This window comes from Tursiops truncatus, chromosome 1 (genome assembly GCF_011762595.2).
Source record: "Tursiops truncatus isolate mTurTru1 chromosome 1, mTurTru1.mat.Y, whole genome shotgun sequence".
Classification (NCBI taxonomy): Eukaryota; Metazoa; Chordata; class Mammalia; order Artiodactyla; family Delphinidae; genus Tursiops; species Tursiops truncatus.
In genome coordinates, this window is record NC_047034.1 from 138336667 (window position 1) to 138461670 (window position 125004).

At 52.2% G+C, this 125004-nt stretch overlaps 2 protein-coding genes, 2 long non-coding RNA genes and 1 other non-coding gene across 6 annotated transcripts; 4 read left to right on the forward strand and 1 right to left on the reverse strand.

The window, feature by feature from the left end:
• The first annotated feature begins 217 nt into the window (after positions 1–217).
• FAM151A (family with sequence similarity 151 member A) lies at positions 218–12934 on the forward strand. The gene is made up of 8 exons (XM_033867373.2): positions 218–332; positions 1806–1952; positions 7159–7311; positions 8300–8459; positions 9901–10125; positions 10873–11012; positions 11757–11900; positions 12261–12934. Exons 1-8 carry the CDS (start codon positions 218–220, stop codon positions 12932–12934), a joined length of 1758 nt encoding a protein of 585 aa, XP_033723264.1.
• ACOT11 (acyl-CoA thioesterase 11) lies at positions 9054–65037 on the reverse strand. 2 transcript variants are annotated; one of them, XM_033866209.2, is made up of 16 exons: positions 64609–65037; positions 33878–34079; positions 32830–32899; positions 26873–26933; positions 26008–26106; positions 25405–25540; positions 23783–23939; positions 22470–22589; positions 20891–21035; positions 19392–19451; positions 18523–18585; positions 18094–18177; positions 16927–17060; positions 14848–14979; positions 14122–14248; positions 9054–13246 (listed from the first exon to the last, which is right to left on the reverse strand). In XM_033866209.2, exons 1-16 carry the CDS (start codon positions 65020–65022, stop codon positions 13091–13093), a joined length of 2160 nt encoding a protein of 719 aa, XP_033722100.1. In that variant the 5' UTR covers positions 65023–65037; the 3' UTR covers positions 9054–13090. The 2 variants fall into 2 exon arrangements, 1 of the variants encoding a protein (XP_033722100.1); XR_004528855.2 differs by lacking the exon at positions 9054–13246 and adding an exon at positions 14384–14585 and having other exon boundaries at positions 14130–14248.
• LOC117309671 (U6 spliceosomal RNA) lies at positions 48209–48315 on the forward strand. The gene has a single exon (XR_004523981.1). It is a non-coding gene; the product is annotated as a U6 spliceosomal RNA (small nuclear RNA).
• LOC141275986 (uncharacterized) lies at positions 64444–69585 on the forward strand. The gene is made up of 2 exons (XR_012324709.1): positions 64444–64686; positions 65407–69585. It is a non-coding gene; the product is annotated as an uncharacterized lncRNA (long non-coding RNA).
• A 39724-nt stretch (positions 69586–109309) lies between these two features.
• On the forward strand, positions 109310–113325 carry LOC141275935 (uncharacterized). Its single transcript, XR_012324638.1, has 3 exons — positions 109310–109340; positions 109644–109678; positions 113247–113325. It is a non-coding gene; the product is annotated as an uncharacterized lncRNA (long non-coding RNA).
• The last annotated feature ends 11679 nt before the right edge of the window (positions 113326–125004 follow it).

A 125004-nucleotide genomic window follows, 5' to 3' on the forward strand; every position in this document is an offset into this window, starting at 1 on the left:
TGCTTGACCCGTTAAGATCCTAGGAGAGAGAGAGGAGGAGGAGGAGGGCGGGAAGGTAGGAGGGACTTCGGGAACTGTCTTCTGGGACATTTTCCTGGCCCGCTGGGGGACAACTAGGTGCTGCTAAGGCTCCTGCCTCCCATCTGATCCTAGCTCTGAGAGCCTCAGGAGACTCTGCACCGCAAGGAGTGTGGGGCATTTCCCAGAGAGGGTCATCATGGCCTACAAGAAGGGGTGCTCGAAGTGGGCCCTTGTCAGCAGTGCCAGTGTGGCTCTTGTGTTCACCATCGGGATGATCCTGTTCTTCTCTCTGCAGCAGGGCATCCTGCCAGGTAGGAGCTTCCCAGTCATGCCATCTGATCGGCTTCCCCCATCCCTCACTCCTTGCCCCCAGAAGGTTCTGTCCTCATCTACAGCCCTGATGGCCTCCTCTCCCCTCCCTACCAAGACTCTCCTCCATCCACAGCTCTACCTGCCCCTCCCATCACCAACCCCACCAAGACTTGATTCCCAGCAGACAGTCCCATTAACTTTCCCTTCCTTCTTTACCAGGCTTCAGTTACCTGAGGACCAATGAACCTTGGTCTTCAGCCCAGACCTCCTTCTGTGCCCCCAGATGAACATTCCTTCTTAGAGGGTCATGCAGGCATCTCATATTCAGCTGACTGAGCTGAACTTTCCCTCTCCCCTCTGCACCCTCTCCCGGTGAAGGGTCCTCCATCCACACGGGGACCTGGGAGCAGCCTCCTCTCTTCCTCCTGCCTCATGCCTGTATCTTCAGTCCTGTGCCTCGAGGCTCTTCCTTCCCATCCTCTACCCTCCATCCCTGCCCACCATGACTTCTCAAGCCTCTGTCTCCTGCTGGACCCCTGCAGCAGCCCTCCCCCTCCCACACAGTCTCTGCTGCCAGCCTGCTCACACCAGCCCATGCTCGGTCTGCCACCAAGGAGATCTTTCCTTTTTTTTTTTTTTTTAAATTTTTATTTATTTATTTATTTTTGGCTGTGTTGGGTCTGCATTGCTACATGTGGGCTGTCTCTAGTTGTGGCGAACAGGGGTTACTCTTCGTTGCAGTGTATGGGCTTCTCATTGCAGTGGCTTCTCTTGCTGTGGAGCACAGGCTCTAGGCACACAGGCTTCAGTAGTTGCAGCACGTGGGCTCAGCAGTTGCAGCACGTGGCTCAGCAGTTGTGGCACGCAGGCTTTGTTGCTCTGTGGCATGTGGGATCTTCCTGGACCAGGGCTCGAACTCGTGTCCCCTGCATTGGCAGGCAGACTCTTAACCACTGTGTAAGGAGATCTTTCTAAACATAAACCTAGTTTGCTGTCTCCAGCACACACCCAACTCCTTTGCTGGCGCCCAAAGCCATTTACAACGGGATCACAGCCCTCTTCCCATCTTGCCCTGTTCCATTTCTCTGCATTCTGTACCAGGCCAATGGCCATTCCTTTAGGCAACCATATATTTCCTATGGTCAAACCTTTGCTTATACTGTTCTCTGTGTCTGAAATAACCTAGGCCCCTATTTTGGTCAAAGTTACACACCCATCCTTCTAGGTCTCCCTTAAACGTTCCCTTATCAGTGAACTTCCCAACATCTGCAGGCTGGTTCAGAGCATCTTTGTGCCCAGGACCCCACGTATTTCTCTCTCTCCCAGCTCTGATGAATCTGGGGTCCACCGTCTCTGCTAGATGGTGTGCTAGTTACTCCCCGGGGCCCAAGGAGGGTTAGTAGGATGTACGGATGAGAGTCTTGGTCTGGGGCAAGAACTGATGTTGACAGTTCCCTTCGCCTTGATTGCAGGCTGTGAGCAGGATGCGGTCTGCCGCTCCGACGCGGACATGCTGGACTACCTGCTGAGCCTGGGTCAGATCAGCCAACACGACGGCCTTCTGGTCACCTGGTACCATGCTGCCAACAGCCAGAAGGAGATGAGGGCTGCCCTCAGCAGTAAGTCCAGTTGCCAGAACTGGGGCAGGCCGGGGCAGAGGTGGAGGCAATGGAGGGAGAGCAGAGGTGGGGCTAAGACAGCACTACCTATGCGGTGGCATTAGGATGGGTATCGCCGTGTTCTTGCCATCCTCCACTTGAGAAAGTGGGGGCTCAGGGGTTAAGTGACTGGCTCAGGTTGTGCAGAGATGTCTGGTTCCAAGGTCACATCCTGCCCTTCCTCCCAGGCCTTGTCAGGAGACAGCTTCCCTGCTAAGGAGGCCTTTGTCCTCAAAGTCTAAAGAGCCAGAAGATGTTTGAGTGCCAGCACTACCAAAAACGAGCTGTGGAAGCCTGAGCAAGTTGTGTAACTCCTGAGCCTCTGATTCAGAATGATTACGGCAGCCAGTGGGCAACCACTCCCTGTGGGGACACACACTCACATTCCACGTGGGTCTCCTGGGACTACCAGCAGCCTGTTTTGTGGGTGCCATTCGACAGGAGAAAAATGGAGGCTCAGAAAAGTTAGGTGACTTACCTAACTTCACTAAGGTCACACTGTTTGAAAGTGGCTAAGCCAGCATTGGAGCACCCAGTGGTCAGCTCCTACGCTCTAAACCACTGCATTATGCCTGGCCCAGTTCAAAAGGGAAGATCACTCTTCCAGGACTATGGGGAAGCTCATTAGATCATGTTCATGTATGTGCTTGTACACTCTACAGCAGTGACTATTCGAGGCGAAAGGAAGGGTCCCCAGATTTGAGCGTGCTTCAGAAAACACATTGCTAGCCCCACCCCTGGAGTTTCAGATTCAGTGGTTCCGGGGTGGGGCCTGAGAATTTGTATTTCTAATAAGTTCCCAGGTGACATTGATGTTGCTGGCCCCAGGATCACACTTTGAGAACCACTGCTCAACCAAAATCCCTCAAGTTTAGGAAAGTGAGATCCAGAGGGTCTTGTCCAAGGTCACACAGTAGGTCTGAAGCAGAGCAAGACCTAGGCGCCAGGCCTCTGGCTCTTACTCCAGCAGAGTCACCAGCAGAGAGCCTGGGAATGAGCATCTGGGAAAGGTTGGCTGAATGAATGAATGAGTCCTTAGGGAGACTTCCTGGAGGAGGCAGGCTTGGCGGTCAGCAGAGGAGAGGCCACCACAGGCTGGGTGGAGCCAGTTTGCTGCTGCTTCAGGATCGGGAGGCTAATGGCCAGACTTGGGTGATAAGAGGCCAGAGAACTCCCTGGCAAGAGGGAGGGCTCTTATCTGGCAGATAAGGCCTGAGGGAAAGCAAAGAGGATCTGCCAGCCCCAGGCTCATCCCAGGTCAGCCCTGGGGCAGCAGGTAAGGGATCAGGCCCCACCAAGTTGGGACCTTGGCCAAGAAGAAAGCTAAGGGCCCCAACCAGGCAGTGCCCAACAGCGTGGAACATGCAGAGACACCCCTTAGCATAGCTGCAGGGGTGCGGAGGGCCCCAGGCCCAGTCTTCTCCCTGAGGGTCCTGCTAGGTCCCTGAGGTAGGTCTCTGGGAGGAGGGTGGCTCCACAACTGAGGTGGAGACCCTCCGGGGGAGCCAATGGTAGGCCAGGGTTAGGCCGGTGAAGTCACCTTGAACGTGACTGGACACCCATGTGGAGGGGAGGGGCCACAGCAAAGGCCTAGGAGGCAGACAGACTGGGTTCAAATTCTACCTTTTATCATTTACCAGAGGAGTGATTTGGGACAGGTGACTTCACCCATCTGCAGCTCGGTTTTTCCCTCTGCAAAATGTGGGCTGGTAGGGTGACCATATCATTTATCATCCAAACCAGGGCACTTTTGATAGTGAAAGAGGTCATTATTAATAATTATGCTGAAACAACAGGAATACACCAGACTCTCCCAGGCAAATGGGGACATGTGCTCACCCTAGTTAAGTGAGCTACTCCACGTAAATGATAATTAATACTTAGTGAATGCCTAACAAAAGATATTTTATTATTTACTTCTAGTAAACGAGGGGACAGGGAGCACAGAGAGGTCCAGTAACCTGCCCAAGATCACACAGCTTGCAGGTGTTAGAGCTGGGACTGGAAGCTAGCAGCCTTGGGTTCAGGATCTGCACACTCAGCCACAGCGCTCTCCTGCCAGACGTAATGCATAGAGCTCCTGGCATGTGGGGGAGGGGAAGGGGGGTCTGGTAACTTCCTGTGGGCTCCCTCTGGAGAGCATCACTCCTTCCCACCTGACTGCACCCCTGAGGACCAGGACTCTTACTGTGGCTGCAGAAACCTGATCCTTTCCTCATCTCCTGTTCCTTCACACCCCCAACCAAGTGAGTTGGCCCCCCAGATTCAGCATCTGGAAGGCACACAACAGGTGTAAATGACAAGGGAGATGACTTCGGGAGGAAGCTGGATCCAGGTGGCTATTGCAAGGAGGCAGGTTAGGTCCATCAGTCTTTAGTCCACTTCACTGAGCGTTTGCTGGGCCCCTACTCTGCACCCAGCTCAGGAGGAGGTTTAGAAATGAGTGAGAGGTGGCCCTGTGTTCAAGGGGCTCACAGTGTCTCAAGGAAGGCAGCTGGTGAAAGTCAAGCAAGGCAGCAGCATCGGAGGTTCACCAGGCCGCAGAGACCTGGGTTCCAGCCCTGGCTCCTGCCCAGCGTGCCCCCACCCTCCCCAGACCGGAACTGGCTCCCGTTAGATGGGGAAGAAGACCCCTCAGTATCCACTCTCTTTTTTTTAAGCAGTTTTTTTTTTCTTTTTTTTTTTTTTGCGGTACGCGGGCCTCTCACAGTTGTGGCCTCTCCCGTTGTGGAGCACAGGCTCCGGACGCGCAGGCTCAGCGGCCATGGCTCACGGGCCCAGCCGCTCTGCAGCATGTGGGATCTTCCCAGACCGGGGCACGAACCCGTGTCCCCTGCATCGGCAGGCGGACTCTCAACCACTGCGCCACCAGGGAAGGCCAGTATTCTTTCTTTTGAACTACCCTCTTATCTGCCCATCTGCCCCCTCGGGCCTGGCTTCTCTGGGCCTTGATGGGCCCCAAACTCTTTGGACCCCTCTCTTTGCATTCTCAGGTAACCGAAAGTTAAGAAAAGAAAGTGCTTTGTGTTCAAGCCATAAACATAAAGGCTACCTTCATATAGCCCTTCACAGTTTACAACGTGCCTTTATGTCCATGTCCTGTAGTCACGGTCCAGGGAGGCTCATCCCCATCTGGCCAGTGAGGACTCCAGGAAGTCCAGAGCTCTGGGCAGGAGGTTTAATATGAGGATGAAGTGGGACAATGCAAAGTGCCTGGCTCAGCGCTGGGGACAGCCTGGCACTCAGCCTCCTCCCCCTCCTGGAAATCCAGACACCTAGATTTTAAAGAAATCTGCAAAAATTCTCTGCGACTTTGGGCAAGTGCTATCACCTTTCTGAACCTGCGCTGGTTGACCTTAACTTTTCTATCACCCATTCATTCAGTCTTTTATCATCCAGCAAACATTTCTGAAGCTCCTTTTTTAGGCCTATTATTGTCTTGGCACTGGAAATCCAAGTGATGGGCAACATAGACCCGGATCCTGCTCCCTGACACTAACACTCAGGAAAGCTGGTGCTAAATGAGTGATTACATGGGGGCTGAGCACTCAGAGGAGAAGCTGGCAACCTAACTTAGACTGGATGTGTGGTTTAGGGATGGCCTCCTTGATCTTTTAAGCCAACACCCACGGATGAGCTGGAGGTGGCCTAGTAAAGCTGCGGAGGGAAGTGTTGCCAAGACAACAGCCATGTGTAAGAGCCCAGAGAAGGGAAGACAAGATATTTGAGCATCGATACTCAAAGTGTGGGCCACGGCCCCGCAGCATGGGCATCACGGGGGAGATTGTCAGACACCTTGGGCCCCACCCCAGACCTACTGAGCAGAACTTGCATTTTAACAGTTCCTGGGTGATTTGTGTGCACATTAATGTTGGAGAAACAAAAGTGGCTGGAAGCTAGAGACTGAGGGAGAGAGGGACTCGAGATGAGATGGGAAAGTTTGCCAGGCCTGGTCATGCAGGACCTCACAGACTATGGTAAGGCATTTAGCTTGGACTCTTAGGACAACGGGCAGGGACGTTTTGATTTTTTAACAGAAGTGACACGATCAGGTACGTGTTTGGAATACTCACCCTAGTGGCCGTGTGCAGAATGGACTTGGAGGGGAGCAGAGCTCAAGTCACGAGGCTGTGAGTGTCAAACACAAGAGGCCCTCTGATGCCAACTGTCTGTGATGGGGCAGGAGCTGAGAGCGACCCCGCCTGCCCTCCACTCCATTCCTTAGACAGAGACCCTGGCCGGCTATTCTGGCCTGCTTCTCACGGAAAGGCCTCAGCTCCCTCCTGGACTGAACTCTCGGAACAGGCGTCACACAGCCACCTGATGGAGTTAACTGTGTGCATTTAAAAGATAAAAATAACGATGCTCAGTGCTGTAAGTGTGCCGGAGATGGGCCAGCGTACGTACGTATTTCTGGCAGGAACATGAGTCAGAAGAATTTTTCTAGACAGTAATTTGTTAGTATGGGCCTTAAAAACACCCTGCGTGGCCCTGACTCAAATTCCTTGTCAGGATAAAAAATAATCAGAAAATCAGAATAAAACATGCATCATTATTTGTTAGTAGCAAAAATTTAGAAACTACTAGGATGTCTCAGGAATGGGAGAGTGGCTAACTAAAGCAGGGTGAGTGCCCTCAATCGGGTTTTTGCAGCTTTTTTTTTTTTTAATGAAACATAGAAAAGATTGTAAAAAATGTGTCACTATTGAAAGAAAAAGATTAAAATTATAAATGCAGAGTATTCCCAACTGTGTAAAAACTATAAATAGATAAAAGTGGAAGAAAATATATTAAAAAATGAACTATGATGGAAATGCTTTCCTCAAGTCAGGATAAAAAATAATCAGAAAATCAGAATAAAATATGCATCATTATTTGTTCGTAGCAAAAATTTAGAAATGTGGGCGAATATTTCTCTTTCTGCTTTTCTGTATTTTCCAAATGTTCTATAATAAATGTGTAATACTTTGATGATGAAAAAAATTGCTTTAAAAAAGGAAATGATCTGGGAATTCCCTGGCGGTCCAGTGGTTAGGACACGGCCCTCTCACTGCCGGGGCCCAGGTTCAATCCCTGGTCGGGGAACTAGGATCCCACAAGTTGTGCAGCAAAAAAAAAAAAAAAAAAAAAAGGAACCAATCAAGATGGAATTTGTCCTCTTGCACAGGTGACGCTGTGGCCCTGGAGGCAGACGTCACGGTAGAAGGGCTCGGCACAGTCAATGAGACAGGGGTCCCCATCATGGCGCACCCCCCAGCCATCTACAGTGACAACACCCTACAGCAGTGGCTGGAGGCCGTGCTGGCTTCTTCCCAGAAGGGTAAGGACCTCTCTCAGCCCCTCCCCAGCTGCCCAGCCCTCTGGTCCTCAGGCCGCATGTGCAGGGGTCCTTCCACTAGGAAGCTAGTCCAGTGCTCGTCAGGAGTTGCTCGTTGCCTTGGCTTTCCAGCCCACCGCTCTAGAGGCCTGGGCTCGGGGAAGATCAGTGAGACGAGGGATATAAAAGTGCAGGGTAAGCTGCAAAGGGCCAAACATGTTTGGGCCCTGAATCCATGGAACTGGTTACAACATGCTCAAAAGCCAAATTCCACCTTCCCCTCCCATGTCTCTTTGCCAGTTATAGTCAGAATCCAGGCATCACCCTAATGTCTCTCCCTCATCCCCCACATCCGCTCAGCTGCTGCACCTGCCAATTCTAACCCTGAAGCCTACCCCCGATCCAGTCCCAGTCACATCATCTTTCTCCCGGACCTCCTTCCTCACTGGCTTCCTGCTTCCAAACTCAGCCCCTACCTGAGTGAGCTTTCCAAAATGCCAGTTGTCGCGTCACTCCCCTGCTTTAACCCTCCATGGCTCCCCATTGTCCTCAGGACAAAGTGTGATCTCCTTGGCCTGTCTTGCAACATCCTGCTCTAACTTCTCAGCCTCATCTCCTGCTGTTCAGGCTCAGGTGGCTTAGGACCCTCTGAGCCTGCCTGTCCAAGAATCACAGTCCCTTTTCATCCGATGCTTGACAACCCCTGAACCTGCCCCAAGTCCCAAGCCCTTACCCGTCATCTGCTTCCTCCCCTTGATGATGGGGGACGGGAGCTCATTCCTACAGAGGCAAGTCCTTTCTCTCCAGGTTAGCTCTGCCTGTTTGAAAACCCTTCTTCACACCCAGCGAGAATCTGGTCCCTGTCTTCCCTCCCTGCCCCCAACACACATACCATACCTGCTCTCTCTGTCCCAGGAAGTCATGTGTTCTGTTTCCTTCTTCCTTGAGCACGAGGGACCAGTTCCCCAAGCCCTTGGCCCTCTCCCCACAGGCATCAAACTAGACTTCAAGAGCATCAAGGCCGTGGGCCCCTCCCTGGACCTCCTGCGGCGGCTGACCGAGGAGGGGAGAGTTCGGAGGCCTGTGTGGATCAATGCCGACATCCTGAGGGGCCCCAACATGGTCATCCCGATAGAAGTCAACGCTACACAGTGAGTGTTCGCCTCTCTGCCCCAGCTGTGTCCAATCCTCTTCTGTCAACATCTGGCACAGTAGGTGCTCAGGGGACCTTTGCTGAGTTTGCTTCCAGTCACACCATGTAGTCTGACCTCTGAGCCTTCACACGTGCTATTCCCTCTGCCTCGAATGCCTTTCCCCCATTTCCTGATGAACCTTTGCCCAGTCATTACCTGTCCCAGAAACTTCCCTGACATCCAAGGCCGCTGAGGGCCTTCACTCACACTTTCTCCTAACAGTCCTGATTTCGTTGGACTATCACCGTTGGATTACAGGTTTGGCACCCTTACTACAGTGATTATTCCTGGAGGGCAAACAGGGCCTGGTCCAGTGACAAGGGCAACAGTTGGCCTGCTAGAAAAGTCTAAAGCACTGACTCCTTCCTTAGCCCCGCATGAAATCCCAGCACTGCCACCAACCGCCCTCGTGTAACACCAGCTTCATGGTGTGCTCCAGTTTACAAAGGGCCACTTAAAAGGAGAGCATACATCTGAGTTGATCTTCACATAGCAATGCCAGGTTAGGAGCATTTTTTCTCACCATTTTGCAGATGAGAAAGCTGACAATAATTGAGGCACAATCTGTTGAATGTTTATTATGTGTCACGGGCACTGTTTCAAGTACTCTAGTTGTAGAATACCACTTAACTCTTACTTGAGAATGAGGTAGGTAATATTATTTTCATTTTATTAGTACAGGAAATATCTCACTGAAGTTAAATGACTTGCCTAAATCTAGTAATTGGCAGAGGAAAGATTCAAAACCAGGCCCATCTGACTCTAACCTCCACGCTCTTTACCGTCCATCCATCCATCCATCCATCTTTGCAGCCAGTCAGCCAACAATCCGTCTGTCCAATATTTATCACGATTCTCAAACTGAGGTGCATTTGGAAAGCAGCAGTTTGAAAATGTAGTCAGTGCCCCAAGATAAACAATGGTTCACCTTCTTGGAGTGAAGAAAATTACTCAATAATTTGGGGAGAGGGAGAGGGTAACATTATTTGCCTATTAAAATTTGCATTAAGGCAAAATCTGAATGAAATTTTTAAATAAAATATGAAAGTTCAGAGACTCTCACAGCTGGGAGAACCCACATCCCACACCTGGGGCTTTAGATTCCCCCGTCCATGTGGGTATGTTTACGAAGGCCTGTCCTGCCTGAAAGGATGCCATCTTTGAGAATCAAAGGGGCTGGGTGAGCTGCCCAAGGTCACAGAATCAGGACCCAAACCCAGACCTCCCCAACACCAAAGTCCATGCCCTACTGTGGGACTTTGAGCAAGCCATTTCTGTTCTTTAGGACTGTGCCCTTATATCATAGATGCAAGAGATCCTGCCTCTTCTTAGCACTGTGATGGGAACCTGGGAGATGAGGAAGGGGCTCTAAAAGACCAGCATCTCTGATTCTCTGCAGGTTCCTGGCCTTGGTCCAGGAGAAGTACTCTAAGGCAACCCTGTCTCCAGGCTGGACCACCCTCTACCTGCCCCTGTTCCCAAACGGGACATATACCCGAGCCATGGTAGAGAAGATGCAGGGGCTGGTGGGAGGACTGCCACAGAAGGTCACCTTCCCTGTGCGGGCTGTCATGGTACGGGCTGCCTGGCCCCACTTCAGCTGGCTGCTGGGCCAATCTGAGAGGTGAGGACTCCCAGGCCCCTGCCACAGCTCCCACTCCCTCCAAACCCGCTCCCAGGCACTGATGCCCCCAGAAGATCCCAGAGGCTCATGGCTAGAAGGGTCTTATTGATCATCTGGTCCAACCTCTGCTGGTGCTCACATGCTCTACAATGTCCCTGCTTTCTGCTTGTATGCCTCCGGTAATGGGGAGCTCACTATCATCTGAGGCAGCCCGTCCATTGACAGACAACTCTCTGCCCGTTGGAAAGTGTCTACACTGAGACACAATTTGCCTCCCACAGCTTCCTCCCATGGAAGCCAGCTGTTCCCTGGGGCTGCCCAGATTGCACCTATAGCCTCTGCCCCAAGATAGCTCTGTAGGGATTGAGGAAGCCCCATCCCCACCCCTGCACTCTGTCCCCAGCTGCCCCACCTTCCTCAGCCTCTCCCCACTGGAGGCCGCCCCCCTCCCCTCTTCATACCTGACCTCTAGCCCCACCCCCTGCGCCCATCTCTTCTGTCCTTGTCTCCTTCCTAAGACAGGACCCAGAAATAGACACTCCAAATGAGGAGGCAGGGCAGTCTATCTCCCCTCCTTCTCAGCCTCTACTCTCAGTCATCATTCCCGAGGCCTCTGTGGCTTCTTTTGCCCCCAGGAAGCAGGGTAGTGTTCCCCCGCTGCCCAGCTCGGGTCCGGCTCTGAGCACAGGAGTGGGGCTGAGGGCTGCTGGGCCCAGGCAGGCACTGAGCTGGCTCTCTGGACCCCAGGTACAGCCTGACGCTGTGGCAGGCCACCTCAGACCCCGTGTCAGTGGACGATCTCCTCTACGTCCGGGACAACACCGCCACCCACCAAGTCTACTATGACCTCTTCGAGCCTCTCCTGTCCCAGTTCAAGCAGCTCGCCAGTAGGGAGGGGTCTGGGCAGCGTGGGAAAGGGCGGTGGGGCTGGATTCTGCACAGGGCAGCACTTGGTAGACACGGCAGCAGAGTTAGGTGGGATGGGGCACTGGAAGGGGAAAATCCTAGGAGGGATGGGAGGAAGGAATCGTTTTAAGCGCCAGTTGTATGCCAGACCCCAGTACAGTATGCTAAGCTTTATAGATCTGTGAAGCAGGGATTCCATTTTACAGATAGGGAAACTGAGATTCAGAACAGTTAGGTAATTTATACAAAGTCATTCAGCTTGAACGTGGCACAGCTCCTACTGGAACCAGCAAATTCCAAACCCCATACGCTTCCCCTTGTAATACAGTTCCTCTAAGGTTTACTCTAGCATTTCAGAGAATGGCCCCTCCACTGTACCTGCTAATCAGTGATGCAGACACTACCTTGTCCAAACACCTCACTCCCCTGACTCCAAACCTAGGACAGCCTGCAGTTAGCCCATCTCAAAGGGGACCCATCAGACCCAACATTCCTGCCTTGGGAGCCATCTTGGTGAGGGGGAGGAATACCAGCTTTGGGGCCAGACGGACCTGGCTCCATCAGGTTCCAATCCCAGCAACCCTGCCTACTGGCTGTAGGACCTTGGGCAAATCACCTGTAATCTAGAAAACAGGGAATTACAGCTCCCAGGAAGCTTGCTGTGAGGCTTAGAGAGGATGTGCGGTGCACAGAAGGGCTCTTCATCCTGGCAATTTGCCCCACAGTGAACGCCTCACGGAAGCAAAGCTACTACACGGGAGGCAGCCTGATCCCCTTTCTCCAACTCCCTGGGGATGAGGGTCTGAGCGTGGAGTGGCTGGTTCCTGACATCCAGGGCAACAGGAGCACAGCGACAGTGCGACTCCCAGGTAAGGTCCACCTGCAGCCCCTGTGCTCCTAGCTCAACCACAAGTTTCCTACACTTGGGGAAGCTGCCTCAGATCTCCGTTACCATAGCAACACGGCTGCAAGGTAGGGAGTACAGCGCTGTCACAAGTGCGGGGCTCCGGGCCTTCAGCACCCGTGAGCCCTCAGTCACAACACGCTGCAAGAGAGGTGGACATGGGCCCCAGGGCTGAGCCACAGGCAAGGGCCCAGAGCCGAGCTAGCGACTCATTGTATCATTCTGACGAGCCCCGGGCACATTCATAAGGCAGCCCTTCCACCTGGAACCCAGATCTGATCGACAGATCCCATTGCCCCGCTGCTGCATCCATTGCCTCTTCCAGACAGAGAAGGCATGATCCTGCTGGAAGCTGGCCTCCTGGAGCCTGCAGCTGGGGACCCCGTGCCCATCGTACGTGCCCCAGATGGCCGTGTCCTGACACTGGAGTTCTGCCTGCTGCAGCTGGCCACGCGCGCCGGACGCTGGGGCATCCATGTGCACATAGCAGAGCCCACGGCCCTCCGGCCATCCCTGGCCACACTGGCCACCCTCTCCACCCTTGGCCACCTGCCTAGGCCTGTGTGGGTCGGGGCCACAATCTCCCACGGGAGTTTTGTGGTCCCTGGCTACGTGACTGGCAGGGAGCTGCTTACAGCTGTGGCCGAGGTTTTCCCCCATGTGACGGTGGCACCAGGCTGGCCCGAGGAAGTGCTGAGCAGTGGCTACAGGGAACAGCTGCTCACAGATATGCTGGAGCTGTGCCAGGGCCTCTGGCAACCCGTGTCCTTCCAGCTTCGGGCTGGGCCGCTGGGCCAGAGCACTGCTGGAGTCGTGGCCAGGCTGTTGGCAGCCTCCCCCCGGGCCACTGTCACAGTGGAACACAGCCCCGGCTGGGGCAGCTATGCATCTGTGCGGGCAGTGCTGCTGGCAGCCAGGGCCGTGGAGAGGACCCGAGTCTACTACAGGCTACCCCAGAGTTCCTACCAAGACTTGCTGGTGGATGTTGGCAGAACATGACCACCCAGGGGAGCTGGGCTGGTGGAGCCCTGGGTCCAGGTTTCCCACAGGGGTGGCAGGAAGGAATAAATGCCTCTGCCTCCCTCGGTGCCCTGCGTGTGTGTCCTCAGGGCAGCATGGGGTGGGAGGTGGGCGTGAGGTGGCCGCTGAAGATGCCTAGAGGGTCTGGAGGCTGGGGGCCAGATCGTTGCGGTTGTCCAGGAGGAACTGCTCACAAGCCTTGAAGGTGGTGTAGAACGCAGACGAGAGGCCAGTCACATTGGTGGTCACGTACTTGAGAAAGCCTGGGGTGGCCTGGTTATAGTAGGACACCTGCAGGGTGGGAAGCCACACTCAGGGAGGCGGGGCAGTGGGAGGGGTGGGAGCTGAGTGGACGTGAGGCGGGCGGGAGGCAGCCTTGTCGCCTGCTAGGAAGGCAGCAAACACCAGTCGGCACTTGAGGCCTTAGAAGACTGCGTGACTGGCGGGTGTGACCTCCTCCACCCCTCATCCCCACCCCGGGTGCTGACAGCCCTGGCTTCCCTCTGTCACCACACACTACTGTCATCACGTGTCTCCCCTGTCAGCCGGGAGGCCCTGGAGGACCGGGGCTGGGTCTCCAGAGCCCAGCACAAAATCCCTTTTTTAAATGAAGGTGCTCTAGGGCCATCTGCAAGTTAGAATAAGCCCAAGGATTGCCCTGAGGAGCTCGTCAGTTTCGATGTGTTCCGTTAGCTAGCACTGTCCAAGTCCCTGCCTGGGGGGAGTCTCAGAGCCACTGTGAGCTGGGGAAGGGGCAGTGGGCATCCCCAGCCCAGCCACTCTCAGCCTTCTCCCCTACGCGTTAGTCAACACTGACTGTCCTGCTGAGTTTTATGGGCGCTGAGAGCCATTTAAAGCCTTCCTAGACAATACGTAAACGAGGAGATAGAATTTTAGATCAGAACCCAGGGCCTCTGCCCTCTGTGTCCAGTGCCTTTTCCAAGACCCTGCAGTGGCCTCGGGCTTAGCACAGATCAGGTCTTAATGAAGGCTCATGTTCAGCCCCTGACACTCCTAGGCTCCCCTGAGCTGGAAGAGAGAGACTGCTGGCAGGCAGGGGAGCCTGAGTCGGGAACTGTCTGAGCTGGACGGTGCTGAGTTCTGGACACAAGCGTGGCTTTGGGGTGAATCTGGGTGGGAGGGGGAAAGGAGACACCCAGCCTCACCTTGGTCAACTGATCCCCCTCATGCCAGAAGCAGAAGCCTGAGCAGATGGTCTCCCCACGCCTGTACTCCGAGGTCTCGAGGTGCGTGGGCAGCGTGACTGACCTCATCGCAATGACATAGGGGTCCCTGGAATGGAGGAAGGGGGTGGAGGGGACACAGGAGAGGGTGAGGGCCTGGTTCCAGAGTCTGAGGCACACAGAGCCTGGCTCTGGGCCAAGCTGGAAAGAGGAGATGCCTGTGGGTTAGCAGCTCTGAACTCACCAGGAGCCAGCGTGACTGCACTGTGGACTTTCTGGAAAAGCCCCTCCACTGCAGACACTCAGGAAGCAGTGTTGCTCTTTGGGATTTTTGTGCTTCATCTTTTTGCCTGTCTCTAGCAGAAGTGATGCCGTCTCTCTGGCATCCCCACCATGGCACAGCTGACAGCCTCACCACCCTTCAGCCAACACAGGGCCTTCAGAGGCTGGAGGCCAAGGAGTCAGCCATGTGAGAACTGGCCTGTCTGTGGCCTGGGACAAGGCGCCCTCACTATCCCAGGGACAGAGACCACCCCGCTTTAGAGCATGAGTGACTAGAGGGGCCAGGCATCCCCATGTCCTCCATTCTACCCACAGTAAGACCACTGCGGCCAGTAGGAAGCAGAGGGCTGACTCTAGGCTGATGTCCCCTCCCTGGGGAGGAAGATGAGCCCTGCCCACCTCCCACCCCAGAAGGCAGGCACGCACCTGTTGTCACAAGGCTTCCGCCGAGAGGCCAGGATCACAAAATCCTGGGGCTTGGGGTCACCACCGAGGGCGGGGCTGATGATGTGGTAGATGGCATCATCCTCGTCCACCTGCTGCACTAGCTCCACGCTCCTGTGCAAAACCCAGGGGCGTCACACCAGCTCCTCGTGGGAGAGCAGGTCTGACCCAGGCCCTCCCGTGCTTCAGCTGCCCTGAGCAGATGCTTGGGCTATATTTCACCCCAACACTGCTCAGCAGGGACCACAGGAGGGCAGAAAAGGCTGTCAAGGTAAACACACACACGGGCACACAGACACATACACAAGCAAATGAACACACACACCCGTGGGCACACATGCGCACAGACGCATAGATAGACACCCCCCGATGCACACACAAAACTATGGGTGTCTGTCGATGCAGATGCACATGCCCTACACAGATGTGTGATGACTTAGGAGTTGTACTGAATATTCAGTGAGCACCCACTGTGTGCCAGACCTGTTCTAAGAGCGTTACGGGTACTATCTCACCTAACCCCACGTCAGCCCATGCAGTTGGTACTCTTAGTATCCCCATTTTATAGATGAGGGGGCTGAGACTCAGAGAAATAACTCACCTCCGGCCACAGAGCTAATAAGGAAGCAGGTGTGGGACGTGCTTGGGCTGTTGGGCGCCAGAGCTGTGCCCCTCAGGCCCGGGCACACTGCACGCGTGTGCCCAGGTAGACACACGTAGGCTTACACCAACACGCGCACACACACAAGGACATCCACGCAGAGACACACACAACCACGTCCAGACCCGCCACCTTTTCCCTGCTCTCCCGCCCACCCTGGAAGCTGCCTCAGGAACGGGGCAGCTGTGGGCAGGGTGGAGGAAAGCTGCTAGGGCCTCCCTTCCCCTCAGGACACACCCCCCAATCCCATCAAGCATCAAGATATGATTGGGCCTTGAAGGCCCACACCAGCCCACCTCCTCCAAGAAGCCTTCCTACCACATGCCCAACCCCTTCTCCCCAACATCCACCACCAAATCACCTCTCAGGCTTCCAGGATGGCATGGCCAGCAGGCCTGAGGCAAACCTAGACCAGGGCTTTTTAAAGCAACTCAGCCCTTCTTGCAAAGAAACCTTATGCAGAAAGCCTGTGTGTGAACAGCTACAAGCGGGCCTGCTTTGGTGAAGAGAGATGGGGAAAGGTAGGGGAAGGCCAATTTGTCAAATATCAACTCACCAAATGACCTGCTTACTGAATTTCCAAATGCACAGGTCCCCCTTATGGATACACTGAGGAATATAGGCTCCTCTTAATAAGCCATTGGAGAAATGATCAAAGAACCCCCAAAGGAGGGCGTTGGCATAACAGAAAATGACTTGAAAGGGATTTGAAAAAATACCAGTTTCAACTTCAACATTCCCATATTAAACACTGAAATTCTGGCTATTTTCCTAAGCAAAATCTTACATGGAGAGTCAATAAATTTGGGGAACAAGTGCATTTATAGGAATAACATTTATATTCAGGAACTTACTACATTAAAAAATAACATTCCTGTACATTCCTGTACATATCCACACGAAGAACTGGCAAACTTGGTAAATTCAGCAAATTGGCCGTTCTCTGAGTTACCATGAGTCTGGGAGGGGTTCCCACCCACCCCCTCCACTTCCAACTACCTCCCCAAGCAGTCCCTGAGCCCCTTCTGGGAAGGCAGAACTCCACAGAACATGCTTTGAAAATCACTGATCTATCCCTGGGTGCAAATCTACAACCCACACCTCAAGTACCCATTTTAAGAGGAGGGAAACTGAGGCCCAGAAAAGACATGACTTGCCATGGTCACAGTTCGTTAGGCCAGGAAAAAGACTTAAACCCAGGCCCCCGACTCCAATTCCAGGCTCACTCTCCTCCCTGAGGGCTCAGACTACCCTTGACTCTGATGCTCACCTAACACATAACCAAGTGCCCCACCCCCATCCTCCCTGCTAAAGGCCGGCAGGCGCTGAGCACAGTGGGGGGACGGCTCAGGAGGAGACACCTGAGGGCCCACCTCTGCATCCCACCCCGCTGCCCTCACCGGTAGTGCTTGTCCCATTCGGGCCTCCGACGGAGGTCTGAGAGGAGCAGGAAGGCCTGGGCGGCGTCCACGTTCACCAGCATCTCCATGTGGAAGGAGAGGAACTTGTCCTCCTCTAGAGTGTACAGGCGGACCTGCGTGGGCCAGAGGGCAGCCTCGTTCCTGCGCCTCCTCCTCAGCCTATGCTGGGGACCGGGGCTGGAAGCTCAGGGCTGCCACTGATTGCTGTGTGACTGTGAACAAGCGACTCAACCTCTCTGAGCCTCGGTCGCATTCCCATGTAAATGGGGAGATTCAGCACAAGTGGATGGGAAGGTGTCTGAAGGAGCAGTGACTGTATGCATAAGCACAGGATGGAACGGTACTCACTACGAAATGGAACAAACTCAAACAGGCACTCAACACAAGTGAATGACTTGTGCCAAGAGAAAGAAGTCAGATTGAAAGGTTATATACCGTATGACTCCCCGTATTGGGCATTCTCAAAATAGACAAAACTAAAGGGACAGAAAACTGATCCGTGGTTTCCTGGGGCTGGGGGTGGGAAGAGGCTTGACCACCATGGGGAATGAGAGAAACTGGGGGGATTATGGAAATGTTCTGTATCTTGATTATGGTAGCGATTCTGTAACTTTATGTGTTTTCCCAACTAGTAGCATTATACAGTAAAAAGGGGACATTTTACTACATGTAAATTATACCTCGATTTTCTTAATGTGGAAAAATTTTGTTAAAAGGAGATAAAGAAGCAGGGGCCGACACAACAACAGAACGAATCCTCAGAGCCAGGTGCCGTCCAGCCCCCTAAAGTCACAGGCCAAAGTGGCAGAGCTCAAGTCCTCCCTCAGCCTGCGCTTGCCCCAGGCCCCCATCCCAGCAGCGCGTCACTGTAGAAGGAGCAGAGAGAGGGAGGACGCAGCGGGGGAAGATGAAATGGGTGGCAAGAAGGTGGGTAGGCAGGAGAGGATCCGGAGGGGGGAACCCCCACTCCAGGCCCTGGCGGGGCAGGTTTGCTTCTCTAACTGGGCTGGTTTCGTGACCTCATCCAGCTCCCTTTAAGGAAACTCCCTTTGACTGGAGTGCTTTGAGAGGGTTTTTGTGTCTCACAGTCAGCCACCTCTGGTGGCTCCGAGGAGGAAGGAAAGCTGGGAGGGTGGGGTCAGCTACCTGGCTGGTCTCTGAGGACAGCACCCAGTTGTCCCTGGCCACGAGCATCTTCAGGGAGGAGACGTTGTTGTAGCTCAGGTACACCTGGACAGAGCACACAGAGAAGCCTCAACTTCCGCCTTCCTCGGGGGCTCCGTGCCGGGCTGCGCTGGGGCGGGGAGAGGAAACTGGACGTGAAGGAAGGGGCCCTTGGCTTTGGGAAAGGAGGCCGGGGCTTGGCAGACTTCTCCTCCTCTTGGGGCCCCAGCTCCCTCCTGCCAAGCAAAGGGACACAGGAAAGCCCTGGGCTACCTGTGCCAGTCTTGAGGCAGCAGTATCCTGTCCCCTCCAGCGGGTTTGGAGGGCCTACCTCCAAACCCGCTCACAAGAGGGGAGGATCGGGGATCCCAACGGGCCTGAGAACGGGCCGCTCAGAGCAGAAGGCCTTACCTGGTTGCTAGGGTCCCAGGGGACAGAGAGGGGCATCTCCGCCTGCTTACAGGACACAATGTACTTCCTGGGAGAGAGGGAAAACAACAACCTTGTTCCCTTGGGAGCCCATCTCTTTCCACAGACTTCACTGCTGGCTTACTGTGTGCCAGGCCCTGTGCTCAGCCCAGCGGCGTGGGAGAGACTCCTGTCTGGCCAGGAAGACTGGATGGGACACAGAAAACAGCAGCTGAGGACATACACACTCAGAGGCGGGGGCGGGCTGGGGGAAAGGTGCAGACCCCCAACACCCTTGCTAAGCGACTTCACCCTATGCCTCAGTGTCCTCAGCTGTAAAATGGGATCAGTGGTCACACCTGCCTCCTCATGGGGTCGTCACAGGGAGAACAGTGCCTGGCACATGGTAAACCCTCCACATATGCGCACTTTTCTTATTAACATCGGAGGGTGAATCCTGGTGCGTTGACAGCCCTTTCAAGTTTGTGAAGTGCTTTCACAGCAGAGTCATTCACACCTGGATTTGCTTCTTAAGCAATTGCATCTCCTCTCAGAGCCTTTCTTTCTTCATCTGCCAAACGGGCATCAGATTCAATGGGAGGAACACAAGAAGTAAATTTGGTCACACCTGGCCAGGTTCAAATTCTCATTCTGCCCATCATTCCTATCTGAGTGCCCGTGGCCACCTAATCCCTCTGTCCTCACCTGTACAAGGGGCCAGTAAGACCACTGTGTCATGAGGCCAAGACCAGAGGCTGCCTGGATGTAAAGGCCCAGCCCAGGGGAAGCACCGAAGAAACACAAGTTCCCAGGGCCAGGGAGCAGACAGGGAAGCCCTAGAGCCGTGTCCACTCTCACCACCCGGCCCCCACTTTCCTGTCCAGGCGAATCTTCTTCCTGGCACTGGCCTCTCGGTACCGCCGCTCGCCATCCTGGGGAGAGGAGACAGACTGTGGTGCAGGAGGGACAAACAGCTTGCCCCCGCCCCCATTACTGCCTGCCCCCTTCCCCAAAGGGCCCAAGGAGACCCTCCCTGCAGCCCTAAAGTGAAGTTCAGATCTCACTGGAGCAGCCTGCACAGGACAGTGCCCCGTCGCTGAGCTCCAGCCCCAGCTTCCCCTGAGGCTCCCTGAGTGACTCTGGGAACACCACCTGCCCTCACTGTACCTGCTTCCTCCTCCGTAAAAGGGGATCCCCAAAGGGCACTTACAATGCTAAGAACCCACATTTATTGAGAACTTGCTATGGGCAGACATGCTTCTGAAGTGTTTTCCATGCAAAACTGCATCTAAGCATTATTGGCACTAGTACTATCCCCAATTATTTTATTTCAATTCATTTCATTTCATTTTATTATTTTAATTGCCTGCGCTGTGTGGCTTGCGGGATCTCAGTTCCCCCACCAGGGACTGAACCCGGGCCACGGCAGTGAAAGCCCAGAATCCTAGCCACTAGGCCACCAGGGAACTCCCAGTACTATCCCCATTTTACAGAGGAGGAAACTGAGTCACGGAAAGTCTAAGTGGCTCAGCCAAGGTCACAGGGCTAAGGAGTGGGGACGGGAACAGAGCCCAGACGGCCTGAACCCAGAGCCCACCCTCTGAACCACTACTTCTAACGTCTCCCGACTCGTGAACGTTAAGTGGCAAAAGCCTGAAAGGGCCTCGTGGACTGTCTACAGTCCCACCGCCTGCCAGGCTCCCTGCTCCTCCGGCCACCACCCATCCTGACTGCCCAGCTCTGGAGCGGGGGTCTTCACAGCCCATGCTCAGTCTTGTAAGGTGGGTGGGCTGGGTGGGTGACCTTCCTGGAGAGAAGGGGCAACCTCTCCAAGGTCACTCCCTGGCCCCCTAGAAGCAAGCCCGAGCCGGGCCCAAAGGAGGCACAAGGGAACATTGTTTAGAGCCAGCCTTGAACCCAGGTCCCTGACTCTCATTTCTATGCTTTTTGCTCCCCTGTCACCATGGTCAGAGCAGTCGCCACATACTCAGCCCGGAGCAAGGTCAGTATCTCCCCAACAGCCCTGCGAGGCAGGAACTGCAGATACACCCTCCTTACAGATGGGGAGTGAAAGCTCACAGAGGGCACCTGCTAGAACGTGGCCAAGGTGGGGTTCCAACCCACCTCTGACCCCAAAGCCAGTGCTCTTACAGCTCTGCAGGCTCATGAATGCCTGTTAACACCCAGCACGTGGTCTGAGTTCTTCCAGGAAGCACAGGGTGCCTTCCTTGCACAAGGAGCATCCCCGGGGGCGGGTTATACCGGGGCACTCGGGGCTGGCTGGGCCCCGGCAGAAGGACAGAGCTGGGTCCACTCCCCAGTCCTATCACCCTGGGCAGAGAGGGAGGGGGGCTGGTAGTGGGGCACTCACCCCAGGCTGGGGCCGAATCCAGGGCAGCATCTGAGGCTGGTTATCTGCATCGAGGACCACAAAGGTCATGAAGGCACTGTTGATGTGCCGCCGCTGGGTCTCGGCCTCCTGGCGGTAGGCCTCCACACACACGCCCACCTCCATGCTGAGGGGAAAGGAGGGCTGGTCTCAGCTGGAAAGACCTTCCCGAGGCCACCCCCTCCCCAACACGCACGCACACATGCACAGAGGCACACACGTACTCCTGCAGTTCCTCCCACAGCCCAGATCAGAGTCCGATGGGCAGGAAACCCAGAACTGTTCCCTTTCAACAATGTTTACAGAGTGCCCACTGCACCCCTGGCCCCATGCTTGTCACTGGGGTCACAGAAATGAATAAACCAGTCCAGTCCAGGTCCTCACGGGCTAACAGATAGGGGATGGGGCAACAAACGTCTATATAAAATACGTCACGTAAGCTGCAAAGGGTGATGGAAAGACATAAGAAAGGAGGTGGAGGGGCAGAGGCTAATTTGAGAAAATGTTCATCATACGCCTATTCACCAGCCCTCTAATAGCCGTAGCCATGCCCCTGACAGCTCGGTCGCTGCTGTTTCTGTTTCTCTGACTGTCGTTATGAATAATAAAAGAGCAGCCACCTCCATTGCCCCTCACTTAGGAAGGTCTGTGATCCCAGAATGTAGACGTTATGCAGATGGGGAAATCAAGACCTAGAACAGGGCGCTAACTTGCCCAAGGTCACACAACAGTCAGGAAGGAAGAGAACCTGCACTAGGAACCAGGCCTCACAGCTCCTACCTAGTTCAGGGCTTTCCCCCTGCATGACAGTAGAATGTGTGATAGTCAGACTGTGAATAGTAAAATAATAATAATAATTTTAATAAGAAGCAGCAGGAATGGCTGACCTTCACTGAACGTTTTCTCTGGCATTCTACCAGTAACCCCTCATTGAATCCTCACAGCTACGAGGTAGTTGTGGTGAGCCCCATTTTACAAGTGAAAGAAATGAGACTCAGAGGGGTTAAGTAACTTGCCCAAAGTCACACAGCTGATAAGCCATGAACCAAATTTGAACCCAGGCAGCCTGGCTCCAGATCCCTCACTTTTAACAACTACGCTATCATTGAAAATGACCAAATCTTTGAAATCACCAAAAAGCTTTCATGGGGGTATCAGAATTCATTCCAAAGGTAAGGGCTCTGGGAACTAACTGCTGTTTTAGGAAAAGGGTAGGAAAGGGTTTGATAAACAAGGGAACACTGGCAAGAGGTGGCCCTGTGACCTGAGCATCCACAGTGTGGCAGGACCAGAGACAGGAGCCGGGGAGAGAGACAGAGACACACCAAGCACATGGTGTGACCTGTGACAGCGGCAGCACAGGGCTCGGGAGGCCAGAGAAGGAACATCAGAGCTGAATCTTGGTGATGGTAAAGGGACCCAGCAGCCAGGCAGAGTTCAGATCTCATAGACCTCGTCTACAGGGGAAACAGTTCCTGCAGTTTGGCAGGAAGGTCCCTTCTTATGTCAGGAAGAGCCCTCAACCCCAAGAGGCCCCATCTCGCCCATCCCAGCCCCATACCTGTTCTTGAAAGCGTTGTTCACGATGGCCTTCAGCACCAGACGGTCCCCAACCTGGGACGGGCCCCGGAAGTGGAACATCTCAATGGCCTTCAGCGTAGGGTGGGCATGGCACAGACGGCTGGAAGAGGCGGGAGTCAGGGGGACAGACAAAGGCCTCGAGTGCTTCAGCCACTGGCTTGGGCCAGCCTTCTCCTGCTGCCCCCATCCCCAGACCCAGCCCAGAACCACACGTACCACCCTCTGGCCCACCCACTCCCACCCAACCCAGTGACAGCTCTGCCCAGAGGAAGAGAACTAAAGTCCAATATCACAGCTTAGAATACTGAGGTCTACGTGCGTAGCTGGAAAAAAGCTGAATTTGAGGTGACATAGGAAAGGGCAGGGCTTGCGGTAAACCTTTTCCTTCTAACTTTTACACCCTAGCACCTGCTTTTCCTACTATCTGGAAGCCCTCCCTTACCCAAAGCTACTCGTCATTCAAGGCCCAGATGAAGTACTCCTCCTCCAGAAAGCCTTCCCTGACTATCCACACTCTGACCGTCCTCTGAGATCTTATCACTCTCATAGCCTGGTCTGCCCAAAATAGCATTGCTTATGTACTGCGTCCACAGGTTAAACACAGAGGAGGGGCCATTGGAGCTGGTCTCTAAAGGGTGAGGAAGAATGTGCCTGGCTGAGGAGAACGTGGGTTGGGGAGGGCACTCATGGCAGAGCGAACAGGAAGTACAAAGTCATGGAGGTATGAGAGTGCCAGTTAGTGAATGTCAGTTATCATAACTATAAAAACAAGCCCCGATACTTGGAGCAGAACAAGACCTGGACTGGCACAGAGGTTATAGGAAAAGGAAGTAATTATTTCCACCTCTAGGGAGAAGGAAACAGTGAAAGAGGCTTCATGGAGGAGATGGGCAGGATTTTAGCAGACAAAGAATACTGGAGTTGGCATGGTGGGAAGCCAGCCAGGAGTGAAGGCGGGGGATGGGAGCATGGAGGATTGGAAGGGGAAAGGCAAATGGCTTGATTTGCAAGAAGTGTTAAGATCCAGGAAGCAAAAGCGAGTAGGGCCAGGGCAAGGGGAGGCCCTGGTGCCAGCCAGGGGGCTTGGCATTTCCCATGCCATGATGGGAACCACGGAAGGAATGGTGAGCTCACAGAAAATCATTCCTCTCTGGTTCTCTGGGTCTGAAAGAAGAGCCAAGCTTCTGAAGCCTTGAATGCCAGTACCAAGCTGGGGTTTCTCCCGCGGAGAGAGCTGGCCGAGGGAAGGAGGAAGAGAAAGGAGGGGAGGCACAGGCAGGCCACTTCCCTCACCTGGCTGCAATGGTGGCCACATTCTCCATCCAGGCCATGATCTGGCCCCCGAAAGTATTGCCCTGGTGATTGGCGTGTGGGGGCAGGACCAGCTCCACACTCTCCACTCGGGTCTTCTCGGCTGGCACCATGCGACTACAGTCTCTGCTCTCCAGATCTGACCAGAGAGGCGCAGAGGGAGGGAGGCGGGGAGGTGAGAAAATTCCCAAGGGCAAACCCTCCCCATGCGCAGCCCAGGACCCCCATGCCCACCAGTCCACCTCACACAGATTCTTTTATTTATTCAGCACCAAGGAGGTGCCGTGCATCTCCCATCTCCTGGGGCGGCGGGGGGGGGGGGGGGGGGGGGGAGAGCTCATCAGGGAAGGCCTGTGAAAGAGGTAGCCTTTCACCTGGCTTGCAGGCTGTGCAGAGATGCCACAGGCAGGGAGGAGGGGAGGTTGAAGGCCTGAGCCAAGTTCTGGAGACCAGACAGGCAGGACAGTCACAGGGAGCAACGAGGCTTTGGCTTAGCTGGAGCTGAGGGCAAGTAAAGGGACAGCACCCGATGAGGCTGAGTGGCCAGCCAAGGGCCTGGATGCCAGGCTCAGGCATTTGGACTGACGCTTGGGTAGAAGGGCTGTCAAGACAGGAGGGATCTACAGGGGCTGCAGTGGGATGGATGGTTCCCGTGGGCCTTGACAACTGTAGAAAGAGCTGGGCCTGCCCAGCCACGGCCTCCGGGCCCAGCATAAATAACAGCACACGGAATTCAGAGCACAGCTCACTGCCTTCACTGGTGTTTGCTACTTCCGCCTGCTCTCTCTCCACTCTGGGCAGCTGAACCACCCTTGGTTGGTCCTAAAATTGCCTCCTTTAGGTTTCAAGGATGACTCTGCATTCTAGTGTTCCGGACATCAGTGAACAAATCCAAGGTCTCCCCTCTAGGCCTTTGCCCAGCCTGTGCCCTCTGTCAGAAAACCCTGCCTCACCTCTCCACCTGTCAAAATCCTCCCAGTCCCAAGTGGACCTTTGTGTGCTGGTACAGGACACTCTCCAAGATATGCTTTAAGGGGAGAGAAGCAAGATACAGAACAGTATGTACTGTATGTTTACTTTTGGGTAAAAAGAGAGGGCAAGCTGGTAGGTAGTGTGCTTAAATATGCAGAGAATACTCTGGAAAGATGCCCCCGAATGACGAACAGTAGCTGCCTCTGGAGGGAGCCTTGGTTCTGGGGTAGAAGAGAGTCTTGCTTTTTACTCTATCTCTATGCCTACACCTATCTCTATCTGCCTACCTACCTAGCTACCTATCTGTTTTTTTAAAAGTCCTAGGGTTTCAAGGCCAAGCTCAACACGACCTTCCCAAATACCTTGACTCCTAGAGACCCAAATGCATTTAGCGGATTAAAAGGGTTTTCTGTATGTCCCAGGTCCATCTTCATGGCTCCTGGGAGCTGGGCGAGATGTCCAAACGCTCCCTTTTCCCCAAAGGAACCTTGAGGCAAGAGGGCCATCCAGGCCTGAGGCCACCCATGGGTGGACACCCCAAGGAGACTCCCTTCCTCCCTCTGCTCAGTAAGGGCCCAGGACAGAGGGGGCCATGCAGGACATGGGCTGCCCTCCCCACGCACGGCGCTCACCATCCTGAATGACGCAGTTGGCCAGGAGGTCCTTGATGGTGTCTGTGTAGACCAGCCGCATGCGCCGGCGCTCGGCTGCCACGCTGTGCTCTGTCTTCTCCTCCTCGGTCCGCGGCGTGATCTGCTTCAGCTTCACCTGTGGCAGGGGGTGAGGTGGGGGGTGCTCAGGACAAGTTTCCTGGAATAGCGTGAGAGCCTGTCCCCCAAACGGCCAGCTCAGGCCTGGGGCTGCTGGATGGTTACAAGTCTTGCCCCCTCTTTGTCCCCATCTTCCATCTCCCTGTTGACTGATACATCACTTTCATCCTCCAGTGTCCCTGTCCCCATCCTTGGGCAAAGGCACTGTGGATGGGGGGTGTTGACGCAGGACATGGGAGGCAATGGAGAGAACTGGAGGATCCTGGGGTGCGAGGTGCACAGGGAGAGGTGGGGAAAAGCAGAGCGGGGAGGCGCCTGGGGTTCAACCACAGCACAGGGTGGGCCTTCTTCTGGGGATTCCCTGCTGTGCCTCCACCTCTACCCCTCCACCAACCCCCAGAATCACCACGTAGACAGGCGCCCAGGTGGTCCAGCAGCATCGGGTGGTCAGGTGTAGCCACCTACCTTGGAGACCTCCCGGTGGGCCACAAAGGTGGCCAAGGCCTTGCACACACTCCACTGCTTGTCAGAGCACAGGTCCTCGGAGGCCACCTGGATGCCCACCTGGAGAGGAAGAGCAAGGTGGACGACTGAGGAGGGAGGAAACAGAGCTCACCAACCCAAGGGCCCGCAGGTGGAGACAGCAAGTCCCACCCCAGGCCTGGCCTCTGGTGCTTCTGTGTCACCTACCAAGTCCAGGGGGCTAGAGACCTGGGGTAGGTTCTGATTCTGCCCCTGGCTCCCTGGGACACCTTGAGCAAGTCACTTCCTTTCTCTGGGCCTCAGTTTCCTCATCTGTAAAATGGGAATGATGAGGCCCTCTTCCAGAGCTCACAGAGCCCCGTGCATCCCCAAAGAGTCCTCCCATTAAACCTTTAACAACCCTGCTGCATAGGAATCATGTTCCCATTCTACAATGTGCAGACAGAGGCTGTGGGAGGTAAGCTAATGGACGGAAGTCCAGCACCCTCCTCCAGACCACTGCCTTCAGGGTCAGGCACAGTGGCTATCTTCCCTGTATTCCTGAGACCACCTGGCTGCTGAAGAGAGGGTCTGAGACTAGGTGTGAAGACCCAGAAGGCTGGAAGTCAAGGCTCACATCAGAATCTACATGGCTTGGTGACCTGGGGCAAATCCCTTCCCCTCCCTAGCCTCAGTTTTCCCTTCTGTATTATGGATATTGGACATTGCCCTAGGATCCCCCCAACCCTGTCAGCTGTTTCAGAACTCTGCTGCCTCAATCGGGGCACTGTGAGTGTGAATGTGAGTGTGCCCGAGCTGGCGGCTGAGAATGAAGAGGAGGTAGAAACCCACCCACCCACCTGCTCACCTCCATACTGGAGTTGAAGGCCCGGTTCACCTTGGCCTTGATATTCACCACTTGTCCAACACTGAGGAGAGAAAAGCAGGAGGTAAGCTTTCCAAGTGGGGACAGAGGGAGAGAACAGGTGTCTCTGCTGAGAGGAACTGGCAGGAGAACATCATGGCATACGGAGCATATTCACATCTACCACGTCACTGAGTCCTCAAAGCAAACCGGCAAGACAGTGTTAGCACCTCATTCTACAGGTGGGGAAGCTGGGGCAAGAGAAGTGGCATGATGTCATTCATCTCCCCCTTTCTCCCGCTTCCCCTTGTCCAATGAATGCTCAAGCTTCTCCTTGCTCTCAGCTCAACAGTCCTTCCTAAGGAAAGCTCTCCCTACCCTCCTGGAGCCCCATAAGGTTCACCCTCCTAACACTTCTTCCAACAGATTGACCTCTGTCTCCCCCACAGTCCTTAAGCTCTGCTGGGGCAAGGATCATGTCTGTTTTGCTCACCACTGAATCTTCAAGTCCTTGCACATGGCACAAGGTAAGCCATGAATAGTGGCCTACTGAATTAATGAATTCCACAATTATTGAATGCCTACTAAGCACAAGATAACTATAAACACAGGGTAGGAAGGGAAAGAATACCTACTACGTGCCAGGTACTTTGCACGACCTCATTTGAACCTCAGAACAGGTTCGGCAGGTAGGTTTAGGGGGGACTGAGTATCAGAGAGGGTGAGCCATTTGCCTACAGTCACCCAGCTAAAGATGGACAGAGCCAGGATTCTAGACTGATTCTACTGAGCACCCTGCTCTTTCCAGCTGCAACTGTCCCTCTGGAATGACTCCCAGGTCCAGATGAACATCAGAATCCCTGAGCGAGCCACTTTGCTGCCCTGTGCTGACTTTTTTTATTATTATTTATTTATTTATTTATTTATTTATTTTTGGCTGCGTTGGGTCTTCATTGCAGCGCGCAGGCTTCCTCTAGTTGCGTCCAGCAGGGCTACTACGCGTCGTTGCGGTGCACGGGCTTCTTCTTATGGTGGCTTCTCTTTGTTGTGGAGCACGGGCTCTAGGCACGTGGGCTTCAATAGTTGTGGCGCACGGGCTTAGTTGCTCCGTGGCATGTGGGATCTTCCCGGACCAGGGCTCAAACCCATGTCCCCTGCATTGGCAGGCAGATTCTTAACCACTGAGCCACCAGGGAAGCCCTGACTTGTTCATTTCTGTTATTATTTTTTTTTTTTAGTAGTTCTAATAGTCAGGTAGGGGACTATCACTTTTAGGAGATGCATGCTGACATATGGAGGGATGAAGTGTCATGATGTCTGCAACTTACTTTCAAATAGTTCACACAACAGTGATACTGTGGATTCCGTTCCAGACCATGGCAGTAAAGCAAATATCTCAATAAAGCGAGTCACACAATTTTTTTGGTTTCCTGGTGCATATAAAAGATATGTTTACACTATACTGTAGTGTATTAAGTATGCAATTGAAATATGTCTAAAAAGCAATATACATACCTTAATTTAAAAATACCTTCTTGGGACTTCCCTGGTAGCACAGTGGTTAAGAATCCGCCTGCCAATTGAGGGGACACAGGTTCGAGCCCTGTTCTGGGAAGATTCCACATGCCACGTAGCAACTAAGCCTGTGCGTCACAACTACTGAGCCTGTGCCCTAGAGCCCGCGAGCCACAACTACTGAGCCCGCATGCCACAGCTACTGAACCCCGTGTGCCTAGAGCCCGTGCTCCACAACAAGAGAAGCCACCGCAATGAGAAGCCTGCGCACCACAACAAAGAGTAGCCCCTGCTCGTGCAACTAGAGAAAGCCTGCGTGCAGCAATGAAGCCCCAATGCAGCCAAAAATAAATAATAAATAAATAAACTTATTAAAAAAAAAAACTTTCTTGCTAAAAAATGCTAACCATCATCTGAGCCTTCAGCCAGTTGTAATCTTTTTGCAACAGTAACATCAAAGATCACTGATCACAGATCACCATAAAAAATATAATAATAATGAAAAAGTCTGAAATATTGCAAAAATTACCGAAATGTGACACAGAGACACTAAATGAGCCAATGTCGTTGGAAAAATGAGGTCAATAGATTTGCCTGATGCAGGATTGCCACAAACCTTCAATTTGTAAAAAAATGCAATATCTGCAAAGTGCAATAAAATGAGGTACGCTTGTATTTATCCACATACAGATAAAGCAAATTAAGCAAAGTGTTCATTATTAACTCTCAGTAGGGATGATCACAGCACTATTCAACTTTCTATAATTTTGAAAGTTTTCATAATAAAAAAGTAGAAAAAAAAAAAACTTCCCTCATCCCCCAAGTAAAAATAAGTCTATTTTTTGCAGTACTAAAAAAAAGAGAAAGAAGTGTATGACCCTTCCCCTTCCTCCTCCTCCCCTCCCCCTCTCTAGCCCCCCCTCAAAGCCAAGCAGCAACCCATTTGGACTCCCAAGCTTCTCCTCCTTCCTGACTGTCCTCCATCTCACAGCTCAGGCCCAAACTGGCTCCATCCACAGGGTCAGTGCCCAGCCTCCTTGGGGCCCCCTTCAGGCTGCTGATTTCCCAACACCCCTCCAGAGGCAGCTCCAACAAACAAATGTGACCCCTGTTCAAGCCCTTCCCCAAGACCAATTTACTAGCAGGGGACAGAGGAACATGTTAAATGACACCACAGTGATGCTAACAGCAAAACCCAGATGATGAAGAACTCTAGAGAACAAATAACCAGGTTTCTTCAACAAATAAACTTTGGGCTTCCCTGGTGGCGCAGTGGTTAAGAATCCACCTGCCAGTGCAGGGGACATGGGTTTGAGCCCTGGTCAGGGAAGATCCCACATGCCATGAAGCAACTAAGCCCGTGGGCCACAACTACTGAGCTTGTGCTCTAGAGCCCGTGAACCACAACTACTGAAGCCCACACACCTAGAGCCCGTGCTCAGCAACAAAGAGAAGCCACCACAATGAGAAGCCCACGCACCACAACAAAGAGTAGCCCCCACTTGCCGCAACTAGAGAAAGCCCGTGCACAGCAACGAAGAGCCAACGCAGACAAAAATAAACAAATAAATCTATTTATTTAAAAAAACAAACTTCAAGAAAAGACAGAGGGAGAGGAAGCGGGGAGGAGAGGGTAGTTGGAGAGGGTGTTGTGGGGAGATGTAGGACCTAAGGGTTAAAAAAAAGACTTAAGAGGGGGCTTCCCTGGTGGCGCAGTGGCTGAGAGTTCGCCTGCCGATGCAGGGGACACGGGTTCCTGCCCCGGTCCGGGAAGATCCCACATGCCGCAGGGCGGCTAGGCCGCTGAGCCTGCGTGTCGGGAGCCTGTGCTCCGCAACGGGAGAGGCCACAACAGTGAGAGGCCTGCGTACCACAAAAAAAAAAAAAGACTTAAGAGGGAAGTCCCTGGTGGTCCAGTGGTTAGGACTCGGCACTTTCATTGCCAGGGCCTGGGTTCGATCCCTGGGCAGGGAACTAAGATCCTGCAAGGCATGGCCAAAAAAAAAAAACATTTAAGAGACCTAGCAACCAATTGCAACCTGATTTGCATCCTGACTTGAGCAACAAAAATAACTGTAAAGCAAAACAAAATTAAAAAACAAATTCATGAGACATTGTGGGCAAATGAATGCTGACTGGATATTTGATGTTAGTGAGAAACTGTTCATTTTCTTTAGGTGTGGTAGTGGTATTGAAATTATGTTTTAAAAAGTTCTTATCCATTAGAGATACATTTTGTGATATTTTAATTTTTTTTTAGAATTTTAATTAAATTAAATTAATTTATTTGTTATGTTTTGGCTACGTTGGGTCTTCGTTGTGGCGTGTGGGCTTTCTCTGGTTGTGGTGAACAGGGGTTACTCTTGGTTGTGGTGCGCAGGCTTCTCACTGCAGTGGTTCCTCTTGTTGCGGAGCGCAGACTCTAGGCGTGCAGGCTTCAGTAGTTGTGGCACGCGGGCTCAGTAGTTGTGGCACGCAGGCTCAGTAGTTGTGGCACACAGGTTCTAGAGCGCAGGCTCAGTAGTTGTTGTGCACGGGCTTAGTTGCTCTGCGGCATGTGGGATCTTCCCAGACCAGGGCTCAAACCCATGTCCCCTGCATTGGCAGGAGGATTCTTAACCACTGCGCCACAAGGGAAGTCCTTTGAGATATTTTTAAATGGCAAAAGCAAAAACAAACAAAAAAACCTTCCCCAGCTTTCCTCAGGTATGGTCAGGCCTTTCCTGGCCACCAATCATGCTCCAGGCCTCTCCCCAGCTTACCCTCCTTCCCAGGATCCTCTCCAGCTTTTCCCCCCACCCACACCCTTCTCTTCCCAGACTCACCTCCACTCCACTGGGTCCCGCAGCGTGTCCATCCATCATGTACACACCCCACCCCAGCCTTCTCTATCCCTTGCTCCTCCAACTGCCAGATCTCGTGTTGGCAACAGAGACCCAGAGCTGGCCCGGACACGGCTCCACTGGCCTACAAATTGTCACTACACACAGTACTGGACCCAGTTCAAACACCTCCTCCAGGAAGCCACCCTTGACTACCCTCTGTGCCACTCACTATACCCACCCCCAGACATATAGGCAATGAGGCCTGTTTGTTAAGAACAAGGGCTCTGGGGCCAGACTGCCTGGCTTGTTGTATGTCCTGGGTTCTCCACCAGCTGTATGACTTGAAGCAAGTTACTTCACTTCTCTGTGCCTCCGTTTTCTCACCTGTAAAATGAGGGTACTAATAGCCACGACCTCATAGGGTTGTTCTGAGGACTTAAGTTAATTAAAGAGACATTACCAATAACGCATCAATATTGGCTCATGGTGACAGAGGTACCATATGAATGTAAGACGTTAGTAACAGGGAATCTCGGTGTGGGGTATATGGGAACTCTGTACTATCTACAGTGTTTTTGCAAATCAAAAACTATTCTAAAATAAAAGACATTTAGAAAAAGTATTACAAAGCAACCATATGCAGAGATCATTATTACCCTGGAATTCACTGCTTTGAATTGAAATTATGTTTCTCTATCTGCCTCCCTGCATTCTGGGAGCTCCTGGGGCACAGGGACTATGTTCCAGTTGAATTTGTGGACCCCAAACCCAGCACGGGCCCTGGTCCACAAGCAGTGATGAATGACTACATAAGTGGATACAGGGACTAGCCAAACTTTTTCCTTAACCACAACTCGTGGGGCACCAGGAAGTCCTGAATGAGTCCTTGGCACTTGACGTCCTAGGCACTGAGAGAGTTTAAGAGCAGACCTGGGGGCCAAAGCACTGTATGTAGCCCTGCAGCCTGTCCTGGGCAGAGGGCTCAGCATGCTCCTTGGGTCCCAGCAAAGCTGTGCAGAGACAAAGCTCAGCACAGTGTAATGAGGAGTCTTCTAACCAGTACAGACAGTTAAAAAAAAAAAAAAAACCCGAAAACCCAAAAAACCAGGAGGTAATGAGTTCCTCATCCCTGGGGGTACATGAGCAGAGGCTGAATGGTCCAAACTTCTGGGTCAGACTCTGCCAAGGCACCTTATCCAGGGACCTCCCTACAGTCTGATGACCAATGACCCACAGAGAATGTCCAAGCTCAAAAAGGCATTCACTGATTAAGTCTAAGCCCTTCCACTTTGAAGATAAGAAAACTGAGGACCAGAGAAAGAGACTGCCTTCCCCAAAGTCACACAGCACCCCATGATACTGCCTCAGCAGCGCCCAACTCCAAGCCTGGCTGAGGGAGCTGCCAGCCACAGGGCAGCTTCCAGCCCACCGCCGTCCCAGAGACCTTGCAGACGAGACGGGTCACTGCTCACCAAAGGCTGCCCCCCCTCCATCTGCAGAGGCCCTCAGTCAGCTGAGGCAGGTTCCAGGCAGCACACAGGCTGAGCAGGCAGTAGATGGGGGAAGGGCTCTGGGCTCGTGATGGGGAGACCAGAAGGAAGGGCAGGAGGGGCCACTTACCTAATGGTGTGCTCAAAATAGATATCGTCCATGGAGGCCGTGACGCAGGGGCAGCCAGCATGCCTCTCCGCTGGCATCAGGAGAAGAAAGCATGCGTTAGCAGCCTCCCCGTGACCCAGGCCTCTGATCAAACGTCAGACTGCCTAGCTAAGGCCTGCCTCCTCGCCCGTGCTCCCACCCTTCTTTACTTTCCTCACCGTGATTACGACACCCCGACCCTGTCTTACATATCTGGGTTTTGTCTGTCTTAGTGCCTCTCCCTCCTGCTAGACTGCATGTCACTTGAGGGCAAGGATTTTTGCCTGTCTTGTTCACTGCTGTGCCCCAGTCCTGGAGCAGCGCCTGGCACGCAGGAGATACTCAATGAGCAGCTGTCGAATGAATGCATGACGACGCCATGCTATTCCACTTCCTGACCTCCTAGAGTGCCCGTACCCCTGTCCAGTCAACCTCACCCACCTTTGTCTCCTTGCCTGAGTCATTCTTCCTCTGAGGACTGTGCTCCCAGGCCTTAGTCCTTCTAGAATCCCTTCTCTGCCCCCAGGGCTGGGGCAGAGCCTCTGGTCTGTTCTCCCAGAGCCCTGCTTCCACCTCCCTTTCCCAGCTCCCATCAGACAGTGCTGGGGGGCAGTCAGTCTCCTGTCTGGCCCCCCCATCAGACTGTGAACTCCCTGTGGGCTGGAGAATACCGGGGCACCACAGGCAACAAAATGAGCTCAATCCAGCTCCACTCAACTCTACTCAATGCCACAGGCTTTGCTCACAGCCAGTCTCAGAGCAGCCACATTGAAGGCCGCGCTGTGTCAGAGCAGGGACCTTAGGTTATAGTACTCAGACCTCTGGGCGCCTCCGGGCAAGAGGCTGGGCCCGAGCAGAGCATGGAGAACTTGAAGAGGGCATTGCAGGCAGGTGGAGCAGCCTGAGCAAAGGCTGGGAGGAGGGAGGAGGGTGGCACTCGGGGACGGCAACCGTCTCTGTAAACTGGGGCCTCTCCTCTGGGTGTGTGGTGCCGGGGCTGGGAGGGCAGCTGTGCCGGGCGCGGCCTCACCGGACAGGCAGGCGGTGGTGTCAATCCATTTGAGCAGCTGCCCGACGCTCAGCTCGCCGCGCTGGTTGGTGTGGCAGGGCAGCACCAGCTGGCTCATCTGCACCTCCGTGGGGTTCCGGTAGCCCTCGTCCTCTGCCATGTTGTTCTCAGTGCGTGAGGCCGACTTCCGGGATGCACGGTTGGAGAACACGGAGGCCAGGCCCTGGGAAACAGAAGAGGCGGTCAGCTTACAGCAGGGTCTCCCAGATCTGCCAGTCCCTGAGACCCCAGGGCCACCGGCCATAAGACCCCAACTCCAAGAGTGGCCACCACCTTCCAGCCCAGGGTCTCAGACCCCCAGGGGCTCTCTGGATGCCCTTATGCCCGGCTTCCTTTTGGCCAACAATTCTGTGTTAACATAACCTTGGACCCGGAGGAGGGGGCTGGGAGAGAGGGATGCAGCAGAGAACTAATTCAGCTGGTGGGCCAGCTTATTCAAATCTTGCCTCAGATTCTCCTTCATTCTGGAAAGATTCCCCCTCACTCTTCAGGGAGGCCCAGTGAGCCCTGCAGCAGTCAAGCCTGGGGATTTGCTCCTAGTTCATCCTATAAGAGCCCCTTCCTCGGGCCCCTCATTCTTCAGATGACATCAGTAGCAGCATCTCTGCTGGCTGCTCATCCGTCATCAGCTCTACTGACTGGGAGGGCTCTGGGCGGTCACTGACCAGGTGGCTGATCCCGACCAGGGCTGGAACAGCTGCCAGCTGGAGAACCAGCAGAGAAAGTCCTCAAATGCATGAGTTAGAGGAGGAGTTTCTGCCCAGGGCCCAGCTTGTCTCACTCGCCAGGCAGCAGAGGTGGGGAGTGCCTAGCAGTCCCCTAGATGGGGCGGGATGAGGAAGGGCAGCCAAACTGCCATCCTATCTCTCTCATGACACTGTGAACAGAGGTGGGGATGCCTGCCTGCATGAGAAAAATGACAGGAGGGACAGGCACAGGGGTTCCAATTTTCATGGCCAATGCCAATTGTGGTGACGATAAGTCACCGCTAACGTTTATAAAGTGCTTATTAAGTATCAGATACTCGTCTAAGCACTTTACAAGTACTAAGTCAAATGTTATCCATACAACACACCTCTGAAAGAGGTACATTATTATCTTCATTTCAAAGATGAGGAAACTGGGACTTCCCTGGCAGTCCAGTGGTTAAAACTTCACCTTCCAATGCAGGGGGTGTGGGTTAAATCCCTGGTCGGGGGGGGGGGGGGGCGGGGGACGGGGGGGCGGGGGTCGTGGCCAAAAAACCAAAACATAAAACAGAAGCAATATTGTAACAAATTCGATTAAAAAAAAAATAGATGAGGAAACTGAAGCCCAAGTAAGTGCCAAGCCCAGCTGTGACCCACAGAGTCTGAGGTCCTACCCATCACACTACACTGCCTGCAGGACCTCCTGGGGTCCGAGATGAGGAATCTAGGGCCCTGGATGCGGATTCAGCAGCAAAGAGTGCTGTGATCCGATGTTGACCCTGCCACTGCCGCAGGATGGGGGCAGTGACGGCTCGGGGCAAGGATGGGTCTCATTCTGGGAGTCTATACCCTTTGGATAACTCCCTTCACAAGGATCCCGTAGCTAATTCAGTCAATTCAAAACACACCGAGTTAACTTGTTTAGGTCACTGACCCCCCTAAGAGGCAGAACTGGGATTTGAACCAAGCCAGTCTGACCCAGAACAGCTTGTGGGTTCCCAGACAGGCAGCTCATTCCCAAGAGTCCCTGGGTACCAGGCTCAGTGCTAGGCACCAAAAGGAGAGAGAGGAGGGCAGCTGCGCCAGGAGCTCGCAGCCTGGGTGGGGGCCTGCGGGTGCCAGGCTGCCAGGCTGTTGCAGGCAGCTCCCAGGCCTCTGCAGTCCAAGCATCAGGACCCGTCACCATGGTAACCACTGCCAAGGCATTTCCGGCCGGGTGTGCATTGGGGGCCTGCTTGGATGTGGATGCGGGTGGCTGGCTTTCTGGGTGTGGGAGACGGTAGAGGAAGGAGGCAGGCAGACTCCGTTCACCCACACTCTTCCCAACCCCTCCCATGGCTAGAGGTTCTGGGCAGAACATTCCAAAAAGAAGCCCTGGAGAAAGCTAGGGCAATGGGGGAGGCAAAATGCAGAGGGTAAGGGGGCAGAAGAAAAGCAGAGCATGTGGAGTTTCTGGGCGGTTCTGTATGTGCACACAGGGAAGCCCCCCCAGCACAATGTCCCTGCTTCATCAGCCTATTCTCGTCTACTGCCTCACTGGATCCTCACGAGGCAGGCAGAGGGTGAAAACCGTTTACCCCATTTTACAGGTGAGGAAAGTGAGGCTGGAAAAAGCCCTAGACCAGCAGTCAGGACATCTGAATTCCAATCCTCTCTGCTTCCCACCTAGCCCATACCCACTCCTACCAGCCTCCTATTTCCTGTTGTGCAAAGCCAAAGTCCCATCCATTGGAGTCTACATGCCTGGAGGCAGGATCTTTGCCTTACCCATTTGTTCATTCATTCATTCACTCATTCATTCACCGAGCACCTCCTCTGTATTGGACTGTCCCCCAAACACTGAACGTATAAGATAAATTGGGCCAATCCTTTGCGAAGCTCCTACTCTAGTGCTTATGCTTAGAAGTACCTGGCACAGGGACTTCCCTGGTGGTGCAGTGGTTAAGAATCCGCCTGCCAATGCAGGGGACACGGGTTCGATCCCTGGTCTGGGAAGATCCCACATGCCACAGAGCAACTAAGCCCATGCGCCACAAATACTGAGACCGCGCTCTAGAGCCCGTGAGCCACAACTACTGAGCTCACGTGCTGCAACTACTGAAGCCCGCGTGCCTAGAGCCTGTGCTCTGCAACAAGAGAAGCCACAGCAGTAAGAACCCACGCACCGCAACAAAGTGTAGCCCCCGCTCGCCGCAACTAGAGAAAGCCCGTGCGCAGCAGCGAAGACACAACGCAGCCAAAAATGAATCAATCAATAAATTAAATTTTTAGGGCTTCCCCGGTGGCGCAATGGTTGAGAGGACGTCCGCCTGCCGATGCAGGGGACACGGGTTCGTGCCCCGGTCCGGGAAGATCCCACATGCCGCGGAGTGGCTAGGCCCGTGAGCCATGGCCGCTAGGCCTGCGCGTCCGGAGCCTGTGCTCCGCAACGGGAGAGGTCACGTCAGTGAGAGGCCCACGTACCACAAAAAAAAAAAAAAAAGAAGAAGAAGAAAATAAATAAATTAATTAATTAATTAAATTTTTTAAAAAAGAAGTACCTGGCACACAGTAGGACCTCATCAAAGGTTTGTAAAGGAATGTCTAGAGGCAGACTTGAGTTCAAATCCTAGCCCTGCCCCTCATGTGCTGTGTGATCCTGAGCAAGCCCCTCCCTCCTGAACCTCATCTGTCACTCACCAGGCAGGGGCAGGGGGAGACTGCCAGTCCTCAAGATATCCCACCCTCGATGCCAGGATTCTGGGATCTAATCCTGCAGGGCTCTGGCATGGCCAGCTGAGCTTTCCAATGAGGAAGCTAAGGAGCCCGGTTACCTGTCAGGCAGGAAATACTGTACTCTGAGCAGGGCTGAGCTCCCACCCCACTCCCCCCTGGCAAGCTAAGGAACAAGCCCCACTGTGCTGTGCTCCCACTTCCCTCAAAGAGAGGAGTGCAGAGCTCCCGGGCTGGAGCACGCACAGGGAGGCAAAGCACAGCCTCTCAGACTCCAACTCCTTCCTTGGGCTCCAAGGCAGTCTGCCACGTCAGGGCAGGCAGGGCCAGGCCTCCTTCTAATCCCATGGTGGGCAGGCATCCAGCCCGGGAGGCAGGGGCGTGTGTGGCCCAGGCAGGGTTTTGCCAATAAGGCCCCAGAGCCGAGCCATTCCTCTCAGGGCCAGTCACGGGGAGAGCAGAGGCCCTGGTCAGAGTTAGGGCCTGGGGTGGCCAGGCTGCGCCAAGACAGCTGACAGGGGGGACAGAGGCTGCACGAAGGTGGAGAGGGCATCTAAAGGCCAGGGACGTGCGCTCTCAGACAGCAGCCATGCCGGGGGCTGGCTTCCAGCTGCAACAGACCCGGCCAGATTTGATAATCCCAGACTAGGCCCCAGCCGGCTACACTGTGGTCTCTGTGTCCCTGCTCCTCAGCCAGAGGCATGGGACAGAACTGCTGGGTCAGAGCAAGAAAGGCCACTTTGCTCAATCCCTTCACACCTGGGGAAACTGAGGCACACAGAGGGAAAGGCTGGTCCTGGTAAAGCCCCCTAGGCCAGGGCTCCTTCTGGGCAATTTAACAACAGGCCACACTACAGACTTAATCTGGATTTCCTCCCTCCCCCAAGTAGCCAAGTCTCAGTGACCCAACCTCCTTAAACTCTCAGTCTAGCCCCCCTGCCCTGATGTGTTCAGGCCCCCGCACTGCTCACTCACTGGGTTATTTCCACAGCCAGTCCACTGGCCTCCAGTAGCTCTCCACCTCCTTCCAGGCCTCTATGCAACACCGGAAGGATCTTTCCAAAACCCAAAGCCACCAACTAGACAACCACAACCTACAGCGTCCTGCCTTGCAGGGAGGCTGGGCCCAGTCCTTGCAACTGGGACTTCGTTCTGTGCCTTAGGACCACACAGACTTTTCTGAAGAGCAAGCCTGAGCAGGCATCTCCCCTGCTCAAGACTCCTCGATGGCTTCCTGCCGCTCTCAGGATCGAGGCCCTACTCTGTAGCTGCTGCCACTGTCCCTGCAGCTGCTCTCCCAGCTCCAGACCACGCTCGGTTCCCCAGAGCACGCTCTCACCCCACCTCCGTTCCTCTGCCACATGGGCACTGCCTCTGCCTAGGATCCCTTCACCTGAGCTACCTGCCGAGTGACTGCTTCCTCCTCCTCCCTCTTCAGCACCTCCCCCTGCCTTTTCCCCAGGGAGAGCTAGGGCCTCCCTGGCCCCCACAGCCTTACTGTCTCCACACGGCACTGACCGAGCTGTGCAGTCACTGATTCAGAGCCGCCTGCCCCAGCAGACAGGCATTCCCACAGGACAGGGATGGAGTCAGGCCTGGCACAGAGCAGGTGCCGAATAAACACCTATGGGAGAGGAAAAGGGTGATGACAAGGGCGGCCTAGGAGCTGAGACTTGATGACGAGGACCATCTGAGGTACAGGGAGGACTGCAGAACAGCAGAAAGGAGACGCAGGAACAGCAGGGACTCCAGTGACGGGAGTGGCCGGGGCAAAGGGAAGCAGGTGGGGAAAGTACTAGGTACCTGTTTGGGTGCAGACAGAGGGAGGGGCCAAGGAGTCCCCAGAAACCACGGAAGACCCCTGGAGAAGGGCGCGGCCTACAATGATTAGTGGGAAAACGTAGAGACCAGCCAGCAGAGACATCTTAGTGCCTTCAAGAACCATCTTGAAGGACTTCCCTGGTGGCGCAGTGGTTAAGAATCCGCCTGCCAGTGCAGGGGACACGGGTTCGAGCCCTGGTCCGGGAAGATCCCACATGCCGCGGAGCAACTAAGCCCGTGCGTCACAAGTACCGAGCCTGCGCTCTAGAGCCCGTGAGCCACAACTATTGAGCCCACACACTGCAACTACTGAAGCCCGCACACTCTAAGGCCTGCGTGCCACAACTACTGAGCCCGCGTGCTGCAACTACAGAAGCCCGCACACCTAGAGCCTGTGCTCCACAACAAGAGAAGCCACCGCAATGAGAAGCCCACGCACCACAACAAAGAGTAGGCCCTGCTCACTACAACTAGAGAAGGTCCACACACAGAGACAAAGACCCAAAGCAACCAAAAAAAAAAAAGAATCATCTCAAAGAGCAGGCCTAGAGCAGAGGAGGCCCACCTACCCTGGAGGGGAGAAGCTGGCCTGGGTGACCGCTCAGCTCACCCACCATGACACGGGGCTGCTCTTGGGCATCAGCCTGGCCTGGACCCAAGACCGGTTCCACAACTAACTTGTGTGACTTCAGGCAGGCTGCTCAGCCTACCTCTGTGGACTACCTACAGTTCCCTCAACTGTAAAAATGGGATTATAATACCTACATCCAGGGTCATCATGGGGATGAAGTTAAACAAGATCAAGCGTTCAAAGCTCCTAGCACACGCCTGCCACGTGGCTAACATTTATTGAGCACTTAGGTTAGCATTATAAACTGAGTTTGGGCTTCCTACAGAAATATAGCTGGGAGACACCTAAAGAGAGCTCAAACCAGACTGTCTACATAGTACTTTCTCATGTATGAGTTCACCACAGGCTCACGGCAACCCCATGAGGAGGCAAGACCGGTAGCCGGTTTGAGAGGTTCTGTGAGACCTCAGAAAGCCAGCAATAGTGGAGCAGGGATTCAAGTGCAGGGTGCAAGACCCCGCACGGCCCTGCCCCGCCCCACTGTCCCGCCTGGCCTCTCCCCAGGGGGTGGGGACTGGAAGGCAGGCAGGCAGCAGGGAGAAGTGCCTTGGCCCACCGCCAGCCAGGCCTCATGAAAACCAGGCACTCCTGCAGCGTGAGGGAGCTGCCTCAGCTGGTGCCCTGTCCCCACAAAGGTGGCTCCAGGCTCTCAGAGCGACCAGCCGCTTCCCAGTGGTTTTCTCACCAGCAAGGCAGGAGCATCTGTCAACCTCCTAAACACCCCTTCAAGTCTATTCCGTCTTCTTCCCAGAAAAGGCTCTGAGGTAGCCTGCGCATGCACACAGACTGCACACACACAGGGCTCCATGATGCAAACAGAGCTAAGGAACAAAATAAGGGAGGAGCAATTATGTTAGGAATCCAGGTGCACAAAGATGCTGCCATAAAGAACTGCAGTTGGCCTTGAGATTCCCAGTAGACAAGGCTATAAAGGACAGTAGTGGATGCACTCGGCCGTGACACCAGCTAGAGGACTGGGAGGACGTCGGTGGCCTGTTCCATAGGCTTTTGATAGTCATACATATCAGATCATACCTTCATTCTAGAAGATAAATAATGGTCTCCAGCACCCTAGGCACACATCCTCATTCTACTTCTAGCTACAGGGTGTGTTGGCACTTGACATTTTTCAAGATTTGGGGGTGAGGAAGGTAGAGAATTAAACCATTATTTTTTACTAAGCACCTCCTCTATGCCATTCATTTGGTTAGCACTTATTGAAACCTACTATGTACCAAGTTCTATGCTAGAAGCTTCCATATGTATTATTTCAGTAACTCTCATATCTATCCTACAACGCACTGTTATTCTACCCATTTTACTGATGAGGAAACCAAGGCTGAGAGCTAGTACATTGCTTCTAAACACCTGAGAAGTGACAGAGTCTAAGACAATCCCAGGGCAGTTCCCTGGTGGCCTCGTGGTTAGGATTCTGGGCTTTCACTGCCGTCACCCGGGTTCAATCCCTGGTCAGGGAACTGAGATTCTGCAAGCCACACAGCACGACCCAAGAAAACCCACAAACAATCCCAGACCTGCCAGCCAAAGCCCACATTTATATCTCTATAGCACTTCCATAGGCCTCAGAGATGGAGAAGATGGAAGAAATTCTTCCATCCGAAACTCAGAGAGGGGACGTAAACTTCCCCACGTCATACAGCCGGTCAGTGACGTTGGAGAGAACAGAGGCCAGTGCCCTGAGTCCCCACCCAGAGCCCACAGCCTGGGGTAGGCTGCTCAGGCGGTGGGCACTCCCCTTCTGACAGCCAACTCTTGTGCTCTCCCAGTGTGGACAGAGGGGGATGGGAGAGTCTCCAACCTTCTCATCTTGCCCCTGACCCTAAATCTGTTAAAGAAGGGAAGTGGGGTTGGGGGCATGATTGAAATTCTGAGCTAAGCCTGCCTCCTTTGGAGGTAGAGCTTCATGAGGCATTTCCAGTTCAGTGCCTTCCTATAAAACTGAATATAAGTGGAATTTGTATCAGCTCATCACTCCCAGGAGACGTTGGATGAGTTATTTTACCTTTCTGTGCCTCAGTTTCCTCATCTGTCAAATGGAGCATTTAACTAGAGAGTCTCCAAGACTCTTTTCAACCATGAAAGTGTTTGGCTTATGGGAGGACTTTCTTGACAAGACCCACGAGGCCCCCCGGCAGATCGCCGGCCACGCCTCCAGTCTTGATCACACCCGTACCGCCAGCCACACTGGCCGTCTCTCAGTTCCTCATACCCATCAGGCCACTGCCCACTTCTGGACTCTTCTCACGGCATCCCCTCTGCCTGGCGCAGTCTTCCCTCTCCTCTCCACCTCCGTAAGGCCTTCTCATCCCTCAGCTCCATTCTCTCTCCCGCCATCCTCATGCTCCTGGCCCCATGAACCTCTGGTCTAAATGCTCTCCATTGTGACAACATTCATTTAATTGTGGGAGTATTTGGTGGACATCGATGAGAAGATCCACCAGGTAGGAGCCCTCTCTCTCTACACCTGGTGTCCACCGGGCCCAGCACGGAGCCTGGCTCACCGTGGACCAAATGAATGAGTTTGTTCAGAGGGTCTCCAGTTCCCTCTGATGTCACCCTATGTAGGCAGGGAGAATACAGGCCATGAGGTCAGGAGAAGTTCTCCACTAGAGGCCCTGCCCCTTCACCCCATTCTATTTTTTTTTTTTCCTTTTTTTGGCCACGCCGCAAGGCACGTGGGACCTTAGTTCCCCGACCAGGGATCGAACCTGTGCCCCCTGCAGTGGATGCACAGAGTCAACCACTGGACCACCAAAGAAGTCCTGTTTCTCCCTGTCTTTTTTCTCCCCTTCACCCCATTCTAGAACAGAGAGTCTGAACATCACCTGCCTCCAGCCACTCCCCGAGGGTAAAAATAGCTTGTCTGAAATCTGATACCTGCCCTCAGCTGGGTCATCTGGAGAATTCCTCCCGCCCCACTGAAGAGCCAGCCAGGGGCCAGAGAGGGCAGGGAGGGCATTTCCTGAATGCTTAACCATTCCCATCTCATCTGATACACAGGAAACATTTGCGGTGTTATCATTGGCAAGGTACACAGGGGACCCAGAGAAGTCCCAAGTCCAAGGTCCCGCAGCTCTAAACCACAGAGCCAGGGCTTAAGTGCAGGCCTCCTGCTTCTATCTACAAGGTAGCTCTTGCCTCCTCACCACAAGACTGAAAAGGGCTTAGAGATTGAGTACAACTGCCTGCTGGTATGAACGGGGAAACTGAGGCAGTGGGTGCCGTCTGTCCAAGGTCTTAAGTGAAAGGGCCTGAAGTGGGGCAGACCTTGAGTAAGTAATTGAGAAGGTGAGGACAATCCCCATCCCATCTCCATCCAAGACTTGTGAGGGTTAAAGGAGATCCCGAAACTGAGGGCACCCGACTAACTGTGAAGTGCTGCCAGATGTGAGGGAGGCTGGAGATGACGAAGCAGTTGGGCAGGACCAGACTTGTCTTTCCCCCAGCAGCCTTCTCACTCCTGGAAACCAGAATGTGGAGATGGGAGGAAATGTATGGAAAGTGCCGTGTAAGCCACAGTGGCTCAGCCCTCCTTTTATTCCAGCACTTCTTGAGTCTGCGAAGGGCCTGCCCACGGGGACAGGACAGCCCGAGTGGATCCCCACACAGAGCAAGACAGGGGTTACCTGGGAGACACTGCCACGCAGAGCGGGCGCAGCAGGGGCCTGAAAATGAGGCGGAACCTGCAGGGACTGGCTGTGTGGGACTGGGATTCAAAGTCGCCTCATCCTCAGCTCTGCTTCTCTGCATCGTTTGGGCACCGTCCCCACAGAGTGTTGCAGAACTATGACCGATGGGACGTGAGCAAGTTTTTAAATGTCTCTGGCCCCAGCTTCCTCCTTTATAAAACTGAAAGGGTAGGTATGCAAGTGAGAATGAAAACAATCGTGCTCCCTTGTTTAATTATTTACTATGTTCCAGGTGTGGTGCTAAGCATTTTCTGTGCCTTTTCTCTTTCAATCCTCACACAGCCCTAATAGTCAAATGTTGTTGTTATTCCCATTTTACAGATGGGAAAACAGAGGCTCAGAAAGGGTATGGTGCACGCGCGTGTGCGCGTACACACATACACACCCACACCCATGCACACACACACACACACACACACACACACACACAGCCAGTAAAGGGCAGAGTTGGGACTTGAACCCAAGTGTGTTTACCTCAAGGGCTGAGTCTGCTTGGGCGCTTTGCTGTAACTGCCTCTCTCTTGTCTGACAGGCAGGATAGTTATTGCAGCATCCCAGGCATTAGTGCCAGGCACAGGCCCTTCCTTACCCACACATGCCAGGCAAGGCCCTCAGGGAAGCTCTCCTCCCCATCGACCCTCACATCCTCTGCAGGAAACAGTGATGGTATCAGGAGCTCCTCCCAGCACAGTCCAGGGTCCAGGCACTTGTCCTACTGGATACTCAAGGCCAGCAGCCTGTGAGGGAGTGAGGTGCCGCCACCAGTGCAGAAACTGCAAGCTGTCTGTCAGCGGAAAACCGTACTTTCTAAATCCTTAACTTTGGGGAGTGGGAGGAAACCTCATGGACAGCTAGATAGGTCCCTCTCAGATGCAGGCATGTCCAGCTACCCCTGCCCCTCCACCACTGACAGCTGCCTCCCTGCAGCTTCCTTCCTTGGAGCTGTTTGCCACCTCTCACCCCCTACGTCCAGCAGACCCCAGAAAGGGGCAGGAGGGGTCTGCACACAGGCAGTCTGACCCCAAGTGTGACTGGTCCCTCGGGCAAGCCCCTCTGATAGTATCCAGCATGGAACCCACATTCACGGGGAACCCCCCGCCATGCGAGCCCCTGGCAGTGGGGTGAGCCCTTCAGGATCTGTGAAGAATAGGGCCAGCCTCTCTCTTCATCAGAGCCCTTCATGCCCTGCCTGTCAGACAGCCAAGGCTGCTGCCTGACACCGCATCTGAGACACCATGGCAACGGGTGGCTAGGCGATGGGCCAGGTCTGGCCATCCTGCAAGCAAGTCCATTTACCTTGGAGCTGGAAACAGTTACAGGGACCACAGGAGAGCACGGGGGAGAGGGAGAGAGAAAGAGAAAAGGGGAGGGGGAAGGAGAGAGGGGTTACAGAGAGAGAAAGAGGGAAAGAAGGGAAAGAGAGAAAGGGAATAGAAAAACCATGAGGTCAAAGAATAGACGCTGGTAGGGAACAGAGCAAGTGGAAGAGAGGACACACACACACACACACACACACACACACACCCGAGAGAGAGAGAGAGAGAGAGAGAGAGAGAGAGAGAGAGAGAGAGAGAGAGAGAGAGAGAGAGAGAGAGAGAGAGAGAGAGAGAGAGAGAAGTGAGGAGGCAGGAAAGGGGCCCCCTCCCAAACTCCCCCACTGCTCACATTCCTCAGGTTGGAGCTGGTCTCAGCCCTTTGGGATTCTGGCCACAGCTGGGACTTCCTGCCCCAGGAAGCTGGCAGCCCCGTGGCCCCTTGGAGGCCCCAGTCGCTGCTCCAGTCCCTGCAGTCCCCTCCACTGAGGGACGGTGTCTGCCCTCCCCAGCAGGTGGGGCCCCTGCCCCAACCCCTCAGGCAGCACCTAGAGGCTCAGTCCCCTGCTTGGTCCCCACACTCCCCCAAGGCCCCAGCTGGTCACCGGTCACCAGTTCTCCCGTCCTCTCGCCCAGTTCCCCTCCCCTCATACAACACACCAACTTCTTTCCTCCAAAGTGTTCAAGAAGTCATTCCTAAGCAGAGCAGAGTGGCGAGAGTGGGTGTGACTTCACCCACAGAAAGCATTTCCTTGCTCCGCAGGAAGAGTGGGCCTCAGGAGGCCCAGCAAGGGGAAACCAACCCTCGACGGGCTGCTTCTAAGGCCCCGAGTCGCCAGGTGGAAGGCTGGGACCCGGAGCTGGGCCTGGCCTGCTCCCTCGCAGGGGCTGCTGAACTGAGCAGATGTGCCAGTGGTTCTCTGCTGGGCACTCACCATGCTCCAGGGCCTTCCTCGGCCTCAAGCTCTCTGGCTGCAAGGTGGCCTTATCATTCCTGCCCTAGTCCCACTCCCACCCCCCACGTGCTCTAAACTGTCTCAGAGGAATCTGAGCCCGCAAGAAAGGATTGTTGAAGAGGTGATGAGCAGGGCAGACAGAGAAGAAAGAAAAACAGGAAGGCATAGGGGGCTGGCAAGCAGGACACAGCCTGCATTGGAATCCTGGCACCGCCTCTGTCTCCCTGGATAAACTTAGTCACTTACTTAAGCCACTCTGAACCTCACTTTCCACAACTGTAACATGGGAATAATAATATCATAGTGAGTATTCAATGAGATTATATACAAAGTGCTTAGACCAGGATCTGACCTATAGAAAATGCTTGAAAAGTGTCAGCTCTCCATGTTGTTAAAAAGCCAAGGCATGGGGACTTCCCTGGTGGTCCAGTGGGTAAGTCTCCACGCTCCCAATGGAGGGGGCCCGGGTTCAATTCCTGGTTGGGGAACTAGATCCCGCATGCATGCCGCAACTAAGAGTTGCATGCGGCAACTAAGAAGGCTGCGTGCCACAACTAAGAAGCCCGCATGCTACAACTAAAAGTCCTGCATGCTGCAACAAAGATCCCGCGTGCTGCAGCTAAGACATGGCACAGCCTAAATAAAAAAAAATCAATCTTTAAAAAAAGAAAAAAAAGCTGAGACATTTATATCATTCTTTTAGATTCCATACAATACATAAATAGACTCGTAGACATAGAAAACAAACTTACGGTTACCAAAGGGGAAAGGGTGGGAGAGGGAGGGGTAACTTAGGAATTTGGGATGAACAGATACACACTACTATATATAAAATAGATAAACAACAAGGACCTACTATATAGCACAGGGAACTATATTCAATATCTTGTGATAACCTATAATGGAAAAGAATCTAAAAGCATACATATATATATATATACACACACAAGAATACATATATATATATATATATATACATCACTGAGTCACTTTGCTGTACACCTGAAACTAACACAACATTGTAAATCAACTATACTTCAATTAAAAAAAAAAAAGCCAAGGCATTGTTGAAGGACACAGGGAATCATCCTAACCTGGAAGGGCCTGCACTGGTCCCTGGGGTAAGAGATCCCCGCCGTGATTGGCCAGGCGGCCCTGGCAGAGCCCATGCCAAGCCTGAGGACGAGGACCCAGGCTTCAGGTGGACAAGAGAGCTGCGGGAAGCTCCCAGTGGTGGCAGACAGGCCTTTCTACCCAATTCCAGGACAGACACTTCAGGTAAACACGCCAACTGTCTACCACCAGGGCTTCATTTCATCCATGGATCAAGATGTGGAACAGGCTGGAGTCTGTGGCACTCCAAGGAGGCCTCCCACGGACGATCACTCACAGTCTAGCCAGACTCAGCAACTTCTCATCTCCCTGGCCCCCAAAAGTCTCAAGACGCCTCACTAAGGAAATGGCTTCTTGGAATAGAAGGCAGTGATCGCAAGAAACCAGCTCGGGTTCACAGGGAACAAGGCATTCCAGGCACAAGGGAAGAGCTCACTGGGGCAGGAATAGACATATTTTGCATTTGCACAGATCGAGAACATTGTGGGTGCTCAGTAGACATGAGTTAAATTGAACCTGGGAGCTGTCTCCCACATTTGTCTGCTCTGTTCAACTTTTGGTCAAAGGGCTTGAATGAAAACACACCCTGTCATGGATGGCCACCTGAAAGGTTGTAACTTTTAAGCATAAAACCAAGCAGATGAAAATGAACACGATTCACACTGTCAGGCTGCATTTAAGTTTTTCTGTTGCCATCACTTTGTTCTATGTGTGCTGGCGTGGCTCTAGCTTAATGGTTGTTTATGCAAAAACGGCCTCATGGTTTCCCCTAACCACAAGCACAACAGTGGCAACTCCTGCTGCATCCAAAGGGCGCCCTGTGGTTGCTGAAGGCCTCTGAGGAGGTGAGCGGTGGGGACGTGTTTAGGGCAGGAGTGATTGGGTGGCAGGGAAGAGACAGCCTCTAGCTGAGGCACGGCAGGCAGTGTGAGGCCCAGCTCTGTAAGGGGGAGACAGAGCGGACAGGGAGTGGCACAGGACGGACAGCCAGGGAGTAGGGGCGACAGCGAGGGGGCCAGGCTACTTGTGGCTTGGGTGACAGCCCTCTGGCTGCAAATGTGAGGGCTGGCGGGGTCAGAGGACAGGAGGGTCCTGGTAAGGAATAAAACCAAGACCAAACAGGAGTGGACAAGGTTAGAAAGAGGCTAATTCTGGCCGGGGATCAGCATCAACATTTTTAAAGACCCAGACTCTCCACTCAGGAATAGACAGTAAACAAAGGAACGAGATTGTTTTAGAGCGAAAAGTACTGTAAGAAGGAAACAGTGGCACTATTCACGATAGCCAAGACGTGGAAGCAACGTAAATGTCCATCGACAGAGGAATGGATAAGGAAGACGTGGCACTGTGCTCGCTTCAGCAGCACATGTACTAAAACTGGAATGATACAGAGAAGATTAGCATGGCCCTTGCGCGAGGATGACATGCAAATTCGTGAAGCGTTCCATATTTTTCCAACAAAACATTGTGAAGCAACTATACTCCAATAAAAATTAATTAAGTACTTTACATAATTATTTTTTAAAAGAAAATGCAAAGTATTTCCTAAAAGAAAAAGAAAGTCATGAATCAAAGTATATTTCAAGTTACTGGCATAACTGCATGGAAAAATAAGAAACTGACTTTAAAACTCATGATTTTGACTGTATATCCTTAGTGGGACTTATCCTAAGAACAGAAAGGGGGCTTCCCTGGTGGCGCAGTGGTTGAGAGTCCGCCTGCCGATGCAGGGGACACGGGTTCGTGCCCCGGTCTGGGAAGATCCCACATGCCGCGGAGCAGCTGGGCCCGTGAGCCATGGCCGCTGAGCCTGCACGTCTGGAGCCTGTGCTCCGCAACAGGAGAGGCCACAACCGTGAGAGGCCCGCGTACCACCAAAAAAAAAAGAAGATATGGTACATATATACAATGGAATGTTAGCCATAAAAAGGAAAAAAAGAATGCCATTTGCAGCAACATGGATGGACCTAGAGATTATCATACTAAGTGAAGTAAGTCAGGCAGAGAAGGACAAATATCATATGATGTCACTTATATGTAGAATCTAAAAAAAAAAAAATGATACAAATGAACTTATTTACAAAACAGAAATAGACTCACAGACATAGAAAACAAACCTATGGTTACCAAAAGGGATGGGGGAGGGGGTGGGGATAAACTAGGAGTTTGGGATTAACATATACACACTACTATATATAAAATAAACAACAAGGTCCTACTGTATAGCACAGGGAACTAAATTCAATATCTTGTAATAATTTATAATGGAAAAGAATCTGAAAAAGAATATATATATATATATATATATATATATATATGTATAACAATCCTGTTGCTGTACTCTTGAAAGTAACACAACATTGTAAATTAACTATACTTCAATTTAAAAGAATTTTTTAGAAAGAAGAAAAACAGCATATGTGATAGAGAGAGAAGGTGGTGGACCTGAAGGAACTAATTTAGGTTGATTAATCAAGGAGACTCGTGGCCAAGATCTGAATGAATGACAAGCAGGAGAGATTGGGCAAGGTTCTGGGGCACAGGGTCCCAGGCAGGTGAGCAGAGGGTGCAAAGAGCACAAGGAGGAATGGGAACAAGCTTGGCTGCCAGAGGACCGGCAGCGGGGCCAGAGTAGCCAGGGCAGTGTCAGGGAGAAGGGAAGAGACCGGGAAGAGTCCTATGTCACCCAAGGCCTAAGGTCTCAGTGGAGTTTGGATTTTACTCGAGGTGTGATGGGAAAAACTGAAGTCTATGAGTGGGGAGAGAGTGATCTGACCTGCATTTTAAGATCAGTCTGCCGGGGACTTCCCTGGTGGTGCAGTGGTTAAGAATCCACCTGCCAATTCAGGGGACACGGGTTCGAGCCCTGGTCCAGGAAGATCCCACACGCCGCGGAACAACTAAGCCCGTGCTCCACAACTACTGATCCTGCGCTCTAGAGCCCTGCAAGCCACAACTACTGAGCCTGCGCCCCTAGAGCCCATGCTCCGTGACAAGAGAAGCCACAGCAATGCGAAGCCCGTGCACCGCAACGAAGAGTAACCCCCGCTCGCTGCAACTAGAGAAAGCCGACGCGCAGCAATGATGACCCAACACAGCCAAAAATAAATAGAAATAGTAATATAAATAAATAAATAAAATATCTTTAAAAAATAAAAAAGATCACTCTGCTGTTGTGCGGGGGCGGATTGCAGGGTGAGAGAGAAGCAGCGAGACTCCTCCGTGGGCCCCTGCAGTCTGAAGAGAGATGATGGACCCAGGAGTATGGGAGGTGGAGCCAGCGCTACATGCTGAAGGCTTCCCCGTGTGAGAGCGAGAGAACAGGAGGTCGTGGGGAGGATCCAGACTTTGGACAAATGGCTGGTAGATGGTGGTGATGGTTACTGAGTTGGGAGAGACCAGGGGAGAACTAAGTAGGGGTAGAATCAAAAATTTTTGAGATCCTATGAAACACTTAAAGAGAGATGTCAAGGAGGATGAATGTTCAAGTTTGGAGTCTGCTGGAGAAAAGGCTGCACCTGGGGACATGAGAATACTTGGGCTTTAGAATCCACAGGACTCTGCAACCTTGTGGTGGGTCAAAGGTGGCTGCCAATTCTTTCCTACTCCTCCCTAGACCCCAGGTGGGTCTAATCCCCTCCTCTGGAATCTGGATCCCCCTTAGTGACATTTCAACTGGTGACTTTTTTTTTATGTGTGTTGGGTCTTTTTTTTATGTGTGTTGGGTCTTTTTTTTATGTGTGTTGGGTCTTTTTTTTATGTGTGTTGGGTTGCTACACGTGGGCTTTCTTCTAGTTGCGGCAAGCAGGAGCTACTCTTCATTGCGGTGCCCGGGCTTATTGCGGTGGCTTCTAGACACGCGGGCTTCAGTAGCTGCAGCACCCAGGGCTTAGAGCACACGGGCTTCAGTAGTTGTGGCACACGGGCTTAGCTGCTCCATGGCATGTGGGATCTTCCCAGAGCAGGGATCGAACTTGTGTCCCCTGCATTGGCAGGCGGATTCTTAACCACTGTGCCACCGGGGAAGTCCTCAACTGGTGACTTCTGAGACCAGATCATGAGAAGCCTGGCAGCTTCCACCCAGGCCTCTTGGAACTCTTGCTCTGATGGAGCCCACTGCCAGGTGGGAAGTCTGACTTCCCACTGAGACCTTCATATGGAAAAGGCCCCATGTGGCTCCTCAGAATGACAGTCCCAGCTAGAACCAACCTTCCGGCCATTCCCACCAAGGGGCCAAACACCAGTGAAGCCATGGTGGACTCCATAGTCCAGCCCATCCACTGGCTGAACACCACCAAGTAACCTCCATCAACACCACATAGAGCAGAAGAGTCACCCAGCCAAGCCCTGCCCAAATCCCTGACCCACAAAAATCTCAAGATAAATAAAACGGTTCTTGTTTTAGGCCACTAAGTTTGGGGATAGTTTGCCACACAGTCATAGTAATAGAACAGACATCATCCAAGGAGAGAGCAAAAGAGGTCGGCTGGGAAGGAGAAGCCTGCAAGGGAGCCAGAGAAGGAGCCCTGAGGTGGGAGGATCTTCAGGAGGAGGGGCGCCTGTGGGTCCAAGGTCAGAGAAGCTCTAAGGGGGCGGGAGGAAGGGCGAGAGAAGAGCCCATTAGAGTGTATTAGGAAAAGGATGAGAGGAAAGAAGTGGAAGCAGGGACCACAGAAAACTCTTTCAGATTCTTGTGGGAATGGGGAGCAAAGAAACAAGGGAGTATCTGGGAGGGGACATGGGGACAAGGGAGGGGTTCTGTTTGCCTAGAGGCAGGAGAACAAAGAGCTCGTTTGTGTGCTAATGGGACAGAGCCAGTTGTGTGCCTGAGAACCGCCTACAGCACAGGGACTGCCCAAGAATTGCTCTCCCAGAAGCTCAGAAAATCCCTTTTTAGAAATCTATGGCTGCCATTTACTGTGCACCTACTATGTGCCAGGCCTAGTTCTTGGGGGTCCTTTAATTCTCAAGTCCGCCCTGAAGCAGGAGCCCTCATTTTACGGCTGAGGAAAAGGAAACTCGGGGAACAGGGAAAGATCCACTCAAAGACACATGACCAGTAAAAGGTAGAGCAGAGACTGGACGTGGGCTCTTCTGACTCCAGAGCCTGGCAGGGGTGCCGCAGGGGGACCAGTCCTGGAGGGAGATCAGATCCCCCAGCCCACGGGACTTATGAGACAGAGCCTGGCACTTGGGAGACCCTCCATCGGTTTCCTCCCTGCTCTCCTGCCTTCCAGGTGATACAGAGAAAGAGCTGGACGGGAGTGGTCCCTGGCCAGTCCATCCCCCACTGGGCTGTGGGGATCTCACCACCATCCACCATCACCATCCCCCCATGCCTCTGCAGAGGGCCTAGCAGGCTCAGAAGTCCCTCCCAGTCTCCTGTTTGCCTCCCTGAGAACCAGTCTGAGCAGGGGTGAGACACACCTTCTCTTAGTCTTGCAGTCTGAAAGCTCTGCTTTTATCTTCCAAAGTAAGGGCAGGCAGGTGGGGACCAGGTAATCTCAGTCCCAAGAGGCCCTCGGGGTAGGGGTGGAGGAAGCAATGCTGTACTTGCCCCTTCCCTTGCCCCAAAGTCATTCAGTCCTTGGGCCCCCTCCTCTCCCCAGGCCCATGTGTCCCACGTACCCCACTGCTCTCAAAGCCTGTAGGCAGGCCGTCCAATCTCTACGTAAATGCATCATGACACTAACCTCCTTGGCACAAAGCGGGCTCAAATGACAGGGACCATTATTACCCCCGTGTCCACATGTTTCGGATGAGGAAACTGAGGCTGGGAAAAGGTAGCCGCTAGCCACTAGCCCAGAATGAGCCGGAGACTTCTGACTCCAGACACCATCCCTCCCACAGCTCTGGGGGCAGTATCCCCAGAGAAGGAGAGGAGCTGGGTCTCTCCATACCCTCCCTAAGGGATCAAATGGAAATTGAGACTCACCTGGTTTGGCTCAGCCCTGGAGTGTGCTGGAAATCTGAGGCTGCTTTAGGAAGACTTGAAGGCCACTCCCCTTCCAGATCTCTGAACGGATTCCAGGCCTAGGAGCAGGGCCACACCTGGCTGGGCCGCACCCCCAGGGCGGATCACAGCCTGTTCCAGAGGTGGAGTTCAGCATTGCCACCAGCAGTGAGCATCCCATTCCAAATGATGGGCCTCTCTGTGGCACCGCAGAGGTGCTGCCAGCCAGCCTGCTGACTCCCTGGACTTTTGAACAACCAGACAAGGTAAAGCACATACAACCACTTTCTAGACTGTAAAGTGGGTGTACATATGAGGAGATAAACTCCTTGAAAACAGGAGCCAGGCCCATGTCTCTCTAGAGTCCCAGGGCCTCACTATTTTTTTTTTCCAGCTCTATTGAGATACGGTTGACAAATAAAAGTTGTACACATTCAGGTTGCAAAACACAATGTTTTGATATACGTATATATCGTGAAATGATTACCACAATCAAGCTAATCAACACATCCATCACCTCATTTTTTTTTTTTTTTTTTTTTTGCGGTACGTGGGCCTCTCACTGCTGTGGCCTCTCCCGTTATGGAGCACAGGCTCCGGACGCGCAGGTTCAGCGGCCATGGCCCACGGGCCCAGCCGCCCTGCGGCATGCGGGATCTTCCCAGACCGGGGCACGAACCCGCGTCCCCTGCATCAGCAGGCGGACTCTCAACCACTGCGCCACCAGGGAAGCTCACAGTTACCCTTTTTTGGGGAGAGTGGTGAGGATGCTTGAGATCCACATTCTTAGCAAAGTTCCAGTACATAAGGCATTATTGTTAACTACAGCCACCATGCTGTATTTTAGGTCTCCAGAACTTATTCATCTTATAACTGAAAGTTTGTACCCTTTGACCAACATCTCCCTTTTCCCACCCCCCCATCACCCCACTATACTTTTTGGAGCACCTACTATGTTCCAGGCATTTATATACATTATATAATGGCTTCGTATCCATAATACCATTTAATCCTCACTAAACCCTGTGAGGGACAACTATCCCTCTTGCACAGAAAAGGGAACTGAAACCGGGCTGTCTGAGGGCCACGTTGCTCCAGGTGGTAGAGCTGGGATTTTGCTTTTCTCACTACCACAGTTCTTTCTACTCATTCACTAGGCTTCCTCTCCAAAAGAGGTGCTTAATACTTAATGTCTACTGCCATTAATTAATTAATGTCTGATTTGCTGAGAGAAGGTTATTACTATTGAAGAAGGCCCAGGCAGGATACACATGTTACATGGGAGGGGGCCAGGGAGAGACACCTCAAGGGGTTACTGCCAAATGTTCTCCCTCTTCCTTGCGGAAAGAGCTTTTCCCACATCTCACACACAGGTGCCTCTGCCGGGACCATGCTTCCTAACCTGGAAAAGTTTTCAAGGCTGAGCTACTCCATCACCTCTTCCAGGGAGACTGCCCTGTCCCCTAGGCTATGAGGGGCCACCTCTGGGCTTCCCTCTGTCACAGCCTGGCCACACTGTGCTCTCATCATTGGTTTTTACCACTTTCTGTCTCCCATCAGCTTGGGGGAACCTGAGGACAGGTCCAGTCTGACTCATCCCTGTGTTCCCAAAATGCCAGACTCTGGTCCTTTCCATCACTGCCCTTGTGCCACCTCCTACCCACAAGGAGGCTGCTTCTGGGAGTGGCAGGAACACACAGGTCTGCAGCCAGGGAGCTGGCAGAGGACCCAGCCAGCAGCACCATCTGTCCCTGGAGGCACAGGACAGAGCAGGCACAAGGCAGAGGTGTCAGTTCCTCGGCTCAGCCAGGTCAGCCCAGGACAAGGCCCAGCTGTAGCTCAGGGTCAGCCGAGATTTCCAATTCTCTAACTAGCTCAAAGTGACTCAGTGCCAGAGCCTTGGTTTTCTTAGCTGTAAAGCTAGCTGGATACCAGCAGCCTTGCAGAGCTGTTGGGAAGTTTAAACACACCGGACACTCCGTAGGTGCTCAACAAAAAGCTAGCATTGACCATCTCATCCGACCCACGGACCCTGTCATTGACCCACTGAGGAAACTGAAGTCCAGATGAGACGGAAATAAAAGAACCAATATTTACTGTGGCCAGTTATGTGCCGGGATCTACAGTCCTCCACTGTCTTTAACAAGATCTGCAGGAACAGACCTGGTTCACAGATGAGGAAACAGGTCTACAGGGAGTGAAGTGTGTGAGTGTCTCTAAGGCAGTTATCTGGACTCTTACCACTGTCCAGCTCGGACCCACCTGGACCAGGCACAGGTGAAGGGCAGGGGTGCAGCCTCCCCTAGGCCCTAGGAGGCAGAGGCAGGAGGTCAGCCCTGAATCTGCATTGTCAGCGTGTGAAGGTGGGCAGAGGAGGCTGGCATGGGGTGAGTCTGGGTGTGAGATCGAGGCCACTTTCTCGGTGGCCAAGACAAGGGCTGGAAAAGGGGTCCCAACCTAGCAGGTACGGGTTCCGAGTCTCTCGCCAGTGGTACAAGCCCAGGCACATCCTCTCACTTCTCTGTGCCTTGTCTGCACCAGGGCGCTGATCCTATGGCCCACCTCCCTATTGTGAGGGGTCAGAGGTAGATGGGAAAGCAGTGGGGACCTTCATGGCGCTGGAGGAGAGGAACTCTGATGATGTGTTCTCCCGGGTTGCTGAGTTCAGTGTGCAGGGACTGCACACCTTGGCACCGAGACTGGGGACCAGAGAGTCCCCAAAGAGTACACAGTCTGGTGGGCAGAACAATAGGGCCCACAGCACTCCAAACCCCAAACCCTGCCTCCGGGGTCCAGGCCCCCAGCCTGCAGCACGTCGTAGCCATGTCTCAGCCCCTTCCAGCTGCTCCGCCCTCACTCACTCCACTCCAAGCCACGCCAGCCTTCGTTCGGCAGCTCAGATGCACCAAGCCCCCCCCACCTTGGAGCCCATAAATGAATACTGTTCCCTCTGCCTGGAACGCTCTTCCCCCATCTCCTCCCATGGCTGCCTCCTTCTCAGCCGCTGGGTCTCCGCTCAGTTGTCACCTGGTCACAGAGCTCTCTTGTGACCTCTCTCATTATTCTCTAACAGTTCTCTGTTCTCCAGACAGCCCGAGTTTAATCTCAGCAGTGCCACTTACTAGCTGTTTGACCTTGGGCAAGTTACTTAACCTCTCTGTCTCAGTTTCATCTTTAATCTGGGCATGGTACCACTATCTACTTCACAGAGTTGTTATAAGGAATATATGAATTAATGCATGCTTGGCACATAGCTAGCATTTATATGACATTTATTATTACTATTCACAGCTCTTATCACAGATTTTCATTGTATGTTTCTTTGACTACCTTTTCACTGTGTCTCCCTCATTAGCCATCAGCTCCACACAATAGCCTGGGCCCATCACAGAGTACTCAGCGCTGACACAGGCTAATCCCTGTAGAGGGAAAAACTGAGGCCAGTATAACATCCCGAGGAAGCACCGTTAATTCTGGGAGCAGCAGGATGGGGGTTTGAAGGGGAACGATGGCTGAGCCAGGTTTTGAAGGATGAAGATGAGTCCTCCAGACTAAGAACACCAAGGCTATCTGCCCATGGCTGAGACTGGGCTTCAAATGTGGCTCCCAAACGGGCTGAAGCTAAGTGTCTGAGTCTCATCTCCTCCTCCAGGAAGCCTGCTGGGACCCCTTCAGCCCACTCTGAGCTCCCATGGCCGCCCATTTGTTCACAAGTTTTTGTGTTCCTGCTATATGAGAGGCACACTATTTTACGTCTAAGGGTCTCCCTTCCTCCACCACACAGCAGGGTCCTTGAGGGAGCTGGGCCCCTACTTTTCACTGTCAGGACCAACCTCAAGGTGGTGCACAAACCCTTCATGAACATCCAGACCCCCAGGATGTTGAGGCTGATGGGGACCTCAGAGAACAACCAGGGAGGGGGAGCGCGTGGCCCAAGGTTACATGTCAACGATGGGGTGAAGAAGAGATTTTAATCCAGAGGTGGCCAAATGGTATACCCTAAGCCTCCCCACACTCTGAACTAGACCCTGACTGAGGCCGGCGCCGGGGGGCTGGGGAGCAGCATCTCCAGCTGTCCTCGGGTTCAAGATGAAGCAGGGGGATCGCCACAGGGGGTCAGGAACAATGTGGAAGTCTGTGGGTGCGTGAACACATGCACAGAGGCTCACGTCTGTTTCTGACCTTCAGCCACCCTGTTGGCAGCACTACCCGGGTGCAGAGCTTCTCAGGGGGAACTGGGACAAAGAGCTCCATCCTCATTCCCAGAGTAAATGAAGTTCCTGGGCCCCCTTGGGAGCTGCCCGGACCAGGCTAGAACCCAAGCAGAGGTTCCCAGCCTCCCACAGGGTACCAGCCCAGGAGTGCGGGACTCTGACAGCTTGCGTGGGGAAGGAGAAGGGTCTCCACTGACAGAAACAGGACAGGTGACCCTTCCAGCACCACCACACAGGCACTCAATTCTCCTCCAACCACCCCAGCCTGGCAGGAGGCTCACCACCTCATTCATTCATTCACATGTGCCGAGTGCTTGCTGGGTTACCCAGTAATGGGTGAAAGCAAGAACCATCCGACTCCAAAATGCTCACTGTCTGCAGTGCCATGGGATACTGACAAGGGCCCCCAAACCCTGTAAAGCAGGGCACGTGGGTTATCTGAGGCCCCCCTTTAACCCGGTTTTCTTGGTCCCCAGTGAAGAGTTTGGCGGGTGGGTTTGCTTGCTTTTCATTAACAGCAGCTTTGGTAACAACCCAGAAAATGGTCTCCTCCTGTATTCCAGGGGAATTTGGAGAATTCAGGAGGAAACAAGGGGAGTCCAAGGAGATCTGCCATGCAGGCAATGATCCAAAGGTGGTGATCAAGGCCAGTTATACAGATAGAGGGAGGGGGTGGAGAAGAGATGTCTTTATTTGCCCCTGCCCCTTTTAAAAGGCTTTTCTCAAAAATGTCTTCAGAGGATGGTAGCTCTACAGCATAGCACGCCAGTCTGTCCTGAACGCTTCTCCATTCCCCAGATCAAAGGCTCCCGACAGGGACAGCTGAGCACTTGGGTCTGTCTGGTGCCTCAGCATCTAATCTCAGCTCCAAAGTCCCTGTTGGGAGGTTCCAGGGAAACGTTCTCTGCGAGGTCACCTTGCAGAACACCTTTCCAACAGCCCTCATTTGATCCTGCACGTGCTCTCCCAAAGAGGTAATTGTCCCCAAGAACACTGGCTTCAGCCTGTCACACTCACTCACACGCACACCCCTAGCCTGTATCTTCTAGCAGCTCCGTGGCCCTCAAGCCCTGAACTCTAAGAGTTAAACTCTACAGAGCCACAGAGCTCAGCCGTCAGGCAGAAACCGGCACAGAACTCCATGGGGAGAGACACACACCCCCAGAATAGAATTCCAGACGCAAAGAACTTGCCGAAGATGATTCCACTCAACATAGCCAGCCCTCCTAACGGCCCCTGGGGCTTGTTTGGAGATTGTTGCTTATAATAAACCAGCCCAGGAGTTCTGTGATTTCTCCTTGCAAAGACAGCTAGAAAATGGCCCATGGAAAATGAGAGAAGATGTAGGACTTCTGACTTAAAATGGAAACTTCAGTTCTCTTTCGGGATCCCCAGCCTCCAGTCCCCTCCCCTCTGCCCCCAACCCGCCCCCAGCCCACCCTCCATACCCTTCGCAGGTGATTTCCGACATTCTGGATCATTGCTGCGACACCCCGCTAGCTGTTCGCACCCTCCTCGGAGAGACACCGTCACCTGAGCGACAGCCCGGCTCCAGCTCCAAATGAAGCCGGTCCGCCTCTCCTCGCACTCCTCCCCGGCTCCCGCCCCTCCTGAGCCAGCCGTTATCAGTTATCACCGTGTCCTGGCCTTTCCTCAGACTGCCCTCGGGCTGCCCTTCCCCTAGCGCCCCACACGGAGGCTCCGCGCCAGCCCGCCTGCCTGCCCAGTGCAGAGCACGGAGGGAGGCTGCCAGCTGGGCCACAGCCATGTCAGGGGCCCCTATGCCCACCCACTGCGCACCCAGCCGGACACTCACTGCACCTCCAGCCACAGCCAAACTTCGTCACCCCCACCTCCAGCCCCTGACATCCTCCCCACAGGGACTCTGGCTCTGGGATGGCTCCCGGCCCCAGCCAGCGACACTGGCAAAACAGGCACCGGCTTTCCATCCGTCCACAAGGGGTCAGGCTGGAAGGTGACAGGAGTCTGGGGAGCTGCCAGCAGCCTCCCAGAGAGATACCAGACCCACCTGCTAGGACTCTTCACCCTTGAGGTGCCGCCCAACGCTCCAGCCCACCGGCATCCAGCAGCTGCTGGCCAGCGATGGGGCACACCCCCCTCACTTCCTTAAAATAGGTGGCGTGACTTTTCTAAAAGTGACACCTGCCAAATTCCACCCATCCGCTCCACAGAGTTCATCCCCCGGGGCTCCCACCCCAGCCCCTAAAAGACCATCAGGACTTTCCCTTCTCCCTCTCACTTCTGCAAGGCACATGGCGAGGCAGCTTGGACACCCACATTGGATTTCTCACGACAGGGCAATAAAATCAAGTGCTTGGTGTTTAAGGAAAGAAGGAGGGGAGTGGAATGCAGGCAGGGGAGCTGGGACTGACAAGTGGATGGCAAATAATAATGAGCACCTCACAATAACCCAGCACCCACTGTGTGCCAGGCCTCACCATGTCCTCATTCCAACCCCACCTGAAGGTCGCTGCGGGAGGGTAGGTGAGGTGCCCCAGGTGGCCCAGCTATTGAGTGCAGATCTGTGCTGGAACAGAGGTCAGTCCAATTCTGAGGTCTCTGCCCTTTCCTCTGCCCCTCTAGTCCACTCACCACATCCCTAATAATGTCTCCTCTTGGGCCTAAGACAACTAGTTTCTGGGCCTGTTTCTTTTACTAATGTGCTATGTGACTTTGGGCAAGTTTTCTCCTCTCTCTGGGCCACCCTGTTCTAGGAGTCAAGGACTCTAATGTCCATCACTGTGAGCTCAGGCCTTACCTTCAAAGAGTTTATGGTCTGTCAGTACTTCAGTGTCTACAAATGCAAAATTAAAGTCACGCCTTAAAAATGGCAAGATGATCCAAGGATGGCACTGAGGATTGGGGCAAGCCGGGAGGCTCTGTGGAGGAGGTAGTGCTAGAGCCGGACTGAAGACTGAATAGGCTGACAAGAGGGGTGAGGTGGGAGGCCTAATGGGAACAGAACAGGATGCAGTCATAGGCAGTGAGGGCCCCCATCTTGCAGGAAAAAGCTGGGAGTCTATCGTGGAGGACGTTGAATGCCAGGCAACAAGGTTTAGGCATCAGGGAGCCTCTGAGGTTGAAGAACACGCTCAGTGTGATAAAAGTCATGCGAGGTGAAGAGGACAGGTGTCATGAGACCTTTCTGGACAGGTAAGAAAACTGGCCTAGAAAGGGGAGAGCTCAACTCACTGGATCCCCAATCTCACTGGGTAAGGCATGCAGTCAGGACCATTTCAGGGTCTTCACTATGCAGATGAGAGGATAGAAACCCAGAGAGCTTCTGGTCCCCAACCCTACCCTCTCTCCAGAGCTGTCTGGACTCAGACTCACTGGACTCAATCTCGTGTCCCCGTCTTACAGATGAACACATTGAGACACAGGGATGAAAAGTGAGCCAACCAAAGTCATAGAGCAAGGAAGTTGTCTAGAATCACCACTCCTGGCCTCAAGTCTAGAGTCCTGTCCACGCCACACCACAACAAGGCATAAAATATGAAAGACATCATTCAGTTAGACTTATGAGAAGACTTCCAGCAAGGCTGAATCAAGATACTATCAGGAACTAGATCTTTCTGCAGAGGCCCCTCCAGCCCACAAAGGTCTCCCTCCCCTTTGCTATTTATTACAGAATTGACTCTTGTGTCTCTTTAGCAGCTCTGTTTGGTCTGTTACTCCAATGAATATTTCCAAGGGTGTCTGTCTCCCCTTTCCAACTCACTTGGGAGCCCCCTGACGGCTGATATCACATCTTACTCATCTCTGTGCCTATACCACGAGCCCCCAGACCAGGGCCCTAAATGCAGAAGGCATGAAACACACCTGATGAATCATAGTCCTGGAAAGACGAATCCAGAAGAGGTCTTAAGTGATAGCTAGTCAACGGTTCTCCAACTTCAGCCTGCATCAGAATCACCCAGAGGGCTTTTTTTTTTTTTTTTTTTTGGCCACTCCGAGAGGCATGTGGGATCCTACTTCCCTCACCAGGCATCAAACCAGCACCCCCTGCAGTGGAAGCGCAGTCTTAACCACTGGACTGACAGGGAAGTCCCCAGAGGCTTATTAAAATACAGATTTCTAGGGCTTCCCTGGTGGCGCAGTGGTTGAGAGTCCGCCTGCCGATGCAGGGGACGCAGGTTCGTGGCCCGGTCTGGGAAGATCCCACATGCCGCGGAGCGGCTGGGCCCGTAAGCCATGGCCGCTGAGCCTGCGCGTCCGGAGCCTGTGCTCAACGGGAGAGGCCACAACAGTGAGAGGCCCGCATACCGCAAAAATAACTAAATAAAAAATAAAATACAGATTTCTAGGACCTACCTCCAGCAGAGCTGCAGTAGAGCCCAAGAATTTGCAACAAGATCCCAAGTGATACTGATGCTGCTGGTCCGGGGACCACGCTTTGAGAACCAGTGAGCTAGGTCAGTCCTCCCATTTTAAGCTGGGGAAAATGAGGCCCAGAGGTTTTAAAGGCAGCAGTTGACAGTATATCACTATACTGTATATCACTATCATCATCATCATAATCACTGTCATCGTCATCATTGTCATTTTAGCCCTGTCATCATAGCCCTTCTCACCTGCCCAGCACTGTGCAAGCACTTCATGTTTGTTACCATCTCTGGGCCTCACTCTAAGAGGACAATATTATGATTAATATTCTCCTGCAAAGGAAAGAACAGAGGCAGAGTCATCTGTCCAAAGTCACACAATTGATAATAGTTAGCACCACAACTTGCACTCTGATCTAGGTCCAGAGCTCAGAAGCTTAACCACCACTCTACATAACCTGCTTACAGCTTATGCTGACCAAGGAATTATCTAGAGGTTCTCAAATCCAGCAGGCTCATTTCCGGTGAGGGATGAGGTTGTGGTGCCCTCAGCCCAAAGGCCTGGTTCTCGAGTGGCCCGTGACTGGAGGAAGATTACCTCCTAAGCCCCATGAACCCAGAGTATTTTCTCCCTCAAACACTTCTTTTCCCACATTACACCCTTCATCTGGCCCCACTGATGGGGCCTTCCTGGCTGGAGGACAAACATCTGCATTAATTCTTCAGGTCCATGTCCCAGCTCTACCTCCCACTCAGTGACAAAACACAATAAAACAATCTCCATTCCTACGATGATACTGGGTTGTCACTGTCAAGTGTGGGTCTGCTCCCCCATCAGACTGGGAGCTCACAGGCGCAGAGACCTCATCTGAGTCCTCAGCACAGGATCTGCCCAGACCAAGGGTTTAGTGACTAAGTGATGAATGAATGAATGAATGGATGATTGGGTATAGGGGCAAATGAGGGAATAAATGAGTGAATAAATGACCAAACTCCCAGGGATTCCCTCTGCTGGACCTTCTAGCCTTCCCAGATAGGACCACAGACTCTCTAGGTGGGAGGGGACCTCTGACATCATCCACTCCAACTCCCACTTTCAGCACTGCCCTAGCCGAACCCCTCCAGGGGCCAGAACCTGCAGCCCTCCCATCTCCACACACATGCCAAGTGTCCCAGCCTCCATTTACACACCTCTAAGATTGAAGAGCTCACTCCATCTAAGGTTGCCTGGACGATTAAAGAGCTCTAATATCCACAAGGATGTTACCATTATCCTTAGCCATGAGGATAAGGCCATTACCTCATGACCAAGGCTCTGTGTCACCCAGAACAAGGCTGCTCCCCTAGCCTGTGACAGCTGGCAGAGACATGGGAGCACATGGCCTGTCCTCTACTGCCCCTAGTCTCCCTGTTCATATTTCTTCTTTTTTTGTTGTTGTTGTATTTTTTTTTGTTTGTGGTACACTGGCCTCTCACTGTTGTGGCCTCTCCCGTCGCAGAGCAACAGGCTCCGGACGCGCAGGCTCAGCGGCCATGGCTCACGGGCCCAGCCGCTCCGCGGCATGTGGGATCTTCCCGGACCGGGGCACGAACCCGTGTCTCCTGCATCAGCAGGCGGACTCTCAACCACTGCGCCACCAGGGAAGCCCCTCTTCTTCTTTTTTTTTAATCTTTAAAATTTTTTTTAAAATTTTTGGCTGCACCACACAGCATGTGGGATCTCAGCTCCGTGACCAGGGATCGAACTCGAGTCCCCTGCAGTGGAAGCATGGAGTCTGAACCACTGAATCGCCAGGAAGTCCCAGACTTATTTCTTCTAATCCTCTCAAGTCATGAACAAAGCTTCCCACTGTTCCCTCACACATCTGGATTTTCCCTTGTTCCTGCTATTCCATCTACTCTGATGCCCTCTAATAACTCAACATCCAAACTCTCCCCCCAGTCAAGGCCCGACTCAAATGGCATCACCTCCAGGAAGTCTTCTGGGCTCCTCCTAAGTGGAAATTACATCCTCCTCCTCTGTATCTTCATTCCCCACACATAAACACACAGCCGCAGTTCACAGCTCTTTATTTCTCTCTCACATTGCTTTTTCTCTTAAATTGGACTGACTTGTGCCCATTTCTCCTTCTTGACCTTGAACAAGCAGGTAGAAGGGATGGTGTTGGTTCCTCAGAGCATCCTGCCCCTCTCCCACCAAACACTCAGTTACTGGAACACAGTAGATGCTCAGTAAGCGTCTACAGAATGAGGAAGTGAGTAATGGAATGGGAAAGAACAAGGGAATGTGTGAGTGAATGGAAGTAAATCCATGTGTAAATGAATGATCAAATGAGTGAATGAAAGAATGTCATGCTCTCCTGTTCTCCAAGCTAAGACTCTCAGTTCCTTCTGGGGGTCCCCTTGGGCTTGGCATGGCAGAATAAAGGAAGCTGTGGGATAAATGGGGAGGGGGCAGAAGGGAGGAACAAAGGAAGTAGGTAGTGATACCAGCAAGAGAGGAAGTCGAGATGACTTCATCGTTGCTTCAAGGCCAGGACCCCCCCTTAGAACCACAGCCATTGATGGAGAAGCCGGGCAAGGAGAGCAGTGAGAAGCCCAGTGAATGGTCCAGAGGGGAGAAGATACAGCATGGTGGGGATGGAGAGGAGGGAATGCCTACAAGTCGTGGAGGCCAGATTCAGGATGTGTGAGCAGAGCACTGGACTTGCCCAGCCAGCCCTGAACTCTCTCCTGCCTAGCGGCTCGAGTGTGCTCTCCCTCTCTCTCTCTCACCACCTCCTCCTGCAGGAGCTGAACCCCCTCCTTGGCCCAGCTGCTGCGGGTCTGAACCCAGTCCGATTTCCAGGATTGGACCCTTGCCAGGGAGTGGCTCACCCACGGGCTGGTGCTCCCCCCACCCCCACGCCTGGCCTGAGTGAGTCAGCATTGGCTGCACCCTCTGGACTGTGAGTCTTGTGGCCCTAGGCACTGCCAAGGGCCAGCCTCCTCATCCTCGTGAGAGGCCTGCCCATCCCAGCTCAAATCCCAGGATGCCTCATGCCCCAGCCTGCCCACGCAAGAGCGCTGCCAGGCACCACCTGGCTTATCCGGAGCCCGCCCCTGGGGTAGAGGCAGATCTGCCTGGAGAGGGCGCTGGAGTCGAGGAAGAGCCAGCAGCAGGAGGATCTCAAGGAATTGGGCCCTTCCGAGATGGGGAGGTGGGGGCGGACCTGCGGGCGGCACGGGTCTTACCCAAGTGGTGGCGCGCTCAGGACCCAACAGCTCGCAGAGCCGCGGCCGGGGAGCCTGCTGGGGACGTCGGAGAAGCAGGTCCGTGGGGCGAGGCTCAGCGACTGGGCATCCGAGGTCCCAGGGCAGACCCTGATGGGGGAGGCTGCGGGAGGCTGGAGGGAGGCGCAGGAAGCGGGCAGAGGCCCAGGCAGGAGCGGCCCAGGCCAGTTCCCAGACGAGTCTGGTCCCCTCCCCTCCCCTCGCCGGTGCGGGTGAGGCGGCCCCGGGCTGCCGAGCAGAGCGCCAGGGCTGCAGGACGCGCGCCAGACACTCCGCGCCGCGAGGCGGCAGAGGCGGAAACGCCGGTGGCGGGACCTGACAGGCTAGAGGTGGAGCCAGGCGGGCGGCGGGGTGCAAAACCCGTCTCCCTGTCATTGCTAAACCAGCCCCTCACAGTTTTGAAAAGTAATACCTGCTAGTCGTTCACACCTTATTGAGCACCTGTTGTGTGCCAAACACAGAGCTGGGTGCTGGGATGAGGTTTTGAGCAGGACACACTGGCCCTGGCCTATGGACAGTGGTAGAAAAAAATAAGAATGGACAGTTCAGAAGAGAGCAAAGAAAATGAATACCACCGATGATCTCTTCACTCAGAGAGAATCACTGTTAGTATTTTCCGGGTATGTGCTTCCAGCTACACTAGAGCTGAAAGAGGAAAATATGCTGACAGGGAGAGATTCGGACTCCCCTCCCCCTCCCCCATGTGTAAGTGCATATGTTATGTTATATAATATGATGTAATATATGATGTGATCATAGGCATGAAGGAGCCGCCTAGAAGAATCTCCGTCAGTAATCACATTTGGGATACAGGCTCATTGGCAGACTTGGAAGAGACCTGACAGAGGATGCTGGTGGTCCCTGAAAGACAACTGTCACAGGAAGAGGAACTTGGTCCACACCAGGACCAGAAAGTGGGAGGGATCAGTCATTCCAGACACCTCACAGGGGCTGGTGGTTGAACTCACCCTGCCCCAGACTCTCTCAACAAAGAGAGTTGTCATGCTGCGCTCACCACACCTGGGGCCCAAGCAGACCTCTGGTGGGGACCCCTGGCTGGGTAACAAGATGGGGGACTTCCCTCATCATTCTGCTCTTGGAGCACCCTAAGGTATGAGTGTCAGGACAGGAATGGTGGGCACCCCATGCATGGCGCTTTGGCAGCAGCCTGGGCAATAACACAGGCCAATCTCTGGCTCTGCTAGCGACATTAATGCAGGAGCCTCAACTCAGCAGGGGCCCCAGGTGCCAGCAACAGCAAATGACTTCGAGACTGCTTTCCAAGTGCAGTGAGACACATTAGGGAACACCCAGAAACATATGGGACAGGTGGACTTTGCAGGGAAAGGGAATTCCCACACAGGCAGGATGGCTCTGGGCTGACATAAACCGTGGTTTAATTTTTTTTTTTTTTGTCTGTGTTGGGTCTTCATTGCTGTGCACAAGCTTTCTTTAGTTGCGGTGAGTGGGGGGCTACTCTTCGTTGCAGTGCGTGGGCCTCTCATTGTCGTGGCTTCTCTTATTGCGGAGCACGGGCTCTAGGCACGCAGGCTTCAGTAGTTGTGGCACATGGGCTCAGTAGTTGTGACTTGCGGGCTCTAGAGCTCAGGCTCAGTAGTTGTAGTGCACGGGCTTAGTTGCTCCGCGACATGTGGGATCTTCCCAGGCCAGGGCTCGAACCCATGTCCCTTGCATTGGCAGGCAGATTCTTAACCACTTCGCCACCAGGGAAGCCCGCGTGGTTTAATTTTAATGAGACATTATTCGTAACCAAATGATGAATCCTGTAGATATTCAGGTTATCTAAAATAAAAAGTGACCATACTGGATATACTGTTTTGTAATCTGCTTTTTTTTCTTTCAACAATTATCATAAACATCTTTCCATAATTTTTATTGCTACATAGTATTTCTTTCCTTATGGGTCTACTCAAATTTATTGTTTTTAATCACTTTTAAGTTTTTTGTGTTTTTTTTTGGCTGCGTTGGGTCTTCACTGCTGCGCGCGGGCTTTCTCTAGTTGCGTCAAGTGGGGGCTACTCTTCGTTGCGGCACACGGGCTTCTCATTGCGGTGGCTTCTCTTGTTGCAGAGCACAGGCTCTAGGTGCGGGGGTTCCAGTAGTCGTGGCTCTTGGGCTCTAGAACGCAGGCTCAGTAGTTGTGGCTCAGGGGCTTAGTTGCTCTGTGGCATGTGGGATCTTCCCACACCAGGGCTCGAACCTGCATCCCCTGCATTGGCAGGCAGATTCTTAATCACTGCGCCACCAGGGAAGTCCCTACTCAAATTTATTTAACTAATCTCTTCCTGCTTGCTTTTGTAAGCTTTATTGAAATATTACATACAATAAACTGCGCATATTTAAAGTATACAACTTGATGAGTTTTGCCATATATGTAATATATATATATTTATGACAACGTCACTACAATCAAGGTAATGAACATATTCATCACCCCCGAAGTTTCCTGATGGCCCTTTATAATCTCTCCCTTCTGCCCCGCACTGTCCCTCCCCCACACCCCCCAGGCACCAAATAATCTGCCTCTGTCACTCTAGATTAGTTTGCATTTTCCAGAATTCTGTATAAATGGAATCATATACTATTCTTTTTGTCTGGCTTCATTCACTTGGCATAATTATTTTGCAGTGAATATATACTGTTGCACACATCAGTAATTTGTTCCTTCTTATTGCTGAGTAGAATATTATCTTATGGATGTACCACAATTTGGTTATTCATTTACTTATTGATGGACTTTGAGTTGTCTCTAGGTACTGACTATTATACAGATAAAGCTGGTATGGACATTCATGTTCAAATCTAGGTGTGCACGTATACTTTCATTTCTCTTAGGTATTTACCTAGGAGTGGAATAGCTAGGTCACATGATAGATGTAGGTTTAACATTTTTTTAAACTGCCAAAATTTTTCCAAAACAGTGGTATCATTTCACATTCCCACCAGTAGTGTATGAGAATTCCAGTTCCTCTATGTCTTCACCAGCATTGATTTGGTCAGTCAGTTTAATCTTAGTCATTTCAGTGGATTCATAGCAGTATCACTGTGGGTTTGAGTTCAATTTTCCTGTTCATTGATGTTGTTAAGGATCTTTCTGTATTTGTATTCGCCATGATCTTTGTATCTTCTTTGGTAAAATGTCTATTCAAATCTTTCCCCCTTTTAAAAAATTGGATTGCTTGTCTTATTATTGAGTCATAGGAGTTCTTTGTATATCCAAAAGAATTGAAAGTAGGCTCTCCAAAAGATATTTGTACACCCGTGTTCACAGCAGCATTATTCACAACAAGCAAAATGTAGAAGCAACCCAAATATCCATCAGCTGATGAACGGATAAACAAGAAGTGGTATATACGTACAATGAAATATTAATCAGCCTTAAAACGGAAGGAAATTCGACACATGCTACAACATGGATGAACCTTGAAGACATTATGATTAGTGAAATAAGCCAGACACAAAAAGACAAGTACTGTATGATTCCACTCTATGAGTTACCTAGAGTAGTCAAATCCATGGAAGCAAAATAGAAGGGTGGTTGCCAAGGGCTGGGGAAGGGGGAAATGAGTTGTTTTACTGAGTATAGTGTTTCAGGTTTGCAAGAAGAAAAGTTCTGGAGATTGGTTGCACAACAATGTGAATATAATTAACACTACTGAACTGAACACTTAAAAATTGTGAGGGCTTCCCTGGTGGCGCAGTGGTTGAGAGTCTGCCTGCCGATGCAGGGGACGCGGGTTCGTGCCCCGGTCCAGGAAGATCCTACATGCCGTGGAGCGGCTGCGCCCGTGAGCCATGGCCGCTGGGCCTGCGCGTCCGGAGCCTGCGGTCCGCAGCGGGAGAGGCCACAGCAGTGAGAGGCCCAAGTACAGCAAAAAAAAAAAAAAAAAATTGTGAAGCTGGGGAATTCCCTGGCCGTCCAGTGGTTAGGACTCTGCACTTTCACTGCCAAGGTTGGGGGCTCAATCCCTGGTCAGGGAACTAGGATCATGCAAACAGCATGGTGTGGCCAAAAAAACACAAAATCATGAAGTTGGTAGATTTTGTTATGTATATTTTACCACAGTTAAAAAATGTTTTAAATAAGAGTTATTCACATATCTAATAAATACAGTCAGCTGCTCCATATCTGTGAATTCTGCACCTGAAGACTCAACCAACTGCAGATCAAAAATATTCAAAAAAAATTCCAGAAAGTTCCAAAAAGCAAAACTTGAATTTGCTGCCTGCTGACAACTATTTACATAGCATTTATATTGTATTAGGTATTATAAGTAATCTAAAGATGATTTAAAGTATATGGGGGGGGGGGGCTTCCCTGGTGGCGCAGTGGTTGAGAGTCTGCCTGCCAATGCAGCGGACACTGGTTCAAGCCCTGGTCCGGGAAGATCCCACATGCCGCGGAGCAACTGGGCCCGTGAGCCACAACTACTGAGCCTGCGCGTCTGGAGCCTGTGCTCCGCAGCAAGAGAGGCCGCGACAGTGAGAGGCCCGCGCACCGCGATGAAGAGTGGCCCCCACTTGCCACAACTAGAGAAAGCCCTCGCACAGAAACGAAGACCCAACACAGCCAAAAATAAATAAATAAATGAATAAATTTATAAAGTATATGGGGGGATGTGCCGAAATGTAAAATCCTACGTCATTGTACATAAGGGACTTGAGCATCCACAAATCTTGTTATCCGCAGGAGTCCTGGAACCAGTCCTCTGAGGATACTGAGGAGGACCATATTGTCAATTGTCTTTCATATCGGTCTATTGCTAAAATTTCACATGTGCTGATGCTCCTTCTTTCCAGCCTTTTCATTATTGTGGGTTTGTACCTTTTTATTTCCTTTACTGGCATTTTAATGGACTCTTGTTAACGAGGGGACATTTTAAAAATAAATTAAAATGGTCAGTCCACCATCTCAAACCCTGAGTTAGTAATAATATTATTGAAATATCCTAAGATTATGTTTTTGTTGTCTTAAAAGAACATGGCATTACACTGTTGTTTCCTTTTGAGCTGACAGCCAACAGAAACTCCTAGCCCTATCTGAATTCCTATTAATCTCTGCATTCTGTTTATAAGGTTGATAGCTGGGCACAGACCATAGGACTTTACTTTTATTTCATCATGTTGGATTTGTCTGGGTTCTAGTCCAGGACCTATTTGTCTTTGATTAACTTGTTTGTTTTTTTAATAACTCTCAGATGTGCAGAACTGGATTAATGATAATAGTTGGCTCAAGACACCATGGCTATCTTTTATACATATTTATTATTCATTTATTCTTCATTTGTTCATCCATTTATTTATTTTTTAATTAATAGACTATTTTTTGAGCAGTTTCAGATTTACAAAAATATTGAGCAAAAAGTACAAAGAATTCCCACCTGCCCCCTCCCTCCCTCAGGTTTTTCCCCCCATTATTAACATCCTGCATTAGCAGAACAAGTTGATGAGCTAATACTGATAAATTATTATTGACTAAATTCCACAGTTTACATTAGGGGTCACTCTTTGTGTTGTACATTCTGGGGGTTTTGACAAACAACCATTTGTCTGTTTGTTTACTTATTTATTTACTTTAAGACTTCTTGGGAACTTCCCTGGTGGCGCAGTGGATAAGGCTCTGCACTCCCAATGCAGGGGGCCTGGGTTCGATCCCTGGTCAGGGAACTAGATCCCACATGCATGCCACAACTAAGGAGCTGGCAAGCCGCAACTAAGGAGCCCACCTGCCGCAACTAAGACCCGGCTCAACCAAATAAATAAATAAAAAGACTTCTTAAGAGCAGTTTTAGGTTTACAACAAAATTGAGAGGGAGGTACAGAGATTTCCCATACACCCCTATCCCCACACATGCATAGCCCCCTCCATTATCAACATCACTCACCAGAATGTACCATTCCAGTAATGTACCATTTTTACCAAGGATGAACCTACAATGACATATCATAATCACCCAAAGTCCATTGTTTACCTTAGGGTTCACTCTTGGTGTTTTACATTCTATGGGTTTGGACAAAAGTATGATGACATATATCCATCATTAAAATATCATACAGAATATTTTCACTATCCTAAAAATCCTCTGTACTCTGCCTATTCGTCTCCCTACTCCCCAGCCCTGGCAGCCACTGTTTTTTATTGCCTCCATAGTTTTGCCTTTCCTAGAACGTCATATAGTTGGAACCATAAAGTACGTAGCCTTTTCAGATTGGCTTCTTTCGGTTAGTAATGTGCATTTAAGATTCTTCATGTCCTTCATGACTTGATAGCTCATTTCTTTTCAGTGCTAAATAATATTCCATTGTCTTGATGTACCAGTTTATTTATCCACTCACCTACTGAGGGACATCTCGGCTGCTTCCAAGTTTTGGCTATTATGAATAAAGCTGCTATAAACATCAATGTGAAGGTTTTTGTGTGAACATAAGTTTTCAGCTCCTTTGAGCAAATACCAAGGAGCATGATTGCTGAATTATGCAGTAAGAGTATGTTTAGTATTGTAAGAAACCAAACTGTCTTCCACAGTGGCTGTACCATTTTGCATTCCCACCAGCAACTGATGAGAGTTCCTGTTGCTCCACATCCTCCCCAATATTTGATGTTGTCAGTGTTTTGGATTTTGCCAAATCAAAAAAAGTCTTTGGATTTGCCATTCTAATAGATGTGCAGTAGTATCTTGTTGTTTTAATTTGCGTTTCCCTGATGACATATGATGTGGAGATTCTTTTCACATGCTTATTTGCCATCTGTATTTCTTCTTTCGTGAGATGTCTGTTAAGGCCTTTGTCCCATTTTATAATGAGATTGTTTTCTTATTGTTGAATTTTAAGAACTCTTTGTATATTTTGGATAAGTCCTTTATCAGATGTGTCTTTGGCAAATATTTTCTCCCAGTCTGTGGCTTGTCTTCTAATTCTCACCAATTTATTTTTAATAATATAATCAAGACCTGTGAACCCACCACCCAAATTTTAGGACATTAGTGATAACTTTCATCTATCTATATTGTCTTCCTCATCCCATGTCCCTCCCCAGCTCAGGGAATCACTATTCTGAATTTTTTTTTATTAATTAATTAATTTATTTTTTAGCTGCACTGGTGCTGCACGCAGGCTTTCTCTAGTTGGGCCGAGTGGGGGCTACTCTTCGTTGCAGTGTGCAGGCTTCTCATTGCGGTGGCTTCTCTTGTTGTGAAGCATGCGCTCTAGGCACGCGGGCTTCAGTAGTTGTGTCACGTGGCTCAGTAGTTGTGGCTCACGGGCTTAGTTGCTCTGTGGCATGGGGGATCTTCCCGGACCCAGGGATCAAACCTGTGTCCCCAGCATTGGCAGGCGGATTCTTAACCACTGCACCACCAGGGAAGTCCCTACCCTGAATTTTGTATTTATCATTCCCTTGCTTGGAGGAGGAGGTTTGTTGTTGTTTTTCTATTACAGATTGCTGTTATGAATATTCTCCTACATGACTCCTGGTGCAATACAAGGAGTATATACCTAGGAGTGGGTATATACCTACTAGAATTGCTGGGGTATAGGGTATGAAAATGTCCAAAGTTACAAAATAATAATAACTTGTTTTTCAAAGTGGTTGTATCAATTTGTGTACTCACAAGTGACACGTAAGCAATCCCATGATCCACACTCACTCCAATCGTCAGGCTTCTGATTTTGGCCAATCAAATGTTGTAAAATGACATTTTGTTGTTGTCTTGACCTTTGTTTCCATGATTACTAGTAAGTTGAGCATCTCTTCAGTTGTTTATTGGCCATACATGTTTCCTTCTCTAAGAAATACCTAGCCATATATTTCTTTCGCATTTTTTTTTTCCTTTTTTTGCGGTACGCGGGCCTCTCATTGTTGAGGCTTTCGGCCTTTCCCGCTGCGGAGCACAGGCTCCAGACGTGCAGGCTCAGCAGCCATGGCTCACGGGCCCAGCTGCTCCACGGCATGTGTTTCTTTCCCATTTTTTGATTGGTCTTGCTTCTCTTTCTTACCAATTTTGCATGTTCTTAATACTTATCTTTTAGCTACTATATGTATTGAAAATATGTTCTTGTGTTTGTAGTACTTTACTTCCTTTAAGATTTCTTTTGAGAAAAAGGAGTTCTGGGTTTTAATATAGTCAAATACATCAGTGTTTTATGGTTAGTGTTTTTTTAAAAAAAAATTTAATTTATTATTTTTTAAATTTATTTAATTAATTTATTTTTTAAATTTTATTTATTTATTTATTTTACTGCATTGGGTCTTTGTTGCTGCGTGCAGGCTTTCTCTAGTTGCGTCGAGCGGGGGCTACTCTTTGTTGCAGTGCACAGGCGTCTCATTGCGGTGGCTTCTCTTGTTGCGGAGCACAGGCTCTAGGTGTGCTGGCTTTAGTAGTTGTGGCACGCAGGCTCAGTAGTTGTGGCTCGCGGGCTCTAGAGCACAGGCTCAGTAGTTGTGGCGCACGGGCTTAGTTGCACCACGGCATGTGGGATCTTCCCAGACCAGGGCTCGAACCCATGTCCCCTGCTTTGGCAGGTGGATTCTTAACCACTGCACCACCAGGGAAGTCCCATGGTTAGTGCTTTTGAGGTCTCTTTAAAAAACTACCCCAAAGTCAGAATGATGTTCACTTACATTTTCTTCTCAGTGTTTCAATGTGTTGCTTTGGACCTTTAAGTACTTAACTCATTTGAAATTGACATTTTGGTAAGAAGTTGGGTATGAATTGTTTCATTTTTCCATATCTACAACTAAGTTGTCCACTTCCACTTATTGAATAGCCCTTCTTTCCCCCCTGGGAAAACTGAGGCCGGAGAGATTCAGCAATTTGCCCAAGATCACACAGCTAGTAAGTGTCAAAGCCAGGATTCAAAGCCAGGCAGTCTGGCTCTGGAATCTGCCATAGTCTGAACCACGCTGGTAACTGCCTTTTGCTTCCGTCATGCACACTAAATGCAGAGGAGTTCTATGTCAGGCTCTCAATTCTATTTCACTGGTCAATTTGTCCATTCCCGAGCCTACCCACTCTGTTTTAACTATTAGAGCTTTATAACAAATACTGATACCTGGCAGGGCAAGTCTACCCACCTTATTTTTCTTCAGAAAGGGCTTGGCTGTTTTTTGGGTCTTTATCTATATCTATATCTATATCTATCTATATAGATAGATAGACATAGATAGGTAGATAGATATAATTCCATAGAAATCCCTGTTTGAACATTAGAGTTGCATTAAATATATTTATATATTAATATATTGATTTGGGGACAACTGATACCCTTATCAATGTTAAGTCTTTGCATTTAAGTAGTCTTATATGTCCCTTGGTTAAGTGTTAAAAATCTTTTCCATGTTAGTCTTACATATCTTTTTTTCCTTAGACACTTTATTCCTTAGATATCTCTCTTGCTACTAGGGTCTTTCTTATTACATTTTCTTAACCTGGGGTCCATGGTCACCAAGGCATGCATGGCTGAGTTCCAGGAGCTCTGTGAAACTTCTGAAACTGTACATGCATTTTGTGGATGTACATAACTTCCATCAGATTCCCAAACAACCATTGCGAAGAGTTCTAAATGCTTCTTACGTGCCAGGCACTCCCCTGAGCACTTTACAAGTCCCACAATCACCCTGGGAAATAGATGCAGTTATTCCCCCATTTTACGGATAAGGACACTAATTCTCAGAGAGGTTAAGTACTTTGCCTGAAGTCACACAGCTAAGAAATTAATGGCCAGCATTCAAACCCAGGCTGTCTGACCCGAAAGCTATACACTGAACCTCCGTAATCTGTAACTTCCAAAGAGGTTGAGGACTTCTGCTCCAGGCTAAGGTACTTGGTCCCCCAGGCTCCTGTCTGTCCATCTATAAAATGGGTAGATGAGGGTTACTGCTCCACCTACTTCTCAGGGCTGTTTGGAGAGACAGCTGAGGGCATGGATGGGAAAGAGACTCTGTAAACCGTAAAATGCAGCACATGAGGCAGCAGGGATAGTAGAGAAGGCAGGGGCTCAGGCATCTCTCCCACCACCACTGTCACCTTCCCAGGTGGCCTCTTCCCAGGAGATGGAGGACACCCCGGCTGAGCTGGGGAGGGGCTGTCCTGCCTGAGCACCCACTCTGCACCAGGCCCTCTGTTGAGGTGGGGATGCAGAATCAGATGTGATCCCATGGTGGGGAGGTCCGGCCATAACAGGTGATGACAAGTGGTGAAAGTGCCGTGGCGGAGTGAGGCCTGGGGGTGACATAATCACAGAGAGGCGCCTGGTCTAGCCTGGGGGAGCCAGGGAAAGCTTCCTGGTGGAAGTGACTATGAGCTGTCCTTGTACCACCCTGGCCAGGTGCCCTCCTCTAGATGACCATCCCCTGGCTTCCCTTAGGGCCCCCTCCACTGGCCCCTTTGGAGCAGCAATGTCAGCTTCTGAAGATGCTCATTCATGGTGCCACGTCTCTGCCTAGGCCCCCTCAGGGACCTCCGCCACTGTTACCACAAAATCCACAGCCCTCCTGTGGCCTCTCCGTCAGGCACCTGCCCCCCACTTCCTGGCCTCACCCTGACACTCTTCACACCCCAACCCCACTGATTTTTTGCAGACTCACCAGCTCTTCCTGCCTCCTGACCTCAGTGCCTACAGCATCCCTCCTCCACTCTCTCCCTGGAGGGCTCATTCTCATCCCTTGGGTCCCAGCTTAAATGACACCTCCTCCAAAACACGTTTTCTGACCACCCCAACTAAAGAAGGTCTTCCCTGGGCTTTCTAGTCTCTGTCTCAACCCTTAGTTGATTTCTTTCATAGCTCTTACTATAATTTCCAATTATTTTGTCCATTTGTTTTTCTCTCTTCTCTCCCTCCTATTCCTTCCCATTACAAATGCGTCATGAGGGCAGGGGTCGTGACTGCCTATTCTTGGTAGTCTCCTCCGTGCCTAGCTACAGCAGGCACTCAATAAATATTTGTTGGATGAATGAATGACTTAGTAAACAAATAAATGAATCAACTAGATCTTAAAAGACCTAGAGCTGTGCTGTCCAATACAATAGCCACGAACCACTTGTGGCTATTTAAATGTAAATAAATTAAAAGTGAATAAATTTAAAATCCAATTCCTCAGCTGCACTAGTCACATTTCAAGTGCTCAATCTCTACATGTGGCTCGTGGCTACTGTATGGGGTATTTCCATCATTTCAGAAAGTTCTATTGGACCGCGCTGCTCTGGACGACCTTAAAGGCAGAGAAGGTGGACAAGGGCATTTGGAGCAGAGGGCACAGCAGGTACCCAAACCTACAGGTGAGAGAGAGCATGGTGACGCCGTGCTCTGGAATGAAGAAGGGGGCACATGGCTCCATCTTTGCACAGCCCTGTTTGCTGTTAGAAAGTTTGGCTTAGAGTAGAGAAGAATGTCAGAACTGGGAGAGTCCTAAGAGACAGCTGGTCCCATCCATTTCTCTTGGAAGTGGAGACTGTGGCCCAGAGAGAAGAGACTTACCCAAGGTCACAGAGAAAGTCACATGGATGGGGTGGGAACCCAGGCCTCCTGACTCCCAGTGCCTTAGGAGTCAGTTTCCCCTGACCAAGTTCATGGACCCCTCTCCCCTCCTTCCTGGCCCCTCTCCCCCACCACAGCCAGGCCACTGAGCCTGGAGAGCACCCCAGGCCCGTCCTGGTCCTTGACACTCACACTGGCTGCTTTTATTCCTCCTTAAAACATCACAAACCCTTCCCCTCCCCCACCCCAGCGTCTGACCCCTAGAAATTTTAGACATCCCAAGGAGAATAGCTGCTTATAACCATTTGCTAATTACGTGTATGGATGTCAATTAATTCATTTAGCTAATTACCCACTCGATGGGCACCACGCACCAAAGAACTGTAGAAGACAGGCATATGGTGAGAGAGGGGGGCTACGGTGCTCACTCAGCATGTAGGGGTGGGGGAGGGAGGGCACCAAGGCTGCAGCAGCTCCCCACCCCCAGATGAGAGGAGGGAGGCAGCTTAATGGCTGGGGGGACGGAGCTGCTGCTGCCGCTGCCATAAAGCATACTTACGGCTTTCCACTAATAGTGCTGGGAAAACACACACGCACACCCACACACACTCATGCGCACAGAGCAGCACACGTTCGTATATGCACATTTCTGTTTACACACACACTTACGTGCTCACAAACACAGCATGCACATACCCATAAGCACAGTACACGTGCACACACGTGGACACACGGACACTCGGGGTCATGTGGAATCAATGCACAGACATTTTCTTCAAGTCCTGCCTTCATTGGAGGCTGGAGGGTGGGAATTCTCTCTTACTGCACCCAACTTTAATGGAAAGCACTGTGCTCAGCCCTTCCACATAAGTTATTTCATTTAATCTTCACATAACCCCACAAAGAATGAGTTATCTTTACTTCACATATGAGGAAACTGAGGCTCAGAGAAGCCAAGACACTTGCCCAAGGCCACACAGCTGGTAAGTACCAAAGGTGAGGCTAATCCCTACACCTCCATGACCACATGCAGCAGGGGTCAGGGGAAGGGAAAGGGGGGTTTTCTTTCTTTTTAACATTTATTTTTTAAATTTTATTTATTTTGGCTGCTCCGTGTCTTAGTTGCGGCATGTGGGATCTTTAGTTGTGGCACGCGGGATCTTTCAGCTGTGGCATGCGGACTTCTTAGTTGTGGCATGCATGCTGGATCTAGTTCCCTGACCAGGGACTGAACCCTGGCCCCCTGCATTGGGAGCGCCGAGTCTTACTGGACCACCAGGGAAGTCCCAGGCAAGGGGGGTTTTCATCTGTTTGCAATTGGTAGAAACAACCAATTGTTTCTTGGGAAAACAACCTGCTTAAGGAGTGAGGAGAACGTTTGTGCCACAAAGATGAGAAGAAAAATTGAACACTGATGAGAATGAGCATTGATGGGAGGAGAGGGAGGCACACACTAGGGACTCTACGACAAATGTCATTCTCACTGGGAAAGGGATCTCCTGTCATCCTCGGCTTCGTCCCACGAGTCTGCTCTGAGGCCACCTCTGTGCCAAGCCTGGCATTCGGGACACAAGGTAAAGATCTGAGCTCACAGCTCGGTGAGGCAGACAGAGGGACATAGGCTCTCACCAGAAGAGCAAGCATTCAACCTGGCTGTCTGGATCGAGAGCCCAAACTTTCCCCATGTTCCACGCTCCCTCTTTCTTCCTGCATTCCAGGGGCTGGGCCCCAAAGCGTAAGATGAACCCCTTGACTCCCTGCAAAGGACTCTGGCCTCCTCTCTCAGGCCTTCTCCCTGAGGTCCTGCCCTGGCCCTTCACACCCTTCGTCATCCTCATAATAATGGCAGGGTTTGGCCTACCCCACAAAACAAGAATGAAAGTTTCTCCAATTTTAGGGAAAAACAAGAAAATTCTCCAACACCCCTCTTCCAGCGTCTCCGTTTACCAATTCTCATGTCCATTGACCAAAGTAATAATAGGAGACCACAGTTAGGTGATTCATTTATCCACCTATTCGATAAACACTTCAGAGAATTCCTCTGGGCTAGGACTGTATGGTTTCAAACACTCTTTTAAGCCAACAAACAAACAAAAACTTGCAGCTTCTGCAATTTCTATCAGTTAAAAGTCTTTCTGTTACGGCTTCCCTGGTGGCACAGTGGTTAAGAATCTGCCTGCCAAGGCAGGGGACATGGGTTCGAGCCCTGGTCTGGGAAGATCCCGCATGCCGCGGAGCAACTAAGCCCGTGCACCACAACCACTGAGGCTGTGCGCCACAACTACTGAAGCCCAAGCTCCTAGAGCCCGTGCTTTGCAACAAGAGAAGCCACTGCAATGAGAAGCCTGCACACTGCAACAAAGAGTATCCCCGCTCGCCGCAACTAGAGAAAACCCACGCGCAGCAACGAAGACCCAACGCAGCCAAAAATAAATAAATAAAATAAAATAATTTTTTTTAATGGTTAAAAAAGAGTCTTTCTGTTGCAAGTGACAGAAAATCCAACACAAACAAATTTCAGCAGAGGGAATATATTGTCTCGGATACAGAGAAGGCAAGGGGTAACACAGCTTCAGGCACAGCTTGATTCAGGGGTTCAAGCAACATCGTTAGGACCTGCCTCTCTTTGTCTCTTGTTCTTAGTCTCTCCTATTTGTGTTGGCTTTGTTCTAAAGCTGCACTTGGTGATAAGCTTCTCTTCCTCTTAGATTCTAGTCCTCCACGAAAGAGAAGCTTTTCCAAGAGCTCCTACAGAAGCACTGGGACTGGCTGTGCTTGGATGGGCTCAGGCACATGCCCATCTCTGAACCAGTCTCCACAGCCAGGGGGATGCCATGCTCAGATTGACTGGATCCAGGGGTGGAGCTCCAGCCAAACCTCTTGAACAGAGTAGGGACAGGTAGAGCCCCAAATGTTGTCAGAAGAAGGGGGAATGGACAGAGGACTAGGAGGCAAGCTACCAATACCCACTACAATGTTCTTCTAAGCCAAGGGTCCCCAGGCCCTGGGCCACAGACCAGTACCAGTCCATGGCCTGTTAGGAAACGGGGCCACACAGCAGGAGGTAAGCGGTGGACGAGCAAGCAAAGCTTCATCTGTATTTACAGCTGCTCCCCATCGCTCGCATTACTGCCTGAGCTCCACCTCAAGTCAAAATTATGGTAAGTTGTATAATTATTTCATTATATATTATAATGTAATAATAGTAGAAATAAAGCACACAATAAATGTAATGCGCTTGAATCATCCTGAAACCATCCCCCACCCCCCCTCAGTGGAAAAATGGTCTCCCACGAAACCAGTCCCCGGTGCCAAAAAGGTTGGGGACCGCCGTTCTAAGCATTCAAGGTCGGAAGGGTAGGAAGTATCAGCTTCGTTTTGGAGCTAAGGAAACTGAGGCTGAGAAAGGAGATAAGCCTAATAAACATTATCCAGTGAGCCAGGATTTGAACCAATTCCTCTCACTTCCTCCTTGAGCCCTTCCCCCACAGACAAGCACCCGGCAGCACTCTCCAGGCATCCAATCTACAATGAATCACCTTCCTCTGTTCTGCTGTCCGCCAATCAGGAGTCTGGGCCACCAGGGCCTCCCGACTGCCTGGGAAAGGCCTCCCAGGCTGGGGACTCCGTGAGAGGCACCTGCTCCATCCATGGGGGCCCCCCCCCCATGCCCCTTTGCACTCACTCCAGGACAGGCGGAAAGCCTCAGCGCAACTCTCCCCAGGCTTCTCTCCACCCGGGTGTGGTAGGGGACAGTCCAGGAGGGCACGACACAGTGGGGCCTGTTCTGGCCATAACATGCCCTTTCCTGGCTGCCTTCCCCACCCTGTCTCACTCGCCTGCTCCCCTCCCTGCTTCCTGGGGTCACCTCTCAAACAGGCTTGCCTTCGAACCCTGGTCTCAGGATCTGCTTACAGGAAAATACAACTTAAGGTACCCCCATTCTTGTATAAAATTAGGGTACAGGACACCTGAGGGGGTTTGGCTAAATCAATGATTGTCAAATATGTTTTTAGTAGATTGGCTTCTTGTCGAAAACCCTCGCTGTGTCTACATATTCTTTCTGATAACATAACTCTGGCCTAAGTATGCTACAATAACTCTCGTGCCACTCACTGTGGAAACCTGTACAAAATCCTTACATTACCCCAGAGAGCGCCATGCTGAAGGGTCCAGGCTGGTTTCTCCCCCATCTTCCTGAGGGGATGGGAGAGCTCTATCTTTCTGTCTCGTTTAATCGGCCTCCCCACCCTCTCCCTCTCAAGGATCATCTTCCTATCTTCCTAGGGAGTATTTGGAGATAGAAGTTATCCGTTATCATATGCTGTGTAGCCAATCACACGACACTTAGTGACCCCACGCAATACTTTATGATGCTCCCAAACTCTCTGGGTTAAGATTTTGGGACGCTGGGCCATGCTCACCTGGGTCTCCCACGTGGCTGCAGTCATCTGATGGCTTGACCAGGCCCAAGGATCCACTTTGGAGTTGAGCTGCTCCCGTGGCTAGCCGGGAGTGCTGGCTGTTGGCCCACGGCCTCAGCTCTGCCCCACGTGGGCTTCTCCACAGGCTGCTCGAGTGTTCTCACGGCCCGGCAGCTGGCTTCCCCAGAGCAGAAGAGCCAAGAACCCGAGGCAGAAGGTGCAATGCCTGCTGAGATCCAGTCTCGGGAGCCACATGGTCACTTTCATCTTATTCTGTTGGCCATGTGGGGCCAGCCCGGATTCAGTGTGGAAAGAGCCGCACAGGAGGTACGGGTCAGCAGGCCACCTTGGAGGCTGGCCACCACAGGATGCTTCACTGGAGGCCTGTCCACCCCCAGGCGGTCTATACTGCCTGCTCCCTGAGTTCTGGTCCCGCCCCGATGCACCCCTCCCTCCACAACCGGCACCCTGAGTCCCCGGACCACGAGACTGTGGTGTCTAGGAATGTGTACTCAGGCAGCAGAGGCGCACGGGCCAGAGCAGGAAACGGCTCCAAAGCCCACGTCAGGCATCGCTGTCCTAACACTCCTCAGCCGCTCCCCTCGGCGTTCCTCCCTCAGGCCGTGCTCCTCTTACAAGCCCACTGGCCTCCTGGGGGCAGGGAGGGGAGCCCTGTCATCACCTGCTGCCCCGTGGGGACCAGAAGCCCCAGGAGGGCCAGAAGCAAGACTCAGTTTACTGCTGGGGAGGCAAGATTGGGGAACGGGGTGGGGGGGGCCTTCTACCTTCCCCTACTTGTTGGCAAGATGATCCCCCTCCCATCCCCGTAACAACCACCGGAAAAAAGGAGAGAATCTGCCCCAGAGGCTGCCTGCATTCCACCTGAGGAGATCCTGAACAAGAACTTCCCAGAATGTGATGCAGAGAACCTGTGAGCAGAATACAGGGTTGCTTTATGCCACTTAGTTATGGGATAATTTGATATGCAGCATCAAACAGCCCACTCCCCCTGTCTCCAAAGACACTGCGTTTTAAAGCGGTGATTCTGCCCCAGGCTAACCAGGTCCACACATGTCAGGCTCCCCGCAATCGTATCATTCAGATGGAGCACCCCTCCTCCCATGCAACGTGGAACAAGCAAGAGGGGTGGAGAGGGAGGCCAAGAGTGTTCGTTCCAACACACCTTCAACCTCAGCTGCAAGGGGAAGTGCAGACAGGAGGAGACACTCCTGCAGCCCACGCCCACACACCTGGGCCTTGTTTTTCTCCACCCCTGTGCCCAGTTGCCCATGCACAACCCCAATTCCTGTTGCTTTTTCAAGCAATTGAGCCCTTCCTCCTCTCCCCTCCACCCTCGCCCCAGGCCTCGAGACAGCATCTGCAAATACGCAGGGCCTGGCTAAACGAGAGCCTTCCATGCAGCTTCTGCTCTGGGCAACACAACAAACCAGCAGAAGCTGGGACATTACAGCTTGTTCCTGAGCTTACTGAATGAAAGTGGCAGACCACCCTAGGAACCAGCCCTGGCAGTGGGGTGAGGGGGATAGGCTGGGGGGGGCCGCAGGTTGGTGGGGAGGGGGTAGGAATTTTCTATTCCTTGAGTTTGACCACACCTGGAAGGAATAGCATCAAACTATTTTTAAGCCCAAAAGGGGATTTCTTGGGAGGTCACCAGGATGGCCCACGGAGCAGGTAGACTCTTGGCAGGGGCCTCGAGCCAGAACGTAAGCCAAACTTTTAAGAATGAGGATGTCTGGGGAACAGGATCGTGGAAGACAGACTTCCTCCATATCGTTTGGATTTCTTTCTCAGTACTCATGTATAATCAACAAAAATAACACTTCCATTTAGAGAGAGAAAAGCTTTGAAGCAAAAGGAGTGGGACGCCCAGAGCCCCACAGCCTGTGCCCTGACTCAGCCCCCATCACAGGGCCTTGGGGCACCTCCACTGCCTGATGGCTCAAGATCCCCCAGCTCACACCTAGTGTCAAATGCTAGAATCTGGACCTGCTCGGGGTCTGGGCCCAGCCTCACCTGCCCTGACCTGGCCCAGGATGGCAGCCAGAACCTCGGGGCCCCACCAGCACCTCACATGCACAGACCTGGGCCCCACTGCTGATCTTCTGCCGACTGACAAATGATCCTGCCCTTCCCACGAGCTGTGACTCCTGAGTCCATCCATCAGCTGCGCAGCCGGTGCAATCGGAGTTTAATGATGTCATGACAGGAGTGATTACAATTGTTAATCACCTTCCAGCCATCAGCAGCTTCTGCAGGCCCTCGGCCATGCGGCGGCTACCACGGCCACCCTGTGCCTGCACAGACCTCTCCTGGCCTCATCGACCACCCTGCTGTGTTCCCAAAGGCCCTGGGACGTGGGGATGGGCATTTCAGAGGAGGATTTCAAGGCACCAGCGTGTCCCCCAGACCCTGGCACTCCGAAGGCCTGAGTGCCTTCCTCACCGGTTTAATTTATCAGAGTCCTGAAGGGAAACACTGACCACATCACTATCTGCTCGAGGTCAAGGGCTCCTCACTGCCGCAGCATAAAGTCTAAACCTCTTAGCTTGGCATTTAAAATGTTCCACGAAGGAAGGTTCCTGCCTTCCTCCCATTACCCAGCTCCACACACCCCACTCATAGAAGTGTCAGCCACGCCGCATACTTTGCCAACCCCAGGCCTTTGCCCACGCTGTCCCTTCCACCCAGAAAGTCCTTCACCCATAGCTCCATGCATTCAATTCCTCCTGTTCTTCCGGGCCTGCCTCATGCTAACTCTGCAGGATATGGTCCAGATCCTCCCTCCCGCCCCAGGCCCCAACCCCAAGTAATTTTGGCCTCCTGGGATCTTCAGAAGCACTTCGCCTGACCCTCCTTTCCCACACATCGACTCCCTAGTGTAAGTGAGGTATGTGTCCATGTCCTGTCTCTCCCACAGCAGTGAGCACCTCAGGGCAGGGCCTCAGCACCCAGCACAGGGCCTGGCGTGGAGTAAGGGCTCAGAATCAATGGATGGGTCTTAGAGCTGGCCCAGGAGGGAGGAAATAAAAATGGCCCAGAGAAGGAGGCAGCATGTGCCACGGCTTCCTCTTCGGGGGCACTGTGCCCACGCCCAGGCCCTTACCACCTAACGCAGGAGTAATGGGCCCCTCCCTGGTCTCCCCGTAGCCCACCTCCACCTCCAGCAACCAAAGCAAGCCTTCAGCTGTGAATCAGGGTCTGCTGCTCCTTGGCTTAAACAACTCCTGGAGGGTAAGTCCCTTAGTTTAGCCTTCAAGGATCTTCACAGCCATAGCAGGTACTTTTAGTGCTGCCTGAACAGCTCACTGCCACCCCTCTCCTCTGAAGACTACACCTCCACACACAGGCCAAGGCCATGACCACCATGTGTGTCCCTCACACCCTCTCCCCCAGTCACAGGTGACAGGGCCCCACTGGACCTACCTGGTCCAAACTCAGCCAATTAGATTCTCTCTCTTCCCCTGGGAACTGAAAGGTATATAAGTGCTTCAGAGCCATGGGGAGGTTATCGTCCACTTGGAGCCCAGAGAGGACAAATGAAAGGGAGGAGCATGAGGAAGGGGCAGATGAGGGGTTCAGAGACACAAAAAGATTCCAGGAGGCTTTGTAGACCGCGCCCATCCCTCCCCCAGACCCAGTTCCATTGGGTTCCAGCAGAGGCTCCCATCTCCTTAAGCACTGTCCTTTTTCCTCACGCTGGTTTCTGTTAAATGTGTAAAAGATGGAGGAAAGTTTGCTCATCCAGACATGTACAGTGTGGAACAAACATCATATGTATTTGGAAGGAATACTCTGAAAAGCCATCTAGGGAGCAGTAGGGATAAGGGTGGTGGGGATGCTGCCCCCTGAGCGGCAGGTGAGAGCATCTTGCTGCTTCTAGATGCAGTCTGCAGTAGGGGTTCCGGAGAACCAACCATCTCCATTTCAACCCCAGCCCTGCCACTCACTCACTCACAGTGTAGGACTGGACCAGCTCTCTCTAGCTTCAGTTTCCTCATCTGTAAAACGGGCGTGCTGATAACAGTGCCTACCTCAAGGGGGTTTTGTGAGAATTAAGTTAATATGTGGAAAGCACATGGTAGTGTCTGTTTACGGCAAACACCAAGTGTTAGCAAAAGTGGGAGAAGGTGTGGCTATAAAGTGCCTGGAGTCCTGAGGTAAACTCAGGTGTGCAAATTTAAGCCAGGATCTGGGGCACAGGTGAGTTTGAGAAAAAAAGAGCTTAAAGTGGATTATTCACCACTGCGTTCCTGGGGGTGTCCTGCGCACAGAGCAGCCCAAGTCCCTGCTCTCACAGAGCTTCCATCCTAGAAGGGGACAGGCAATCAACAAAGGCCCTGCAGATAAAAACTACAAAGACAACAGAAGCCAGGAAGGTGGGGGGGGGGGGTGCTAGAGCTGGGTGGCTGGAGGGCTTCCCTGGATCAGGCCGGGACTGAAAAAGGACTAACCATTCCAGGCACCGGCCATGCAGAGGGAAGCCGGCAAGGAGGGAACAGCAGTACCAAGGCTGGTGAAGGTGAGCAGGCCATCTGTGAGAGGGCAAGATGGGGCAGAGCCCCCGGGCAGGCGGCCGGGCAGGGGCATGGGGAGCAGAACATCTAGTATAGATTCTGTTAGGCTCTTTGCTATAAAGCAGGAACAGAAACAGCCTCGTCCATCTCTACCTTAAACTTCAGTCCATCCCACTTGCTTATGAACAGTTTTGGACGGTTCAGTTCTCTTTCAGGAAATAGGGGAGGTTCTGAATTGAGCGAGGGACAGAAACCAAGGCAACAGGGGCAAGGTACCCAGTAGTGGGGCAGGGCCCTCCAAGACTCTCTTCCTCCAAACTCAGCCCTTCCTAAAAAGGCTCCACAAAATCCCATATTCACCCAGAGCCCAAGTCTGGTTAACCTGCTGCAAGAAAGAAGCTGAGGGCTTCCCTGGTGGCGCAGTGGTTGAGAGTCCGCCTGCCGATGCGGGGGACACGGATTCGTACCCCGGTCCGGGAAGATCCCACATGCCGCGGGGCGGCTGGGCCCGTGAGCCATGGCCACTGAGCCTGCGCGTCCAGAGCCTGTGCTCCGCAATGGGAGAGGCCACAACAGTGAGAGGCCCGTGTACACCAAAAAAAAAAAAAAAAGAAAGAAGCTGAGAGAACTCACCTTTGTCCTGTTTTCAGCAGGTCTGCTCCCTCAGTGACCTCTAGTGAGGAGAGGCAGGGGCACTGGTTTGGGAGTCCAGCAGACTGGGTGTCAGTCTTTGCTTGGCCACTTGTGTGCCAGATGCCTGGGCAAGTCTCTCAACTGCCGTGCTGTGGAAAATTGGGGTGACAGTTCCTGGGGAAGAAGAGCGGGCCTTGCACACCATGCCAGAAGGTATCCACCTAAAAAGACCCATGCTAGTCGTCCTATTTTCCCTCCTAGGGGACAGTCAGTGGGACGGCATCTTCTCCAATCTGAAGAGCAGTGATAGCTACCCCTTGATGAGTGCCTTCTGGATACCAGGCACATGCTAAAGAAAAAAAATAGCAATAAACCCGTTAAAGAAAAAAAAAATGAGTGCCAAGTGGAAGTTTTACCACTGAGCGGGTCACCCAATCTGGCACAGAGTCCAGGCTCTGAGGGATTGCGACTTTGGTGAAGGAGAAACAAATCAGGTATTTTGGGGGTTTTTTAAAAAATAAATATATTTATTTTAGGCTGTGTTGGGTCTTCGTTGCTGCGCACGGGCTTTCTCTAGTTGTAGCGAGTGTGGACTACTCTTCGTTGCAGTGCACGGGCTTCTCATTGTGGTGGCTTTTCTTGTCGAGCACGGGCTGTAGGTGAACAGGCTTCAGTAGTTGTGGCACGTGGGCTCAGTAGTTGTGGCTCGCGGGCTCTAGAGCACAGGCTCAGTAGTTGTGGCACACGGGCTTTGTTGCTCTCTGGCATGTGGGATCTTCCCGGACCGGGGCTCGAACCCATGTCGCCTGCATTGGCAGGCAGATTCTTAACCACTGTGTCACCAGGGAAGTCCAGGAATGAAGCTTTTTAAAGCCAAATACCAAGCACTGCTTGCCCTGCTTGAGGAAAGCAAAGCCTCTGAGCTGCCTGCAGCATGGGCTTGTCAGCAGGCATTTGCTGCGTGTGAGGGGCCCATCTCAGGATCATGGCATGTGTTGTACACGGGGCATACCGGGTCCGGGTTATGTGGCCCAGTAGGTCTGCCCCGCTGTCAGCAGGCCGGGTGGCCAAGGCAGGGTTTATCACCCTGTACACAGCTCTTCGTGCATTAGCACTGATCCTCAGTGATAACCCCACAAAACACAGCTTCTTATCCCCATATTAAAGTGGGAAATTGAGGCTCAGAGAGGTCAGGGATTCCCCCCCAAGGTCACAGGGGGGCTTAGATTTGAACCTAGATCTGTCTGGCTGCAAAGTACATAACTGTCACATCAAGCCACAGAAATGCCAGCTCTGTAGGGATGACAAGCAGACAGTAGGCAGGCTAAGCTCAGAAACCTCAGAAGTTTGAGGAAGAGGGGCAGGCAGGGAGGAACCAGGCCAGAATGCTGGGGCCAGGGTTCCCTCCCAGGCCCCTGGGTCGCTGGGAGGTGCACCAGGCTGGCCCAGGGAGAAATGTTGGATTGCTCCCAGATTGCACCAGCCTCCCGCCTCCCCTCAGCACGCCCCGCACCCCGGGGTGATTTTTCAACCCGGACTTTCCAATCTCACCCCTCCCCGGGCGGCCAGACGCCCACACACGCACAGCCCACCGCCAGCCACCCCTGCCTCCCTCCTGGAGCGGCTGGAATCCTGCAGTCGCTCTGCAGACACCCCCTGGTGGAAACAGCTCATTACGGGATGGGGTAAACGCGCTAGAACATTAGCTAAATAAATCAAGCGCTTCGGAGACCGGCAGCCGCCGCCGGGCAAGGCGGACCCCCCCGCCCTCCCTCCATCCCCCTCCACCCCACCCCACCGCCCGCCGCCCACCCCCGCAGGGTTGGAGGATGAGGAGCTGAGAATCCTGGGTGAGCAGAGGGCTTGGGAGCTCGGCAGTCCTGGGTTTGAGTTCCAGGGCTGCCACTTGGTAGCCTGCAACCCAGAGCCAGGGAGGGCCTCCTGGAGCCTCAGTGTCATCATCTGGACGATGAGGCAGTAACGGGCCCTATTGACGGAGGGCTTCTATGAGCAGTGCCCTCCATAACTCACTGCAGCTGCGTGAGATCCAAGAGGCCATTTCATTTTTCAGAATGGTGAGATTTAGAGCACGTGGCCGGGTTATTTCCAGTCCTGCCAACCCTCTGCCCAAGGTCACTACCGACCCCCTGGCACCGACCTCTGCCCATAGAGGGTACTCTACAATGAAGAGAGCCCTGCAAGGTAGCCAGGTCCTGCAGGGTGGCTGGACCTGCAGGGCAACAGGCATCACCTCCTGGGTGCCCAGCAGGCTGGCCACCCTACTAACTCCACGCCCTCCCAGACAAGGAAACCCCAACCAATGGTATAGGGACTGCCAGGGACCAGGAGCCCCAGGTTTCCTGTAGCCTGCTGCCCCTGTGTCCCTGCTACACACCAAGGCCTTTGCAGTCTCTGCTTCCCGCCACGATCCTGGGGCAGTTCAAGGGCTGGCCCCAGTTGCCTTCCCTTCTAGTCCTAGCTCAGATGTTAACCCACTTAGGGCCTTCAGAGAATCCCTCCCCTCCCTGGACCTCAGTTTCCTTCTCTGTGCAAGGCTTAGCCTAGAGGACCCTAAGAAGGCTCCTGCTTGCCACTCCCCTCTCCTCCCTGCTGGTCTAGGCAGAGAAGGCAACACCAGAGCTCCTCAGCAAGGAAAAACCACTGTCTAGAGAGCTAATTCTTCCTGCTCTCTGTGGGGTGGAGAAAGGGCTAGAGCCGAAAAAAAAAAAAATTCAATTACTAGACCATCTATTTGTCAACTCCTCCCTCCCCATTGACTTAATTTTCTCCAGCCAGACCCGGAGTCAGAGGAGGCAGAAGGAGTGAGCCCACAGGCCCAACAAGGGAGGGAGAAAAGAGAACTGCAACTGCAACAGGGAGGGGGAAGAGGAAGCCTGCAAATGGACTCAGGGATCGGCCTAGTTGATGCACATCAAGCCAGGAAGCCTCATTTGGGCCAAGAACAAACAAGCAGCACCAGAGATGAGGAATAATAGTCCTGTGTGTCAAGCCCTGCCCAGGGACTCAGAGCAGTATCGCTTCCTCCAGGGAGCCTTCCCAGATCTCCCAGTCTGGGTTAGGAGCCCCCCTGGGCTCCCACACCCCTTTGGTTCCCCCAACACCATGCTGATATGGTCTGTTAACTTTCATTTATACAACAAATATCTGTGGAGCATAGTACATTACGGGCTAACTGCTGGGGATAGAGCAGAAAACAGAAACTACAGTCTACCAGGAAAGACTGATAATAAAATAAGTATAAACCCATTTGGATTATCTATTGCTGTGTAACCAATAAAGCAAACCTTCCTGGCTTAAAATAACAGCAATCGTTGGCTTCCCTCTCGTGACTTCTGTGGGCAAGGAATTTGGAAAGGGTACAGCTGGGCTGTTCTGGCTCAGGGTCCCCCATGTGATGTAGTTAGACAGCAGCTGAAGACGGAACAGCAGAGGGCTGAGCAGCTGGGGGATAGCCAAGCACCCTTCTCTGGACTTCTCCACATGATCCCTCCACGTAAAGAGTTTGGGCTTCCTCACAACATGGCAGTTTTAGGGCAGTCATGGTAGCTGGCTTGCACCACAATGAATTCTTCAAGAGAACAAAGCAGACATGCTTGGCATTTTGATGACCTAGACTTAGTCATAAAAATAGTGTCACTTTTTTTTTTAATATTTAAAATTTATTTAGTTTTGGCTGCGTTGGGTTTTCATTGCCACGCACGGGCTTTCTCTAGTTGTGGCGAGCAAGGGCTACTCTTTGTTGCAGTGCGCCGTCTTCTTGCAGTGGCTTCTCTTGTTGCGGAGCATGGGCTCTATGCACGTGGGCTTCAGTAGTGGGCTCAGTGGTTGCAGCGTGCAAGCTCTAGAGCGCAGGCTCAGTAGTTGTAGCGCACAGGCTTAGTTGCTCCGTGGCAACTTAGTTCGATCCCGGACCAGGGATCGAATCCGTGTCCCCTGCATTGGCAGGCAGATTCTTATCCACTATGCCACCAGGGAAGTCCCCAATAGTGTCACTTCTGCCACACTCTGTAGGTCAAGGCAGTCATCAAGGTCCACGCAGGTTCAAAGAAAGGACACACAGATGACCCCATCTCTTGATTTGATATTAGGAGGGTCAAAGTCATATTAAAAGAGGAGCATATGGGAGGGGATTATATTATTGGAATCATTTCTGGAAAATACAATCTGCTACAAAACCCTCTTCGAATTAAATAAGATCGCCTCCCACCCTCCATTCACCCTTGGAAGTTAACTCCTCCACATTTCACATTTCGGCACATTACCCAGGGACTGACTTGTATTTCCATGATCACCCGATTCCAAATTCTTGCTTTGGCTGTATTTGCTCAATTTTTGGACTATCTCACTGGCCTGTGGGTGCAGACTTTTGTCATAAGCCATGAAACTTGGCCAGAAACTCACCTGCTGCCTCCATTTCCACAAAACACTCAGCCACAGCAAATGAGGACATGGTGGGCTTTGCTAAGGGTTAAGGAAACCGAGGAGTAGTTCCAGTGACTTGAAATTGAACATTAGACATCCCTGCGCATAACTGAGATTTATGCTTGGGACTCTTCACTCTACAGACCTCACCCTATCTCTTATCTCCTCTCCTCCCTTTTTTTTTTTTTTTCTGCCACACCGCGCAGCTTGCAGGATCTTAGTTCCCGGACCAGGGACTGAACCTGGGTCACAGCAGTGAAAGGCCAGAATCCTAACCACTAGGCCACCAGGGACTTCCCTTCTCCTCTTCCCTCTTCTCTCTTCCTCAGCCCTTCCTCACAACTCCATCCCTCTCCCAAGTTTTCCCCAGGTAAGCTAAGCAGTTCTCCAAGACCCCTTGCCCTAAACTTGGCCCCAGGCATCCTTTTGGAGGCCCAAAGGGCCTTCCATTTTCAGAGCTGCCTTCCCTAGAAGGTAGCTGTGGATTCCATGACGCAGTGATGAATTTTTCCTCCATTACCCAAGCCAGGACCATCTAGCGGGACGGGGGCTCTAACAGGGAAGGACTTTATATGCAGCACCTCATTTAATCTTTGGAATAAGTCTCTTCTGCCTAGTCTGCTTCCCTCACTGTACCATGAGTCCTTAGAAGCAAGAGCAGCACAAGTTACTTGGGTCCTTGGAGCCTAAACAGGGTAAGCACTCAAGGAAGACTTATGAAATGACAGCAACTGGATGACAATGCCACCCGGGACCAAGGGCAACGGTTTGCCAGAGCTCAGGCCCTTCACGCCAACCTGACCTCCCCATCCCCAGAGGACAGACCTGCTCTGAGGAAAGTGCTGTAGGCTGTCCTCAATGCTGGTTGTGGAGCCCCTGACAGGAAGACAGACCAGGAAACCCAGCAGAAACATGTGCAAAGGACACAAGCAATTTCCAGAAGGAGAAGCCCAAATGGCCGACAAGCGCGTGAAGAGCTGCTTATCCTCGCTAACAACGCAAGAAACACAAATTAAAGTGTGGGCACCTTACATTCATCATAGAGGCAAAAATTAGGACGGTGGGTAATACCAAGTGCTGGCAGGCCTGCAGGAGGTAGATGCTCTCACATGCTGCTGCTGGGTCATCCTAGAAAGCAGCCTGACAATAGTTAGTAAGGTTAAGTAGGCGTGTGTCCCATAAGGTAGCAACTGCACCCCTGGTGCACCCCTGGGTATGCCAGGGAAATGCTCACACAGGTCCACAAGGGACTCATCCATGATGTATACAAGGGTGTTTGTCAAGGAATTATTTATAAGAGGGAGAAATTCAAGGCAATGTAGGTGTCCATCACCAGGGGGTAATGAATGAGTAAAATGGGGTGGATTTATGCTCAGAAAGCTATAGAGTAACAGGAGGCAACAAAGAGCTCTTCAAACATGTAGTGTTGAGTATGTGCGGGGGCGGGGGGGGAAGGAAAGACACAGAATGAGACCTCTGGCACCCAAAACAACTCTACAAATTTTACAAAGATACATATATATTTAGGGTCATATATGGAATTCACTGGAGTGGGTGCTCATGGAAAGAAGAGTCTGGGGGAGGGGACTGAGAATAGAGGGTGATAAGAAGGGAAAAACCCAACACATGTTCTGTATTTACTGTGAGCCAGGCCCAGTATTCAGAGCTGTGTACGTATCATCTCATTTTATCTTCGGAATATTCTATGAGATAGGCACTATTAATAGCACCATTTTTTTCAGATGGGAAAACTGAGGCTTAGAGAGATCGTTATATTGTCCAAGGTCACACCGCTGTGGAAGCGAGTAGAAGGGCCAGGTTTGGACCCCAGGCCTTGGCCATAGTGTTCACCTCCTCCCTGCCCTGCCTGCCTTCACCCCAGTCCACGCTCTGCTGAACTCTGAATTCAGCTCCGTGAGCCCGGCGCTGCTCCTCCACCTGGTGCTGTGGCCTGGGGGTGTGCACTAGGTCACTGGCATTCAAACCCCAGCTTCCTTCAGACCCTGCCTTTCTTCTGTGTGTCTCCATACCCTGGGACTCCCCCTCCCTCCAGCTCTGGCCCCTCCAAATCCAGCCTCACATGAGCTGGCAAACAACACCCCTCGCCCCCTTCCCCCAAGAATGTATTCATTCCTCCAAGAAAAGCTCAGGTCAGCACTCTCTAGAAGCCAATGGCCCCTACTGCCTGGACACTGAGTCCAGCTCTATCCGGGTGTTCAAAGCCCTCCACAGTCGGACCCCGCTCACGTGGTAGCCTCATCCCCCATTATTCCCCTACATGCTTCTGACGCTGGTTCCACATCGGACCAAGCTTCTGACCTTGACATGCCATGGCCTTTCACACCCACGTTCAATGCCTTTGCTCAGCCCTTCTCTGCCAGGGGGACCCTGCAAACTGTAGGAACCACCTTCTCCTGGTAAGCCTTCCTGGGGCCTCCTGATGGCTTAGTGGACTAGAGTGATGGCAGACCAACAGGGCTTAGAGAGAGACCACATGGCCCTGCCTCTCACCAGCTGTGTCCTCCCTCTATCTCTTTGGTAATAACAACAACAAAACATTTCTCAGAGTCTTTTCAGACATGACATGTGCTCTGGCTGCTTTCTTTTTTATTTTTAAAAATTGATGTGTAACTTACATGTACAGATTTTAACTTCAAAAAATTCAATGAGTTTTGACAAATACCTTCATCAGTTTGATAGTTTCCCTCCCTGAGTCACAGTTTCCCTATCTACAAAATGGGGTAATGTCAACCTTATAGGGTTGTAATAAGAGGGAACAGTAATATGACAAGTGGCCAGCACAGTACCTGGCACACAGCAGGCAGTCAGTAAATGTCTGTTACTACTATTCTTCACAAGCAGCTTGTACCCAGTCTTCAACCACAAAAACTTAAATGAGCATCTACTCTGTGCCCTGGGGATGTATGACCTAGAGACCCAGCGGAAATCAGAAATGGAGGCTACCAGCCTCCTATGGATTATTAAACTATCCTGAGATGGGTGCTGTGATTAAAAAAAAAATAAAAAAGCACAAGGGACAATGGGGTTTGAAAGGAGGAACCGAGTTCAGTTTTGGGGATCAAATAGGGCTTCCCAGATGGAGTAATGCCTGAGTGGCATCTTGAAAAGTTAACAGTTGGACTTCCCTGGTGGTCCAGTGGTTAAGACTCCACGCTTCCACTGCACGGGGCATGGGTTTGATCCCTGGTCAGGGAACTAGGATCCTGCATGCTGCATGGCCAAAAAAAGAAAAAGTTAACCGTTGAACGAAGATAGGATTCCAGGCAGAGCCAATGGTATGGGCACTGCTCTGATGGTTGGACAGAACACAGTGTACTGGGGGGACTGCAAATAACTCAATGGGCTGGAGTAATGGGAGTGTGAGGGTTGAGCTGAGATGAGTTGGAGAGGCCAGCAAAGGCCTTGAATGCCACACAAAGGAGAGGGCTTGCCCCTCAGGACACCCAGGAGCCAACAAAGAGGTTAAGAGCAGGGCCACTAAGTGTGTATTTTAGGAAGTCCTCACTGCGCCGTCTTCATTCTGCCTTGACCCGGTTTATTCTTTTTTTTTTTTTTCTTTTTTGCAGTACGTGGGCCTCTCACTGTTGTGGCCTCTCCCGTTGCAGAGCAACAGGCTCTGGACGCGCAGGCTCAGCGGCCATGGCTCACAGGCCCAGCAGCTCCGCGGCATGTGGGATCTTCCCGGACCGGGGCACGAACCCGTGTCCCCTGCATCGGCAGGCGGACTCCCAACCACTGCGCCACCAGGGAAGCCCCGGTTTATTCTTTATCTACCTCAGTCTACAAACTCCTTGAAGGCAAGAACCATATCTGATTTTTCTTTAGATCCTTTCTAGAATGAGGCAGGTAAATAAAAGTAGTCATTTCTGCATTCCCAGGGCCTGGTTTCAAGAGGGAGGGTGTTCGCAACGTGCAGTCCAGCCCAGGGCTCAGAAGCCTCTTGGGGCTCCCCAGAGACTGCACGTGGAAATCACGGCTCCTTAGGCCAGCACACAAGGACCACCTGGATCTGGCTTCCTCTCCAGCCACATCTCTCCCCACTGCCCTCTCCCCTTACATTTCAGCTACACCATCTTCAGTTTCATTAAGGGTCATGCTCTCTCAAGACTCGTGCTTGCCTGGGACTTCCCTGGTGGTCCGGTGGGTAAGACTCCACGCTCCCAATGCAGGGGGCCTGGGTTCAATCCCTGGTCAGGGAACTACATCCCACATGCATGGCGCAACTGAGAGTCCACATGCCGCAACTGAGACCCGGCACAGCCAAAATAAATAAATAAATAAATAAATAAGAAGACTTGTGCTTGCCCATGCTGTTGCCTGTTCATGCCTTTCCCTGGACTGTCTTCTCCCTTTGCCTCTGTGTATCTGACCAATTCCTACTTCTCCCTTGGGACTTAGCACAAGCATCACCTCCTTCAGGGAGCTTTCCCTGATTTCCCTCCAGGTTGGGTGAGGGTTCTCTTAAGACCCCAACAGTCATTATACCACTGTGCTTCTGTGTGCTCTCTGCAGGGAAGGGTGGTCTTGTTCACCTCAGTATCCCCAACGCCTGGCAGGACCTGACAGTGACAGCCTGTGCAAGTCCAAGGAGCAGGGCAGGCTCCGGAAGTCACATGCAGTATTGCTAGGACACAAAAGATGCTCAAAATGAGACTGTCAAGGTGGGAAGGGTCTCACAGAGGGTCTCACCAGCCTGGGGTTGATCCCCAGGGCATGGACTAAAGCAGGGGAGGATGTGCTTTGTGGCTCAGAAGGCTTCGTGCAGGGGACAGTGTGGAGGAAGGCTCAGAGGGGCCAGTTTAGAGCTCCCTGTAGACCAGCAGGCCGGTAGATTAAGGTGGTGGCTGAGGGACGGGGAGAGAGAACAACTGGGAGAAAGGACCAGACTTGGTGCCCGATTGTTCGTGGGCGACAAGGGAGAGGAAGGAGTGGCAATGACTCCTGGTGCAGCTCCCCTCATCTCTAGGGAGAGAGGAAGGAGGCTAGCAGCCAGCTCTGTCACCAGTCACCTTGGACACAAATAACCCCCAGGGACCCTGCCCCCGCTGCGCCGAGCTGCAGCCTCTGACAGTGCCCCCCCTCACCCTATTTTCCCAAGGGGTTGACTGGATGCTCTGCTGGCTCCTTGCCCACCGTTCCCTCCCGCAGTCTGCTCTGTGCCTGCCTGGAGGGGAGGGGCGGCTGCAGAGGCCCTGCTGGGAGGGAGGACGGGGCGAGCTGAGGAAACCAGCCCAGCAGACCCCCAACTGAGGAGCAAGGAATAGCCAAGAAGAGAGGGCGTGACAGACAAAAGAGGAGGAGCAGTACAGCAGCACCAAACACCGGAGACACTAGATGCCTTCCTGATCCTCTTGCCCACCCCCCATTTTAGAGATGGGGAAACTGAGGCCCAGAGATGGCAACAGCTTAGGAGCCTAGAACTCAAGTTTCAGCAGACCCACACTCTTCTGTTGGAATCCCTCAGCCTGGGGCAGCCACCTCCACCCTAGTCTGGGTATAGAGCACCACCGCCAACCCCTCAAGTGGAGGGCTGGCCAGCTAGCTGAGCCTATGATTCAGTCCCCCTGAAGTCCCCATGGTATAGAGGGCTGGACTGAAAGACAGGGGGCTTGAGTTCTCACTCTGCTGTAGGACTGATTTCTCATCTGTAAAACGCCCTATACTGCTTCTGATAAACCTCTCTACAAGGAGCCACTGAGGGATGAAGGAAGACTTTGTGAATCCAAAAAAGCCACAGAACCCCAGGAGGATTGGGCAAAAAGCCATGTCCCTTAGCAAGTCGCTCCCCTCTCCTGGACTCACTTTCCCCAACTGCTCAAAAGGGTGCTAGATTCATTGATCTTAAAGGTCCAATCCATCACTGGAAGCCGGTAGGACGCACCCACTGTCTGCCAAAGTTTTAAATTCTAGAGCCAACATAACACCTCACGACCGCAGACTGGCGCTTGGAAGCCCACTTTAGGCCTGTCACGGGTCACCGGGGGAATCACTGCCACCCCTGCCCAGGTACTACTGGGTCCGTCCTCAAGGCCCCTCGCCACCCCGGCTGCAAGCCTACAGCGGTGGCCCCTAGGGGGCAGTGTTGCCCCGAACTTCGGCCGCCGCGGCTGCTGCCCCCGCCCCAACGGGCGCCGGGAGAATACTTGAGTTCTGGGAATGTTTGACACCCCCCAGCACACACACCGCCCCCCGCTGCCAGCCCCAGCCCCGGGGGCTCCCGCGCCGCTTGCAGCCCCGGTGCGGACTAGCTGCTGGCTCTCCCAGCAGAATACACTTCGCAAGAACAGGGCTTTTATTTTTGTTTTCTCGCAGGAATTGGGGGGGGGGGGGGCAGGTATTGGTCTCAGGCTGCTCGCACGGACTAGGATGTCTCTGTGCTCAGAGATCCGAAGGAGAAATTTGTGGGGAGAGGGGGCTTGTTCTCCTAAGAACCTGTCAGCTGCTTCCCCCATCAACCACGTATCCCTTTGATAAGGGGTTGGCGGGCATCCACCTCCTCCCCCAGATTCTTCTGCAAGGATCCCCCAACCCCGCCAGGAAGCTGCCCGAGGCGGAGGGTCGGGGCTGCAGGGTCCGATGTGCCCGACCCCACCACTAGCTTCGCCTTCCCCAGCTCAAGCCCAGGGCCAGGGGCCGGGACACAGCCCGCGTCTGAGGGGCTTGGTTTGGGGGGGGTGACTTCTGCTGCTAAGTACCCCCACCCCCCAGCCCCAGCTGTGAGCAGCAAAGTCAGGGTCTGGAGTGAAGACGGTAAAGGGGAAACGCAGGGAAAACCCCATTCAAGTTTGGTCCAACGGTTTAATGGAGGTGGGGGGGGGAGTAGGAAGAATTTAAAAGCCCCGAACCCACGAAACAGACTTTTTAAAAAATTATAATTGAAAACATCTCGAAGTAAGGGCCGCCAGGAGCGGGCCAGCCCCCCCCCCCCCCCGCCCCATCCCCCTCTCCTGCTCCCCGGAGTCCGATGAAGTCATGATAAGTAGGCTGCAAAAAAAAAAGTGGGGGGGTGGCTTGGAGGGGCTGGGGGCACCGGGGTCCCAGGCTGGGGCCCCGCACGGACACAGTTTGGATACTATGGTTACGCGATCCGACCCAAACAGCGAAGGCGGACAACAATAGCGGCCGCCAGAGGAGGAAATTCCTTCCGGGGTGGACGGCGCGGGGGGAGGGGCGCCTGGCTGGAACGCCGAGGCGGCGGCTCGGCCAATCAGCGCGCGGCCGCCGGCGGTTTCAAGGTGCCCCGCGCCGCGCGCCCCCACCCCCTCCCACCCCCCTCCCACCCCACCCCCCCGCGCGCTCCGCTCGGGCGCTGGAATTGCTAAGACGTTTCCCTGCACGCGCCCGGGTAACCCTGCGGGGGCTGCTGCCCAGGCCGACCCCCTCCCCAGCCCTTCTCCCCGCCCCCCTCCCGCAGCCCACCGCCCCGGGAAGACTGAGCGTTCCGCTGCTTGAGTTGCTTGCCGCTGAGGGAGGTGGGGGAAAAAATCCCTCCAAACTACCCCTTTCTGTGGGGTTGGTTCCTGCACAAGCCTGTTTTCTATTTTAAAGCATAGAAAAGAAAAAATGAGAGAGGGAGAAAGGAGAGAGAGAGAACGGGGAGAGCGAAGATCCACCCCAACTCAAGAAGCCTGGGAGGCTCTGACCCCTGCCTGCCTGGCCGCAGGGGCTGTTACATAAGTTGGGTTATTGATATTGGCGGCCCTGGCCGGGCATCTGGCATGCAGAGGTCCAAGGGCAAGGCTGGCATTTAGAAAAGTCCCCCTCCAATTACTGTTACCTGCTTTATACTGGACCAGAGGAACCAGGGGCTCCTCTCGGCCGGCGTCTGGGTTATTTATGTGGTGCCCATGAGGTGACCGTGCCCGCTTCTCCCCCCATCTACCAGAGGGAGTCTGTGCCCAAGTCCCCCTCCTTTAGAAGCCCCGGGCTGGCTCCCGAGCCTCTCTCCCCGCCGCCAGGCCCTCTGCGGTGCCTCCTGCTCTCCTGCCAGCTACCCAAAGCCGGTATCCTGGGCACTACGAGCACCGAGCTGGTCCCGTTCCTTTTTTAAACTGAACCAGGTTTCTGCTTTCTGGTGCCTCCTGAGCTCGGAGCAGCACTCGGATGAGGAGAAGATGCCTTCTTATTCATTGCCTACTGAGAGATTCACTTCTCTGGAAGGCTCTAACGCTTAAAAAGTATTTGCCTCTCTCCCCCACTGACCGTCTCCCTCTCTTCATATATAATGGGGATAGCCCTAATTCTCCAGTTCCTCGCGTGTCTCTTTATAAATAAATAATGAGCTTTTATTAATTATGCACGTATAGTATCTGCAAGCAGATTGCTCTGTCTCTTGATGCTTAATAATATTTTTTTTAAAAAAGGAAAAACCCTCCACACTGAAGCTGGGTATTTTTGTGGTGTTTTTTTTTTTTTTTTTTTTTCTCCCTGCAAGCAAAAACTTCAAGGGGCCATATGTCCTCCAAGGAAGAGAGAGGAAGGCAGAAGTTGGGGAGTGCATGGGGTAAGAAAGGGAGGGATTAAAGGGGGTCCCTTTGCAGATTTTCAAGGCAGCTGAAGGCGAATTTCAAGTAGCCTGCTCATGTTTGTGATTGAACTGCTGGTCTGAAAACATACCAGGGTTCGCCTGGGCGTTTGTGTGCTAGGCTGGATGGGCAGCTGTTAATAGTAAACAGGAAACCAGCAAGAAGAGAGCTGGCTGCAGCCCAGTCCCTCTCCCAAATCCGTGCCCCACCTCAGAGCCCCCAAACCCCTGAGCTCTCAAAACACATTGGGTTTCTGCGCACTTGTGCATCAGTTTTTTCCTGGGTGCCCAGCGCAATTCCTGGCACATAGTAAGGGCTCAACAAATATTTGCACGTTGAACAAATGGAGCTTGGAGAACATACCCGGGTGGGGAATGGTTGCACAGTGGCCAGGGGCTAGGTCTTGGGGCAGTATGCCTTGAATGCATAAAAGTTGGGGCTTTAGTCCTCAGACAATGGGGGAGGGGCTTGCCCCTCCAGATTTCTGGTCCAGGAAGTGACAGAGCAGAGCTGAGCATTAAAAAACTAATCTGAGCGAGGGAGACCAGAGAGAGGTGCAAAGATACAGGCGTCATTAGGCGGAGTCAGTATGGCTAGAGAGAAAAGGATACGGGGGTAGCTTCCTACCTTTAGCACATGGAGATGAGGGACTGGGAGGAGTCAGAGGTGAGCTTTGATTCAAAACATTCTGGTTCCAGTTCTAAACAGCAAGTCTGTATAGAAAGAGAGATTTGAAGGGTGCAGAGATGAAATGCAAGGACTGCTATAGAAGAGTCACCTTAGACTGAAATTTTAAAAACAGAAAAAAATAGAGACCCCAGAGGAGGCACATATAATTAATTGCCCATCAGGTTGTTTGTCCAGGGAATTACCATTTGGGACGCAGCGACCCCAAGAGGATCAGGGGCTAGTCGGGGGTCCCACAGCAAGACCGTAGCCCAGCTATCATATCACTCCACGTTTTTTGTCTCCTTCTCAAGTAATTTGCACTACCTGCACCTCATAGGAGAGAAACAGTTTTCTCACCCAGCCCAGGGCAGACCAAGCTTCGCGACAAAAGGGTTAATTAAACTGGGTGTGTGTTGCGCAAGTTCAAAAATATTTTATTTTCAAGGGAGAAGTTCTGGATGCCATTTCTCCTGCCTGTGAGAGGTCTATATATCACCAAGGAGTTAAAACATAAAAATAAAATTGTGCTGGCTGAGGTTACCACAAAGCTATCAAGCTGGGTCTTGTTCCCGGAGTCCTGGCATCTGCTGTGTAATTTGGGGAGCACTGACTCTCCCAACCGTGGGTGGGGGTGGCTGTCTGACTCCTCTCTTTGTATCCTCCTAATTAAAAGGGACCAGGATCCCTTACCACACGTGTGAAAGGACGTCTCTTGCGCCAAGGAAAGGCGAGGAGATGCAGATGCTATGGGCACTTGAGATTTGGGGAGGGGGTACCCGGATCCAGCATGAACCCACCCCACCACTTCCCACCCATACCCCTGGACCGGATGTGTCATGACCTGCTGTGTGACCGGGAGCAAGGCTCTCAGTTTTCCCACAAATTAAGTTGAGGAAGGGAAAGGAGGTTGGTTGAAGATTAAGGATCCTTCTCGCTCTCTGCTTCCAAGATACGGGTCCAACAGGACCTCAGGGCTATCTTCCCTCGTGGTCTGTTGGGATGGAACCTCTGCCCCCATGCAGTCAACATGCCTGTATCCTGCCCTCAGTTCCAGTTGTGGGCCAAGGTCCAAAAACACAAACCACCTTGAGACCACAAAGGTTCCCAAATTGTAGACATGCCCAAGCTCCCATAGACACTGTCTCCCACACGCAGATGCAGCAAAACCCTAGGTTCAGACACCATCTAGGCTGATAGGTCACCAAGCCCAGCTCACCTGGGATGCACATAAGCCCTCTACAACATCCCAGGCTAGTTGTGTTTGTCCAGCCCCTGCTTGAATGCCTCGCGTGACAAGGAACGCACTATCACTTATGAACCCCAGCACAGTGTACCACTTACTGCTCCTGTCCACCACAAGGTCCTGCTAGTATTTCACAGCCAGCAGGTACCAGGATTGAACTCTTGATGTTGTCCTCGATAGACCTGGTCCTCTTCCACTTCCTCCCACGTATCCTGGCACAGGCAACTGGCACCACAAACTAAAAACTTAGGACTTCTTCCTGATTTCTCATTCCCCCTCCAATTAGTCAGTCCCCAAGTCCCGACATTCAGCCTTCTTACTGTCTCTCCAGTCAGTCCCACCTCCTCATCCCCACTGCCTCCTTATCACTCACCTGTGTGGTAGCACCTGCTTCCCAGCTGGTCTCCCTGTCTCCTGTTTAGTCCCATCCAAATTACCCTCCATGCTGCCTACCAGCGGGCTCTTTCTAAACCCTTAACCTGAATGTGACACTCCTCTGCTTATAAATAAATGATGACTTGAGTTGCCCACATGACCAAACTCCAAAATTCCTTAGCACAGTATTCAAGGCCTTTCTCGATGTGGTACAGACACAATGAGATCCCATCGCCCACTCCTCCCGGCAAATTTACCTCACAACGCAGCCACACCGAATGGCGCGCTGTTCCCTGAACACACTTCGTTCTTTCATGCCGGTGTCTCTGTCCATGCAGTGCCCTCCACCTAGGACACCGCTCTCGGCATTGAAGAAAGAGATGAAAAGTACAGGGTCCCTGCCCTAGAGGAACCCACATTCTAGAGCTGCACTATCCGCTATGATACCCACTCACCATGCGGACCGATTGAGCCTATGAGATGTGGCTAATTCAAACGGAGGTGAGCAGTAAGTGCAAAATACACACCAGATTTCAAAGACGTATTACAAAAATAATAATAGTAATGTAAATATTTTTTGTTAATAATTTATGTTGATTCCATGTTTATCATATTTTTGATATTTGGGGCTTAATAAAATATATTAGTAAAAGTAATTCCATCTGTTTCTTTTTACTTTTTACAACGTGGCTACTAAAGTACCGGTGCGCCTCCCATTTGTGACTTGAGGGGTATGTCTGCGAGCCAGTGCAGCCAGGAGTACAGACGTGGAAACCAGTGGTTCGAATGATGATGTTGGGGAGTGACGATGGGGGGAAACACAGAGTGCTAGAGGCCAAGGTGAAGGCAGCGCCCCCCATCTGATGGTGGTGAGTTTAGGCTTGCCAGCACGGCCGTGTCCTCAGACAGCACCTGGTCCAGCTGGCACACAAGGACAAGTGCTGGCAGAAGCAAGTGCAGAAAGGGAGGTAAGGAGTACATTCAGAGCTCACTCAGCTCCCACCCAGGCACCTTCGCTGGAAGCCATCCCTGACCCCCCTGTCCCGTGCCCCAGCCTGGGTGAGTGCTCCTGAGGGCTCCTGCAGCCCCTCTGCTTCCTTCCCGGTCACAGCACTGAGCAGTCTGCGCTGTCATCACCTTTGATGCGTGTGACCATCTGCCCACCCTCCCCGCTCAGGCCTGAGGGCGGGCGGCACCTCACGTCCTCACAGTGGTGTCCCAGGGCTTGGCACAGGGGTGGGGGGGGACCTCAGTGAATGTTTGTTGAAAGTTGAATGAATTCCTTCGTTCAACAAACATCCATTGACCCTGAGCGACCTTTCCAACTACATCCTTCCACAACCCCACACATCCTGAAACGTGCCTTCCACCAACCAACCGTATGAACCCACGTTGCTGCCCAGAACAGTGACGGTGCTGGGTTTCACTGAGCACCGACCATGGTTACAGTACTTATGTAGGTTATCCTGTTTCATTTTCTCTATAATCCTGTGAGATAGATTCCCTATATCCCCATTTTTGTACAGGTGAGGAACTTGAAGCTCAGAGAAGTGAGGTGACTTGCCTAAGACCAAGGTCACTCGGTAGGTCTGGACGGAGCTGACTTTCACAAATCCACCCTCCAATCCCCAGGCCTACGGCCTAAGACAGGGCTCATGCAGGGTTTTCCTGGTACTATCCCGGTAGACTGCTCTTCACCCCCTCCCTTTACTTGCTTTCTCCTCCTTTTCCCTCTGTGTCTCCAGCCTGTGAGAAGGCTGTGTTTAATGCAGACGCCAGCCGTAGGGAGGGCCCCTACCCCACACCCTGTGCAGGGGAAATGCCTCCCCCCAAAGGCCGCCCGGGGCTGAGCACCCCACCCCCAGCTGAGGAAGGGAGGAGGGAGAGAAAGAGAAACCCACCGGGGCCTCTGGGGCACAGCCCTGAGGAGCCCCGGTGTTTGGTTTCAATTAGGAGGACAAATTCCAGGAAGCCAGGCCAGTGCTGGGGGCGGGGGGTGCTCAGAGCAGGGCTCAGAATGAGGAGGCCCCTGGAATCTGGCCGCAGGAAGAGGCTCCCTTAGGGTGAGGGGCCCGCTGGGGAAGAAGCCTGGCCCCCAGGGCCCGATTGAGGTCCCAGTTCATGGCTGCCAATTTGCAGTGTGCTATCAGGGGTGTGGAGAACATGGGGCAGGTGCCTGGCACCCAGTAGGCTCTTGTGGGCCCAGGAAGTGGGGGCCAGCAGAGCTTCTGTTCATGCTTACACTGTTCTCCACGTTCCACCTCTGGGCGTGGGGAAGGGTGCCCGGTGGTTGACGATGCAATCTGCTGCATGGCAAGCTGAGGGCTGGGCCCTGGGGCCCCCAGATGACTGAAGCTGAGAGCTCGTGCACAGTCCAGGAGCGACGGGTACACATAACTGCTGTGCCACGTGGCCAACATCAGAACAGCACCAAAAGCAAGGCTCTGGAGGCTCAGAGGAGAATGGAAGATCCAAGAGGGAAAGAGCCTCATCTGTCCTGTTTATGCTGGTGTCCCCGGCCCCTAGCATCATGTCTGGCACAGAGAAAGCACCCAATAGATAGTCATTGAATTCATGGATGAACCGTTCTGGGAAATTTCAGGGAAAGCTTCTTAGAAGAGGAATGTATCTAAGCAGGGTTTTAAGAAATGAATCAAAGCTTGGAGTCCAAGAAAGGGAAAAAGGGCATTCCAAGCAAAGGAAATAGTTGATGCAGAGATGAGGCAGCAGGGAGCACGTGGCAAAGTGTTCATTGATTCACTCATTCAACAAATATTGGGGCTTCCCTGGTGGCACAGGGGTTAAGAATCCGCCTGCCAATGCAAGGGACATGGCTTTGAGCCCTAGTCCAGGAAGATCCCACATGCCACGGAGCAGCTGAGCCGTGTGACACAACTACTGAAGGCCACGCACCTAGAGGCCACGCTCCACAACAAAGAGAAGCCCCTGCAATGAGCAGCCCACGCACCGCAACGAAGAGGGGCCCCTGCTCGCTGCAACTAGAGAAAGCCCGCGTGCAACAAAAAAGACCCAACGCAGCCATAAATAAATAAATGTGTGACTCTTTAAAATATATATATCTATATTGATGTGGATGGACCTAGAGTCTGTCATACAGAGTGAAGTAAGTCAGAAAGAGAAAAACAAATACCATATGCTAACACACATATATGGAATCTAAAACAAACAAACAAACAAACAAATAAATAATGGCTCTGAAGAACATAGGGACAGGACAGGAGTAAAGACGCAGACGTAGAGAATGGACTTGAGGACACGGGGAGGGGGAAGGGTAAGCTGGGACGAAGTGAGAGAGTGGCACGGACATATATACACCACCAAATGTAAAATAGGTAGCTAGTGGGAAGCAGCCGCATAGCAGAGGGAGATCAGCTCGGTGCCTTGTGTCCACCTAGAGGGGTGGGATAGGGAGGGTGGGAGGGAGACGCAAGAGGGAGGAGATATGGGGATATACATGTATGTATAGCTGATTCACTTTGTTATAAAGCAGAAACTAACACACCATTGTAAAGCAATTATACTCCAATAAAGATGTTAAAAAAAAAAACAAATATTGATGGTGCGCCTGTGACGGTCCAGGCATTGTGCTCTGCAGATGGCTGTGGCCAGACTGCAAGGGGATGAGCTGTAGGAGGAGGCAGGGGCCAGACCACAGTGGTAGGAGTGGGACTGGGCTTGTGTGTTTTGTAAGGGAGTCAGGACTCTGCCCTGTCAGGTATGGGTGGGGCGGGGGTGGGGCCCTGAGGAGGTTGATATCTTCTGGAAGAAATCATGGTAATATAGGACTAGAGCATGGGAGGAGTCCTACCATGCAGATGAGAAGGCTGAGGCTCTGAGCTCTGTTGGCACTTGCTCACGGACAGCTAGGTAGGCAGGAGCAGAGCCGGGCCTCTGGAGTCCCACAACCCAGGGCTCAGCTTCCTGTACCAGGTCTCTCAGCTCTCCCCCAGTCCAGCCCCACCCTCAGTCAAAATCCTGGGTCTCTGGCTCCAGTTGGCTAACTCCCTTTCTGGGTACCTCTCCTCCTCTCTCTGGACCAAAGGGCTTGGACTAACGTAGAGTCTTCCAAAGTGTGGGTCAGGTCCACCCAGTGGGATGGGGGATGAGGTCAGGGAGGACGCAGACCTGGCCACAGACCACAGAACCTCAGCTCGTTTCAGGAAAGCTACTCCTTTTTGATTCTTGCTCCTGACTAAGTCAAGGAGAAGGAGAAAAGCCCATTTTGAGGCTGGAATGTCTTTAACGCCTCTCTGATGCTTGCTAATTCCCTTCATAGCAAAGAGAGAGGCTACCTAGCAAGCAAAAGTTATCTAAGCTAGAACTGCTTTGTTTTCATTGAATTAATTCTTGTATTTACCTTCTGTTTTTGGAAAGCCAAAACAGTACAAATAGTTTCTTTTGTTAAAGTTTGGTAAAAGTGAGTTAATTTAAGCAGATGAGGTAAGAAGATACAGCAAAAGTCATGGAGGCGGTACTAATGACCAGGCTTTAGGGACATCCTGTCTGGGGCATCTCTGACTCTTCAGTTCTGACATCAGCCATTTTTCTAGGAAACTTAGAGTTTAGGTACATGCAGTATGCAGGATCATGGACCAGGGATCGAAACCGCGCCCCCTGCAGTGGAAGAGCACAGTCTTAACCACTGGACCACCAGGGAAGTCCCCTGTTCATCTTTTTTACTTTTTATTTTATTTATTTATTTATCTATCTATCTGTTTGGCTGTGTCGGGTCTCGGTTGCAGCACGCGGGACCTTTCGTTGCAGTGTGCAGGCTCTTCATTGCAGTGCGCAGGTTTCTCTCTAGTTGTGGTACACGGGCTCCAGATCACAGGCTCAGTAGTTGTGGCGCACGGCATGTGGGATCTTAGTTCCCTGACCAGGGATTGAACCCGCGTTCCCCTCACTGGAAGGCGGATTCTCAACCACTGGACCACCAGGGAAGTCCCCATCTTTCTTAAAAAGGGGGAGAATGGGACTTTCCTGCAGGTCCAGTGGTTAAGACTCCATACCCCCAATGCAGGGGGCACAGGTTCAATTCCTGATCAGGGAATTAAGATCCCGCATGACGTGTGTGCGGCCAAAAAAAAATTAAAAATATAAAAAGGAGAAGGTAGGAATTTCACTGGGCATTTCACAATGGAATTAACTCTATTTACCGAGGAATTTCCCTCAGCACACTTCAATGCCAGCTGCAACACTCTGACCATGCCCTCCGTGAAGGTGGGGATGAGGAAGGTAGCCAATCCTGAGCCATTGTCAATGTCCTTCTCATGATTCTGGGGGTGGTCTAAGGAGGGAACTGTCTTTCTGTGTGTCCCATCTACCTGGCTGATTCCTACTCCCCTGCTGGGGAGCCCTTTCTCAATCCCCCAGTATCCCCCAACCTGAGTCAGGGCCTCCTGTGGGACTCCAGCTTCCTTAGCATCCCAGGCACCCTAAGTCATCATTGCCTGTGTGTGTGCCTACTGTCCCATGGGGGGGAGACAGTGCCTACGTTGTTTCTACATTCCAGCGCCCAGCACAAGGTCTGGAAAAGCAGATGCTCAATAAAGCTTTGCTGAGTTGAAGAGCATGGTGCTGACATTTTTTTTTTTTTTTTAGTGTGCATGGTGCTGACATTAGTTCCAATCTCTCTGGGACCTTTCATGGGATTACTTTTCCTCTCTTGAGTCTCCTGAAGGGAGAGCTGCCCGTGAAGAGTAGTGAGAGGCAGGGGAAAGGTCAAGATCTAACATCAGATAGATGTGCGTTGAAATCCTGCTTTGCTGTTCAACTGATTTAGCTGAACCAGCGTATTGTTAAAGGGGATCCTAATCCCTACCACAGAGGAAGATCGGGCATGATGAATACAGGAAACAATGTGAGAAGAGCAACATCCACGGGTCAGGGACACACTTGCTTATTAAAACATGGAAGTGTTAGAACTGTAGAAAGTGCAGAAAGCCCAGACATTTGGAGGAACTCATTCTGCCCAAGGGACTGAAGCAGGGAAAGCTCTCTACTTGAGGGGACTTTTGAGTTGGGCTTTGAAGGATGAATACGAGTCCCCCATAAACAGAGGAAATTGAGATGAAAAGGCAAAGTGTCACATAGGGAGAGCACTCCCAGCCTCTACATGGAACAACAGCAAGAAGAATTTTAGTTAAGAAGAAGAAAGGACTTCTCACTCCAGAGCTTGGGGACAATTCTAGTCCAGATTTGACTAAAGGTGTAAAGTGGCCCAAGAAGGGTCAAGGGCCCCTTCATCATAAGTCAAAGGCCAACTTGTCCATCCCCCTATGGCTAAGCCACCCAATTACTTTGTCCCTAAACCTGCTTCCTTTGTGCTAGAAGGGAGTCCCTCCTTAAGTGAGGAGGGGAAGAAGAAGGAGGCTCCCCTCTGATTCCTGGGTTTATAGCCAACAGTCTGGGCCCAGGGCCAAGCAGCCCCCTTCCCTCCCTCTCCAAGAGCCTGATCCCCACACTGCCTAGCTCCTTCATTTCTCCCTGCAGCCTTGATCCAGGGCAGTGATACCAAATTGGAAAATAAGCCCCCTCTCCTGGGCCAGAGAGGGACAGAAGGAGGCAGGGCCCATTTTCTAGGTCAGAACGCCTTGTCCTTGCCCTTCCTCCCCCAACCCATGTTTTTCAAAACTAGACCTTGGGGAGAGAGGGAGAGGGGAGAGTGTGGATGCTTTTGTGTGTGTGACTGAGTGTGTATGTCTGTGTGAAGAGAGGGAGAGGGAGGGAGAGAGAACAGAGCCTGGGAGTGTGTGTGTGGCTGTGTGACTGCGTGACTACGTGCAAGAGAGACAGGGGTGTGTGTGTGTGTGTGTGTGTGTGTCACTCCAGCAGCAGGCTGTACCTTAAAGGCACAGACCCTGCCTCTGCCCTGCTCCACTCCACCTCCACCCCAGCCAGAAACACCTCCCACCACCATCAGCCGGGAACCAGAGCCAGCCAGTCCCTAGTGACTCCTTCGGAGAGGAGGGAAGCAAGCCCCGCTCCCTGGCTGAGGCTTCGAGAGCTCAGACACAGGTCCTCCAGGAGGAAGAGGAGAGGGGCTTTATCCCCAAGGAAAGGAGGGCCTCCCAGAGCACGGGGCGCTGGTGTGGGCAGGAGGCCCAGCTCTGGGCCAAGACTGCCTGCTTAAGGGTCCCAGCTCTTCACTTACTAAGGGCGGGGTGGGTAGAAGGAGGCCACAACCTCCACACTCTCTCACAGGCCGGGGACTCGGAACAGAACTGTGCAGCGGTCCCGGATGGAGACCATGGCATATGGGTGGTGGCAGGACACCCTCGAGGGCAGGCGAGAAGGCCCCCTCTCAGGTCAGGCAGCCTTCCTGCCATCTTGGCGGCTGGAGTGTGCAGAACCAAGAGCAGGGGTGTTTGTTTTCTTCCCACAGCAACCTGCCCCTCCCCCCATGCTCACACAGGGTTTTGGCTCCAAGGCAGGAGGTGATGGGTGGAGCATTGAGAGGCTAAGACCCGGTTTCTGCCTTGGCCTCCGACTGCCTGCCTGACCCTGGACAGGTCCCCTACCCTCTCTGGGCAGCCGCTGCCTGCTCTGTGTAATGCAGACATTGGGTTCAGAGAATCTACCAGCTCTTCTGACTCTGACATTCCCTGGTTCTGGGTCCTATGATGGGCATCATGCGATGAGAACATGTCTCCATTGGAAGAGGATCAGAAATTACCCAGCCCTGAATCCTCCTGGCCCTATCCCAGAACCACAAAAAAGTAGGGTGCGCTTAAGTGCCCATGAAAGTTTCCTGGTCCACCTCCTCCATTTCACAGGGGAGGAAACTGAGTCTGGGAGGTGGAGGATGAAGGTAATGATTTGCCCGAGATGTACAGGGACTGGGAGCCCGAGCCAGGACTGGAGCCCTGGTCCCCTGGTCAAAGGGGGTTCCTCCAGCTACTCCGCTGAGCCCGAGTCGCCAAAGAGGCAGCAGGAGCCGGGAGGTCGGGAGGTCCGGAGGAGGAGGAACAGCTGGGGGTGCCGCCCAGCCGCCCCGGCCCCGCGGGCCCCTTCCGGCCCCTCCCCCAGCCTGCGCACCGTCCTGCCACCTGCTCCCCCGCCCAACGGGAGGGGCTGCCGCCCCCCCCCCCCCGTCCCCATGGCAACACGCGCCCCGGGGCCGGCCGCCCTGGCCTCCTTGCCGTGGCGCAGCGCATCTGGCCCCAAGCCTTCCCCAGCTGGGTCGCCTGAGGCCTCGGCCGCCGGGGGATCCTCACAACACCCCAGGGGCCGGAGACCAGGGCTGGAGCGACAGCACTCATACTACCCATGCCAGCACCTGGGCTGGCTGCTGGGTTCATCCTGATGGGTCAGAAGCCACCCTACCCTGCAGGACCTCACGTTCCAGAGAGAACCCTCCCCAAAATATCCACCCAGTGTGGCAGGAGAGACAGCCACGGGATTAGAGGACGGCTTTCTGGAGCCAGCCACCCTGGGCTCAGATCCCCCAGTAGTGTGACCCTAAGCAACTTACTGAACCTTTTCCCCATCTGAAAAATGGAGGTGATCATAGAACCTGCCTCAGAGGGTGGTGTTGAGGGTTAACTGGTTCAATGAAGAAAAATACATGGAGTTAGCACTCAATAACTATCAGCTGTTGTTATTACTGCAGGTGGCAAGCGCAGCAAGAGAGAGCTGGAGCCCAGGGTAAGGGACCTAACCCAGCCTGGGATGGGGGCTTGGCTTTTAGTCTTAAGGGCACTAAGACAGGAGCCACTGAGGAGTCTGAACAGAGGCATGACGTGTCCCTTGTTTTCTTAGACATCACTCTGGCTGCCATACATTCAATGGCTTGGAGGGGCCAGTGGTCCTTTTGAGAGATGGTGAGGCCTGAACAAGGGGAGATGCAAGGTCAATGGAAGGTGGGGACCGATTCATGGCTGTTACGGAAGTAGACATGGCAGGATGGTGACCTGTGGACCGATGTGGCTAGACAGGGCAGAGTTAAGGATGGCCATGGACACTCAGGCAGTTGCTTTGGGCACTGGGAGGGCAGCAGGGCCAGAAGAGGGGCAGGTCTGGGGTTGGGGAGAAAGATGATGGGCTGTGAGTGTGGAACAAGGGCGCAGGAGGTACTGCCCAGCTTGAGAACATTTGACTTGGGAGCCAAGACACCTGGGCTGGAGAGACCAGCGTAGGAGACACCAGTGCCTGGATGGTAACAAAGAGGCAGCAGGGGGTAAGGACCCTCACCAGGCCACATCCTCTTGCACAGAGAAGAGGACTTTCGCTTCATGATTGAATTCTAAGCTTTGTTTCCCTGGGACCAAGTAGAATCTGACCAAAAGAAATTCAGAATTTTGACCCAAATTCTATGTGTGCCATTATCTCTTTCTGAGGTTGTGGGGTTTGGGAGGGGCAAGAGAGTCCAAGGAGATAGCATGTTGTGCTGAGCTGTCCCAGCTCTGTCGTATAGCAGCTGTGAGGTCTTAGGCAAGTCTCCTTGCCAGCTGGGTTTCCTCCTAGCTACCTCCCTTGCAGGGTTATTGTGAGAATTAAACAGGTTTCTGGACATAAAGCTCCCAGCGTGGCCTCTGGCCATCCTTGTTAAACATGCAAATTCCAGGAACTTCTCTAAGACCCAGGAATATGAATTTCCATGGGGGAGGGGGTGTTGGGTCTGGGAATCGGCAGGCAAAACTGGCCCATCATTGGATCAAAGCTTCTACCTACCACCCCGGGACTTCCTTGGCAATGGTCCCTCCATAGGGCAGTCCACCCCTAACACTTGCGGCCTGAGACAAGAGCTCAAATGGCAGGCCACCTGCCAGGTTCCTCCTCCTCTCCCTACCTGCTTCCTCCCTTCTGCAAGAGTCCTTGTGTTCAGACCTGGGGACTCAGCCCCATGTCCAAGCTCGCAGGGGCACCTCCCCTCCACCCCCACAAACAGGTTCCTTGTCCACCCCTCAGGCCTAGGGTTGCATACACCTGCAGCACGGTCCGCTGGGAGGACAGACCCAGGTCCTGGGAGTGGGCTCAGGATGTTTCGGGCAGGGAATTCCAGATCCCAGGTGGGCATGTCCCCTTGGCCCCAAGTACACCTCACCTTGCAGGGAGGAGTGGGGCTGGAGGAAGGCAGAGGGGAGCCCTATATAACGGAGTTCAGAGCAGAGGCCCAGCTGCCCAGGTCTGTGGGCTCCCCTACCTCAGTTTCTATCAACCTTTCCCACCAAGGCCCCTGGCCAGCCCAGTGGTTCCCAACAGCCAGATCATGGAGGCTACAGTCATTTGTCCATCTGCCTGCTCCCTGCCCAGCTGAGGTCACCTCAGACTTTGCTTCCGGCCTCTGCTGACCCTGAGAAGTATGGGGTTCTGAGGCCTCCCACATAGCTACCTTGTGGGCCATCTCAGCCTATACATGACCAGTCCCTGGCTTGTCATGGGAGGTTCTATTATTGTTCTCCTTTATTAAAATAATTTTTTTTAAAATTTTTATTTATTTGGCTGCGTCGGGCTTTAGTTGTGGCACAAGGGATCTTCGTTGTGGCCTGTGGGATCTTTTCAAGTTGCGGTGTGTGGGCTCTTCGTTGCAGTGTGCACACTTCTCTAGTTGTGGCACATGGGCTCTAAAGCGCACAGGGTCAGTAGTTACGGTGCGTGGGCTTAGTTGCCCCGCAGCATGTGGGATCTTAGTTCCCCAACCAGGGATCAAACCCTTGTCCCTGGCATTGGAAGGTGGATGCTTAACCACTGGATCACCAGGGAAGTCCCTGTTCTCCTTTAAAAATGAGGAAACAGAGGATCAGAGAAGGCAAAGGAGCAACTAGTATTATAGAGCACCTACTGAATGCCAAGCGTGAGGTAGGTGTTTTAAAGACATGACCACCCAATGCCCCTGTCAGAATTATCCCCGGTTTACAGGAGAGGACACTGTGGCTCGGGAAAGAGAGGTAACCAGCCCAGGGTCACCCAGTTGGTAGGAGGCAGAGTGAGAATTCAGACTCAAACTGGTCAGACCCCCGAGCCCAGACCCAGGGATACATAGTAGGCCTTCAGTAAGTCTTGCCACGAGGAGCTAAGGTTGACTGGAAACCTGGGCCTGCAGGCTCCTGTGAGGGCCACGGAATGTGAGGAATGTCCACCCCCAGGTCCAGGCCCTGGGCAAAGTGACCTCTGGGGAGATAAAGTCGAATTCCAGTACTCAGGAGACCAGCAGAGGCAGAGCTGGGAGAGCTGGGGTGGTACTGCCAGGGACCAGGGCCAGCTGCAGCCGGGCACTGGCCCCCTGAGCCAGTAGTTCCAACTGGGGCATGTGATGGGGGACACTGCCACGCCCCTGCCCCTGCTGTGGCCTCAGTTGGAATCTCCTTTCTCCTACTTTGCCAATGACACCTCAGTCACTGTGCCTCTAACCGTGTCCCCAACTGTCACCTAAGCATTTCTACTTGGAGGGCCCTGGGGAATCTAAGCCACAGACTCACCGTGCTCCTTGACTTCTTCCCACCATCCTCCCTGGGAATGCCACCTCCCTGCCCCAACTTGGTTGCTCAGATGTCAGGGTGCTAGCCTTGCCTCTCCCTTCTCCTCCTCACTCCATCCAAACTCAATCTCCTAACGTCTCTACCCTCTCCTTACTGACTCTGGCCTCCAGTCTCAGACCCTCCAACCCATCTCCCTGTGGCAGTCAGTGCAGACCTGCCAGATATAGAAAATAAAAATATAGGACTCTCAGTGAACTTAGAGTTTCAGATAAACAATGAATAATGTTTTTAGTATAAGTATGTCGCACATATGGCATGGGACCTATTTATACTAGAAACAAACTATTTGTTGCTTATCTGAAATTCTGCAATTTACCAGGCATCTTGTATTTTACCTGCCAACCCTAAGCCAGTGTGTACTTCACCACTTAAAACTCTCCAGTTGTGTCCTGGGGGCAGAGAATGGAGAAAACTCCCACGTTTGGAGCATTTTTTCCGCACTGGTCCTTCTCTGCCAACCTTCAGCTACCTTTCAATTTTCAGAAGTCACCTCCTCCAGGAAGCCTTCCAAAGAGTTGTAGACTGGGTTAGGGGCTGCTCTGTGCAATTAGAGGCCCCCATACTTCCCTTATCAGAGCCCTAAGTGCACTGCTGTCTCCCATCAGTAAGAGGTCCATGAGACCAGCACCTTGTCCTTTTGTTCACGGTGTTCCCCAGCCTCTAGCACCATGTGTGGCCCCAAGAATAACTGCTGTGGAACCCTGGCTAAGCCCACTGCCTTCTCTGGGCCTCAGTCTCTCTAGCCAGATGAGACAAGTTCCCCTAAAACGGCCTGTGAGGCTCCTCCCAGCTCTGATGCCTGCCCATTTCGGCCACCCTGCACTTTGACCCTGGAGATCATGGGCAGGGGTGGCGTAGGGGGCAACTCTGGACTCAGCTGGGAAGACCTGAAGACCAGCCCCATCTCTGCCTGTTTGCCGCCTCAGGCAAGTTCCCCACCCTCTCTCAGCCTGACTTTTCTCCTCTGCCAGGCTCTATGGAGGAGGGGTGGGGGGGGCGTGGAGATCACGCCGCCTGCCTGTAGGGTTGTTAGGAGGTTGAAGTCAGAGAGGTCAGAGAGGTAAGGCCTGCAGCACAGAGCCAAAGCCGGCACTTTGGAGGCCCTCAAAGAACACCAGGTTCCTGCCTGCTCTTCCCATTCAATTGGAAGGCCTAAATGCCCAGGAGGTTCTCAGGCAGTGGGGGCCGCAGGAGCTCCAGGGGGAGGAGGGAGGAAGAAGCTGGGCTGGGAGCATTCAGGCAAGACTTTAAATCTGGTCTTCAATTTATTTATTTATTTATTTTTAAAGGGCCTGAGCATCTTCCCTGAAAGACTCAGAAATCAATCCAGCCCAGCAGAGGGGGCCAAGTTGAAGTCAATCAATCTCCCACTCCTTTGTGGGTAGGGGGGAATTTTTCAGCCTAAGTGGAAGGCAGGGAACATGTGGGTGTAAGGGGAGCAGACTTGGGAGACCTGGGTCCAGGCAGACACCAAGGTGGGGGGCTTTCGCAGCCTTAGAGCTCCCTCAATCTCCTCTGGACTCCCCAGGCCACCCCAAATAAACATGCAGCTTGAGTGAGAACAGGGTGCTCACTGGCTTCAAGACAAGCTCACCCCCCACCGCCATTCCAGTCCCCTTTTGAGCGGTGGACCCAAGAGGTGGGGAATTCCTGGCAGGCCCCGGGGCCACCCAGCTCTAGGACGCGCTCTCCTAGTGTTTGGACAGGGCCTTCCCAAGGACACTTTGGGGCAAGGAGAGGGACGCTCCCTTCCAGGACAGTCTGGGGTTCTGGGGGGTGAGACAGCAGTGAGTAACTCAAGAGCTATGAGCCGCCATGAAATGAATTCTTGCCTCTGAACAGGAATCTGAAGACAAGGCTCTCTCATGCCACCTCCTTCTCCTCCAGTTCCTGCTCCCCGGCCCGTCTCTCCCAGCCTCTGCTGAACTAGCTTCCTGTGGCCCATCAGTCAGGCCTGATCTGATCTCAAGACCAAAGAGGCAAGAGGAGGCAGGGAGGGAGGGAGGAAGAAAGGAAGGGAAGGAGGGAGTTGGCCTCCAGGGAACCCCGGTCAACGCAGCTCACCATTGCCGCCACCGTCTCCTAGGGCTCCAGCCACCCAACATGACAGAACCTATCGTACAGGGGAGCAAACTCAGCCTCCGAGAGCCTCAACGTTGTGACAGACACACAGCTGATAAGGAGCCAGCCTTCAGCCTAGGTTTCCAAGGTGAAACCCAGGTGCTTCAACTGACCCCAAGGAAGAAGAGAGGCTCCCACATCCTGAGGCTGTGAGGCTTAGGTCTTTCGGGTCTGAAGCCAGTCTGAGCAGGCAGGAGGGCTGGACTGGCCAGTCCCTGTCCCAAACAGGCTCGGTGACCTGAGGCAAGTTACTTCACATTTCGGAAGATCCCTTTGTCCAGTTGAAATCTGTCCTGGAGTGACCTTTGCCCTCAAGGGAAAGGGGATAGGTTCCTGGGCTTTGGAACTGGACTTGATTTCAAATCCTGGTTCTGCTCTTTCCTAGTTGAGTGGCCAGGGACAAGTCACTGCCCTCCTTGACCATCACTGCCCACCCCTGTGAGATGGAGTGATGAGACCATTACATGGGGTTTTGGGAACATTGGGAGAGCACAGTGCTCAGCACCTTTGAGGGCTCCTCAGCTGGTGGGCGAGGGGTGGAGAGAACCCAGTGAGAAAGCCTAGTGACTGTGATGTGTGGGACCCAGGCCTACCAAGTTCCCACCTCCTTGCTATGGGACCAGGCAAGTGGCTTTCCCCCCACAAGAGGCCAAAGCGCTCTTGGACCTGGGAGGGCAGACTAGAGACTCATTTGTCTGACCTTTCATGCTCTTGGACCCTCAGAGAACTTACGCAGTCCTGGCTTGTACACATCCATCCTGCTCTGTCCTTCCCCATGCTGGCCCAGGCTCTAGTCCCACCCTACCCCCAGAACAAAAGGGACATTTGACATTCTTTGTCCTGTGCAGACTCATTCTCTGAGTGTAGGACCTACCAGGCCTTGCAGCTGGGACCTGCCGCCTCCCCACTTCCCCCAAGTACCCCCCCTCCCCCCCAGTCCTGGCCCAGCTCTCCCAAGAGTCTAGAGGAGAGGGAGGGAGGGTCCTTAAAGGAGCAGTCTGCTCTCAGAAAGTATTCCCCACCCCCACCATCAGAACTGGCAGGAAGGAAACCAAGTGGGGGAGGGGACAGGAGAGGTGTCCAAGGAGATTACCGGCATGTGACTTGTTTGGGATTGGAGAGGGGCCTAAACTGGGGCTAAAACCTACTCTTCTCCTGGCTCCCACCCAAGGGCTCTTTCCATTAAACAGTTTTTTTTAGTATCTTTGAAAGGAAATGGTCCCAACCCTGCCTTGATTTGCTGTGTGACCTTGGGTGAGTTCCTTTCCCTCTCTGGGCCTTGGTCTCCCTTGTATAAAAGAAGAGAAGGAACTGGAGGATCTCTCACATGAGAGATTTCCTTAGCCAGACCCTGGCCAGGTGCTGGAATACCAAAGACAAGTCATGCCCCCAGAATCTAGTCCTAGGATTCCACCGGCAAGAGTCACAAAATGACTTTTAAGGTAAAAGCAATATGTTTCCATGAAAAGAGGACCACCCACCCCCCCATCCCCACTGCCAAATGGTAGAGGAGAACTAGCCTCCCTTCCCTCAAACTGATACAGTCCTGTAAAGACCTCCCAAGCTACCCCCGCCCCTTCATCTATCAATAGGCTTGAGAGACAAACCGAAGAGTGTTCTCCTTTTACAGAAAATAAGGCACACAGAGGACAGGCCCCGACCTGCCCTGGGAGCTGGTGTCTGGAAGTGATGCCTGAGCACGGAGCCCAGTGGGGAGAGATGGGCGATGGATATCCTGGTCGAGGGACCCGATGAGCAAGGGAGAGGCACTGACACAAGTTGCTGTGGTTCCTTTGGCTGGAGCTTGGGGTTTGCCGGAGGAGAGCAGAAAGAGGAGGCTGGGGGGGCTTGGCTGCCCGGCTTAGGAGTTTGTCCTCTGGGTGCTGAGTAGCTAAGGGGGGATTTTATACCCGGAGGTATTTGCTCACCACTGCTGTAGTAAAGGGAATGAATGGTGGGGGCCCAGACAGAGACCAAGGGACAGCTGCACACACAGGTACCTTCTGACAAAGGGGCCCGAGGAGCCTCAACACGCCAGGGGGGAGGGGGAATGGAGCAATTCCTCCCGGGAAAGAGGGGAAGTGAGTGGGGAGATGAAGCAGGGGAGAGGAAATGAAAGATTAAGCGCATAAAGGCCATAAGGCTCAGAAACGTCCAGGCTGGATGGATTCCCGGTTTATAGATACATTTATGTTCTAGGATGCCCAGCCAGGCCTGAGACCCCTGCAAGCGCAGCCACCCAGGGAGGCAAGGGGACACGGGGCTGGAGGAGAGCCCTCATGCTGCAGTGCTCCTCTCTTGCCCCCTCCCCTTCACCTACCTCCAGCTCCTCTAGGCTGGCTGACAGCCCAGCTGGAAGCAATTGTGGGAGCCTCCAGCCTGGAGAGCTGCATCCCACAAAGGGCCCTGGGAAATAGCAGCCGGCACCCCAGACAGCCTGCAGCCCCCCTCCCCCCCTACAGACCCCTGCCCGGAAATTTAAAACAACTGCTCTACACAGTCTTAAATCCTCCAGGAAGGAGCTGGAGTTGGCAGGAGGGAAGCATGAGGCTGGCCAGGGCCCTGCCTGGAACTCCCTCTCTCTCTGCTCCCACCCTGAATTCCCCCGAAAGACTACCTCCCACCTGCCCCCGCCCCCAAAGTCTTGCCGTGGGCTTCCCAGGTCCCGGGCTTCCTATGCTGGTGTTCATTGCAGGGTACTGCAGCTGCAGCCTGCCGGAATCACCAAGTAGGCTGTGAGCACCCAGAGAACAGAATGGTCCTGAGCCTGCTTGTCCCCAGCATCGGGTCTACCACAGAGCGAATGCACAGTGTATACACGCAGAATGAACAGATGAAGCCACCATGTGACCGTGAGCCTTTGCTTGGCTCTCTGGGACTCAATTTCCTCATCTATCAGATGGGCACGATAACTTTTTAACCCAGTCTACTTTCCGGAGTTGTGAGAGTTAAGTGAGAATCTTTATGCAAGATTTTACGAACCGCGAAGCTGATGAGTCACAATGATTCAATTCTTGCCTTCCTGGCCTCAATTTGCTCATCTGTAAAATGCGGGCCTGAGTTAAGCGCTAGCTAGGGTCTCTCCCAGCTTTGATATGCTATTCTGAGACTTTCGCCAGTGATGAGGTTGCCCAAACTTTCTTAGGTTCCTTAAATATCGGCTGGGTGGTAGGGGAAGGGAAGAGGGTGAGGTGACAGGGAAAGAGCCCTGCCTAGGGCTTAGAAGGGCACTATTTTAGTTCCGGCTTGGGCCCTGACTTGCGGCATGAGCTTCTCTGGGCCTTAGTTTACTTCTCTGTAAAATGGGTGTGAGTGGACACAGGGTGCCTGAAGTGACCTCTAGCACTCAAGTTCTATGATGACAGGACGTTATCCAGAGGACAGTGGAGAGCTATTGATGGGCTTTGAGCAGGACAGTGCCATATACTAAGAGTCGTATTTCAGAGCACTCACTCTGGCAGTGGTATGGTTTATGCGTAGAACGGTGAGGAGTCTGGGGTCTGAAGACCTGGAAGGGGGCTACTGCCTTTGCACAGGCAGCAGAAGATAGCAGCCTCCATGCCTTTCCTCATGCCATGCCCCAGGCCTAGGCTGCCCTGCCTCTTCCCAATATCTCCTGCTTTTTAAAACTCACCCATCTTTACGACACAGTTCAAGGACCACCTTGTCTATGAGGGCTTCTCAGATTATCTCTGATGCAGTTAATGAACTCCTCCTCTGCCATCCAGTTTCCTAGCTTTGCGTACCTTCATCATGGGATGTTTGAATTATTGGTGTGTGTGTGTGTGTGTACATGCATGTGTGTGCACTCTTGCCTGGGCTGTGAGCTCCTGAGGTCAGGGTGGGTGCCCCGTCCCTTCCCATATCATTTCCAGCACCCATCACCTGGCTTGGCCCAGAGGAGGTGCTCAGTACATGCAGAGGACTGAGGACGCCAGAACACCCTACTCCTTGAGTCCACCTACAGGGTAGGAGACTGGGCTTCCTCCCCAGCTTACCTGCTAACAGCCCTGTGACCATGGGCCAGTCACTTCTCCTCTCTGGATAAAGGTCCCTTCTGGCCACATGGGAATTATCTCCATTGTTCATTCTCAAGTCAGGACTCTGAAGGGAGGGACCATCCTTGGGCTTCTTCCCTGGCACCTCCCCTCACTCAGCATTTCCTTTTCTGTGCCCTGGATTACAGTGAGCTGTTACAAGTATGACTCCCACTGGACCGTGAGCTCACTGAGAACCTCACCCCTGGTCCTACACAGCACTCTCTGCTCGCTCAGGGGGTGCTCAACAGGTCTGTATAAATGTCTACTCCTTGGTCCCAAGAGAGGGTGCCTAGTAGGAGCTCCGTAAACAGTGATGTGAGATCAAATGTGCACCTTTGCAGGAGGCCAGGAGCCTGCATTGCCCAAGCCCCGCCGCAGCCCTGCCCCTGTCCACCCACTCTCCTGCCCAGCCGTCCACCTGAGAGGTGTGGGGAAAGGGTGCTGTCAGGAGATGGACCTTCAGCCAGCACTGCTCTGCCCCAGGCAAGCCCTGCTCGAAACTCAGCCAGAAACCCCCTCCCACTCCCCCGCCCCCATGGGCTGGGACAGACCTCAGCCAGCAGGCCTCCCAGCTTTGATCAATACAGGGCAAGCAGCCAAGACGGCTGCAGGCTCCATCCTCCCAGGAGGCTCCAAGCTCAGCCGGGGTCACATGGGGGAGGGGGCTGCAGCCTGGCTCAGGGACTCCGGGGGGTGGGGCGGGGCGGGGCAGGGGAGAGCAAGAAAGGCAGGCATCACTCACAGAATCATTCATTCCTTCACCTACTCACTCCTCTGCCCACATATGTTCAGTCCACAAATATTTAGTGAGCATCAACTATGCACCAGGCACTGTCATCGGCACATGGGGACACTGTGAGGACAAGACAGCAGCTTTTGTGGAAATGAATGTTCTAGTGGGGAAGAGAGACAACAGATGAATGAACAAAAATAAGAGGTAGTTTCAAAAGGTGATTAAAAATAAAATAGGGTAGGGTGGCAGATCGGGGCAGCATTGCCCATGTTGGCCAGGGAGGATGCTTAGCTGAAACTGGAATGCTGATGAGATGCCCACCAGGTGGCTCGGATCAGACTCCTGAAAGCAGATGCTGAGATGGAGATCTGCATTCAGGCAGCTTGTTGGGTTGCTCAAGGCTGGACATCTATGGGCCAGGGAGGGAGGCCGTGCAGATTTAAGGGAGAAGCTGGGCTACGCTGCAGTCACAGCAAAGGCCTCCGCTCACCCCATGGATCAAGGAGCAAGGATAGCCTTTAAGAGTTGTCCCAGCTCCAGGCAACCAGGACAGGCCTTTGTACCCTCACACCGACCAGCCAGCCATGGGGTAGCTGCCCCCAGGAAGGGCAAGACTTTGAGCAAGCCAGCTGTCTTCAGCAGAGAGTCGTTACCAGAGTTTCCACTGACAGCTGCTGCCAGCAACACTCCCAGCAGCTGGGGGAATGAGGACCTCAGCCCCGAAGGGAGACATGGGGGGCACACCTCAGTATCCACTAGGTGGGCCAAGATCTTGAGGAAGAACATTCCAGACAGAGGGCACAAGTGCAAACTCCCTGAGGCAGAAGCGAGCTTAGCCTGACTGAGGCACGGAAGGAAGTCCAGCGTGGCCAGAGTGTGCCTGAGTGAAGGGGGCGTCACAGGACAGCAGTCAGAGAGGCAGGCAAAGGCCAGTCCAGAAGGGCCTTGTGAACCGTGGGACCTTATCCTAAGCGTAAAGGGTCACCCCGGGAGGGCTTTAAGAAGAGAGCGATCTGATAATTACCTATTAACACTACCCAGGCTTCTGGGTGGAGAAGGGGAGGGCAGGGAGGTGGGCGGGGAGAGCAGTTGGGAAGCTGTGGGAGGGTCCAGGTGAGAGCCGCTGGTGGTTTAACTATGACGGGCGGGAATAAGCTACTCGCCAGGACTGGGCAGTGCTGGGAAACTTCCAGAAACCTCTGGGGGGCGGGGAGGTTCTGAGCAACAGAAGTGTTACAACTCAGAAGTGTTGCTATTGGAACAAGATAAAGCCACTACTCATCCATTCGTTTATCTAAAATATGTATTGATTGGGCATCTGCTTTTTGCTGGGGACTGTGCTAGGAGTTGGGATTACAGCAGTGAAAAGTACAGCCATGGTTCTGACCTCACGGCGCTTACCGTCTGCGGGGGGTGGGGGTGGGGATGAGTAGAAGCCAAACAAGGAACTAATTGCTGTTGGGATCAGTGCTCTGAAGAAAAATCTGGATTTCCTCCTGTAAGCGATGGGGAGACATTGATGAACACTGATGCTTTAAACTTTTTTATGTTTTGTGGGGGTTTTTTTAGTCTACTTACAAACAGTAGATTGTCCAAATCTTAAGTGCAATTCTTAATGAATTATAACCACCACTTAGATCAAGATTCAGAACATTTCCAGTGCCCAGAAGGCTCTTTCATGTGCCTCCCAGCCGTATCACCTACAGAGTAACCACTATTTTGATCTCTGTCACCACGTATTCATTTTGTCCGTTCTAGAACTCCATATAAATGGAATCATATAGTATGTACTTGTTTGTGCCTGGCTTCTTTTGCCCAACATCATGTCCAAGGGATTCATAAGTGTTGCTACATGTAGCGATTGCCTGTTCTTTCTCATGGCTATATAATATTTCACTCTCTCTATATGTACATATATATACACACACACTATATTTTATTTATCTATTCTACTGTTAATAGACATTTGGGTCATTTCCAGTCTTTGGTTATTATAAATAATGCTATGAATATTCTTTTTTTAAAATAATTAACTAATTAATTAATTTCTGGCTGCATTGGGTCTTCGTTGCTGCGTGCGGGCTTTCTCTAGTTGCGGTGAGCAGGGGCTACTCTTTGTTGCGGTGCGTGGACTTCTCATTGTAGTAGCTTCTCTTGTTGCAGAGCATGAGCTCTAGGTGCGTGAGCTTCAGAAGTTGTGGCACTCAGGCTCAGTAGTTGTGGTGCGAGATTAGTTGCTCCGAGGCATGTGGGATCTGCCCGGACCAGGGCTCCAACCCGTGTCCCCTGCGTTGGCAGGCGGATTCTTAACCACTGCATCACCAGGGAAGTCCTAGCATCAGTTTGTTTTTTTTTTAATACCCCTTTTCTTCTAATGAATTGTCATGGCCCTTTTGTCATAAATCAAGTGTTCATGTATGTATAAGCCTATTTCTGAGTTCTCTGTTCTGTATCAATGGTCTGCTTGTCTACTCTGTGCCAATACTATATTGTGTTAATAATTAAAGTGTTATAATGAGTTTTTACGTATGGTAGTCTAAGTCCTCAAGTTTTGTTCTTCTCCAAAATTGCACTGTTTAGGTTCTTTGCATTTTCAAATAAATTTTAGAATCAGTGTTACATTTTAAAAACCTGTTAAATTTTTTATTGGAATTACATTACATTTTATTGGAATTACATCGGTTTGAGAAGAATCAGCACCTTAACAATACTGAAATCCCCAGCCATTCACCTGACAATTCTCTATTCCTTTAAACTCCATCTGACCCTCGGGCCAACTTAGATGCTGCTCCTTCTGAACTTTCATTGTACTTCCTATACATTTAGGTATACTGATATTGTGTATAAACTTAGTAGACTGCGTAGTAAACTGACTAGATGTCTGTATCTTCCTTAAGAGGTGATCCCTTTTTTTTTTTTCGGCTGTGCAACATGACTTGTGGGATTGTAGTTCCCTGACCAGGGATTGAACCCAGACTTTCAGCAGTGAGAGCATGGAGTCCTAACCACTAGACCACCACAGAATTCCCAAGAGGTGATCTCTTGGGCTACCAAGTCATCTTTGTATCCTAATACTTAGTAAAATGCATAGTATATGGTAAGTGTTTAATATAAGGTTAAATACCTTATATTGAATGAATGAATGAGTGGATGGATAGAATCCAAGTCACTTTACATCTCAGAGGTTTTCACTTTAATCTCTGCCATTGCCTTCACTCCTAATTCTGCAATCTGACCAGTTCATCAAAGTAAGGAATGGAGTTGGAGACAGAGCAGGTGGACAGTTCAACCATTCAATGCCACAGCTAAAGATAGAACTCAAACTATATACCCTACTGTCACTGAGTTAGTGAGAGCATCTCCATATATGGACCTCATTAGAAATGGGGTGATCCCCTGGCACGTTCCATGGCAGTTCTTAGCAATAAAGCTGCTTATCATTGATATGAGAATTATTCCTATTTGAATGCCTCATAGGAATAGGAATGAAACATTCACTGTCCCCTTGCTGTAGTCCTATCACCACAATAAATGAAGAAAAGTACTAAGTCTTCCAGTCTATGAACATGGCCTATCCCTCCATTTATTTAGGTCTTCTTTTACTTTCTGCAGCACTGGTTTAAAGTTTCAGAGTAAAGGTTTTGCACATATTTTATTGCATTTATTCTTAGGTATTTGATGCTTTTTGATGTTATTATAAATTATATTTTTAAATTTCATTTTCTAATTGTTTGTTGCTACTGTAGAAAAATATAATTATTTTTGTATATTGTCCTGTATCTAGAAACTTTGCTAAATTTTTTTTTATACATTTATAGATTTATTTATTTATATACTTATTTATGGCTGCCTTGGGTCTTCATTGCTGCATGTGGGCTTTCTCTAGTTGCATTGAGTGAGGGCTACTCTTCATTGCAGTAGGCAGGCTTCTCATTGCAGTGGCTTCTCTTGTTGCGGAGCACGGACTCTAGGCCCACAGGCTTCAGTAGTTGTGGTGCGTGGGCTCAGTAGTTGTGGTGCGTGGGCTTAGTTGCTCTGCGGCATGTAGGATCTTCCCGGACCAGGAATCGAACCCATGTCCCCTGCATTGGCAGGCTGATTCTTAACCACTGTGCCACCAGGGAAGACCTCCCTTTTGGTGTTTTTTAAAATGTTTATTGAATTCACTGAAATACAAAAAGTACCTTAAGACGCTAACTCCCCAGGGTGAAGCAAAGTCCATGTGAGTAGCTGGGCAGAAGACTTAGCAACAACCAGGCATCCCAGGGGTGGTTACACCATGCACATGTGAAGCCACTAGCAGGAATGCAGAAACCTCCCTTTTTACATGGATCTCTGAAAAGGAGAGGATAACTTGCTTAGCAAATGGACTATTCTTCTAGAAGCACTAGGGTAGGGTGGGGGCCACCTAGCTTACTCTGCCCGTTCAGCTTTCACTCCCCTTCTTTGGTGGCAAAGCCTGCTTTTCCTTTTGGAGGAACTCGCTCCACCTTCCTCTTGGTTTTGACAAGGCTGACCTCACGCTGCCTGGCTGATCTGTGGCCTTTGAGCACAGAGGTGGGGGCCTGAGGTGGTCACTTGATCCACAACAGACCAATGAGAGGAAAATCTGGGATTCTTGGCAGAGCTACCAGAAGGGAATGCTGCTTTGTTGTGGGACTTACCAAGCTGGAACCATCAGTGGCCATCCTGGAGGCTTTTTAGGGAGAGCCTGTCTGAGAATGAAGCTGACACCAAAGGAAGCAAAGCCAAGAGTTAGAAACACATGCTAATGGTGGTGTTTGAGGGCCCGGACCCAGCCAAGCCTACTGCCAGAGCCACCCCTGGGCTTTTCAGCTACATGAGCCAAAAGATTCCCTGCTTTGCTTAAGCCACTTCGAGTTAGGTTGCTGTCAAATCCAGATTAAGTCACTACGTGTGGGAATCTTTTTATTTCTCAAAAGTCACATTAGAAAAAGCAATTAAACTGGTGATACTGGGGTCACCACAGAGAGTCCCTGGGTGCCTGTGGGACAGGACTGGGCAGAAGATTTACTTTCTTCATATCTGTCCAGTTTTATGCCTTTAATTTTTTGACAATTAGAATGTATTTTCTGTTTATCTTTGTTTTTGTTTTTTGGCCATGTTGCACAGGTTGCAGGATCTTAGTTCCCTGACCAGGGATCGAACCCAGGACCCCAGCAGTGGAAGCATGGAGTCCTAACCACTGAACTGCCAGGGAATTCCCTGTATTTTCTGTTTAAAAAATTCAATTGTTTACATTCAAGCCATATAGCTTGTTGTTGAAAGAACAACAGTAATAGTTTACTCACTTACCTAAACACATTTCCTTATTTCCAAGTTATATTATGCCATTTTCGAAAATTTGAAAATACCAAAATATTGTAAAGGAAAAGAATCATAGCATCTGTAACCCTGCTATGGTTGGCATTTTAAGATATTTCTTTTTGGTCTTTAATTAATTTTCATGTTTTGTTGTTATTCAGTCTTATTTAATCCCTATAGCAACCCCATGAGATAAGAACCACAAGTGCCCCATTTTGCAGAGGATAAAACTGACCCTTAGAGAGGATAAGCGACTTGCTCCCTTATTCAGAG

What these genes read in the sequence shown, in the direction of transcription:
- FAM151A (XM_033867373.2), top strand. Translation starts at nt 218, where the DNA reads ATGGCCTACAAGAAGGGGTGCTCGAAGTGGGCCCTTGTCAGCAGTGCC. An exon ending in ATAGAAGTCAACGCTACACA is followed by an intron (nt 8,460 to 9,900) that starts GTGAGTGTTCGC and finishes GATTCTCTGCAG; the next exon opens with GTTCCTGGCCTTGGTCCAGG. An exon ending in CCAGTTCAAGCAGCTCGCCA is followed by an intron (nt 11,013 to 11,756) that starts GTAGGGAGGGGT and finishes TTTGCCCCACAG; the next exon opens with TGAACGCCTCACGGAAGCAA.
- ACOT11 (XM_033866209.2), bottom strand. Translation starts at nt 65,022, where the DNA reads ATGACAGGGAGACGGGTTTTGCACCCCGCCGCCCGCCTGGCTCCACCT. An exon ending in CCTTCAACTCCAGTATGGAG is followed by an intron (nt 26,107 to 26,872) that starts GTGAGCAGGTGG and finishes CTTCCTCTCCAG; the next exon opens with GTGGGCATCCAGGTGGCCTC. An exon ending in AGATTCGCCTGGACAGGAAA is followed by an intron (nt 18,586 to 19,391) that starts GTGGGGGCCGGG and finishes TCTCCCAGGAAG; the next exon opens with TACATTGTGTCCTGTAAGCA.